Source organism: Myodes glareolus, chromosome 7 (assembly GCF_982192425.1).
Source record: "Myodes glareolus chromosome 7, mMyoGla1.1, whole genome shotgun sequence".
In the NCBI taxonomy this organism is placed as follows: domain Eukaryota; kingdom Metazoa; phylum Chordata; class Mammalia; order Rodentia; family Cricetidae; genus Myodes; species Myodes glareolus.
In genome coordinates this window covers 32,971,892-33,116,070 of record NC_142032.1, presented here as the reverse complement: position 1 = coordinate 33,116,070, position 144,179 = coordinate 32,971,892, and the positions used below count along the sequence as shown (strand labels likewise).

The window sequence follows — 144,179 nt, the reverse complement described above, 5'->3', positions numbered from 1 at the left end:
AAGAGGGGCTGCCCGGCAGCTCAGACCTGAAATAATCACACAGAAACTATATTATTTAAATCACTGCTTGGCCCATTAGTTCTAGCTTCTTATTGGCTAACTCTTACATCTTAATTTAACCCATTATTTTATTTTTTCATTATTTTATTAAATAATAATTATTATTTCATTATTTTATATTTTACCACAAGGCTTGTGGCCTACCGGCACTTGTGTCTTTCTCCTCTCGCGGTTCCATGGCTCTCTCTCACTCCGCCCTCTTTCCCCCAGCATTCAGCCTAGCTTTCCATACCTTACTAAGTTCTGCCCTGCTATAGGTCCAAAGCAGTTTCTTTATTCATAAATGGTAATCACAGCATTCAGAGGGGAATCCCACATCTCTGGGCTACATAGAGAGCTCCTCTCCAAAAGAAGAGTCTTGGCAACACACACACACACACACAAAGCATCCTTAAAACCATTCAATGAACATTGATTGAAATAATGGGAGACTTGGAATCCCAAAATCTATTCATCATGGAATGGTCCATTCGTAGACTGGAATATTATGCCCTTGTGAAAGCAAGTGAGAAACATCTCTGTACATGGCTATGCGCATCTTATATATTTAAAGTAGGGAAACTGAAATTCTCAGAGAAACTGAGGGCCATACTTATGCTAAGGATTCTAGAAGGCAGCTGGGTGGTGGTGGTGCACCTTTAATGCCATCGCTTGGGAAGCAAGGGCAGGAGGACAGCCTGGTCTACAGAGCAAGGGTCAGGACACCCAGAACTATACAGTGAAACCCTTGTCTCAAAAAACAAAGATCCAGGTGTGGTGATGCACGCCTTTAATCCTAGCACTTGGGAGGCAGCGAGAGATGGATCTCTGTGTGTTCAAGGCCAGCCTGGTCTACAGAATGAGTTCAAGGACAGGCTCCAAGCTACATAGAAACCCTGTCTTGAAAAACCAAAAACCAAACAAAACAACAAAAAGATATGAAAGGAAAAAGAAAAAAGATTCTAGATGGCTAGTGACCGAAAGTTATGATTTTAGAGAGTGAGACTGTTGAAGGCCAAGCATGGGGGAGATGTCTCAGTGAGTAAGAGTACTTGATCTCCACACATGAGAATCTGAGTTCAGATCTCCAGCACCCATGTGAAAAGCCAGGCGTGTGGTGACCACAGATTCCTGTAACGCCAGCACTGAGGAGGTGGGAGTGGGGAGTGGAGTGTGGAGACAGGCTCAGTCAGCCTAGTGAAAACCAGTGAGTTTCAGGTTCATGTTCCTTTGTCTCAAGGGAATAAGGCAGAGCAATAGAGGAAGATGTCTGAGATCTCCAGCTGGCCTCTGTGCACACATACATGCATGCCTGCACCACACACATACGTATACATGCACACCCATGTACACATCCTCACACACAAAGAATTTTACAGACCAGAGCAAAATATCTTGAGCTGTTTTTCATCCCTTTGAAAGCCATTACTGCTCACCGCTGTGTCTGACGCAGTATATGCTCCTTAATGGACCACTAGCTGCCACCAATGCAGAAGTTAAGACTTTGTATCAGACCCCATCTGAGACCTGTAATAGAGGCTTCCCTTCTTTGCTGTAGCCTGCCTACCTGTTGTTCCCACCAGTGTGTTTGGCAATTGCCTTGACTTATGGCTTTGTTCCATAGCTAATAAATCTCATGTAACCCTTTGCAAGGCAATGTTAATTTCTGGGCAACCTGGACCCATGTTCTTGGACTGTGGTTGCTCACATTTGGCTCCAGAATAAACTATCTATTCTGTATGTAGCAAGAACTGTGTTTTGTAACAACAGGAACTTGAGGTGGGAAGTTTCTCCATGCTGCTTAGGGACTAACAGCAGACATCCAGAAGTCTGTTCATTACACCAGACAGCAGCCGAGGACATACATCTGTGGAGACCATTACACAGAAGTAAAAGGAATTCCAGATCAGATGTGGGCAGAGTAATGTCACACAAAGAAAGGCTGGGGCTGAGGCTCAGTGGGAGAGCTCTTGCTTCGTGTGGGTGCATTCCCAGCAGCACAAAATCAAATACAAAAGAAAAGGACTTAGAGGGCCAGAGACGTGGATTAAGGAGCTTGCTGCCAGCACTGGTGACCTGGGCTCAATCCCCAGGACCCACTTGGTAGAAGGAGAAAACTGACTACACACAGGCTATGGTACTCTCCACCCCAATAAGTAAATAGGCAAATGTAGTTATACAAAATATTAAAAGCACTTAGTGATTACTTGAATTGATGCTCCATGAAGCATGGAAGTTTGGGATAATTTGCATTTGGGTTTGCCCTTTGGTTCTCATTGCGGTTAGCTCTCCATGGCTTATTTATAAAAATGATTAGGGGCTCAATCACATTTTATTTTATTTTCATAACCTAGGTATCTGCTATTACTTTATAAGACTATTTAGAGGGATAGGATCATATTCCTAGGATCCTAGCACTTGGGAAACTGAGAAAGGAGGATCATTATGAATTTGAGGTCATTCTGGAATACAGAATGAGACCATGTATCAAAAAAGGAAAGTGGTTTTTGGGTTATTTGGGGGGATTGCTGTGGGAACTCCTTCAGCCAATGACTTTTGAGATGCTGGACCACTTTGGGTGAGTTCTTGGGTACTATAAAAACAGATGTAGAAACATGAGCACCCTTTCTTGGCTGCTGGATTTGGTCCCTGTTCCCCGGTCATGCAGAGGACTGTGATCTGTGAATCTACCCCTAAATAAAGAGCCTTTATTACGCTCCATTCTGAGCTAGTGTGGGACTGCTTTTTTGAAATCCTCTACATCTGGTCCCCAAGGTAGGTGAAACAGGGTGAAACACGAATCACATGGGGTGGAGCAGGTACCCCTGCCCACTTGGCTGGGAAACCCTCCGCAGCTGACATCTGGGGGTTGTTGGTTTGTTTTGTGTTTTGGTGTGTGTGTGTGTGTGTGTGTGTGTGTGTGTGTGTGTGTGTGTGTTTGTGTGTGTGTGTGCATATGGTACATGTCCGAGAGGGAGCACAAGCACTTGGGTGGAGGCCAGAATTAGCCTCGCGATTTCTTCAGGATCCTTCCACTTTGTTCTTTGAAACAGGGTTCTCAATGGCCTCAACGGCCTGGAGCTAACCAGGTAGGTTAGTCGGCTGGGCTCAACCTGTTCGGTGCTCAGATTACAGTGCTTGCCACCACACCCTGCTTTTTAAAATGTGGGTTCTGGGTGTGAACTCAGGTCTTCATGCCCGAACAGCAGCACTTAATAAATTGAGCTATCCCTTCAACATCTGTAAATTACCTTTTTGTTTGTTTGTTTGTGTTTTTTTGTTTTGTTTTTCGAGACAAGGTTTCTCTGTGGCTTTGGTGCCTGTCCTGGAACTAGCTCTTGTAGACCAGGTTGGCCTTGAACTCCACAGAGATCCGCCTGCCTCTGCCTCCCAAGTGCTGGGATTAAAGGTGTGTGTCACCACCGCCCAGCTCAAATTATCATTTTAAAAGTAGGACTAGATGGTGGGGGCAGAGCTCAAGAACAGAGCAAATGCCTAGCATGTGTGAGGCCCTAGCTTCAATCCCCAGGACCAAAATTAAAACGAAACAGGGGCTGGATAGATAGGGGACAGAACAGAGAGCACTGGCTGCTCTTTTGGGTTCAATTCCCAGCATACAAACGGTAACTCAAAGACAAATGTGACTCCAGTTCCGGGGGTCTTTGGCCGCCGGGCACACAAATAGAACACCGACATATGTGCATGCAAAGCACTTATACACATAAGATAAAAATAAACAAATCTTTAAAAATAAAAATAGAACAAAATTAGAGCTTGCTGCGTGGGAGAGTGTGGGACCCACAGACGTGAGCCTGTTCCACCTTGACTGGAAGTCAGAGACTTTGAGCTTGTTTTTGCTCTCTGGAAGTTGCTGACAGTAGGGGTGTGGCTCAAACTAGAAACCCTGACCTAGGGTGTGGTGACTTGGTGTTTTGGACATTAAGATGGCCACAGTGGTGGATCCACTCTATTCCTGCTCCATCTTTTAAGATGGGAGGCTTGACACAGGGAGTGACTGCCTACAGGAGACTTGGTCTAGGGTGTGTTCGCTGCATATTCCTACCCCCAACATCAAATACCTTTACTCAGGAAACAATGGCTTGGTGTCTCAAGTATTGAAGCAAGTACCTGTTCTGGTTGTCCTTTGTGCCATGGTAAAGCAGTCTTTTGCCTTCTCACCTCCCTTTTGTATTGGGGTATAAAAGTATATGGAAAATAAACACGGGTGAATTCAGTATACAACTGAGTTGCCCTCCTGGTACTATCCTATGTCTCTGTGTTTCTTTCATGTCTCTGTTTCTCCTAACTAAGGTTCCTAATGCTCACGCTCCTACCCTGGAACGTATGAACCTGTCGTGGCTGGACCACGACAGAAGTCACCCCCACAACGTGGCTTAGGACAGGAGAGGAGAGAATGGAGATGAGGCACAGGTTTGAACCTAACTTCCTTGATCACTTTGCCTGAGTGTGTGTGCGTGCATGTGTGTGTGCATGCGTGCATGTGTGCGTGGGTGCATGTGTGTGTGTGTGTGTGTGTGTGTGTTTCTGAGGAGATGTTTACGTGAAGGCCTTAAGACAATCTCAGGTGTTCTTCAGGAACTACCCAGGTTTTGGAGAGAGGGGCAGGGTCTCTCGTTGGCCTGAAACTCCCTAAGTTGGCAGCCAGCAGACCCCAGGGATCCACCCATCTCCACTTTCCCAGCACTGGCACTGGAATTGCAATCACGCACTACCATGGACGCTTTTCTTGCTTGGGTTGTAGGGATAGAATTAGGATCTTTACACTGAGTGACGGAATCATCTCACCCGCCCTGTGTTTTGATCTTTAAGTTAGTTTGGTTAATCGTACAATATTTTATTTCTTAAAATGTTCCAAACCTAACCTCAAGGTTCTGAATCCCAAGAGGGGATCCCATGTAATCCTCTGAGGGAATGTTTTCTGAAATTCAAGTTCCTTGATCATCGAGGACAAGCTGGGAGGCCTGGAGCAGGACAATGATGCTCTTTTAGCTTCAGTCTTCAGGTCTATGCAGCGAGGTGGGGTAACGCCTGATGGGGCCATTGGGAGGCTTGCACAGATTTTGTATGTAAAATGCTAAACATATAGCAGGCATCCCTTCTGTTCTATTTCCTGGAGTCCTTTACTTCCCTCCCTTTCCTTACCTACTTCTTTCTCCTTCAGTGAAATAATAAGGGCTATGAAAAAGAAAATGGGGGGTGAGATGGAAAATAAAATCTCTGGACAGGTATTTCAAATACCAGCAACTCTTTTAAGCCCCATAATTCCAGCCTCTACTACATCCAAGATTCCCTCAAGCTACGCGAGGTGCAAAGACACAGTGCAAAATGGAAAGGCTGAGTCTGGCAGGTCCTGGTTCAGTGAATAAATTGCTTGTTGGGCGGGGCCAGCACTGACCACATCTGCACCTCCCTTCTCTCAGCAGTAAGTCAGAGACCATGGCTGTCCAGCCGCATCATACGGACAATCCTGCCACTCAGTGACTGCGGGACTGCTCAGACAGACCTTAGGCAAATTGTGCGATCCACTGAGAATTCTTCCCCCTCCACCCTCCATTCCTCTCTTGAACTTTGAATCAGGGGTTAAAGATGATCATTTAGAGAACTCTCTGAACTTTCAGAGATTAACACCTCAAGATAACCTGGTAGGGTTAGTCTAATTAGCTCCAGCAGCAAAATCTGAACACTTGGCGTAATAAATAGGGAGTTCGGAATGAAAGGAGACAGAAGAGAGGCCAGTTTCAGGCTAGCCTAGATTACATAAAGAGTTCTGGATGACCTGAGGCTACATAGTGAGACCCTTTCCCAAATAAACAAAGCAAAACAACAGCAGAAAGCAAATCTCAGCTCGGGAAGGAAGTAGAGTACCACTGGCCCGCGTGCACAGAGGAATTAAGAGGGAGCCTTCTGGAACTCTCTTCAGGAAGTCACGCCCTGACTCGGGGAGGGCTGCATCTCCCACCTAGATGTCCTAATAAGAACACCTCGTTTGGCCCTGGGGCTAGGCTCCCGTCTGTGTTTCTGGGCCTGAACACCCTGCTCCAGCAATTGGCAGGAGCGCTGTGCAGCAGCGACCCTTATCTCAGCAGCACACAACCAAACTTTGTGTCTGTTTCCCGGCGGACGAGCCTAGGTGTTAGAGGGGCCTCTCTGCACCCAGGTCGCAGGTCCAGCTAGGCTTGCTTTGCAGACCTGTTCAGTCTAGGCCTAGAGAAGGGCATCACTGATGAACGTCACACGCAAAAGCAAGTTAGCCACGCTTTCTGGGCATGCTCAAGACCTCATCTCACGTCACCTCCACTGACATGATACTGGCCAACAGCAGCCATGAACTGTTCCTGTGTTCAGGAAGGTATTCTGGCTGTACTAGGGCAAGGCTTGGGAGAGGGACGTGGGAGCAACAGTCCAAAACACGTAAGGGGTGAAAGATTTGGATGGTGACGTATACAGCTTGTGAAAGAAACGTCAATTAATAGCTTTATAAATAATGTATTATAATGGTAGGTCCTATAATTATAGATCATGTAATATATAGTGTGCGGTTATATAATCATTATGCTGTGCCTAATTATTCAGAGTTTATAAGTACGTTTCTAATTTATTATAAATAATATAACGAAGTAATGAAATGGTAACTAATATTTATGTGCTAGGCTCTTTAAAAACATACTTGGAATAAATGAACACATTTAATTCTCAGAGCAATACTGTGAGGGGGATAACATTGCAATTTGATATAACCAAGACACAGTAGGTGAAAGGAAAAATCCAGGTCGTCCAGTAAATGACACAGGACAGAGTGGCAATTATAAAGTTGCATTGTGGACTTTCACTTTTCTGTTGTTTCCCTCCTCCTCCTGTCCTGTCCCCTCCCACTGTCCTCTAACCACACAAACCAGGTCACCTGTAGCCGTGCTGAGGTCCCTGTCTCCGACCCATTTACCCATCACTGACTTCTGTCAGTGGCCCTCACTCCACTCAGGACTCTGACCCTGCTTTCTCCGAGATCTGCTGTCAGCCTTGCTGCCCGTGGAATCTTGGTTGAGTCACTCTCTTGTGTAAAAAAGTTTCTATGATCACCGGTGCTTTGGAGACAGAGTTAGTCTGGGTATTCCAGGCCCCCTGTCTTCTGACAAGAAAATTCGAGAGTGGGTACCACTGTGTCCTCACGCTACCGACAGAGGCAGTGCCGGCCCAGTCGCCTTTGCAGATTTTCCTGCTTTTCTCCACCTTTACTTTCCCCCTCAAACTGTCCCTCCTGGACTTCCTGTTTCCCAGAATCACCTAGCTCCCAGGATCTACTCTAATCCATTAACTACAGTCTTTGTAGAGCAGAGCCTGGTGGTCTGAATTTCATTCTGAGATGACCCCAACTTGTGCCGAATCTAAGAAGTACCACAGTAGACAGGGTAGTGATATTTCTTCTACGGCACCACCGAGGACAATGCCTGGCACTTGATCAACGTATTCAGAAAGAATGGGTGAAATGAGCTGCCCCGCCCCCGCCCCGCCCCACCCCCATCCCTCCCCTCCCCATCCTGGTCGCGGCGCCTGGCCAAGGAACACTCAGTTGCTAGGATTCCAATGGCCGGCAGGTGGCGCTGAGTAGATGTAAATGCTTTCTCAGGACCGGCTTTACTGGAATTTAAGTCTCAAACGCAACACGATAGAATTTTATTTTTTTCGTACTTATTTTGTCTACGACTCTCACTCGTATGAATAAAATTGGTTTCTGAGAGGCCTGAACAGGTAAGGAGGGGGCTGACAGACATTCCTAATTGTCCCCGCTTCCATCCTCTGTGACCAAACACTGCCTGTTGTGAAATTACTCAAAGACACAAATGAATCTGCCATTTCAGCAAGAGCGTGCAGCTAGCCTGTAATTCCTGTTAGTCATCTACTGTTTCCTTTATGGGAGTTAAATTTGACTACCCTTTTAGAAATCATTTTCGTCACAAAGCCTGCTGAAGACCTGTCTTGGCTGAGTGCTGTCTTTGGAGATGTTGTAAGTCACCGCAGAGTGAAGGGCTGGGGCCTCAAGCCAACGCCTCCTTCCCTTCCCCCAAAGGGCATCTGCGTGCAACGGACTGATAGGGCCGCTCTGGGCCAACAGCCGACTATCAGGCAAGGCCACGGCCGCAGCTGAACGTTTTCTTCTGCAAGCAAACCTTGGGCCAGGGCGCTGAAGGAGGAACCATCCTGAGACACTTGGAGTCTTCCCAGGCTCCAAGCCAAGGGCAGAAATAGCGATGACTTGAAGGTGGAAGCCAGGAGTCCAAAGCACAGACCCAGTGTAGGGCACAGTTCAAGGGGGTCAACAGTTTAGGGGTCACACGTGGCAGAAATAACTATCAACTTCTGAATGATCAGGAATAAACGGACAGGGGAGTTTAGAAGAGACTAGTCAGGGACTTACAAGGGAGGACCGGGATTAGCATTTTGTTGGGGGAGAGGAGAGGGAAAAGGAGGAAAAAGGAAAGGGGAGGGAGAGGAGGGTAAAGAAAAGGAGGGGAGAGGATAAGAGAAGCTACTAAAACACACTTTGGTTTTTTTTTTTTTAAAAAAAATTCTGTAATGGTAAGACAGTGGTGGCGCACGCCTTTAATTCTAGCACTCAGAAGGCAGAGGCAGGTCGATCTCTGTGAGTTGGAAGCCAGCCTGGTCTACAAAGTGAGTTTCAGGACAGCCAGGATTGTTACACAGAGAAACCCTGTCTCCAAAAAAAAAAAAAAAATCGTAATGACTACTACCTTGTATGCTAATTTTAAAAATAAACAATTCTAGATAACAGGAGAGTAGATGTAGTTATTCTTTCCCTTGCTTGAATAACCTGATGTAGTTAGGCAGGGACCAAGCAAGATAGGCAGCCAGGAGCCAGTGTGACTGTCCAAACGGATTCACAGGGAGGCATACATTATGGGGCGTCTGGTATTAGCCTCGGAGCCCAGGTGGGATAAGAGTGTCCCCGCAGAGAAACAGATTCATGTGGGGTTTTACAGTCTACGTGGGGGAAAGAGGGACCACTCTAAGGCTGTGCATACAGATGTGTTGGGGCTAATGGGAGCAAAGTTTCTTATCTGCTGACAAGTTTAAGACGTAACTAGAGGGAAAACCACCACGAAAGCAGCACGGGGTTGAAATGAGACGCATCAAGTACAATGTGCATGCACGTGACAGATCTAGAGGGCCCTATGGGTACACGCATGCGTGGTTGCAGGCTCACGTTCGTACGTCCCTAGTTTTGTGCACTGAGAAGGGAGATCAGTACTGCTATGTCCTGGTTTCTAAGCAGAAACATTAAAAGGATCAAGGTCCCTTAGACGGGAGTCACGGAGAAAAGTAGCTGCGCCTGGCTACTCAGGGACCGAGGCAGGAGGATTGCAAGGCCAAGGACTTTGAGGTCTACAGCAGGAGACCTTGTCTCAAAAAATAAAACAAGGGCCAGGGGTCTGGTAAAGTGGTAGAGAGCTTGCCAAGTATGCATGAAGCCCTTGGTTCAAGACCCAGCATGGTAAATATAAATAGATCACCAGTACCATAAATAAACTATGGACGAGCCTGAAATGTTTTATGCCAAAAAGTAAGAAAGTGCCGACAGAAGGACACTTAAACCAGCCTCAAATATTCCTGCTGGCCAAAGCTGGGGCAATCTGAACATCAAAATAACGATTTCGTAATCCATAAATCCACATTTACATGGTGACATAAATAAATATAAAGAAGTTTAGATGAGCGAAAAATTCACAGTGTCTAAGTTCTCGTTCCCAAAGGTCTGTTTATTACAGGAGGAAAAAGCTTGATAGATACCACATCCACGACATGATTGAAGTGCAGAGTTCGGTGGTCTGCCATGTGCAAACACGGATGCCAAGAGAACACAACATGGCTTCGTTAGTACTTCAGCCACAGAAAGATACGGCCCTGAGTCTAACCGTGAGGAGACGTCAAACTGTGGTTTCAAGACGACCAAAGTCATGAAAAACTTTTCCAGATTGAAGGAGACACAAAGACGCACAACAAATACATGTACTATGTGCTCCTGAATACATGTACTTGAATACATGTATTATGTGCTCCTGAATACATGTACTATGTGCTCCTGAATACATGTACTATGTGCTCCTGAATACATGTACTATGTGCTCCTGAATACATGTACTATGTGACCTGAGTATATGTACTATGTGACCTGAATACATGTACTATGTGCTCCTGAATACATGTACTATGTCACCTGAATACATGTACTATGTGACCTGAATACATGTACTATGTGACCTGAGTATATGTACTATGTGACCTGAATACATGTACTATGTGACCTGAATACATGTACTATGTGACCTGAATACATGTACTATGTACTCCTGAGTATATGTACTATGTGACCTGGATACATGTACTATGTGACCTGAATACATGTACTATGTGACCTGGATACATGTACTATGTGACCTGAATACATGTACTATGTGCTCCTGAATACATGTACTATGTGACCTGAATACATGTACTATGTGACCTGAATACATGTACTATGTGCTCCTGAATACATGTACTATGTCACCTGAATACATGTACTATGTGACCTGAATACATGTACTATGTGCTCCTGAATACATGTACTATGTGACCTGAGTATATGTACTATGTGACCTGGAAACATGTACTATGTGACCTGAATACATGTACTATGTGACCTGAGTATATGTACTATGTGACCTGGATACATGTACTATATGCTCCTGAATACATGTACTATGTGACCTGGATACATGTACTACGTGACCTGGATACATGTACTATGTGCTCCTGAACACATGTACTATGTGACCTGAGTATATGTACTATGTGACCTGGATACATGTACTATGTGCTCCTGAATACATGTACTATGTGACCTGAATACATGTACTATGTGACCTGGATACATGTACTATGTGCTCCTGAACTGGCCCCAGGCTTTAGGTAGGATAAAAACAGTGGAGGAAACCAGAAAGTTTTCCTCCACACATCACGGCAGTGTGTGGCTGCTAGCTTCTTGATTTCAGGAGTATTGACATAAAGACACAACTCTCACCTCAAAGGAAATAGAGTTTGTTCTGGTGCCAACTATGAATGACCCAGACCCGGGAATACCAACTCAGGTCACCCCAAATTTCTTGTTCCGACACGGAAGCTTGAGTAGATAGCTGTAGGCCTCAGAGGCTATCGGCCAACTCCCTGGGAGACTGTGGCTTCCTCAGGGCTCTGCAACGGTAAGATTCAGGGATTGTCCCTTCCTTACTAAGTACAACAATGGAGCCCTTGATTTCAGTTCCCAAGTGGCTCTAGTCTTCCTTATCTCAGTAACTGGCGCTGCTGTTCGAGCCTTTGGTAGACACTGGGAAACTGGGCACGGTCTTCGGTCCAGCCTTTCCATTTTCATTCAGTCTCCTGGAGTCCATCAGTCAGTCCAGTCACGTCTGCTTCACAGCCCTACCTTCACTATGACCCTTCCCTGCTCCCCAATTCCATATAGTCCTAGTTACCAGGGGCTGCTGCCTAGACAGTTGGGGCAGCCTTTTTCTGCTGCTCCCCAAGCTGTTTATCTGCCTTTTCCAATCTACACCTCACCCAAGAGTCAAAGCAGACTTTCCCTATGATCCTAACCACAGCACTCTGCTCCTTTTGGGGCACTTATGTATTTATTTTACTGTGATTATTCACCTTGTTCTCTGACTGTCCCAGTGGCATGTGGATTCATGATTGTTCACCCTTCAATTTTTCTGGCCTACCAGAATAGGTAAATAAATAAGTTTTGTTTTTTTTATTTTGTTTTGGTTTTGGTTTTCGAGACAAGATCCCTTTATGTAGTCTTATCTGTCCTGGAGTTCGCTATGAAGGCCAGACTGGCCTTGAGCTCACAGAGGTCCTCCTGCCTCTGCCTCTCAAGTGCTGGGATTAAGGTGGTGTACTACCAACCTTGAAAATAGTTTTTTTGTTGTTGTTGTTTTTGTACTATATTAGGCTAAGGAAATTACATTTCAGTCAACAAGCAATGAGAAACTGTCACACCTCGAAAAAAGGGAGGCTGAGAACATTCATTTTGATCTCTGTTCAATGATCATTCTCCAGGTGACATAAAATTCTAGAAGTTTGTTTGGGATCCTACAGATGGCATTTCAAAGAAGAATCCAGAGTTTCTACCTTTTTTATATCATATGTGTGCTGCTGGAGGTTGAATTCAGGGCCTCACACATCCTCGGATCTGTGGCTTGGCCCCGGGGCCATGCCTTCGGCCCCAAACGCCCATCTTCTTGACTGTGTTGAGAAGAGAGACTGACAATGATGTGATTAAGCTTGGCAGACCAGAACAGGCGCTGTGTCTTCTCTTGATAAAGACGCATGACAAGTGGGGGCTCGCGTTTGAAGATGGGCTCCATTTTTAGGCACTTTGAATTTGAAGTTTGCTGTGGAGCACTGAAGAAGGGAAGTGGGAACGCTCACAGCAGTTTGTAAGACCCTGATGATTACACATCTTATTTCTAATGTCCTTGTCCCAAAGCAAACGAGTTGAAAAGAGTCCCTCAAGTCCACCAGAGAGGAGAGCCCTGAAGCCCTGAAAATTCTAAAGCCTGCTAAACAAAATTTAAGGACAGAGCCAAAGGAGTTCTGAATTACAAATTTTAAAATTAAATATGAACATTAATAGGTGTGCTATTTAAGAAATCTTGCCGTTTCTGGCCCCCTCCCCTGTTTTTTTCAAAACGTTATTGGATGTTGTTTTTCCCCTTAAAACAGGGTGTCACTCTGTTTCAAGAACAGGGAAATCTTGTACTCACAGAGATCCTTCTGGCTTGTGTTTCCCAACTACTTTTTTTTTTTTTTTTTTACTTTTTTCTTTTTCAGACTTTTCTTTTTCTTTCTAGTTTTTCCAAGATAGTGTTTCTGTGCATAGCCCTGGCTGTCCTAGAATTCACTCTATAGACCAGGCTGGCCTCGAACTCACAAAGATCCACCTGCCTTTGCGTCCTGAGTGCTGGGATTAAAGCTGTGTGCCACCATTGCCCAGATCTTTTTCGGTTTGTAAAACAGGCTCTTGCTAGCACCTTGAGCTGTGGCTCAGCGGCTAGGAGTGCCTAACGCTCTGTTCTAGTGCCAAGGGACGTGGGTTCGAATCCCGCCTGGTGATATTGATAACGATAATCAGTCAATCGATAGGCTGTTATCGATCAATTGCAAGAAAAAAAACAGGCTCTTGCTATGTGACTCTAGTTAGCTTAGCACTCACGGTACAGCTCAAAGTAGCCTTGAGTTTGTGGTGATCCCCAGCCTCCTGAGTGTCAGGATTGCAGGTGTGCCACACCGTACCAACTCTAAGTAATTTTCTATGATGCCATACATCATTGAAACACTTCAAAAACTAAACTTGTTTTGTTGTGTAGTTCTTAGTGAATACCTTTGGGACAAATACGTTGCCTTATATACACTAAACATATATAAGCCCAGAAATTATCACTGTTCTCAGAAATCTTACACTGCCCTCAACAAACATGCATTTTAACATTTCCTGGAATTCACTAAAGCTGTTTGCCCTTCAGACTGTCTTGGTTGGTCCCCAAATCACCCAGCTGAAAATTATACAATAAACCAGCCCATTTTTCCAATACTCCCTAAAGGCAAATGTTGGTGATTTTTCCTTGGTTATTGTTTCAGATCCAGGCTTAACTACTATTCTTTCTTCTGGGTTCTCGTTTGACATGGAAGACTGTCACCTCGAAATGCCTTTTACAGTCTCTGCACTACTGTGTCAGGGGTTCCATCCCACCAAATCCCATCTTTGAAGGCAGTGGAGTTGGGAGTAGGTGGTGGAGAATAAGAAATGCCTCATGCAAACTTTTTGGCACTAGAGAACCAGAGAGGATGCCTAGGAAAGAGAATGGTCTAGAAATAATTTCTCTGAGGGATTATAGATAATATTTCACCCAGGCAAGAAGGTGGCATATCAGGATTTTGCAAAACGAGAGATTAAATTTACTCAAATACCTAATATAGCAATAAGAGTAGGGGATATGTAGACTTGGTATATAATGAAGCAATACACATATTTATATGATATATAATGATGGATTATATAATGTTGGAACAGACTGGCTTGTCTAACACAAGCTCCCTATCCATTGAGGCTATGTGAGGAACATGGAAGACCATAGTGGGGATGTATACAGCGATGCTTAATGTTGGATAGAATATGAAAATCAGTCTATCCTAAAGTCTGCAATTCTAGGTAATTGGGGTTCCATTTATAAATAACTATTAATAAAACTGTAGACTGATATTAATGTTGTAGGGAGTGGAAGCAGTCCCAAGAGGGTGAAGTCTTGAGTGAATATGTACTGTGAGTTGGGCATGGCCTATTAAGAACTTCAAGGCCAATTGCCCCATGAAATTGACAAAACCATTACCCATATGGGCAAGGCTTGAGGAATGGCAAAGCCTTCCTTAGGAGGTCAAGTATAAGTTTATGAATGACTGGGCAGTGTGTGCAAAGACCAGCAGCTGCAGCTTCCTGGGTGTTTACAGCCTAAGACTGCTCACCTACAGAGACCTCTGACAGAGCCTAGCTAGATCCTCCCCTGTGCTGTACCAAATAAAGACCCAGAATGTTCCAGGTTCAGCTGTAGCGGTAACCTTAAAGAACCCCACATGATCCCAGCTTCACTCTATGCGTGTCTGTGTGTCTGTCCTTTCTTCATTCCTTCACCACCCTAGCCAGGGTTTCAGGCCCCAGGTCACAGGGATGTAATACTCAGCTTCCTTCCTTTATTTTTTAAAAAACAGGGTCTTATTACATAGTTCAACTTGATCTTGAGTTCTTGATTCTCATGCCTCAGCCTCTTCGATGCTGAGATTCCAAGTTACATGCTGTTCTTCCATTACAGGTGATGGCCTGGTTTGTGCCTCCTGACTACTTCACAGTTAGCAATCTTCCAGTGTCTCCCACCACATCAACACCTCAGGTCTCTATAATACAGAGCTACATCAAGGAGTCCATTGGGCTAAGTTGTGCTGCATTGCAACCCCCACATGTCAGCAGTCTGAAACAGCCAAGATTCATTTCTCTCTCCGGTTCTATGTCTGTGGTGAATTGGTTGCTGCTCTGTGGTGGTTTTTACTCCATGATCTAAGCTAATCAGACAGCTTCTAAGTGGAAAAATACTTATCACCATGACCAAAGAGAAGTTTTTCTGCCTGCAAGAGACACAGAAAACTTCTGCTTGTATTTCACAGGTCGAAACAATGCATGGTTGTAAGTAAGGATCCTTTGAAGAACAGAACTGATGGAGAAAATCTATATATAATAAAGGGGGATTTGTTAGAGTGACCTGTAGGTTGTGGTCCAGCTAATTCGACCATGGCAGTTGTCTGACAGAAAGGCCAGCAGTGTGATACCTGTCCAGTCCACAAGACCAGATTCTCCACTGGCCTTTAGTATATGTTAGAATCCCTAAAAGTAGGTTCTAATACCAGCAAAGGAATGCCTCAGCAGGAGGACAGATGAACTTACTGGCATAGTGAGAGCAAACAGGCATAAAGTCAAAGTTTCCTCATCTGTGTCCTTTCATGGAAATTGCGATCAGAAGGCATGACACAGATTTAGGTTGAATCTTGCCACCCCAGATTTAGGGTGAGTCTTTGTTTTGAAATATTTAACTATGTAAGGACATGCTATATTTGTTTATGCTGTGAAATATTACTTTAACTATGTAAAGGTGTGTTGTGTTGCATTGTTTTTGCTGCATTTGTTTAATGATGTAAAGATGCGTTACATTTGTTTATGCTGTTTAATTATAAAAAGATGTGTGATGATGCATTCCCCTCTGTCTGCTATGAATATGTTTTATTACCATTGGTTAATGAAGAAGCTGCTTTGCCCTATGGAAGGGCATGATATAAGTAGAAAGGAAAACCAAAACTGACTGCAGGGAGAAAGAAGGTGGAGCCAGTCAGATGCCATGTAGTCACTGAAGGAGTAAGATATCAGGACCTTACTGGTAAACAATGAGCTTCATGGTAAAATATAAAATAATAGAAATGGATTAATTTGAGATATAAGAGCTAGCTATAAATATTCCTGAGCCATTGGCCAAGCAGTGCTGTAATTAATATAGTTTCTGTGTGACTATTCAGGTCTGAGCAGCTAGGAAATGAAAGTGTAGTCTCTGCTTACAGATGTATTGCTGTTTCACCTTGCCTGCCTAAGGCACTTGATTGGTCTAATAAAAAGCTAAACAGCCAATAGCTAGGCAGGAGAGGGATAGGCAGATAAGCGAGGCTGGCAAGTAGAGAGAATAAATATAAGAGGAATGAGAGAAGGAAGAGGACAGAATGATGGAGTAAGAAGGCCCAAGACAAGAAACTAGCCAGACACATGAAACAGTGAAAGTAAGACAAGAAGGAAAGAAAAGTAAAAAGCCCTGAAGCAAAAGGTATCCAAAGAGAAATGGGTTAATTTAAGTTAAAAGAGCTAGCCAGAAATGAGCCTAAGGTAGGCCAAACATTCATAACTAATAAGAAATCTCTGTGTCATGATTTGGGATATACATATGATACACACGCAGAGATACGGAAGCAACACTCATACACATAAAATACACATATGATGCACACACAGAGATGCAGAAGCAACACTCATGCACATAAAATACACATACGATGCACACACAGAGATGCAGAAGGAATACTCATACATATAAAATAAAAATAAAATTTCAAAACCTTATGAAAAGAACTTTTGAAACAGTTCACTGGTCTTTGGAACAATTTGTCCTTTGTTTTCTCAAGTAATTTCAACATTATTTCAGTTGGTGGACAGGATGTTATAGTCCCTGGGTAAGGTGGACTCAACTTAATATTTATGACTAGGAAAAGGCAAACTTCAGAGGTGGAAACTAAAAAGAAGCCATGTGTCCTAGATGGGGGATTTTTTTTTAATTTTACTTATTTTTAGATTTAGTTTGAGTAGAAGCTTGCCCATGTTTATGAACTCTTTGTAGTTTTGCCCTGTGCTGTCCAGCTGTTTTCAAACAGGGTTATGACACTCTAGCCTGCATTTCAAAATAGAGATACATGGGAAAGGCCCATGGCCAACTGACTACTCACATTATACAATTCCAGAAAGCTAGGAGGATGGAACACTGATTAGGCAGCTTTGATGCAGTAGTAACCAATACCTGTTTCCCGAGGTATGAAACTGTATGAAATATGAGGGGTACATACTTGAATTGATAACTGTCCTAGTTAGCATTACTATCACTATGATAAAACACCATGATCAAAAACATGTTGGCAAGTATGCTGGCTAGTCTTATGTTATCTTGGCACACAAACTAGAAGTATCCAAAACGAGGGAACCTTAGTTGAGGAAAATGCATTCATAAGATCCAGCTGTAAGATACTTTCTAATAAGTTATTGATGGGGGAGGGCCCAGCCCTGGTGTAGGAGGTTCTTCTATCTATGTGTTGCTTTCATTAGTTGAATAAAGAAACTACCTTGGCCTTTTGATAGGGCAGCACTTAGATAGGCGGAGTAGACAGAACTGAATGCTGGGAAGAAGGGCAGAATGGCAGATGCTGTGAATATCCTGCCTGAGAGAGACGTAGGTTAGAATCTTGCCGATAAGCCACAATCATGTGGTGATACACAGATTTAATAGAAATGGGTTAATCAGGATACGAGTTAGCCAATAAGAGGCTAGAGCTAATGGGCCAGACAGTGATTTAATTAATACAATTTCTGTGTGATTATTTCGGGTGTAAGCTAGTGGGGTGGCTGGGACCAAAAGCAGGCCCTCTCTTCCCTTCAACACAGCCCCCAGCCCATGTAAGTGGTTCCATATCTGAGTTTGTAATCCTGAATTCTGTTAAGAAAGCAGGCTGAACAAGCCAGTAAACAGAGATATTGTGACTCCTTTTGTTGTTTTGTTAAAAAAAATAAAACTCAAGAGTTAAATACTAGGGGATAAAACTGAGAGATCCATGGAGTGATGGAGAAACAATCACTTGAGCCTCTCTTTGCCATCTTCCCCAGTTGAAAGGCTGCACATCTCTTTAGGCCTCTGAGACTTCCAGGAACTCTATGATACACTCCAGCCAGTTGAATGTGGACTCCCTCCTTTGAACCAAGGTTCCATTGGCAGTCTTTCAGCAACAAGACAAACAAATCTCCCACAACATTTCCTCCTTTTTGTGTAAATATAAAGGAAAGGCATTAATTTTAACAAAATGAAAGTATATACAAAGTGCTTATGTGCTGAACAAAGAAAAGTAAATGGGTACAGACAGTCATAGAAAAACAGTTTAAAAATAATAAGGTCTTTAAAGAGAGAGTAAAGTGATATCTTTAAAAAGCAGTATTATAACACAGGGATTTTGGACCTTAAATTGTGATTTGTTAATTTTGGGTTTTTTGCATGCTAATGAGCAGAGAACAGCAGCCGCTGAAAGATAATTGCATTGTGGAAGGGACTTCTGAAATAAACCAACCTATATACTTTAGGAATGTCTTGACTTCAAAATGAAAGTTGGAAAATGCATTGTGTTGGAGAAGAGGTTGTGCTTTTGTTACGCAGAAAAGGAAAAGCTATGGATTTCTTCAAAGTTAATAAAGATCGGATTTGATTGGGGAGACCTCCAAAGAATCTTGGCTGCAGACATGAAGGAGAAAGCCAGGAAAGACTACAGGACAGGTAACATATATGCTGATTCCCTCAACATGGAACCAGTTCTGAGACTATATAAGTCAAGATAAATTTTGTTGGCTATAGAGTCCTCATGGCTTATTATTATATGCCATCCTTTTTATATGGATGGAGAGTTATATTACAGTTTGGTTATAAAGTCCAAATGGACTTATAAAGTTAACAGATGCCTTTTACCTGATCAAACATAAAATAAAAATTTATCTATGACTGACTTGTGCACACTGCACATTCCATAATGTGTTAATACAAATATGTATGTTACCTTTAAAAGTTCATGTGTTTTCATAACAAAAAGACCAGATATCAAGAAAGACAAGTAACCCAGGTGATCCAGACTCTCAGAATGCTTCTGTTGCAGTTTTCTCAAAATTCTGCATCCAGAACAACTTCAAAACTGCTGGCTGAGATGGTCTAGCCTCACAGACAACTTTAGCTAGAATTGGAGACAAGCCCTGCACTTTCTCATTACACCGAGACTGAACAACAAATGATACAGGTATATCTTCCAGGACTTGGCAATTAACCCAAATTTTTCTACTTGGGGTCCCCTAAAGATGCCTTCACCCCCAGACAGCAGGAAGTAAATTTAAGAATACAACACCTCTGCATCCCTAAGAGGTGGGGTGGGTGGCTTTTTGTTGTTCAATGGGTATGAATATTTGTCATGTCATATGGTTACATATTGTTATTGGTTATGGTTGGGAAGAACATATGGTTGGTAAGTTAAACAAAGGGAATTAGATTCAGAGTTCTTATTTTGAAAAAAAGGGGAGCTATAGATATAAAAATATGGTTAAAAGGTAGATAACTGAATCTACATTTAAGCCAAAAGAAGAACTACTAGTTTTAAATATTTAATATTAGTTTGGACTTTTTATATATTGATACAAAGTTGAAATTATTTTTATTAGAGCATACTGTACATATATTTCTAATCTTGTTCAAAGTATGGTACCTATGAAAATCATTTAGCAATGTAATGTAAATTTATAGCCCTTGAAAGTTATTATTACTAGTTATTTAGGATAATAAGGAAATGCAGGTTAGCAATTAGTCACTTATTACAATTGAGCTTGTAGTCATATTAGGTATGTTTTCAAGGTCAAGCAAAGGTGTGTTTTAGATAGACAGGTTATCTTCAAACACTTCAGAGATCTACAGAACATGGCATTTAAGATTTTTTAATAGCATAGGTTTGTTTTCTTTTTATGTCAACGAGACATGTCTGCTCCTGGCAGTACCAATTTGCTTCAGAGAAGATAATGAGGTTCAAAGAAACTCCACATAGAGTTTACTTTCATTGTGACAAAAATATGCCACTGGGCAAGAAAATGCCCTTGTCTCGACTTCTGATGATATGTTGTCCTAATTAAACAAGCAGGACACAAAAGAGAATGACTGCCAAACCTTATCAAGACAAGTGGGGGAACAGTCCTTCCAAAGTCCTGCTCCATAGAAAAGTCTGTTGAACATTCTAAACCTTTAGGCTGAAGGTGGATGTCCCAACATTACAGAGGAACTTTGGGTGACTGTTCAGGCAGTCAGCTATTTTTTGTCATTTTTCACATTTTTTGGAAGTCACTTGTTCCCACTTTCTGATTACTCAGTTAATTTTCCTTCTCGAGTCTCTGAGGGAGTTGAAGACTAGATAGTTATAGTTACAACTTTCCTGTTTACCAGATTAAAAAAAGAAACTCACTAAAAAGCTGTAAAGTTTAATAGGTTGAGAGATATTAAAAAATAATTTGATAATGCAAATTAGAATAGAAGGTGAATTAGGTACAACCTTTCGAACTCACCAAGATAGGAGATAGGATAGATAATGGAATATTTTCTCTGAATTTGTCAAGTGCAAATGGACTAGACATTGTTGATGTATTTATTGCCTGTATATATTATATATAGTTATTGTACTTATTGTATATAGTGTTTTATATTAGTTGTATTAGACAGAAAGGAGAAATGTGGTAATATTTTTTATGATCTAACAAATAAAGCTTGCTTGAAGATCAGAGTGCAATGTTAGCCACAGTAGTCAGCCATACAGACCAGCAGTGGTGGCATGCATCTTGAATCCTAGCAGTCATGCTAGTTAGCCATAGAGGCCAGATGGTGGTGGTGCATGCCTTTAATACCAGTACTAAAGAGGAATATAAGGTGGGATGAGACAGGAGCTTGCTTTCTTTTAGTATGAAAATTTCATAGAGGTAAGAGGTCTCTACTAGTTGGTTGCTTTGCTTTTCTGATCTTCAGCTTGAACTTTAGCTGCATTTGGTTTATTATTTGTGTGCTACAGGAAGCAGTCTAGAGAACATGAGACCCACATTCCCAAGAAGAGGGGAGGTTCTTGGTTGATCAGTGGATATTTGTCATCATTTAAGGGGTTTTGTTACAAGTTTTTATTGGTCATGGTCAAAGAGGAAACTAGCTAAGGAAATTAGATCCAGGGATCTTATTCTGAAAAGAAAAGGGAGGATATAGGAATGATAGGATTACATCTACTTTTAAATGAAAAAGTGACTACTAGCCTCAAATATTTTACTTTGGTATGGATTTTTGTATATTGATACAAAATTAAGGTTTTTTAAATTATATCTAACTATATATATGCCTTTACTCCTAATTGAGGTATTGTACCTATGTAGCTCATTTTAAAATGTAATGTAAAATTCTAGTCCTTAAAGGCTATTATTATAAGTTGTTTAAGATAATTAAAAAATGTAGATTAGTAGTTAGTCATCTATTACAATCAAACTTGTCGTGTAGGTATGTTTTCAAGGTCAAACAGATATATTTTAGATAGTCAGATGGTCTTCAAACACTTCAGAGACCTAATGAATATGGCATTTAAGATGTTTTTATAGCATAAGACTTTTCATAACAGCGAGACACATCTGCTCCTGGCAGCACAAATTTATTTCAAAAAAGGATGATGTATGTAAAAGAATCTCAATATGGAGTTTGCTTTCAATGTGGCAAAGCTAGCCACTTGTGCAATAAACTTCCCTTGCCTTGATTGCTGACAATATGCTGTACAAATTGGACAGTATGGAGAAGCAGGACACAAAAGTAGTTGACTGTTGAACTTTGCCAAGACAAGATAGGATAGTCCTTCAAAATTTCCTGCTTTGCAGAAAATCTGTCATATATTCTAGGCCTTTAGGTCAAAGATGGATGTCTGATGTTACAGAGGAACCTTGGGTGGCTGTCCAGGCAGACAATTGCCTTTGTCATTTGGAAATTGTTTGCTCTGCACTTCCTGTTTACTCAGAAAATATTGTATCCTTCTTGGGTCTTTGATGGAGTTGAAGACTAGATAGTTATAGTTTTATAGTTTTCCTTGTCACCAAATTTAGAAATAAAAACTTACATAAGAAGTGTAAAGTATATAAAGTTTGGAAACATAAATGCTTAAGTTGTTCATGGAAGAGGCTGGGCAGGACTTCCAGGGACAGAGAGGACTCTGGAGGGAAGAAGGTAAGGAAACAGGATGGGCAGTACAGAGATGAGATAACGAGCCTCATTAAAGAATGTAGATTTTAAAAAAAATAGTTCATTTAAGTTGTGAAAACTAGTTAGGAACAAGCCTAAGCTAAGGCAAAGCTTTAATAATTCATAATAAGTCTCTGTGTCTTGTGAGCTGTGAGTCTTGCAAGCTGGCAGCCCAAATAAAAATCTGACAACACAGCATCCCTGCATGGCCTCCACATCGTCTCCTGCCTCCAGGTGCCTGCCCTGTAAAAGACCTTCCTTCGATGGAAAACAAGTGACTTCCTTCGATGATGAACAGCAAAATGGATCTGTAAGTCAAATACACCTGTCCTCCCCCACCTTGTCTTTTGGTCATGGTGTTTCATCACAGCAATAGAAATCCTAAACTAAGGCAAGGAGGAAAGGGTTTATTTGGCTTGTACTTTCACATCATAGTCCATCATTGAAGAAAATCATGGCAGGAACTCAACCAGGGTAGAAATCTGGAGGCAGGGGTTAATGTGAAGGCAATGGTTCCAAAACTGTGGAGAAGCAATTAAGACACGTCATGTGTTTTAGGTTCTGTGCATGTGTGTGTGAGAGAGTGTGTGTGTCTACATGTGTGCATGTGTATATGTGTATAAGGTTACTTCTGGCCTTCATATATGCATGAATAGGAGTACATACATTTATCTAACATGCATACACACACATACACACATACACATGTATACAGGATCTAAGACTCTTTTTTTGCCTCTCACCAGCAGAACACTTTACAGAAGCAGGAGATTTGTTTTATCCAGTCCTCCTATGTAGCACACAACAAAATATATTCAATGGAAACTTTAATTCTGTCTATCTAGAGTTTTTAGTGCATCTTATCAATACAATGATGAACATTACTACTCTCTGTTTGAATGAACACACTCTTTACTTCAAGACCAAACTGTACTTGAAATTTGATACAAAAAAGAAAAAGAAAATGGCATGCGTTTCAAATCACCATGAACATGTCAGACAACAGGATATTGATGTTTAAAGTTGCATTGATCTAGTGTCCTGTCCTTGTACCCTATGGATGCCACCAACTCCCAGCACCTCCATGGAAGACCATAGGTGATTTTATATTCCAGACCCCAGAGTTTGTTACTCTAGATTCTGAATGTTGAACAAACACAGCTGATGTTAGATAGTAAGTGGAACTCGAGGAAGGAAACCCCACAATTTATGAATGTTAAGTTCTTGGATATTTGTGAGACGCATCCCTTGTCCAGCAAGCAGAAGCGACCACGAAATCGAGATTCCTTCCCATATCACGCCTTTATTTGGAGCACTCGGTTGAGGAAAATTGGGGAAAAGGAAAAGAGAAAAAGGACAGAGAGAGGGAGAGCAGGCGAGAGAGGGAGAAAGCGAAAGAGGAAGTGAGAGAGAGCGGAAAAACCCAAAGGGAGCTTTTCTAGGGTGGAGAGGCTCGAATGCTGATTGGTTGATGCCATTCTGCTAGGGCCCAAGGCCACAGGACCAAGGCTCTGAAATGCAAAACAAGGCCCCAAGCACTCTGGCCTGCGCGGCAGCATCAAAGGATTTGTATACCTCCAGGCTGTAGGACCGCTGGCACTATCTCACCAAGGCGACATCCTGGCGGCTCCTTACAGATATTCTTGTGTTTTTCAAACAAAGCAAAAAGCAAAAAAGAAGATTGTCTTTTCTGCCTGTGTTTTGGAGGAGTTACTGCTCTTTTTTTTCATTAAAACTTGGATAGATTTTTAAAATTACAGTACCTTTATGGTTTCGTTAAAGATGAATGGAGATAGTGTCAGATCTGAGTGAAATTCTTTACACGACAAGAGACTTACTTGAGTCTGTGTTACGTTCATCCCCGAACCTATGTAAATGTAGAGACTCTAGAGTTAGAAGTCTTATGAACTCAAAAGCGGATGTTTCATCTGACTTGCTTGGATATATAGATTTCTCTCATCTTTTAAAAATTCAAACACTTTAAAAAGGTTTGTTTATTTATTTTATGTGTATTTTGCCTGGGTGTGTGTCTGTGCATAGTATATGAGCAGTGCACAAGGAGGTGGGAAGAGAGGATCGGATTCCCTGGAGCTGGAGTTGAGATGGTTTGAACCACCATGTGGGTGCTGGGACCTGAACCTAGGTTCTCTACAAGAGCAAATGGAGCTATCTCTCCAGCTTCAAGATTTAGCAAAATTTTGTACTATATAGCCTTGTTTAGAAAACAACCGTCTGGGGAAAGCGACCACAACCCAGAGCTCTGTCCTCTGTTTTGCTCTGTACCTCTCCTCTAGGAGTCTCCCCTTCCTACTTTCCTCTCCTAATGAAACAAAACAAAAGTGTTGTGGGGGATCCATCAGAGACCACTCGACATGGGTGTAAACTGTACAAAGTCTTTATTAGCAAGCTGGCCACTACACTGGGTGTTTGGGAACCCAGTGTAGCCTCGAGCCTTTCTCAGGGTGAAACACAAAAACCATGTTCTAGGTTGACACACTTCGGTTAACAAGAATGGTTAGCCAGAAGCAGAACTACAGAAGCTAAAAAACAAAGCTAGAATGTTTTGAGATTTTACCAGAACTATGGAGTTTGATGGATTAGACCTTTGTTTTAGTTTGGCAGGTGGTGCCGCCTATGTGCTGAGTTTTGTAGCCTGAATGGCAGTTCCATCATGGAGTCATTTGTGCTAAGGTCTGGGGCTGTGTTACATTCCCCACTGGTCTTAGTGAGTGAGTCAAATCATGGGCTCATCCTGCTTTAGTTTAAGGTATAGGGTCCTGCTGTTAATCCAATCAGAATGAAAAAGGCCTGGTGGGCATTGACAGCAGAGCAGTTAGCCAGGGGGCCCAAGAGAACAGAGATGGGTATCAATTAATTTTTTTAAACATGGCAAGATATTTTTTTACTAATTACTCCTGATTAATTAGCATAAAAACAACAGGTTTCTCTCAAAGCCAAGTGTCCTTTATCTCATGAGAAGCAAGTCTAAGCCTCTCTAATTTTGTAGGGTCATTTTTGCAAGGAAATCTGTCGTCCTAATTTAGAAATGGAAAATTTTAATTCCTCTATATCCTGATCAACCTGTCCACTTAGTTTGCAAAGCATCAGAACCATCAGTACATGCCCCCCAAGTAGTCTTAGGGGCTCAGTAAAATTGCTGTTATCCAGGTGAATTAACCCATAAGGCAGACTTGCAGACATCAAGTAAGAAGTTAAAGGTTTTGGATATAAGACAAGTTTTAGCCCCTTAAAAAATCTCTAATTTTATTTGGGCTGCCCCCAGTTACAGTGAGTTTTGTCAGTCTGTCGGCTAACAGGCTCCTTGGTTCATATCCCTATGTAGGATGGGGACCAGGTAGCTAAGCACAACTAGCAATTCTGGCTGACTTTTGGCCGAGAATGATTAACTTTATCCCCAGGGTCCCTTCCTATGGTGCAAAATCTGATTACCCCCCCCCACCCCCCCACCCCCCACCCCACCCCCCGCCCCGTTTTTCTTGTTTCCCAAGGCCAGAATCTTTTTCAAGGAATTTTTCTGGAAGCCTCAATTTTACAACCCCTATTTTTGTAAGGGACACTCCTTTGTGTCTGACAACTAGGGGGCCTAGCCACAAGGCATGCATAGAATTGTAAACTCTGTATTCTTATCTCAAAGGATAGATTTCCATATCTTTTCTTTTTTTCTATATAATCAAATGGTTAAAGTAGGTGTCAAAAAGTAAAGGGCAGATGAAATAGGGGCGGCTGGTCTGCAGTCACATCAGCTAATACCTTCCCTGTATCTGTGTTCTTTTTCCAGTCCAGGTCTGAGGGTGGTTGGGGCTGCACTGTAACACTGTATTCATACTAAACACAGGTCTCAGGAGGTTGGAGAAGGGCAAGGAGTGAAAGGGCCCGAGGCCCAACGAAACCTTAACTTCAATGGGCCCACAGTCAGATCATCCAGTTGCCAGCTGCGTCTGTGGCTTCCACTCTCTTGACCTGGGTGTGGTGGATCCATTGTGTAATGCCAGCTACCTTCACAGCCGTGGGAGTGGAGAGAATCACTGTATAGAGTGTTTCCCAGGTTGGTTTCGGTGCCCCTGTGGCTACCTGCCTGACCCAGACAGTGTCGCTGGATCGGAGCAAGGGGAAACTGGTGGTGGACTCTGGTGTCAGCTGGGTCTCTCAGATCACTCAATGAATAGTCTTTCTGGGGGACTGGAGGGGCTGTAGTGACTTGAGAAACAGTTGGTTAGAGAGTTCTGAGAACTGCTGACTTCAGAGCCTGGGAAACAGTGAGGGAGGTCTTCCAAAAGGAGGTCCTCCAAAATAAGGTCTATCCATCCTTTGTTGGACGCTGATGAGAGTTTTGTTAGAGGTTTTTTTTGTTTTTGTTTTGTTTTGTTTTGCTTGACCAGAACTTTGAGTTCTGCACAATAGAGTTCTTAATCTATGTCTAAAGCTTTAGCTATTAATTGAGAGGTTTTTGGTTATGAAAGCCAGGCCATTGTTGGACCCCCATTGCTAGGGGGAGACCAAATCATGGGACCAGTTCCTGGAGGAGCTTTTTAGCTATTATTTGAGCAGTGTCAGTGAGAATGCTTCTTTCCACCCGGAAAATGAATCTATAAAAACGACCAAAGCGCTTTCATCTTGCCACAGCAGCCAGATCTCTGTGAGGCCAGTTTTGGCAGAGTTTGCTGGGGTGTTGGTCTCTCATTTTAACCCCTTCCTGAGTAAGGGCTCTCTGGATTCACTTGAGCACAAACCTGGCATCTGGCTGAGGCATCCCATCCCATACTAGGTTGTCCAGTCTAGGGGTAGCATCCTTCGTCTGAGCAACTCAGAAAGTATTGTGGACCCCAGATGAGTAACCTGGTGAAGGTCAGGTCCCAGACTCCTGCCAGGTGTTTCTGGGAGAAAGATCTTTCTCTTTGGTGTCCTCCGTCAACCTGTGGGTTTGAGTTGTCCTTTTTTATTTCTTTTTATCATGGAGTCTCAGGTAGCACTGGGTCAGGGTGTGCCATCAGAATATCAGAATGTCAATAGGCCGCATTGATCTTAGGGCCATTTGTCTGGCAGCCAGGTCAGAAGTTTAGCAGTGGAGGACAGCAATTTGTAGGGAAAGCCAAATAGCTTCTAGGAGGGCCAAGTTTTTTTTTTTTTTTTTTTTTTTAAATATCCTTTTGTCCAGTGATGAGAAGTCCTCTTTCTCTGTAGATCACACTGTGGACACGCCCTGTGGTAAAAGAAGAGCAACTGTCTGTGTATATGACGGTGGACTTGCCTCTTCCCCGTCTGAAAGCCTGGGTCAGATCAGGCTGACTTCTGGGCTGAGGTACCTGGTTTGGGTCCAGATGGTTTCGGTTAAAGCAATTACTGTAGCTCCCACGTAGCTGGTTTCAGTTTTCATTTCCTGACAGTCGTGGATGAGCACTTGAGTCATCGGGCAAGAGGGCAGCTGAATGGATGGCAGAAGGTTTCTCAAACTGGACTGGAGCAGGGCCTGGTGCTGGGTGGTGCAGTCATTGGACAGCCAGTGTAAGGGTGCTCTTCGAAGGGTGTTTGAGTATGAGATCTTGATCCAGAGTCAGCTTGTTTTTTTCCTTCTATTAAACTAGCGGTAGTCGCCACAGCTCTTAGACAGTGGGTCATCCTGTGGTTACCAGGTCCGACAGTTTGGACAGGTATGTCACCGGGTGTTTTCATGGCCCCAAAGTTTGCTTAAAGCCCCTTTTGTCTTTTGTTTCCTTGGCAAATGGTTGAAAAGGTTTGGAGACATCTGGAAATTTTAGGGGTGGAGCAGAAGTCAGAGCTGCTTTTAAAAACTCAAATACCGCCAGGCGGTGGTGGCGCACGCCTTTAATCCCAGCACTCCGGAGGCAGAGGCAGGCGGGTCTCTGTGAGTTAGAGGCCACCCTGGTCTACAAGAGCTAGTTCCAGGACAGGCACCAAAAACTACAGAGAAACCCTGTCTCAAAAAAAAAAAAAAAAATCCAAAAAAAAAAAAAAAAAGAAAAAGAAAGAAAGAAAGAAAAAAAAAAAAAAGAAAAACCAAACCTTCAAATACCTTCTTTCAGTCCCGGTCCAGAGCAGGGGTCTAGTGCCCCCTTTTGTGATTGCTATAGAGGCATTTCTATTTCCACAAACTCTGGCATCCAGAGGGAGCAATATCCAACTGCACTCAGGAACTCTCGACCCTGTCTCTTATCCTTTAGAGTTGGAATACGAAGGATGGCAGCAGTCCTTTTCTGCGCCAGGCTCCTTGTGCCTCCCTTCAGCAGGCTGGCAAGGTAGGGAGCCTCTGATGTACAAAACTGTACTTTCTTAGCTGACGTTTTATAGCCCAAGGTCTGTCACTCTTGAAGCCTTTCCCCATTGACCCTTTTATAATCTATTTTCCAGGAAACCTTGCAGGAAGGGCAGAAAGTCTGCACTTAGCATCTTTAACTCCTGGGACAAGCTGGTCCAGGTATGTTGCTTGCTGTAACCTCCCATTGGGTCTGTCCATTTGAAAGAAAAGATGGGTTGACTCACCTCTGCCCATGGGAGGCTGAAGAATGGGTCTTTCATGTCCAGGACAGTGCACATCTGCTTCGCTGGAAGAATCGAACTCATGGGAATCAGAGGTCCCAGTTTTCTTTATAGGCAAGGGAGGAGTATTCCAGGGTGACTGGCTGGGCACTAGGATGCCTGTGTCTTCAAGTCAGGCACTGCGGACTGCAATTTCCCCTTTTGTTTCCAGGGTCATTGGGTATTGTTTAATACGGATAGGGGTAGCTGAAGAATGGTGTTGGGACAGTCCTGGGTGGGTTATTTCCTTCTGACAGAGGCTATGACACCAAAATTTTGCCAGGTATCTTTAAGTCTAACTGCATGTCATCATCAGAGAATCTGACGGTGACTTTAACTTTTATAACTTTTTTCTAAAATCTGGGGCTGACTGGGTGGCAAAGGAAATATTTTAGAAGTTGTCTTTAATCCTTTAAAAAAAAGCCTAGTGAAAATGGTTTATATTCTCTTTGGTCAGTGCTAGACAAAAGGGAAAATCCGTTCTGTCCAGGCTATGTTGTCTGGCTACACTCCCCTTGCCCAGCCCAGGAGCGTTTGTTTGCTTATTTTGTTTTGTTTTTGTTTGTTTGTTTTGTTTTTTCTTTTTCTTTTTTCTTCTTTCAGAGAGTGGCAAATTTTATGGACTACCTGTTTAAAAGGAGATGGAAATCATGCAAGAGAAAAGAGTGAACTTCTCTCTTTTTCTTTGGGCTCAGCCCAGAGGAACATTATCCCTTCCCTGGTGTTTCTTAGCAGAGGCGTGGAGCAGAGCAGAGAGAGCTCACCTGGGGAACCATTCCCCTCCCTATGTGCACTCCCTTTAGATGGCAGGGGCCCTGGAGGAGAGGCCAGACCTCTCCCCACCTCCATATGGGACCAACCTTGACCATGAGCAGGAGTCAAGCAACCAAAACAACATCCTGTTTTGGAGATGGACAGGTGGAGGATTTGGAGTTTCGTTGGGTCACCTGGAAGAATCGAAAGGATTTGGGTCCCTAACAGAAGAAGACATATGTCTTAAGCCTAGTATGGGCAGAGTCTCACAAAACAGATGGAAATATATAGAAAGACACACAGAGACACACACACACAATCACAGTAGAGGCAACCAGTGATGGTCACCACACATTCATATACCTGAACAGACAGAAGAAACCCATGATGTCTCCCATGGATCCCAGACACTGGATCAGCAGCCACATCTGACCTCTCTTATGTGTCCAAACAGAAGACACCTTAATCAGACTTACATCCAGAGGTGACAGATGAGGCAACTTCCTAATTTCCTTCCTTTTGGGGTGGGGGTGTCAGACCCTTCAAATCACTGGACAGTGATTGATTCAGAGGGAACCCTGGGAACCTGGGACATCTCATGTTGCACAATCCCTAAGAGTTCCTTGACCACCAACCACACTCTTCCTTGATCCAAGGGGCTCTGAGATCCCCAGTGTCTCAAGGTCTGGTCTCTGGATCTCACTAGGGCCTCTAGGAATGGTGTGGTGTATTCATCTCAGACATGGGTTTAAGCCAATAGTAAGTCTTTTCTAGTGAGCTGGCAACTAAACTGGGTGCTTGGGATCCCAGTGTAGCCCAGAGCCTTTCTCAGGATCAATGTTTAAGCCCCAAAACCATGTTCTGGATCGACATATTTCAGTTAACAAGAACAGTTAGTCAGAATTGGAACTAGGGAAGCTAAAAGGCAAGGGTAGTACATTTCGAGACTTTTCCAGAACTATACGGGCTTTGATGAATAAAGCCTTTGTTTTAGTTTCGGCAGGTGGTGCTGTCTACATGCTGAGTTTACAGCCTAACTGGCACTCTCATCATGGAGACAGTTGTGTTAAGGTCTAAGGGACTATTAAAGTCGGGGTTCCTGTTAGAAAAATACAGTTTCATGTTTGTGAATGTAAATACGATAGTTGTAGTGATCTGAAAGAAAATGGCTCCCATAGGGAGGAACACCATTAGGAGGTGTGGCCTTGTTAGATTAGGAGGACCTTAATGGAGAGAGTGTGATGTCACTGTGGGGGTGGGTTTTGCGAACTACGCTCAGCTACCCCAGGGCCACAGTTCACTCCCTGCTACCTGTGGATCCAGATGTAGAACTCCTACCTTTTCTCCAGCGCCATGGCTGCCAGCACAGCACCGTGTTCCACCATGGACTGAACCTCTGAACCTGTTAGCCACCCCAATGAAATGTTTTCCTTCTAAGAGTTGCCATGGTCACGGTGTCTCTTCACAGCAATTGAAACCCTAAGTAAAGCAATAGGTAATCACTTGAGAGAGTAACCTCAACCATAATTGTTGAAACAGCCAAAACAAGACCCCTTCTTAGCTGAGGGCTGCCATTTGAGATATTTGCTAAGAACACAGGACTCTGTTAACATGGTTCCTTTTGTACAAATGACCAATTTGTATCTGAGAAGATGGGAGCTCTTATGTCCTGTGTGCTGGACACAGAAAATCTTGAGGTAAATTAGAGATAGGGCAGGAAACAACTTTGTAAATAAAGTACCTGTGGCTGGATGGTCTCATACCTGATGTTCATTTTCTCTGGCCCAGGGCAGTTCTTTGGGACACTGCATTGGAAGAAGGTTCAGTTTGACTTTAGGAGAATTAGGGAAGCCACATGTTAAAGAGACAAGTCTCTAACTGTTCTCGGGTTTTATCTGTAGCACCCAGCAGATGAAATTTTACAAAATCCATTAAGAGCACATTAACGTCAGAATCATGAATAAGTGGGAGCTTTGCATGTGTAATAATGGTCAATCCTACTCAACATTTTATGTCATGTGTTTTCTTAGAATTTCCTCTAAATTCAATGACTTGCTTTGTAGAGCTTTAGTTATTTTTTCCCTAACCTTTTCTTTTCCTTTCTGTCTTAGTTAGGGTTTCTATTGCTCTGATGAGACATCATGACTACGACAACTTTTAGGAAGTAAACGTTTAATTAGGGGTGGTTTAATCCATTATTGTCATGAGGTTTGGTTCATTATTGTCATGGCAGGAAGCGTGGTGGCTCAGAGGCAGACATGGTGCTGGAGAGGAAGCTGAGAGTTCTGTATTTGGATGGGCAGGTATAAGGAACAGACAGTGAGCCATTGACCTGATTTGAACATCTGAGACCTCAAGGCCTGCTCCCAGTGACACACATCCTCCAACAAAGTCACACCTCCTAATAGTGTGACTCCTTCCGGGGGGACAGTTGTATTCAAACCACCACACTTTCTTTTTCATCCCTCCCTTCTTTTCTTCCTTCCTTCCTTCCCTCCTTCCTTTTCTTTTCTCTCTCTCCCTCTCTTCCTTTCTTCATTCCTCCCTCTCTTCCTCCTTTCCTCTCTTTTTCTGTCTCTGTCTCTGTCTCTGTCTGTCTGTCTGTCTCTCTCTCTCTGGTGTTTTTGAGACAAGTTTGCTTTGGGTAGCCTTGGCTGTCCTGGAACTCCCTCTATAGACCAGGCTGGCCTCAGACTTAGAAATCCACCTGCCTCTGCCTACCTAGTAGTGTGTTTTTATTTTCATTTTGTTTTGTTTTTGAGACAAGATCTTACTATGCAACTCTGGATGGAATTCTCTATTTTGACCAGGCTACCCTCAAACAGAGACCCACCTGCCTGTGCCTCTTGAGTGCTCTAGCCAAGGCTGACTTAAACTCTTTCCCCCCTAGACTGGTCAGACCTTGAATTCACAGCAGTCCTCCTATTGCAACCTCCCAAATTCCAGAATTACAGGTGTGAGGCACCATATCCAGCTGATTTGGGCTATGTTTAATTAAGAAATAATGTTATGCATTAGGGTAAGGTCTAATGAATGACTATATGAATAAAATGGTCATAGTCTAAATATTTTGCATCTCCTATCAAGCCAATTCACAAATATTTAAATTGTGCTGCTCTTCTGATTTGCAATATAATAAAAATATGCTTCAGAAAAAAGCTGTGTACAAAAGAAGAGCCATAGACAATTTCTTTTCTTTCAAATTTTTGTGTATGTGTGGGTGTATGCCACATGTATGTGGGTGCCCATGAAGATCTCCTAGAGCTGAAGTTATAGGTAGTTGTGTGCCATCCAACTTGGGTGCTGGGAACTGAACCCAGGTCCTCTGTAGGAGCAGCAAGCCCCTTAAACCACTGAGCCACCTCTTCAGCCATGGACAGTTTCAGTAATGATTGCTCTCTCTGTCAGTGGGAGTGTGTTAGCACCTTCTGATCCAAAGGACATCTGGCATCTGTGCCTCTCTGTCCCTCCCTCCCTCCCTTCCTTCCTTCCTTTCCTTTTTACTTTCATTTGTGTTTATTTTATGATGAATTTATTCCAATTTTTGTGTCTTCAGGGATACCTTTTTCACAGCCTCCTCTTATAGCTTCGGAACAATGTGTTCTTTTCAGTGAGGATCACCTCAGTGTGGCTCATGTGTAGGTTAATTCAGTCATGAGCTCTGGAAGTTCAATGACACCTTTTGGATGATTTGTTCATCTGGCTACATTCAACGACTAGAGAATCTACATCTCTGAATTTTAAAGCAGGTGTAACAGAAATTCAGCACTCTTTTTGGGCCACCAACCCTGCGTCCAGCCCCACAGTTTAGCATGGGCACACCTACCAACTCCACCATCCTATCGCCAGCACACATTGCTTCTTTAAAGAGACGTCTTTCAGGGCTGGAAAGACGGCTCAGTGGTTAAGAGCACTGATTGCTCTTCTAGAGTTCTGTTCCAACATCCACATGACAGCCCCTTGCCTGCTTCTGACCTCCAAAGGCACCAGGAGCTCATATGGTACACACCCATGTACAGGCAAACATTCATACACGTAAGATAAAAATAAATCTTTTAGTTGGACAGTGGTGGCACACACCTTTAATCCCAGCACTCAGAAGTGGAAGCAGGTGGATCTCTGAGTTTGAAGCTAGCCTAGTCTACAGAGCGAATGCTACACAGAAAAACCGTGTCTTGGGGAAAAAAAACCAAAAAACAAAAAACAAAAGAAACGCTCGGTGAGTTTTTGGATATGTATGTGCTTCACGGGTTTCTTAAAGTGAAGACAAAGACTTGAATGTCTTTATCTGCATGATTTTATAGGGTTTTCTGGGTCAAGAGAGCAGCGAGAACAGTCTTCTCAGGTCACCTCAGGACACTTACAGGAAGAACTGTTCTTCTTTTCATTTTTATCATAATACAATAATAAACGTGGCCTAATTGATGTGACTCAACACCACGTAAATACTAGCTGAGTCCAGGATGTCTGCGTCGATACCAAACGTAGCAGCTTCTGGAGAAGCCTGCCCTCGGCAATGACAATGTGCTTTAGGGATTGCTGACTTAATCAGAAGGTTGTTGTGCCAGTTGTCATGTTTCCACTCTTAGACTATGGTTGTCACTATTTTCTTTATTTCTAACTCACAAGTCACACGCTTTATTGAGATTAAAGCCACATCATATACAACTCCCAGTTTTTAAAATTTCAAAGTACACATGTAGTTTATGGCTTTAAAGTGTATATTCCCCATGTTGTATCGCATTTATGTTTTTTTTTTAATTCCAGAACATTCTGTCACCCCAGATTGGAACCTCACACCGCCCATCTTTCTCAGCTTTCATCCCCTGTGAACCACAACCACTACTTTACTTTCTTTCTGTATTTTCTGTTTTATACCTGTCATATACATGGAATCTTGTGACCTTTTGTGTCTCGCTTCTTTCGTTTAGCCTAATGTTTTCTAGATTCATCCTTACTGTAGATATTCCTTTATCATTATGCGGAAACACCATTCTGTCTGTTCACTAGCCAGTGGACATTTGAGTTGCTTCTCAGTTTTGGTTTTTACAAATGAGAGTGTGGCAATGGAGGCTGAACCTAGGCCCTTGCATATCAGGTATATGTTGGTGACAGGGGGAGAGGAGTGGAGAGAGAGTGAGTACGGGAGAGACAACTATAACTAGCTTTGGGGGATGGTGTGGGAACCTAGCAGTACAAACTCCCAGGATTCTACAAGGGTGACCCTAGTGAGGATTTCTAGTAAGGGAGGGTACTGGAGCCTGAAAGGCCATCTTCTGTAACCAGGCGACTTCCAGTAGTAGGATGTCAACCCAAACACAAAACCTTCAACCTACAATCTATCTTGCCTAAAAGATGTGCGTAGTCCAACTTGCGAGCTAGCGCGGTGCGAAGACAAAATCAGATCCCATATGCAAGACTCTTCTTGTGGAAATTGACTGTGGGCATGCGCTCAGTAATATCATAGGAATATTTGTTGTAGCTTGCTAACCCCCTAATGCTCAGGGATGTGTAGTTAATTATAGCTTATCTAAATTGAAACAACACATTTGTATCACAGTAGATCATTTTCAGTCATTTATTATTGTGTAACAAACCTTCCCAAGTCCATAGCCTAAAACAGTGGCAATAATTCGTTTGTGGCTATGCAATTTAGGCAGGGCTCAGTGGAACAGCTCATCTGTGCCCCAGATGGCATTAGTTAGGGTGGCTCCAAAGACCAGTCAGAGGGTAGGTGACAAATGAAATCATCTGAGGACTTACTTGAGACCCTGTCTGGCAACGGGGACAGCTAGCAATCTTCTCTCCAGCTTTGACTTTGGTTGTATTTTCCAGCTGTGTTGAAGCCAGTTCTTTTTTTTTTTTTTCTTATAGAAGGCTCAAAAGTCTAAAAGAATAGATAGACAAGTGGAGTTTCCATTTTGACTTTGCTATTTACTGTGTTGCTCACAACAAGCCCCTTCTCCCCTTTCTGAATCTCAGTTCTCAAATTTTATGTCTGGATTTAGTCTCAACTGTCCAGAAGAAGATGCTGAGGCAGAACTTAGCGAGGACATAATTTATTTGACAGTTAATTCCAGCACATATCAGAAAGAAGTTGGGAAGAGATACAGGGAAAGAAGCCAGGAAATGATGCTTAACCAAGAAAATACCACAGTCAGTAACTGGAGCTTAAAGGACAGCACAGAGTTACCTCACTTAAGAGTAAAGGGCGCCTGGGTATAATTTCCCTGTCGACTCTAGTCAGTCATTGCTTGAAGACAGCAAATTCGAGGTGGACTTGAGTAAATCTGGAAGCAGAGATGAGGCGCTGATGGACCAAAACTGAGTAGGTTTACAAGGAAAGCAGTGAGGTCTGAACGAATGTGAACATTCTTCATTGAATAATAATGGTCTTAAGATTATTGAGTAATTAAACGAGATAGCGTTAAAAAAAGAAAGAAAAACCTCCATTCCTGGTGCGAACGCACTCCCGGTGCTTTAGTAGTCCACATAACAGCATTTAGAGGAGCCCCGGAGGGTCCTGGAGCTTTTCCAACGCTGCCCACCAGACCACTCATCTGCCTAAGGCAGTCTCACAGAATGGCATTACCATAAGCCGGTTAGCCGCCACCGCGGATTTCAGGGCTGATCCCTAAACTCTGTGCCTTTGCTTTCACTGCCACCCTTCAGAGGCTCCTCCGGGGTTTCCTGGGCACTCTCAGCCGCTTAGGATGGTCTCTCTTTTTTTTCAGCTCCCTTTCCCATCCTCCACTGTGCTTTCTGGGACTCAAGTTCTGGTGTTACCGCCCACAAACGGTTGCAAACCCAACATTAAGATACAGGGTTCCGAAATTGTTCGTCATTTGGTAGTTTTTAATAGAGGAGTGAAAACAACCCAGTATTTCGGAAGGTTTTGGAGCGCAGGCTTGGATGACAGGAAAGATGGAAAAAAGCAAGACCACTCCTCCCCCCACGCATGCACGCGCATGTATGTCTTGAAGTTGCCGCAATTGTCCATTTTGAGACGTGCGAGGTGAAAGATCAGTCTTGACACCAAACTCGAAGACTGTTAAACGAGTGGGCAGATAAGAAAGGGACAAAGCGAGGCACCTCATTACAAAATAAGCAGTGACCTCTGGTCTAAGGCTTGGGTTCTAGTTCAGGCAGCCTCTGACAGCTTTGCATTTTCCCGGGTGTAAAAAAGATTGTAGGCTGCATCTCCCGGGATTATTGCTCAGACCTAGATTGCGAGAACAACAGGGTAAACGCGCCAACCCTGTTCTCTCATGGATGCATTGGGAAAACGCGGGAGCAGCTAGCATCCTCGCCCAGCGGCTGCCACAGATGTGATGCTAAGTGCCAGGCAGCTGCGGGCACCCAAGCGGAGTCATCGCTTTCTCTAGCTCTCAGGCCCTCCCGGGAAGCAGCACACAGATAGATCCCACCGCCGTCTGGGCGCCGGGCTTTCCCGCAGCGCTACGCGTCCTGCTGCCGCGCGCTGTTGCTGGGGTCCGGGCACCGCCCTCTTTCACTATCGGCCAATGGCGGAGGGGTCAGAGCACCGCCCAGCTACAGAGCGGGCCAATGGCGGCGCAGAAGGGGCAACGCCCTACTCCCCCACTGACCAATGGCAGCGTGCCCCGGCGCCCAGGCTGCCCCAGCCAGTCGAGGAGGCGGGCAGGCGGCCGCTAGCTCCGCCCCGCTCCCCTCTGACCCGGTGTCTAGTCGCTCTGTCTTCCTGTTCCAAACCACGTGGACGCGTCGGGGGCCGCCGTGGTCCCTGTCGCGTTCCCAGCTCCCGGCCCTCCGCGGACTGCGCGCACATGGCGACCCAGGCGCACTCCCTCAGCTACGCGGGGTGCAACTTCTTGCGCCAGCGGCTGGTCCTGTCCACCCTGAGCGGGCGCCCGGTCAAGATCCGGAGGATTCGGGCCAGGGACGACAACCCGGGCCTTCGAGGTGATTGGGGAGGGGGCGTGGAGGGCGGGGATCCGGGGTCGTCGTCGCGGGGCGAGTAGGAGGGCTGGTGGTCGGGCGGAGCGAGAGGCGGGTCTGGTCGGAGCTGCGCCACGCGTGGAACGATTCCCTGCGGCTCCCGGGCGCGGGTAGTAAACAGCTACACGTTTTCCTGGCTGGCGTGTTGCTACGAATCGTAGGCGTCACCCACGCACTTCCCTCTCTTGAGACTCTTGCTTTCGCCATAAACCTCTCAAAGGAGAAAAAAATAGTTTATTGAGCCGACATGTAGTAGTGAGTGGACGGACAGACGTTTGGAGAGGAAAGTATCCCTGGCTGGTTCCCCGTTCTCGTCCAAAGCAGGTCTCTGAAACCACTACCCCCCTTGGACACCAGTTCTTGTAGCCATTGTTTCTTGGCCCCCCACATCTCTTCGGGAGTATATTACAAAATTTTATTTTTAAATGATGTGCTTGTTTCTATTGGTGACTGATGTGCGCAGTAGAGGAGCTTTGAGATGGGTTTTTGTTTTGTTTTTGAAACGGGGTCTCATATTGCCCAGGCTGGGCTCAAACTTGTGTAGCTGAGGTTGACCTTCAACTCCTGTTCCTTCTACCTCCACCTCCCAAGTGTTGGGATTACAGGCCTGCTACATTTCGCTCAACTGAGAAAATTTTAATTCTTAGATCTAATTGTCTTGACTTCAGGAAAAGGAACACCAAACAGTAAGCTATAGGCTTCAAGTTCTTTTATTTATTTATTTGCTCCACAAAGGCAGATGGGTTAAACTTGTCATTTGGACCCACATCTCATTAAATGGTTTTGGTTTTCAGCTGTTCCCCTAGAATTTAGAATTTAGGTACATGTTCAAAAGTGTCTCTTTAATCTTAAGGGACACATTAAGACAATTGAATCAAAACCTTCTTGTAGCCTGAAGGTAGAGAGGGTCTGGAGTTGGTTCAGGAGACTTTCTGGGTCAGGCTGATGTGTTTAACTCTGTAGAGCCTCTTGTAATAGATGGCTAGACCAATTTCATTATCTGTCTGAATATATATATATATATATACACACACATATATATCTCATATATATATATACACACACACACATATATATATATATATATATATATATGATAGTTTTGTTTCTGCCACTCTTGAAGTTTTGTGATGGAAACAGAAGGCTAGAAAGGAAGACACTAGAAGGTTTGGTAAGGTCAGGGTTAAGTTCCTGTCCTCCCTATATTGCTGGAGAAGACATTGGGCTTGGAGACACCTATAATCCCAGCACTCAGGAGGCTGAGGCAAGTGGGTCTCTGTGAGTTAAGAGACTAGCCTGGTCTACACAGTGAGTTCCAGGCTAACCAGGGCTACATAGACCCTGTTTAAAGAAAAAAAAAACCGAACAACAACAACAAAAACAGATTAACAAACCAAAACTGAAAGCAAACAATCAAAAAAAAAAACCCTCAAAGTTGAGGCGGAGGCACTGAATAGTTAGTGCTCTTTTCCCTCGAATCTCTCACCACCCCCAGTTTTAAATCTGATGCTTGGGAAAAGTTATTGCTTGGTCTGCCTTGCTGTGTTTTCAACCCCGGATTAGCCTGGAGACCTTGTTTCTGCTATGACCACCGGGTGCAGGATTTAGCCCAGGTGGGCTTTCTTTCACAAATACAACGCTCATAAGATACAATTCAGAGTTGACTCTTGATCGGTGCCTCCCAGTACAGTAGCCACGTTTCCACGAACTTGAAGGGAACTCACGTAGGAGCACCTGTTTCTTCCAAAAACAGGACTTGACCCTGGCGTTTTTCTGAAAGGGTAGGGGATGTGGTACCTGGGGAGGTGGTTATTTTATGGGATGCGCCATTGTCAACTATTGTTCTCCTTACCTCATGTCTTAGGGTTCTGTTGTTGTAATAAAAGACTTATGTCCGAAAGGAACATGGGGAGGAAAGGGTTTATTACAACATAAGTTGTAGTCTATCAGGAGGGGAAGCCAGGGCAGGAACTCGAACCAGAGACCAAGGAAGAATGCTGCTTACTGGCTTGCCCAGTTTGCTTTCTTACTACCTGCCCAGGGGTGGCATCACCCACAGTGGGGTTGCCACCCACACTTATCATCAATCAGGTATATGTCCCGCAGGCTTACTGATAGGCCAGTTGATGTGTTGGGTGCACTTTCTGAATTGAGAGCCCCGTCTTCTCAGGTGACACTGATTTGTGTCGAATTGACAGAAAAACCTAACCAGCCGCCTCCTCGATGTACTAGTATAATAGAGACCGCCACCTAAGACCTTGTGCTGAGTCAAGGGCTTAGGAACCTTCTAGCTAGATACTTGTCTGTTGGGGAATATTATTTTCGGGTGTGTGACTTTTGTTTACACTGCATTTGTTTAACTCTGTGAAGCTGTGCCTGTCTAAAATAGACATTGTGCCTGATGGTCCTAATAAAGAGATTAACGGCCAATAGCGAGGCCGGAACAAGGATAGGTGGGACTGGCAAGCAGAGAGTATAAATAGAAGAACTCTGGGAGGAGGAGAAAGAGCAAGGAGCAAATGAGTGAACAAGGAGAGGAGGACACCACAGACCAGCCGCCTAGCTACCCAGCAAGCCATGGAGAAATAAGTAAAGAAACGTAAACAGAAATAGAGAAAGATAAAATCCCAGACACGAAAGATAGTCGGGATCCTTTAAGTTAAGAAAAGCTGGCAAGAAACAAGCCAAACAAAGACCAGGCATTCCTAATTAAGAATAAGCCTCCATATGTGATTTATTTGGGAACTGGGTGGTGCCCACCCCCACAAAAAGCCAAATGAGTAAAACATCCTATAACACTTGTCTGTCTGGTTGCTTACAGAGGGACCCAGATACATATCTCTATTTTTATTTGTAGACGTAACATGAATGTTAGTACGGAAACAGGTTAAGTGTGCATAATATACACATAAACAAACATGTATGTAGCCTCAGACACATGATTTGGGTAGTCAAATCCATGGGAACTTCATCTATCTCTGTCTGCCTCTTCTTGACTCGGATTACGGAATTTGGAAAATAACTCGAAAATAACCAATATAGTCTCCAGCTGAAATGCAAAAATCAATCACATTCCCCAAAGGTGCTTAAATATTTCAAAGGGAGTGCATTTTGGAGGAGGCATGCCTCGGAACCATTCAGAAGGTGATTGAGCCTCATGTGCACTGCTTTGCGGTAGCGGGGTATAGGTATAGGTAGAAGTTGGTCGCCCTTGCGCTCAGGGGGCTTGTTCTCTACAGGAGGAACTTGAGTGGAATAGCATGAAGTAGCAAGGATTTAGTGTAGTGGAGAGACTCATTGGAGCCCAAGTTGTAAGGAAGACAGACTTTCTGGATGTCCTTCAGAAAGTGATAGTGGAAATGGTAGCTGTGGGGATCATCACAGGTGAAAGAAGCAGTTCTCTTAAGCAGTTTACTTTATTTTTTATCATTTTGTATCTGTGTCAAAGAATGTGCTCTCAGGTTGTCCTCTGACCTCTATTAGTATGCGGCTATATATACATACCCACCCCATACACACATAAAAAAATGTTAAAGCAAGATCCATTTCTGAGCCTCAAGTTTTTTTTATCAGTAAAGTGGACTCAAGTAGTCCTGCTTTGTGAGATTCTTATGGGGACTAACTAATACTTGGTTGTCATGAGCAGGGCCCAGTGAGCAGGAGGAACAGATGCTGATGGTTTATTGTGCTGATTCTACTGAACAGTGGGTAAAGTTGTGCTGTCTAGTGTAACAAGCCTTTCTCTCACCATTGGAAACTCCGAATATTTCAAGAGAAGTATGTTGTTCTTTGAAGTTCCCTTTTAGGTGATCAGTTCTACATATTTGCAGATTGTTGGTAGCTTTGCCCTCTGCGATGTTGACAGTATTTAGAGACATTTTGGGGTATCACTGGGGAGAGCCCAAGAAACTGCTAATACCCTACAATAATGTACAGAATGGACCTCACAGTCAAGAATTATTCTGTATATTAGTAGCAATTGTATTGAAATGTCAGTACTGGGGTTTAAAAACTCTGAGACGTTAATAATTAAAGCTTTTGAGTTATATTGCAATTTTTTAAGAGTAATGGCAGGTATTATTAGAACTGCCTAAGGAATTAGACATGACAGTATTTATCTCTGTGACCTATCATAGAGAAGAAGGCTGCAGAGGAAGACCCTGGGTTTCAGAAGTGGATGAGAATTGGGTCATGTCCAAGCCCTGAGACTTCAGACAGAGAAGTTGATATGTTAAATAAAATTGCCCTTTTTCTGTATATAGAGGTTAAATAATGAGAAGAAATTGGACTCCAAAGAAAGGTGGTTCTGGAATGGTTCCAGTTAACCCTTCAGACACACCCAGTATGGTGGCACACAGTTGCTTTAACCCCAGCACTCAGAAATGGAGCCAGGAGGTTAGCGGGGTCAAAGGACAGCCTGGGTTTCTTGGTGAATTTTAGGTCAGCTAGGCCAACGTTGCTCAACCTGTAGGTGGAAACTTCATGGGGGTAGGGGTCAAACGTCCCTTTCGCAGGGGTTGCCTAAAACTATCGGAAAACACAGATATTTACATTATGGTTCATAACAGTAGCAAAATTACTGTCATGAAGTAGCAACGAAAATAATTTTATGGTTGGGGGTCACCACAACATGTGGAACTGTAAAGGGTTGCAGCATTAGGAAGTTTGAGAACCACTGAGCTAAGCGAAGTAGCCGGAACATGTCTAAAAATACCAAAAAAGCAAAAGCAATGAAAGTATAACCGTACACAACTTATATTTCACTTTTGAACACAACCAGTTATACTGTCTCATTGTATTCTTCGCGTCAAAGAAGAAGTAATATTTCTGTTGTTGTTTCTGTCATTTTATTGAAAGTAAGATAGCCAGGATAGTTAAGTGAGTTGATGGGTTTAAGTGTCTTATTTCATGAGGGCTACAGTGTTCGGCCAGCTCCGGCCTGAGCGGCTTCTTTTCCTGTTATACACTTGGATATTCTTCATTGGCACGATATAGTACCTGTTCCAGCTAACTTTCTTTTTCCCCTGAGACAACGTTTCTCTGTATAGCCCTGGCTGTCCTGTAAGTCACTTTGTAGACCAGGCTGGACTGGAACTTAGGGAGATCTAGAGATCTGCCTGCCTCAGCCTCTGAACGCTGGAATTACTATGTATACCATTACATCTGGCTTGTCCAGGGGTCTTTACTTCTGGATCTCACAAGGGCTTAAGGAATTGGTCTAATGAGTTCTGTGTGATGTGGGGGTTAAGTAGAGAAAGCCGCATGAAAGGTAATTGTTGAATCTCCTAAACGAGGCACTTGGTTTGGGTAAAATTGATAAGTGTAGGTCTGATAAGATTGCTGTTAGCAGGCTGCTCATATGTTCAGCTTCGGAGTCCTCTTCTGGAAAGTTAGAAGAGTTACTTGGGCTGGTGGAAATGGTATACATGGCTTGAGTAGACATTCTGAAGTGGGAAGGTTAAACAGTTTTAATCGAAAGAACCCTTTAGGATGTGCCAAGGAAATGCTACATGTGGTTCTTTGAGAAGGAAAACAGTCTTTGGTTAGCCAGCACATTTAGGGGTTAAACCTAGCTGCTTGTAAATTAGATCTTCTAAAAGGAAGGCGAACCTATAATTTTTTTTCATTATGATTTGATAATTGGAATTGTTAATAGATAACAGGATTGGAGTGAGCCAGATGACAGATAGTGACATGTAGAGGTTGCATATTGTCCTGTTAATTAGTGCTTCTGTTGGTTGTTAATATGTGCTCCCAGGTGGTGATCTTTGGCTGCCCTAAACAAGACCTACCAAACATGTCAAGAATCTGAATGGCCTGTTTTCTGTTCTAGCTTAGATGCTATAAGAACTGTATTTGGTTGGGAGTATGCACCATTTTTTTTTTTAACTAAATCTTTCTTTTTGAGATCATTGTAGGTTCATTAACAATTGTAATAAATAGAAGATTCTTGTACTACTTTCCTAATGGGACCATCTGTTCAAACCAATAGTATCACAACCAGGGTATGCACATTGACATGGGGAGCTATAGAATGTCTTCACGGCTGTAAAACGTCTCCATATTACCTGGTTTCCATGTGTCCATACAGACCACCCCAGAGCTCTGGCCTGATGTGAGGGTTTCTCCTGGTATGAGAATGACACCTCTTCATATGAGCCAGGCTCTGAATTTGGTACCAGAGCTTGTGGGACAGGTCAGTCATTCACACAGTAGCTACTTTGTGGAACTCAAGAGTGTGAGATTCTCTACTACCACCAATTAAAAAAGGGTGGGGGAGTTATGAGAATTCTTAATGGGTAAGAGCTAGAGGGGGCTCCCGCCTACCCCCCCACCCCTGCACGGTTCATGAGGTGGGGTTTCTGAGGCACGTAGACCAAGATCTGAGGCATATTTGACTGGTCTAGGAACCCCATCAGTCTTGCCAGCTGAGACCCATCAAGGATCTAATAATGCCCCAGTTTTTAAAAGACTTAGATTCCTTCATGCCGATTACATGGTTCACTGAGACTTGGAACTGAAGACCATAGTGACAGGTGGTGGGACAGTCAAACTGGACGGCTTCGGTTTGGTCACACAGCTGTGGTTCATGGTGGCAGCGAGCTGAAGTTCTGCCGTCTGCCTTGGCAGCGCCTCCTGTACAAAGTGAAGCTTTGATCTCAACAGACTGTAGAAGATGACCGGCCTCGAGATGTTTCTTTGCCCCAGGGGCCCTTGCCAGTGTAGTCGTTGGTATAGATGGAAGCTAGCGGTGCAATACCTGGTAATGTAGGTTCTAATCACCCAATCAAACCTCTGCCTCCCTAGCCCTGCCTCACTGACATAATCTTCATAAGGACGGCAATTCTCAGGCATTCTCCCTTCTCCACACTTGAGTGCGGTGAAACCGTTTGAGCGGACAATCCTGCCTTCCCCTGAAGCCACTGAGACTCCTTCAGCTTCTTACAAAGAATATTTTACTGCCTTGAATGACACTCACATCCTTCCTCGTGAGATTTATCCTCCTGGCTCCTAGTTCACTATACTGTACACTTGAGAGTATATTCTCCTTACCTACCTGACCTGTCCTGATACTGCCCCTCCCCCAGGAAACTAACAAATCGGAGGAAAAGGGGAAAGTTGCTGGTATTGTCCCTTTGTGCTCACATCTATTTGTCTCCCTTCGCTCATTCCTTCTACCCTATTCTCTGTTTCCAGTTTCGTTGTTCAGAACCTGGGTGTGGTGATGTAAGCCTTTAATCCCGAAACTCAGGAGGTAGGGCTCTGTGAGTTCAAGGCCTGCCTGGTCTACAAAGTGAATTCCAGGACAGCCAGAGCTGTTACAGAGAAAGTCTGTCTTGAAAAACCAAAAAAATAAAATATATAAAAAAGGTTTATGAATGAAATTATAGAGTATACAGGGTACATACTTCATTCAGCAGCAACCTCTCAGGGGTTTCTTTGTGATACAACAAGGTTATATGCAAAATTCATACCTTAGAATCTTTATTCTAAATTACTAAAAACAAAAATCATGATGCTTATGAGTTTGTTGGGTTGTATTCATTATCCTTGGCAGCATACAGCTTGTGGATTGTAGTGTGACCATTAAGTTTTTATTTTTTAATCAAGTTTGATCCTTTTTTAAAAAATTCCTAAAATGGGCAATGGTGGGGACACGCCTTTAATCCCAGCACTTCAGGGGCAGAGGCTGGCGGATCTCTGAGTTCAAGGCCAGCCTGGTCTACAAGAGCTAGTTCCAGGATAGCAGGACTGTTGTACAGAGATAACCTGTCTTGAAACACAAAAAACCAAACAGACAAAAATTCATGAGTACAAAAATGAGAGTATTCCTTTCTTGTTCTCATTTTTAAATTACCTTTGAAGAACATCTGGCTCACTCCTAATTTTGAACTGTTCTACAAAAATTGAAAGATGGTAGGGTTTTTTTTTTTTTTTTTGTTCTAACATGTGGGAATTTTTTTTTTCTGCGTGTATGTTTGTTTATTGTATGTGTGCCTGGTACCCTCGGAGGGCAGAAGAGGGCATCAGATCTGGAACTGGAGTTACAAATGGTTGTGAATATTTATGTGGGTGCTAGGAATTGAACCAAAGTCCCTGGAAGAGCAACCAGCGCTCTTAATCACAGAGCCATCTCTCCAGTCTTATGCAGACTAGATTTTATGAGGACGCAGTCTTCTTTTTTCTGGTTGCATACTAGCTGCCTCTTTCATTCTTTTAAGGTGGTGCCAGGTTCTTTTAGTCTGGACACCATTTTATATTCTCATCAGCAATGTACAAGTGCTGTGGTTTCTCACCAGCAATTGAAATGCTTTTATTTTAGTCATTATGGGCCATGCTTATTATGTAGTCATTTTTCATTGTATTAATTTGCATATGCCACCATATATCTAATGTTTTCTGTAAAACGTCTTTTCATGCCATTGCCCATTTTAAAATATAATTGTGTGTATTCTTGAGATTTCTGGATATAGCTCAGTGGTAGAGCATTTGCCCTGAATATTTGAGGTTCTGGTCTTCAACACCCCCCACATCCATGGTTGTAGAAACGGGGAGGGGGTGGACTAGGGTCTTAGTTTCAGTGAGTTTCTCTTGTTGTAATTTAATTTCTGCTTGTATTTTTATTTCACTCTCCAGTTTTGGGTTTGCTTTTTGCCCCTAGCTTCTTGAGGTGAAGTTTTGAGAAAGATGTCTCTTTTTTAATAAAAGCATGTAGTGCACAAAAAATGCACCATACAGTAGTGCTTTAGCTGAGTCCCACACATTTTGGTATGTTGTGTTTTTGTTTTCTTTCAGTTTAGTGTGATTTAAAATTTTTCCTTGGAGACTTCCTTTGATCCATGGGTTATTCATTAGCATGTTTGATTTCCTAGTATTTGGATTATTTCTTGTTTTCTTTGTGATACTGATTTTGACTTTATTATGGTATGAGGATATCGCTATGATTTCAACTCTTAAATTTGTTGAATTTTAAGTCTATTTTGGTATTACTTTTGTGGTCACTTAACAAATGTATATTCTGCTGTTGTTGGGTAGACTTTCTGTTAAGAGCCTAGACAGTGGTAGGTCAGTGTTAGTTGGGACACACCTTGGCCAGGAATGCTTAGCTGTGTAGCCTTGGCCCTCTAAATTTTGATCTCATTTTACCCCTTTTCCCAATGTGGCCACATGAATAAATCTCCTTTTCTGCTTTCCCTTTTAATTGGCTCTTTTTATTCTGTTTTGTCTTTTTGAGGCAGGGTTTCTCTGTGTAGCCCTGGCTGTGCTGAAACTCACTTTAGAAAGGGTTGGCCTTGAACTCACGAGATCCACCTGCCTCTGCCTTCCAAGTGCTGGCATTAAAGGTGTGCACTGCAACCACCTGGCTAATTTGACTCTTTTAAGTGACTTATTGAGGATGGGTGGGTAGACTTGACTTGGGTAACACTGACCCTAATCCCACAGTCAATGACAAAGGTATCATAATACTTGTGTTCAGGTACCCCTTCCAGCCCAGACCTGTGCCACTCCACAGCCATACCACGTGAGCACTGCACCGTCAGAAAGGGAAGGATACAGGAAGGCATTTTGAGAGACAGCACATTCATGGAACTTTCAGTATTTTCTTGAAATCATTGTTTTATGAGTCATTATTGTTGGTCTCTTACTTAATTTGCAAACTAAATATAGATATATAATATATGGAGAAAAAATCTATTGCATTCAGAACTCAGCACTGCCTAGGTGTTTTTACACTGATTTCCCCAGGACTGTGGAAGATTTCTCTATTCTTGAACTAAGGCTTCTATTTTAGAAATAACCCTTTTGTTAAAATTAGTAAACTCACCATATCTTTCAAAACGGAATGAATAGACCTGAATTTTGTCAGATTTTTTTCACACTAGGCTACTTGATTTCCTGTATTTGTGTGTTCAGTGCTGTGGTGACCTAGACATTCTTGTGTTTCATCGACAGCGTTTCTTACTAGAAAAGAGACATTTCCCGCCAAGCTGACTAAGATGCATCCTTAGTCCCAGTAGGTAATTAAAAAAATACGTGATGATGTTTGTGCTTAGGTGTTATTTGGGGGTTTTGATCTGCTTTCATTAAATGAGATTAGCTTGTACTTTTAACTCACTTTTGAAAATTAATGTTCGTTATTGTCTTGCTGGAGCCCTCTTTATATGTTCTTTTTTGTACTTTGGAAGATGCGATTTGCAAATAATTTTATTTTTCTTTGAATGTTGAAAAGTGTCCAAGGCCTTCACCACTGTTCTTCAATATTGGTGCCTTTTCTCCTTCTCTTTGCTTTGTATCTTTTTATGTCTTCTGTTTTGTTTTGGGTGCTAGCTTCATTAGAAGTGTAGTAATGGAGACTGGTTTGTGGTAAAAGGTCTCAGTCCTTGGGGAGCTTGGCACTAGCTTCCTGGTGAAGTCTTGCAAGCATGACAGCGTGAGTTTGATCCCCAGCATCCAAAACCAGGGCTGTTGGTTTTAGTTTTTTCATTTTATTTTATTTTATTTATCTGGCTTTTATTTATTTTATTTCTTTATTTCATATAAGAAAACCAAAATACACAAAATTTGCATGTGTGAGACAAAAGTTGTGGTTTCATCTTTTTGTTATAAAAGTAATAGTACTTTGGGGAAATTATTTTTATTGGTGAAAATGTAAATAATTGGTGTAGATTGCACACCTTAATTCGTAGACCACAGAACATCCCCATTTTCCAGACTTTCCCATAGTGCTGTATTTACTATTTCTTTTTGTTGTTGAAATTTTTTTTCTGAGTTTATTATGGTAGTTTTGTATGCATGCCTACTACCTAGGGAGGCCAGAAGGGGGCATTGGATCCCCTGGAAATGGAGTCACAGTTGTGAGCTGCCAGGTTGGGTTGGGAATTGAACCCAGGTCCTTTGCAGGAGCAGTCCGTGCTCTTAACTGTTGCGCCACCTCTCCAGCTCTTCTTTCCCGTTCCTAAGCTCTCAGTTCATCTTGTTTCTTGCTTTTCCTTCTAATTTATAAAATTTTCGAGTGGTGACTTTTGCTGTAGAAAACCCTCCGTATACTTTCCTGATTTATGTCTCTGTTGAGGATATTCTCTTCTGTTCTGTAGCTTTTCCTTTGTCTGTTTACAATCTAGGGAAAATGTCATGTTTCTTTAAGAATTATGCAGGTCAAGAAATTATAAAATGTTATCTCGTATATAAAGGAAATTCTTTTCTAAGTAATTAGACATCTCTTAACTGAGGATTGAGTGTGTGTTTGGAGTTTCTTCCTGACTTTACGTAACCATTTATTGTCTTGTTTTCTTGTTATTTTCTAAAGAAGTTGAAATCACATTGAATATGTTCCTTTTAACTCTTCTTTTAATATAGTTTGAACATTTCTTTATGCAATTGAATATCCCTTTAAACCTTATTTTCTTCTCTTTCCATTTTTAAAAGAAATATCTCTACCGTGTAGCCCAGGCCGATTTGAAACTCTTTTTCCTGCCTCAGCCTCCTGAGTTCTGAGATTATAATCACATCCTGCAGGTGAGGCTTTAAAACATTCTTCATATCTGAAAAATTGGATGAAATAATTTTTTAACTTTTAAATTGTGTGGAAAAGGTATTTAGATTTTATGTGAAATTTTATACATTTAAAAATCCATGCACATGGTTCAAAGTTTAGAGAGAAGAAAGGAATAGTCTGTCTTGTAGTCTCCACTCTGAAACAGTCGTCTCAATAATTTGTCTTTCCCAGCCCCCCCCCCACTGTTTTTACATAGTCATCTGCATGGCTTTAGAGCTTTTCTTGTTGTGCCTTGGAGGGGACTCACACTAGTTGAGTATATCAGAGGTGTCATTGATTTCAAGGCTGTGGTGTGCTGTGAACATGCTTTGAGCTAGCCAGCCTTCTGAGTTTGAGGCCAGCCTGGTCTACACAGCAAATTCCATAGTAGCAAGAGTCTGTGTGTATATTTATTATTAGGACACTGTCTGGAAAAAAGCAGAAAGGGACTGGGGGAATTAGCTCCTTCATTTTACCTTTTGTTATTTTATTTTTTTGAGACAAGGGTTGTCTGTGTATCTCAGATTGACCTTAAAGTCCTCGTCCTCCTGCCACAGATGAGGATGTGCATGACTCTTTTATAAAGTGTAAATTTGGATCTTCAAGATGGCTCAGTGGGCAGAGCTGTTTGTAGAGCGCAAGCCTGGCGACCTACACCCTATCCCTAGAATACTCATAAAGGTGTGGAGAGACCTGACTCAACAGAGTCTCCTCTGATCTTCACACACCATGGCATACATGCATGCATGCACACACACATGTGGTAAATTTAAAACATTTAAAAGAACCCGAGAAATACTTTAAGACATAAAACAGTGCTTAAGAGATTGTACCATGAACTGTGTGACCCCCCCCCCCCCCCAGGTAAAGAAGTAAAACCTAGTCAGCATCTGTACACTGGTGTCTCTGATGGTGGCCACATCTTGCCCTGCGTTATGCTGTGTATTCCCACACAGTGCAGTGGCATCGTGCTTGGGTTTGAAATGTTTCTCCTAAGGTTTCAGCCACCTGAAGTTTTAGACACCAAGGAGTGATCCAAAGGGAAAATTCCAGGCAGGGAGGTTAATGGGGAACACTCCTGGGCGGCTCTGCTTATGTGCCTGGGGAATTGACTCCACTGTTAGGGAATTTGATCTTTTGCACCAGATGATGGAGCTGTACCTTCACTGCTGGGAAGACTGGAACTAGCGAGTCTGGCTTTCTAAAGCGTGTTTGCAGTGACCTGGGATGATCCTGCCTGGAGGTCTTTTGAGGTGCCATTCTCTTCCTACTCATGTTCCTGCCAAGTGATCGCTTCTGACTGAGGTCATGATTAAGGGCACCCGTGGATTGCAAAACAAAATGATTTTCAAGTCCCTCCCCCCTGCTCTTTTTTTTCCTTCTCTTCCTTCTTTTTCTTAATCTATAAGATCTAAGGAAGCTTTAATTTTAGGCTTCATTCGTGAAAGCCTCTTCTCTAGAAAGCTTGGACAAATAAAATGCTTGCTTATTTTCAGAGTACTTTGCGTTTACTATAAACCTAACTAGGAAATGGCATTGTAATACAAATTGTGCCTGTTTTTAGAAATAGAATGTTCTATAGAAGTAACCAATTCCATCCTTCACTTTCAAGTTTTTGTGATGCTACCTGTAGAAGAACTTATTGCACATGCATGTAAAACTGAAGCTAAAGATCCTTGAATACCCTTGCCATACCCTTTCTCCTTGAGACATTTGTTCTAAGATATGCCCCATCCCCCCACCAAGCCCCCCATCCTGGTTGATGCCTGACCTACACGTAGTATTGAGTTCTATTTTTGCATAGTTCTGTTCTTATTTTAGACAGGGTCTCACTGTGTAGCTCAGGGTGTTTGTTGTATATTACACACTGAACTCGAACTCTTGAACCTCCTGCCCAAATCTCTCTAGTTCTAGGATTGCCAGCATGCACCACTATTCCTTGTGCTTTTTTCTCTATGTATGATTTCTGTAGTATGCAACCACATTGCTAGCATCACTACCCTTGTACTTTAGGGTCGTCGTTGGTTAAGGTAAAGAAGCCTTGAACAAAGTGCTATGGTACCACAGCTGTGGATCTAATGATAGCTGAAATGACTTACTATACCAATGGCTAGGTGGAAAATATGACTTCCATATGCTAGATAAATGTAGGATTCGTGTCCTGGAAGGACAGAAGAGAATTGTTTATTTCTAGACCTTTCCATTTAGTATTTTCACTGTCATTGACTGGTAGTAATTTTTTAAAAACTTAAATTTATTTATTTTGTATGTGTGCATGTGGCAGTCAGAGGACAACTTGTTGGGTGGGGCCCAGGGATCAAACTCAGTCATCAGCCTTGGTGGCATTGCCTTTATCTTCTGAGACTTCACAGGTTTGACTGGTAGTAATTAAAACTGAAAAATCAAGCTGGCATGGTGGCACACTCCTTTAATCCCAGCACTTGGAAGTTCCAGTTCAAGGCCAGCCTGCTCTACAGAGCGAGTTTCGGGACAGCTAGAGTCACACAGAGAACCCTGTTTTGAAAAACAAAAACAAAACAAAACAAAACTCTGGAAACTTAAACCACTGATTGGTTGTGCTCTACTGTAGGCATTCTGTTCTTATTGAAAGGGAATGCTGACTGAGACCATTCAAGTGCTTGCAGAATCCTTCCTTCTGAAGTACAAGTCAGGTTTCCTAGGGGAAAGGCTTGGTTGTGAGGTGTTAAGTGGAGAAGCAACCTCGTCATGGTGTGGTTAAGGACATAGTCTTTGGCAGACAGGCAGGCTCAAATCCTGGCGCTGTGGTTGCTGTCATTTGAACAGGTTAGGCTAGTTGGCAGTCTTGGGTTTCAGCCTTTTTTTTTTTTTTAAGTGGTAATAATGCCATTGCCTTGTGATAATGAAGATTAAATGGCAATGTATGGCTGAAAGTAAGCCTCCAGTAATACCAGTAAGTTGTGTTCACCATTTTTGTCTGTTTTAAGATTTAATGGTGTCTTTCTCACTTTTGGTTTGGTGCTCTGTATATAGATTGCAGAACCTGCTATGTGAGGAGCTGTAGGGCCACATGGAGTAGCAGGGGCAGGGCAATGGGAGCTGCTGAGATCGATGACCTGCTCTCTTTGGGATCAGTTCATGTGACTTCTGGGATGCTGGTTCGTTAAAGGGGTGGAGTCTGTCTAGGAGGTTAAAATTAGAGGAGAGGCAGGGAGAAAGTTCTTCCTGTCTTCTACTCTGCTGGTGGCTTTGTTTGGTCTCACTGGGGAGTTGACTGGCCTGGAACTCACTCTGCACCTAGGCTGACTCCAACCTCACAGCAATCCTCCTGCCTCAACCTTCCAAGTGCTGAAGTTGCAGGTGTGAACTTGCCGTGCCTGGGTTTTGACAAGTTACTTGGTTTTAGATAATAGCTGTTAAAGCAAAATTGAGAGGCTGGGCTGATGGAGTGGACTTGCTGCTCTTGCAGAGAACAGTGTTTGCTTCTGAGCACCCACATGGCGGCTCACAACCATCTTTAACTCTAGTTCCAGGTGATCTGACATCCTCTTCTGGCTCCAAGGGAACCTGGTGCTTGCTAGAGCAAGTACTTCACCTACTGAGCCACCTCCCCAGACCCTCAAATATCTTCAGTAAAAAAAAACAACAACCCCCCTCCCCAAACTGAACTATCAGAAAGAAAGAGAGGGGCAAAAGGGAATTCCTCATCTGTGAAACTAAAGGTGGCCTCTACTTAATCTCTTCCTAGACATTCTGGAGAAAGAACGCGTTAGTTTTAAGATGTTCTGTGCTTTCTATCCTTTCTTCTTCTTTCTAATTACTTTTCAACTGTCATGATAAAGCAGCGTGGCCAGAGCAATTCAGAGTATTTGGGCTTAACAGTTCCAGAGCGGTGAGAGTCTGTTGTCATGGGAGGCATGGCAGCATGCAGCAGACATGGTGGCTAGGGCAGAAAGCTGAGAGCTCACTTGTTGAACTGAGCTGGAAGCAGAGAGCATGAACTAGAAATGGCATAAGTATTTGAACCCTTAAAGCCCTTTGTCAGTGATGTATTTCCTCCAACAAGGCCACACCTCTTAAACCTTGCCAAAACGGGCCGTAAGTGTCCAGATGTCCAAATGCCCAAGAGTATGGATATGAGGGACATTTCTCATTCAGACCACCACATTTGCTGTGCCCCCTTGAGGTTCTTTATAGGTTGGGTAGTTTTGAAGCAGAGTCTCACTATGTTGCCTTGGAGCTCATTGTGTGGATAAAGCTGGCCCTGAACTCTGATCCTTTTGTCTTAGCCTCTCAAGTGCAGGGTTTAAAGTTGTATGCTGTCATACCAGGCTTTTTTTTTTTAATAGGTTCTATGTGGGTAAAATGAGCATTCTATTAGATTGATAGAGTGCTGTGTGTGTGTGTGTGTGTGTGTGTGTGTGTGTGTGTATACCCATATTTGCTGTTCGATGTGAGAGCTGAATTGTTCTCATCAGTTCCCTATCACTGCCTCAGGTTCCTCAACCTATGATTGCTCTGTCAGCCAGTTCCAGAAGTTACCTCAGATGTGACACCGGAAGCAAAGGCTCCTCTTCTCAGGACCTGGATGAGACATGTTCTTTAGAAATGGTGCCTGACAGAAGATTTTATCTTTTTTTTCCCCTCACAGATTTTGAAGCAAGCTTTATAAGACTGTTGGACAAATTAACTAATGGTTCTCGAATTGAAATCAACCAAACGGGTAAGCATCTTCTCTCTGTTCCTAAAAGCCCTTACAAGTACTACATAGGCATTCCTCTGCTTCTCATTTGAATGGTACAAATCCTGGATTATGTTAAAGCCACTTTACTAACCATTTTCTGTTATCTAAGCCATCATTATCATGAATGTTTAGAGAGGACCTTTTGAAACTAACCCAAGAGAGTGCTAAGTGGAGATTGTAAGAAAAGTTCATTATGCTGAATCATTAATATATTAGTTTCAAATGGAAAGACCCAGCGTGTTTATGGTATACACATATACATACATACATATATATGTATGCATACACAATTATACCATAAATACAAGCATAAATGTATGAAATCTCCCAATTCTTAAGAAGCATAATAGAACTAAGGCTGTAGGTTAGTGGTACAGTGCGTGTCTACCTTGCTTAAGGTCCTAGGTTCAATTCTTAACACTGGAAGAAAAGAAATAAGGGAAATACACTTGATTTAGAGGAATGGACAAGTAACCACTTCAGACAAAAGCGAGCATTTAGTTCTTCATATACTTGCCATATATGTAAGCGTTCTGAATTTAGTATGTACAATCATGTTGAATTCTTACAGCAAACTCCCAGATATTCTGTATTGTAGGTACTGAAGTCTTTATTTTAAAAATTTGATTCAAATTTATATAAATAAATTTCAAGAAATTTGACAGTCCCTTCAGCTCCTTCCTCTTCTAGACTTTTCCTTTAGGTAGTCTGTAAATGAAGTATGCACGTTTGTTTCCCAGCCACTCAGATTTGAATAATCACACAAAAGCTATATTAATTATAATACTGTTTAGCCAGTAGCTCAGGCGTATTCCTCGCTAGCTCTTACATCTTAAAATAACCCATTTCTGTTAATCTGTGTATCACTATGAGGCTGTGGCCTATGGTAAGGTTCCAGTATCCTTCTTTGGCAGCTACATGACATCTGTGTGACTCTGCCTACTCTCTCTGTATATCTCTGTTTGGATTTCCTACCTGGCTTTACTCTGCTAACTCATTGGCTGAAGCAGCTTTATTCATTATCCAATAAAAACAACACAGATACATCCTGTGTTGTGATACATCCTGCATCAGCAGTCATGTCACAGTTCAGCAGGACTGTGCTTCTGTTGTTCTGTTGGTCCTACGCTGGGCTCTCTGTTATCGTGGTTTATGGTTTAGCACTTTATTGTATAGATGGGTAGTCGTTATATGACTACCCCCTCTTGATAATCATTTGAGTTCCTTGATAGTTTTTCCTAGAACCATTACCTACATTGAGTAGGAAGTAGGGTAGACACTGGTTGACACCATGAACTATATACCTACATTCCGCAAAGGCTTCTTAACCTTTCCTGGATGTTGACTCTCTTAAGAAAGAAGGCAGATTTGGAGTCACAGGTGGCACTGTACCATGTAGATGTGCTGACCTCTGTCTGCATTCAGCCACACCTACTGGAAAACAGGCCCTGAATGATATGTCTACCTGCGCTTTTCTAGCTGTGCTCCCCTTGATAAATGCTGTGCGAATATTTTTGGATTGTATGAATATGTGAAAAACTGAACTAGGGTAATGATGAAGGTCCACGGACAAAATACTTTGAGATATTTCACTAGTTCATATCACAATAGCTACCACTGATGGTATTCAATATCTCAAGAACCTGGGTTATGTGTGTATTATGTTTGGTAACTGGGGTGAGTGACAGACCTCATTTGAGGGGCGTGTGTAGGATGTAGGCCACAGGTGTGCTGAGACATTGGTCCACAGATGGATGCAGCTAGCATCTGAGAGTACTGGAAGCTTGGTGTCTGTTAGGAGCCTTCTGCGCTCTCCCTGTGACCGTGGCAGCGTACATGGCGTAGGGAGGAGTTTATATATTACTGGTATTAAAGTGTACCCACAGTTCATTATTGCTCAGAGCCTAGGTGGTGGTGAGTCAGCTTTTGACATAAGCTGTGGCCTCTCAGGAATGACATTTGAGGTTCCTGGAGGCCTTGATCAGATTCCCCTCGGAAGTCACTGTGTTTGTTGTCTTGATAATTAATTTTGTTTCCGCTGCATCGTTTGTTCTTTTTTCCTCTCGGTTTAAGGGACAACCTTGTATTACCAGCCTGGCCTCCTGTATGGCGGGGCTGTGGAGCATGACTGCAGTGTTCTCCGTGGCATTGGCTATTACCTCGAGGCTCTGCTTTGCCTGGCTCCATTTATGAAGCACCCATTAAAAATCGTCCTGCGAGGAGTAACCAATGACCAGGTTGACCCTTCGGTGAGTATTGATGTCAAACCATAGTGTGGTTTTGTTTTGTCCGTTGTCACAGCCCAGTTTCTTAGAAGAAAGTCTCTTATAAGTACAGTTTTGTTTCCGCGGGCGTTTCTCTTGCTGCTTGACTTGAGATGCAGAGTTGGCTAACTTACTCGAAGACACAGCTGGATTCAGACCCGTGATCATCAAGATGGAGAGGATGGCTAACACTCAGTTGCCTTTCTCTGTTGTGTCTATGGACCTTCAGAACAGATGCTTGCTGTCTCATCAGGCTTGACATGAAGCATGGCTCCGCTGGCTGCAGTGTGCAAGTCTGGGTAAGGTCGTGTGAGCACTGAGTCTAGAGGGCAGGAAATGACATCTCTGGCTCTGCCACCACATAATCCTGTAATACCTAGGTCTCGACCATTAACTCCAGGACCTTTCACTTAAGTTCCAGGCAGAGTGGACATGAGGGTGGCAAAGGAATGTGTGTGAGTGTTGGTAGTTGTGGGAAATAGCAAGCTTTTCCCTAAGCATGTTAATTTCCCCATAGAAAGGAGGAAAATGGTTTAATACCTAACAATCTAACAATTTTTTTTTTCTGACCATAGTTGTCACACAGTTTATGTTAATGTCTTGTGGGGAGGGAAGGAGTCCACACTTTAGGACCCCTTGCTGACTGGAAGAGGCTTCATACAGTGGACGGCGTGCAGTCGTCACCGAGAGGCATCTGTCGTCTCTGTAGATACAGGCCATGCTGTCTTCTGAGGGCAGCTGCAGGAAAGGAGCAGTTAGTTAATGGTGACTGCTCATGCTTACCCGGGTTCCCACTATGGTCCCATTATGTAATGTGTTTCTGGGCAGTTGAGGACTTATTCCTCAGTCCTGGAAACTCAGCTACATGGACTCTTCACAGGACGCTGACTGCAGGGCACGATCTGCCGTTTTCAGCTGTGGGTGAGAGTGCTCTGTCACCTGTGTAGAATTGAAGTCCGTGCTTCTTGCCGGTCTCCCGCATTGTCCGGAGAGTCTAGGAAATGGTTCCCTTGGCTAAAATAGGTAAACGCCAGCTTGGGACTCCAGCACTGTGCCCTCCCTCAGTTTCATGCCCATTCTGTAACTGCTAATGCTCATAAACACTGATCTAAACAAGATTTAAAAAACACTTCATATATTAGTAATAACAATCAGTTGATGAATTAATTTCCCCAGAAACACTGCTTTAACCTTTACGCAGCCTGCTTAAGCAAATCTGTTCTCATAGAGGATGCTTTATTTTTGCCAGCTATGATGATAATGACCTTGTTACCTGACTAGACAAAAACAGAGGTGCCTGATTTGGGGAAAGAGTAACTTTTCCAGCCTGCGTGATCCTCAGGCATCTACTCTCTTCACCTGTGGCGCTGTTCTCTGCACAAAGAATGGATTTCATGAGTAATTAATTCTTCTTCAAAGAACTCTCATTCTCTTGGGGTGTGTGGCTGGAAACTGGAGGCCAGAAGCTGGCCCGGCAGAGACGTGCAACGTGGAGAGTGTCCCATTCCGATGGCCTTTGCTACTGCAACGTACCTGGGACTAGGTAGCTGGGAAATTAAAACTTTCTTCTCTCTGGAAGCTGGGAAGTTCAAGAGATGGCGCGCTTTGTAATGTGGTGGAGGACATGTGAGAAACTGAACCAAACCTAACCTTGTATCACAAGTTGTTTCAAAGAGAAATAAGCCACTTTCCTGATACTGGCCATTGTCTGTTAATGAAGGCTGCGTCTGATTTACTAAATCGCGTCTAAAAGGGCCTAAAAGTGTTAAAATGACAAATTTCAATGGAAGTTTTGGAGGAGACTGTCAAGATAGGGCAATTAGGGAGAGTTACTACAGGAAGGGAAACAAGCCACTGGATTTTAGGGAAACTCTGGAATAGACTAATGTTTAGGTTTGCATAAAGGCACTATATAGTTTCCCACAAGGACACGTTTCTTAGGATGTCTCCCATTGTTAAGTGATGCGTGCCTCTTAGATTTGTGGATGTCTTTAGCGTTAACATTTAATTAAATTAGCTAACCTTTAATAGTTTTGCTGGATTCTGCCCCTGCACACCTGGTCCATTCTAAATGTGTTCCTAGGCCTTCTACAACTTTCTACTTCTGACCACTTGTCTTCTGCTCTTGGAGCCTCATTGGAGGATAACTGTATTGAATCAGCCTGTTACACTGTGGCGTCTTGGAGATAGCAAGGCTTGATACCTGTCTTAGAGAAAGGAATTTAAACTGTGTTATTTTTGACCGGGATCATGTAGCTCATCAGAGGCTGAGCTTGGGACCAGGACTAGGGCTTCTTCTGGTTTCTTCTGCTACCACCCTTGCCTCCTCTCATAGTGCATCCTCCCCAGGCCCTTTGGATATGGAATAGATAACAATAATTGGCAAAATCCTGCTGTGAACTGTCAGTGCTTTTGTAAGTAGTCTTCCTAGTCTGCCTAAGCCCTCTCCATGTGCGGTGAGCACCTGTGTCAGAATTCTTAGGTCTCAACATTAAGGAGTTCATTTGGTTTACTCTGACCTGAGAGACAACGGCTCTAAGAGTTAAAAAGAGTATGCATATATATTGGGAAAAGATTAATATATTAATGTTACGATAATATTTATTAATAAACTAATGCCATGTGATACAGATCCCAGTTTGTTTTCTGTGTGAGTCACAGCTCTCTTGAGTTTTGTTTGCTTCTTGAATTCCTATGTACACGTTCAAAATTTAATTAAAAATTCTTCTTTGAAATAATTTGTAGGTTGATGTTCTTAAAGCAACAGCACTCCCTCTGTTGAAACAGTTTGGGATTGATGGAGAGTCATTTGAGCTAAAGGTAAGAGTGTGTGAGCTGCTGGCTGTATATACCTAAGATATACTTTTTTATTTAACTATTTGGAAGAAACATGTGCCATATTTCAGATCATCATATATCATGATGATTTACAGGAGTGATGCTTTGAACCTTGAACTGAAAGAAACCCTTTAATAATGGCACCCTTTAATAATGACAATAGTAGCCAGTGGTCACATGATACTTACTCTGTAGTAGGTGCTGTTATAAACACTTTACATATACTGAGCCCTTCACACCACACCACAGCTCTTGGTTAGCCGAGGACTGGAACTGCATGGAGTCTTTCCCTTTGCCTCTTTTGTCTGAATCACCCTGGTATAATTTGTGTCCTGGAGTTCCTGAGAAACCTTGGTATCTTTGAAGCACAGTGGGGATGATTTAACCTTCCTGGGTTTGGTGTCGGGAAGCCACGTTTTCTGTGTCATCACTGTCCCATGTGCCTCTCATTGTTCTGTGCAGATCTTGCGACGGGGAATGCCTCCTGGAGGAGGAGGCGAAGTGCTTTTCTCATGCCCAGTAAGGAAGGTCCTGAAGCCTGTTCAGCTCACAGACCCAGGGAAGATCAAGCGTATCAGAGGGATGGCGTATCCTTGCGTGGGATCCTAAGTCTTCTCTTGCCTCGTGGAGTGAACAACTCCACTTGTTTGCACTATTTGCATCTTAGACAACAATCTCATAAAAGCCAGGGGATCCGGGACGATGGAGTGGCCACTTGTCTGGACGAGGATTGGAGGGGGGGGGGGGCTGGAATCATAGCACTCTGTTCTGTTGTGAAGTGCTTCTTCTGTGTCCTATGGGGGAAGATGACTTTATGCACCTCAGTGTTAAACTTCAGAATGTTTCAGTTAACTGTATCCTGCTTTGCAGATGAGGGAAACTGTGGTATAAAAGCTTTGTTTTGCTAATAATGTCACATAGCTAATTGGCACATCTGGGATTTAAACCTTGTCAGTAACCCCAGGCTTTTAACCTCTGCATTTTTTTCCTGGAGAAAAGCAGGGACATTTGAAAGAGTCTTAGAGGATGGAGGCTTGTGAAGTAGGTAGGGCAAGAAAGGGGGCTGCTTCAGTGAGAAAAGGGAGCCTTTGCAGAGGAAGTGGCACTCTGGGGCATGGCTAGCAAAGCAGGCCAGCAGGACTTGGGGTGGTCAGTGGCCATTGATGAACACAGTGGGGTATGAATTGAGCAGGAGCTGGTGAAGAAGTGAGGGCCATTTTCAGCAGTTGGCCTTTATTTAAAACTAATTTTCATCTGGAGAACAAATTTGCATATTAGGAGGACAACTTCAGCGGTCATGTAAGAACTTAGGTGGAATATTTGGAGAGTATGGTTGTGGAGGAAAATCACCTAATGGCAGCCACTGAGTGGTAGTGGTGACAGAAGTATTGTGCCCTCCAGCAAAGATGGGCGAGAGCTGCTGCTGAGAGACTGTAGATAGAGGGAGAGCACGTGGCACACAGAAGAAGATCGGCATCATTGGGAAGGGCTCTGGTGCTTCTCACCGAGGCTTGCAGGTAGGGGTGTTTGCTTTGACAGTAGCTACAGCAGGGTGGATTGGGGCGAGGGTGAGTTCCATGTTCCACGTGCTCAATTTGATGGCTCCAGTGAAATAAGTCTAGAAAGGACAATGGAATTGAGGATCTGTAACTCTGGGGCAAGATGACGGCTAGAAGTGAATGCTTTGAAGTCAGCAGTCATGAAGAAGGCGGAGAGGAGACTGGAACCCCAGGAGGCGGCAGAACTGGAAAGTAAAGACTGGACCTCCTGGAAGCCCAAGCCAGCACCTACTAAGGCGCTGTGGAGTCAGTCTTGGCAGGGAAAAACTGAAGGCCTGGAAAGAGCTTTTCTTTAGAGGTGATGGAGGCGGAAGACACGCGACCTGTTCTGGGCTGTGGGGGGACAGGGAAGCAGCTGTGTTAGAGAAGTTCTGTGTAGATATCCACAGGAAAGATGGGGGTGGGGGGGCTCGGTGAAGAGAGCATGCAGGGTACACTCCCTTTAAAGACAGGCCGTGCCCAGGCAAGTGGCTTAGGCTGTGAAGCGCTTGCCTTGCAAACATGACCCGAGTTTGGGTCCCCAGCTGTTGTAGTGGCCTGTGGATAGCTCTGCTACTGGGAAAGCAGATAGAGGCTCACCGGGTGTAGCTGGTTGTTTCACTTTTTGGCTCATTGCTCCTTCGGGAGGCCCACCACTCAGCTCCCAGATAAATACATTGAGTCTTACTCTGTGACTTGCTCTGTAGCTGGTGACTGGTCTCAGAAATCTTCTTCTTTTCTCACTCCTAGATCTCTCTTCCCAGATATCTCCTTTTTATTCTCTCTGCCTGCCAGCCCTGCCCATCCTTTCTCTGGCCTAGGTACTGGCCGTTCAGCTCTTTGTTAGAGAGAGCAACCTGGTGTTTTAGACAAAGTAACACAGCTTCACAGAGTTGGACAAATGCAACATAAATAATGCAACACATCTTTGCTTCATTAAAATAAATGTTCCACGGCATAAACAAATGTAACACATCTTCAAATAATATTCCACAATACCCAGGGCTTGCTAGCCAGCCAGCCTGTCCTAATTAAGGAGCCCAGGGTTAATGAGTCTGGTCAGCTCCCAGTAGAGCTTTATGGATGGGATTGGAAGGGAGTTTTGGATAAGTTTCAGGTTAAGTTAAAGGGGGAATGTGGTGGTGTTCCTGAGGTTGTCCTCTGGCCTCCACATGTATGAGTACACACATGAGCACTGCTACAGAAGCAAACTAGAAAGGTTGTTCATGATTTGAGCATTTTGTAGGCTGGAAAAAGTGCATTTAGGTGAGGGGAGTCTGGGGCAAAGTGACAAGATGATTCGGATCCCAGGGGTGGGACTTAGTGGTTCTCCTGCTCGCTGCTGCTCCCCGATTCGTTAAGGTTGACTCGTGCACCAGGCCTGTTCTGTCTACCGCATGGGATGTGCAGTGTAAGGACTGCAGGTGTAGGGAAGCTGTTGGTAGGTGGTGGCTTCTCTTGTTCATAGGGTGCATGTTCACGTTTACAAGCACACAGTAGGCTTTGTTCAAGGTAGAACTTTGTGGAGGTGGGTAGGGAGGGTTGGGATGAGTTTTCAAATTGAGATGTGCTGAATTGAGGCCAAAGACGGGACAGGGACAGGGTTGGAATAAAGGTGTGACAGGAACGGCAAAGGTTTGCTGTCACAGGGTGGGGTGAAGACTGAAGATGAGAAGAAGACATGGGGAGCAGCCACAAGGGTTCAGATGAAGGTGAAGTTTTTTCATGATGGCAGCCTGGCAGGAGATGCCGATGAGCAAGAGGACCTGTTTCCTCCAGGGATGCGAGCGCTTGGCAGAGTGGGTGGGTAGCGCAAGATGATGGTGGAGGGGCAAGGTGAAGCAGTTGCCAGGATGGGCATCACTTAGTAAGGTGGCAGAACCCACACTGTTCTGGAGAAGGCAGAGGTCAAGGGGTTGGAAGCCTGAGATTGAAGGTCAGGTCTGGCGGACATAAGTGCGCCTGCTTTAAAGAACAAGGGATCGAATGGAAGAAAACTGTTGGTGTTTTGTCTCGGGAAGTGGTAACAGTGGAACTTTGTCCTCCCTGACTTTCCCTGCTAATGTCCTTTGAACCTTCCCCATGTGGAGTCAGACAGGACATAACTTGTGAGGTGCCACGTCCCTCCCTCCTGAGTGAAGCAGGGACAGAACTCCTAACCTGGCACAGATCTGCCCGTGGAAGCACTCCTGGCACCCTGGGTCACATCCCTGTCTAGACCAAACTCTGTAGCCCCCAGTTATCTGAACTGTCATTTACCAAGCCCCTCAAAGCAATACAGGCTTGCTTTCCTACCTTGCCTGTTTCAGAACCTGAGGAAAAGCTGTAGTTAATTCTGCGGGTTTTGCTTCTGTGTTCTGTGTTCTGGTTCTGGCTTGGACTGAGCGCCTCCTTGTTCTCGCATTGGGAGAACTGTGGTTTTAACTGATACCCCCTCATCTTCCTACCTCCAGCCCCCAGTGCTGCTTTTCCCTCTTTGAGGTCCATGACTAAGTAGACAGGTCCTGGGAAGGAGCTGCTGGTGGCCCGCAGCTGTGACTACAGAGTAGTCCCCTTTTATTGGCTGCCTTCCACCCACTCTGACAGGAGAGAGGCCACTCGCTTTCTCTCTGTTTCATGCTGCTGATCCAGAGCTCATGGTTCAGTGTGGAGGAGTTAGGTACAGAAGCTCGAGAACAGGCAGGAGAGCCTGGTGGGTTGGGAGGACAGGCAGAGCCGGGGAGGTTGGGATTTGTGACACAATCTGACCATTTCTCCTCTTAGTAGAGAAGCTAGTTTGAGTCTTTTGGGCTGTTTTTCTTTCACACACCATGTGCCACACATGTATGTACATGCAGTACAGCCCAAACACAGCTTCCACTTGTCCTCTGTTTTCCCTGTCTTTGTGAGGGGAAGGGGAAGCTGGTGTGTTTTTGGTTTTTGTAGTCAGATCTCTTTAGCTCTGAGCAAGTGTCTCTCTTGGTTCTACATCCCAAGGGCATACCCTGTAGTAAGTGCAAGAGCTAGGACTTGAGGCCCTGGCACAGGGTTGACTTGAGCATACAATAAGGAAAGAGCTTTGGGATCCATGAGTGTCCTGGGGTTGTCTCGGGGTGAGGACATCTTCTGAGCTGTCCTAGGGAGAGGGTAGGCTCAGATTCCAAAACGGTGGCACCCTCTCAGTCCAGAGGCTGTGACATCTAAAGTGTTTGTCTAAACTGTCCAAAGTGCATTCTGGACAGGGACATGGTGATGAAACTGGGCTCTTTGTGTACTGAAAAGTCCCTTTTTCTGCTCTTTCCCTATTTTGGATTTGTCCTTTGAATCAAGTCAAATATTTATTGAGTGTTTCTGAGTACAAAAGTGGAACTGTGGAGAGTTGTGTGGGATACGGCAGTAAAGCCCCTGCCCTCATGCAGCAAGGACAAGATGTGTCTGAAGGGAAACGTGGTACGTTCAAGTCGGGTGCTGGCTGGAGGGCTGCACGCAGGAGGCATCTGTGGACCAAAGAGTGATGGAAGGCAGTTCAGGTGAAGGCAGCGTGGGTGGAGATAGGCGGCAGTTCCAGTCTGGGGGTGAGCAGGCTGGAGAGGCTGGACAGCAGCATCCAAGAGGGCTGCTCTTTAGCAGTGTTCAGACCCAAACAAGGAGAGGAGCTGGCGACAGGCCAGGCCCCATGCAAACATTTGTTTCTTAGTTCTAATGAAAATTGAGTGTCTTATTGATGATAATTATTGAATAGCTTTTTGGGAATGGGCAGATCACACTGTGCTGGAGTCCATATGGGTTATCATGGTGGTGGGAAGACAGCGTGGTTTTGTTCTTATTGCTTAGTCCTGCACCTGTATCTATATATCAGCTCTAGAGAGGATACACCACACCTTGGAAGCAGGGTCAGGGAGACTCTGTCTCTGTTACAAAGTTTTAATTTGAGTTTATGGGTCCACATTCTCAAGCACTGACCCTTTCTGCTAATTTCTTCCTCCATATCTGGAGTTCCTTGTAGGAAGCAGGGTAGTAGTTTTCTCCAGAGAGCAGCAAGTAGAGGCCCCTCTGTCTTCACAGATGCAGTAACATGTGGTCTTTCAAACAGCAGACTCCTTGTCTTTCACTGTCTCTCTATCCCCTCTGTTGACATCCTGGGCAGTGGGCTGGGATTGACCCAGGGTCACCCCAGTCTGGTATCTGGCCTGACCTTATGTTCCTAGAGAGGCTTCTTATAGCACTCTGGCTACACAGAGATACCAGAGTGTCCTCTGGTCTCTACAGGGAGCCTGGCTGTGGTTTGAAGAAGCAGACATTGTCACACTGTAGAGTGGAACAGTTACAGAGAAAGGGTTGTTCAGAAGTCAGGGTTGGGCTGTGGGAGCTGACTTTTCCCAAATAGATTTATTTGGTTTTTCAAGACAGGATTCTCTGTGTAGTCCTGGCTGTCCTGGAGCTCACTCTGTAGACCAGACAGATTTTCAACTCAAGAGATCCATTTGCCTCTGCCTCCTGAGTGCCAGGATCAAAGGCGTGCACTACCACCATCTGACTTGACTCTATACTTTTTGTTATAGGCATCTAGATTCTTTTTCATCATGACTTTTAACCATTTTTTTTTATAATAATGGAAAATTGAGTGATGGAACTATTAAGCTAAATAATAATAGTTGGACGATAATGGAATTGTAAATCCAGCATGACACACCCTTTAGACTTCCGGCCTGCTTCCCTCTGCTCCGTCATCCAAGTATCATGACTTCCTTAACCCTGGCTGCAGGTACTCAGTGCGCGTATCCCCTCAGATGGCAAACCGGATTGTGGACTCTGCCAGGAGCGTCCTCAACAAGTTCATACCTGACATCTATATCTACACAGACCACATGAAAGGCGTTAACTCTGGGAAGTAAGTGCATTTTAAAAGAGGTTTCCAAGGGAGAAAGCTGCACCACTCCTTTCTGGGTTTTATTTATGTTTTTTTCACCTCACATTTTATTGGTTTGAATCTAAAGTTTTCAGGTTTCTCTCCCGAAAATAAAAAACATTGGAATCTACAATTATCTACTTGGGTTAAGAAGTCGCTTTTCTTCTAAGGGGCAGCACGGTTGGTCCTCACAGCTGTCTGAGGTGGGGGGGGGATGAGTGTGAGTGAGCAGTCTGGCCTTCACACAGCCCAGTGGAAAGTGATGGTGTCAGAGGTTAGGGCTGGAAGGCTGTGTACACAGAGCTGGCCCTTCCCCCTGGGGGTGGAAGGTCATTGACACTTCTATACCTTTTGTTATTCAACCACCAGAACATTCTTCATTTACACATTGAGTGTAATGGTGTATCCCAGGATAACTGTAAGCATTATATTTAAAGAGACTGTATGTGTTCTATCATTGTGTCTAGCACTCAGTGCATATGACAGAAATGGTAACTCCTAATGTTGGCCTTTTCTTTCTGCCTTCTACCTTAGCTGTCGGTCTGGAATTGATGGGTCAGTTCTGTTTTGGAGGGGATTGGGAGGACTGGGGAAAGATACATGGTAGCGAAGCTCTCTGAGTGTTCCATGATAATCTGTCTCAGATCTCTTGCTTTACTAGAGTGAGTAGGAAGGAAACAGTGCAGGCCTGGAGGCCATGCTGTCTGCCACCAGCTATAGTATAGTTTTTTATGGTGTCATTGACCCACCTGACCTGGTTAGTGTCATTTTCTGTGAGTAGCAGCCATCCATATAGATCAGGCTATGGACATAATGTTCATTAGCTTCAAAGTCCATTTAAAAAGTTATGTATAGGGCTGGAGAGATGGCTCAGTGGTTAAGAGCATTGCCTGCTCTTCCAAAGGTCCTGAGTTCAATTCCCGGCAATCACATGGTGGCTCACAACCATCTGTAATGAAGTCTGGTGCCGTCTTCTGGCTTGCAGACATACACACAGACAGAATATTGTATGCATAATAAATAAATAAATAAATATTTTAAAAAAGGTTATGTATAAGGGCTGGAGAGATGGCTCAGCGGTTAAGAGCATTGCCTGTTCTTCCAAAGGTCCTGAGTTCAATTCCCAGCAACCACATGGTGGCTCACAACCATCTGTAATGAGACCTGGTGCCCTCTTCTGGACTGAAGAAAGAATACTGTATACATAATAAGCAAATAAATAAATATTTTAAAAAAGTTATGTATAAAAGCAATATGTGACTTTCATTTATGTTTAGTCTTTAAATCCCAAATTACTGATCATAAATCATTGTTAAATGATGTCTGTATTGCCCCAATCTGACCAAGTGATGGAGCCACACAGGAAAGAAGGGTCATTACAATGTAGTGTTTAAGGCCTGGAGCCCTGGGAACCAGCACCTCTTGGTAACCTCTGTTAGTACTTAGACCAGCATGCACATTGTCCCAGTGTGGTACATTTTGACTTACATAGCCATTACATTAAAAAAAAAAAAAAGAAGTAATAAATTATTTTTTCTGTGTTGGGAAGCTGAGCTTTGCAGACTGCCAATGCGATCCTCAGTGATGCCGTGTGCCTGCTGCCACCATGCCAGATGTGTAGTTTTTCCTTGTCACTCAGGCGTCTTGTGTGTTGCACTAGAATATTATATGTGTCTCTAATGATGAGTGATGTTTGTTAAATATGAGTCAGATACTCTAGAACCTTAGCTTTGGTAGGTGGTACTAACCTTTGACTAAGTAGATAATTGTTTTCAAGAAGTTAAAAACTGGGCAATAGAATTCTTCCACATAGGAAGTTGGTATGGTGCATGCAGAGCATCATTAGCCAGCTTTAGTGGTGCATGTCTATAATCCTAGTCTTCCTTGCAGGCTAAGACAACAGGCTTATGAATTTCAGGCCAGCTGGGGGCTACATAGTGAAATACTGTCTCTAAAAAGAAAAATGAATAAATATAATTATTCTAGTTTTTCTGGAATCATTTTGGCCAGTGTTGTGGACATAGAAGACATTTTGAGAACAGCGTGTTGCAGTTGTGTATGGACTGTGCCATTGAGAAGCTATTTGAGGGGTGTGTTTACTTTGCAATGGACAAAGTACATTTGAGCATCAAATCTGGCAGATTTGTGGAGAGGTGCTTCTTTTTCTTGTTTACTGATTGGTTATTTATTTATTTTCCTTTCTTCTGACTAAATTTGTTGTCATTGTTTTGTGAGGACAGAGTTTCAGGCGCTTTCCCAGCATACTTCTCGTTCCTGGCTGTGAAAGCTTCCCTCGGGTGCTTGCTTGTTGGGTGCGTGAGTAAGTCAGCTGTGGTTCTGAACAAGACGATTAGGTTTTAGCTGATGTATTATAGAAACCACGGCAGAGACCACAGTGCCAGCTCATTGACTATGGTTAGATAAATTCTCAGTTTAGTGCTGTCTCCAGACAAAAGTGCAAAGGTGGAACTCCTTTTATCCTTTCTGATATTTCTCAGGCTTGAAGGCAGATGGTTGTTGTAAGTTCTGAATGGGCTCTGTAGTTCAGGGTTGAACAGAAACTGGAGAACTTCCTTAGACTCTGGAATCTGTAAGGCCTGCATTTGAGACTTACCTTTGTCACTTTTGAACAGAGTGGACCTGGTTCAGGCTGCTTATTCCCAGCATATTCTCATTTGTAAAATGAAGGCAGTGGTAACCTCAAGAAGACTGAAATAGCCCTGGTGCATGCTTAGTACCTAGAAGCCTGTTGATATCACATTCTGTGATCATTATAAACACATTGAGAATCTTTGCGAAGGGCAGGGAGGGAGAAAATACGAGATTGGAAGACTAATTGGAAATGCAAACTTGCCTCTTACCTTGGTTCTGCTTTGTGCGCCTCAATAGTCTTATTTCTTTAATGAAGAAGGCATACCCGTCTCTGTATGCTGCCATGTGTGCCTTTACTTACTCAGTGTCTGCCTTTGAATCACTAGGTCTCCAGGCTTTGGACTGTCACTGGTGGCAGAGACTACCAACGGTACCTTCCTGAGCGCTGAACTGGCCTCTAATCCCCAGGGCCAGGGAGCAGCAGTGCTTCCTGAGGACCTCGGCAGGAACTGTGCGAAGCTGCTGCTTGAAGAAATCTACAGGGTATGCCCCTGCCTCTGCAGATGCGGGGAAAGGAGCGATCTGAAGAAGGGAGTGGATGTCTTTATAGCCTTTTTATTCTTCTAAGCATGTACACTAGCGAGCTAACCTGTGCTTGTGCTCTAGGTGTTTAGAATGAACATCGAATTAGTCCATGAGCAGAGATCTGTTGGGACATAGAACAAATAGGTTTTAATGGAGACAGGAGAGAAATGGAGCAGTCAGAAAAGGGAGCGAAGTTCAGTAGAACATAGAAGCAGGTGAAGTGAGATCGAGACCGGTACACTGACTTCTCATTCTCTCTCCCTCTCGCTCTATCCTCATCTGTTTTATTTTATGTGTGTGAGTGTCCTGCCTATATGAGTATATGTGTACCACATACATACCTGTGCCTGCAGAGGCCAGAAGAGGTTGTCACAACACACGACTCTGAACCACTGTGTGGGTATTGTGGTTAATCTTGGTTCTCTGCAAGAGTAGCAAGTGTTCTTAACCACCATGCCACCTCTTTAGCCCTGGGAGTCTTCTCTCTTTATGCCCCCCCCTTCCCCTGCACATGCACCAATCATTCTTATGGACTCACCTTCAGATTTGTCAAGGTAGAAATCTGGATTTGTACATGGATAATTTGCAGTATTTCTAGAGTACTGAAGACCATCTAGAGAAGAGCCAGGCTGTCACAGCATGGAGGAGGCTGTGTGAGACCTGGGCAGTGGAAAAGAGAGACTTCAGCCAGTTACTGTTAGGCATCTGCAGTTCTCCGGGTAGGATGCAGCGCATTCTTCATGGCCACAAACTGTTGATCACAGGCACAGTAAACACAGTGAGCACACACTGCACTCTGCCATGTCTGAGGTGACTGAAAGTAAGGAGGAGGTTGTGGGGGAAGAGATGATGCTGGAAAAGGAAAATGTTTCTAAGGGAGCACATTAGGGGTACAGTCCCCAGAATGACCACACAGTAGAGGATTGTTTAACATTGCAGTTGCTCACCTGAGCCAAGCCTGGCATTGAAACCTGCTCAGTGGTCATGTGACAATGTCTGCGTTCTCACAGTGGCATCAGGGAGACTGAACTGTTTCAGAGTTAAGTAAGCACTGGTCCTAAGTGGCTGTTTCCAACCTAATTAAAGCTGGGAGTGTCTCCTGGTGTACCTGAAGAGCATGGCATAGCCTTGTACTTGCTGCTGGGAGCAGGGGAGACAGGAAGTAAGGGCCTCCTCAAGACATGGCCTGTCAGGAGTCTTGTGTAGCCAGGTCTGGTGCAGGTTTTTGTTTTGTTTTGTGCCACATCAGCTTATTTGATGACAGATTTAGCATTGGTTTCGAAAGGCAAGTGATAATTAGATGTTTGTGGGCAAGTAATGGAGCCATCGATTCACCAGTTACTTAAATCATGGTTTTATTAAATGTTCTGTCTGTATTTTGGGTTGGGTAAAAGTATGGGGATAGGTGTCTGTCTCTAAAGTACTTGTTGGCTTGTCTAGGTCTTTATTTCCTGACCTCGTGGCTGATTTGTCCTCTCGCTGTGAGGACACTTCTGTCCCTTCTAGTAGACTGTGGGAGAATGAAAACCCTTGTGTTCCAGAGAAGTTCGCAGGTGCCCATGGGCACAGCTGGAGTTTGGGTTTTATATCTCATTAATAGCAGACTCAAGCCCTGGGGTAAAAGCATGGCCGACCAGTTCCAGGAGGAAAACATACGTCTCAGATTAGATATTGGATTCTTATCTTTAATTGAGATCTTTTAAAAGCCATTATTTGCTTTGTTTTAGTCACCAAGAAAACTTTGTGTGACTGTCTCTAGTCTTTAGTAAAAGGATGAAAATACTTAATGCTTTTTTGACTAATTCTCTGTACGTCTGTGGTGCGACATATAGGTGATAAAAAACCCTCCCATCTGAAGATGCTTTTTTTTTTTTTACATCAGAATTGTGAGGCTCTGACCCAGCTCCTTCTGCCTGTGGGTTACCATGCCCTGCTGGTTCTGTCCTGTTCTGTCCACCACCCTGCTTTCTTTCCGCCTCACCTCACTTCGCATTCCCATGGGAGCTGCTGTCCTTGTCTTCAGAGGGGCGGTCTTTTCCACATCCTCCTCAGCCTCCCTCTCTGAGTCTGTTTCTCCCTCCAAACTTAAGCTTGTTCTCTTTCTGTCTGTGAGCAGAGCCCCTATGCTGACTGCTTACCTTCCTGGAATACAATGGTATTTGTGAGCAGTTAGAAAAGCCCCACGTCAGGTACTGCTCACCTCTCTTTATCCTGAGATTGCATGTGTCTCTGTAGAGCCTGGCCTCTTCCCATTGGCTGTGAGCCATTCCACCATACTGCTCTTCTCTTCTCTCCAAGGCCTGCCTATCCCTCCAGGCCGTTTCAAATGCCTGCTCCCCAAAGCCTGCTTCTGTTGTTGGGCAAGTAACACCCTTATCTGTGCCCTCACATCTTGTAGCCCGCCACCACCCCTCCTTCCATGGTATCCTGTACATGGACCCTGACATATTTACTGTATTAAGATCTTTCTCCGGTACCTAATCCAAGTCAGCTGAGGATGGTGCAATAGCAGCTTGGCCTAGGAAGCAGACGGAAGAGAAAAGTTTAATTTTAGTCAGGCTCAGGAAAATGGAACAAGAGCCGTGTACCAATTAGTTCTGTTCATCAGATTTCCTGTTTTGCATGGAAAAGGAGCTATTGTCCTAAAAGTTCGCTGAATGAAATGAAAAATGATTCTTGTTCTTTATTAACTTGAGCGGGATGGGTTTTCTTTTTCTTTTTTTTTTAATATTTATTTATTATGTATACAATAGTCTGTCTGTGTGTATGCCTGCAGGCCAGAAGAGGGCACCAGACCTCATTACAGATGGTTGTGAGCCACCATGTGGTTGCTGGGAATTGAACTCAGGACCTTTGGAAGAGCAGGCAATGCTCTTAACCTCTGAGCCATCTCTCCAGCCCGGGATGGGTTTTCAAAAGGCCTACTAACCTGGGAGTGACAGCCCAAGGACTGTTCGCTGCTAGGAGTTAGTGCACTCCCTGCCCTGCGTGGTGTAAACCAAAAAGGAAGGGCAGACCCACCCTGTAAGTGTGTCTGGCTGGCTTCCTGTTGTACTCAGGGTCTAAGTAGTAAGTCATAATCTCAAACTGGATTTTTTTTTTTAAGATATGTAAGAGGGTTAGGTATTTTATGACATTCGCTTGTACTCTGTAAGGTTGTATATAAGTTGATGTTGTTACAGTTTCACTAGAAAGAACAATCAGGAATAAAGGCTTTTTTAAAAAAGATATTTGTTTAAACAACAGCTCAGACTACATGGTTGGAAATAAAGAATGGAAAAAGGAAGCCACCTCAATAGTTATCCTTCAGGATAAAAATTTTGAAGGTTTTTGTGTTTGCCTATGCTTGGAAGAAAAACAAACAAAAAAACGAAGGGTCTCTTGGGGAGTAATAAGAAGAGGTGTTCTGACTGTGATCCTTGGCAGTGCAAGGCTTGAGAAGAGTTAGCGAGCAGTTAAGAGCAGATGGGCTGAGTGCTGGGGGACCTCAAAGATGGTGCTCTTATGTGTGCTTGACTGCCCTTGGCCACACTCAGTAAGCACAGGTCTGCCTAACCCCTCAGAGCAGCTATACCGGTCCTCGACCTGTACACACCCTTTTCACTCAGTAAGATGATGCCCTCTGATCCAGTCATGAAGGAAGAGTTTCATAGATGTATGCCTGGGAGCGTTGATTTCTCGTGTGTTGTGTTTTCTGCTGTTACTTGGTTTAGCTGTGAGTGTAACCTCAAGTTGGTGCTAGAACAGTTGTTCTGAGGAGGCCCCTGTTCTGTTTGAACTTCAGTTCACTATTCTGGAACCTCTGGTGTTCTGAGTGTCTCTGCCTTCCTCTCTCTCTGCCTGTTGGGTCCCCTTTCTGGTTTGTACTATGATTAATCATTAGAGTGTTTGTGTTTACAGGGCGGATGTGTGGACTCGACCAACCAAAGTCTGGTTCTGCTGCTCATGACTCTCGGACAGCAGGACGTTTCCAAAGTGCTGCTGGGACCACTCTCCCCCTACACGTAAGCTGTTTTCACTTGCCCTTGTTGTTCTGTTGAGTTTGATCTTTTTCACTGCACAGAATGACAAGGTGTGGTGTGTGTAGCCTGTGACCACAGCAGTGTACCTGCTTGTATTGATCTTTAACCAGCCACACTTGTGACTGTTTGCCTGCTGGTGTCTGTTTAGTCACACGTGGGCTTGGGCCCCCTTCTTCCATGACAGCTGTTGTCCTCATGTTGCCTAAGCTGTATCAGATATATACTGGGCGGATTTTGTGTCTGTGCTTGATGTTCTGTTAATATTTTGGAGATAAACTTTTATGTAGCTTGAAGTTTCCAGTCCCGTCTTTCCAATGGCGCTCTTACTGTGGCAAATGGCCCATTTTTCCAGTGATGTAACATATTAGCTGGCTGGGAGAGATAAATTCATAGGAATGTTACCAAACCAGTTGGGAAGTTACAGAGGTGAGTTCAGGCAGTTGGATATTAGCAGAAATTAACTGCTAAGGTATAAAAATTTGCACACTCCGAGAATAGTAGCTAGCCAGAAGACTCAACTGTCAGAGCTCAAAGCGAAAGAAGTGTTTCTAGTCAGGAATAAAGGAGCAGGTTTAGGAACAGGCTGTGTGTGTGTGTGTGTGCGCGCGCGTGCATGCACATGTACTTACATGCTTACAGATTTAGATAGCTGTGTGGTCAGCTAGGGTGGTAAATTGGGGGGTGCGGGTAGATCTGAGACTGAACTGTCCTTTTTCGGTTATCATGGTACCGATGCTGTATATCTGAAAGGTACAGTACTGTGATAACTGAAGAATGATGGTGCCATCACGTTGGGGGCGGGGCTTTGGGAACTGGAAGCTTGAGAGAGATTCTTTTACTTTTCGAGTTGGCAGTGTAAGTTTTTGGAACAGAAGATGAGAGAGAATACACTGTGTTAGCAGCAGGGGAGACTGGTGAGCAGGACCTGAAAAGCCGCACATTATCTCCTGATAATGTGTGTAAAGTGTTTCACAGGCCAGGAAACCTAGAGTTGAGCAATCTGAGGGGCACGTTAACTTTAGTAGTCAGCATTGCTCAAAGAGAATGGCACTGGGGCATTCAGAGAGGAGATCGGAGGCGAGCACATCACCCTGTGCAGGATTTGCCTCCCATCAGGCTGCCTGAAGCATGGTGGTGGTGTGAGCATCCTGGGCTGTCAGCTTCTCAGCTGCTCAGTGCTGTCTTCAGCTTCTGCCCCAGGGCAGCGGAGGCCTTGTGGCTCTCCGGAGACAGCAAGAGGCACTGTCACCAAAATGTATGTGGTCCAGGGCTTGGGCCTTGGCAAAACATCATGTGAACATGGAATATATGTTTTTATCTTTTTGTTTTATTGATGGTTTTTTAAGAAGTTGTTTCTGGGGAGTGATTCTGTTTGGCTCTGGGGCCTTGTGTAATCTTTTAATGTCGGCAGCCTCCCTGGAGACGGCTAGGATGTGACTGTTCCCTCCTCACTATGTCCTTCACCACATAATCCTGTCAGATTTCCTTTTTTCTTTCAGAAACCTAAAATTACTGCAGCTCCTGGGAAAACAGTAGTCTGCTCTGAGTGGAGCTTTAAAAGAGTAGACCAGATGGGAGCATTCTGTGCCTGAAGATTTGGGCCTGAGGCTTGGCCACATGCTCCTCCCAGGGGCTTTTCACAGGATGGGAAAGTGCACCACAAACCCTCCCCCCACACGCATACCCCACCTACTCCAAGCACTTTAGGTGTAAGCAAGCACAGACAAAGGGAAGGGAGTTATGTTCAGAAAAGACATTCTGTGCTTGGGACCTTTTGTCCTTAATCTTGTGGAAAGCTCCAGTATCTCAGAAAGATGAAGGTGAGCATGGGCCCTTACAGGCATAATTGCCTGGATCTGTTAATGGGACAATCTCCATGACTCATCGTGGGGATGGGGGAGTACCATGTGCATTTTATTGTGCCATTAAAGCCATAGTAATACACTTTTTGAACCTTGCTTTCCTCAAGGAACGCAGAAAGAAGAGAATTTGGGGAAAAAAATGTGTATTTCTTCTGGCAGTTTGTGTGTGTTTGATTCACAGTAGTAGTGTCTTAAGTGCCATCTTTTTTTTTTCTTGAGAAATATTGATTTTATTGAACTATACATTTTTCTCTGCTCCCCTCCCTTCCTCTGCCCTCCCCTTCAACCCTCTCCCATGCTCCCAGTTTACTCAGGAGATCTTGTCTTTTTCTATGTACATGTAGATTAGAGCCTTGTATGTATCTCTTGGGGTTATCATTGTTGTCTAGGTTCTCTGGGATTGATTGTGTTTCGTGGGCTGGTTTTCTTTGCTTTATGTTTAAAAACCACTTATGAGTGAGTACATGTGATAATTGTCTTTCTGGTTCTGGGTTACTGTTTTTTAGCTCCATCCATTTGCCTGCAAAATTCAAGATGTCACTGTTTTTTTCTGCTATGTAGTACTCCATTGTGTAAATGTGCCACATTTTCCTTATCCATTTTTTGGTTGAGGGACATTTAGGTTGTTTCCAGATTCTGGCTATGACAAACAATGCTGCTATGAACATAGTTGAGCACATGTCCTTGTGGCACGATTGAGCATCCTTTGGATATATACCCAAAAGTGATATTGCTGGGTCTTGAGGAAGGTTGTTTCCTAATTTTCTGAGAAATCGCCACACTGATATCCAAAGGGGCTGTACCAGCTTGCATTCCCACCAGCAATGCAGAAGTGTTCCCTTTACGCTACAACCTCTCCAGCATAAGTTGTCATCAGTGTTTTTGATCTTGGCTATTCTTACAGAGGTAAGATGGAATCTCAGAGTAGTTTTGATTTGCCTTTCTCTGGTGACTAAGGATATTGAGCATTTCCTTAAGTGTTTTTCAGCCATTTTAGATTTCTCTGTTGAGAGTTCTCTGAGCACCAGGACTAAGAATGTTTTCTCTCTGTGTTCAGGCCCTTGTTGTGAAGTCAGGGGAGCTGTGTCCCTCCCTGCCCTGCTTTCCGTATGGCTAGAAGAGGTTGCTATTTCCATCCCTTTGTACTATTTGAGAAAATAGTCTACATGTTTGAAAAGTCTAGATGTTTAAACTTTTTGAGGCCAGATATTTTTTCTCAGTAGAATAAATACTATTGGATATAATAGACTTGTGAAGGAAATTTCTCTTTTGAATTTGAATATTGTTGGCTTCTAGTTGGTGACAGTGTTTCTACCCTGTACCCATAAGCTTAATTTATAGTTTAGGGAGAAATTATACTTTATCTAAAAGTTGAAGTTACATCAACAAATATATATATATATGTAATCAATCAATCATCAGGTGTCTTAGAATGCTCAGAAATCGAGACAGAAGGTCAGAGCTAGGCTTCGGCAGTCTCTGCATAGGCCTTGGAGTCCGACCTGTCTGGACTTAAGTTCTGTCTGTGCCACGCAGCCCCCAGGAAGGCCGATGTTGAGCATCTCCCAACCTCTGTCGATAACGTGGATGGTCGGGTGCTTAGCAGCATTCATTGCACCGCCTGAGGAGCTCATCCCACCTGGACCCCCCCTTGTCTCATCCCAGTTCGTTCCCCCATCATGTCACTTTGGGCACCAGGAGGTAAAATCAGCTGTCCATTAGCTACCGAGCTATAAATCTTTTACTTTTGAGATTGCAATTGACTCCTAGTCATACTTCTTCACAAACTGTCCATTCTTATTTATTCCTTCCCAGAATCGTTCAGGTAATGTTTGCTTAACAGATGTAGTGTTTACTGTGAGCAGAACACTTGTTTGATTGGTTTTTATTTTTATTCTTTTCTGTTTCTGGTACTAGAGAGCAAACCCGGTATTATATGCTGTTCAGCCAAGCAAGTGCTCTGCCACTCAGCCAGAGCCTCAACCTCCCAATAATTTTTTTAAAACTACTTCTTTACTTCCTTTATTTTTTTGAGATTGTAATAGAATTACATCATTCCCTTTCCTGCCTCCAAACTCTCCCATATATGGTTCTTTGCTCTCTTTATTCATGGCCTCTTTTTCCATTAATTGTTACATACATGAATGTGCACACACTATTCCTAAATACGTAAGTGTAGTCTGTTCAGTCTGTATAATGTTACTTGTATATCTGTCTTCAGAGCTGACCATTGGTACTGGTACTGGATGTGTCTGCCCTTCCCTGGGGAAGACTCTTTGTCCTGTTCTCAGCATTCCGTAGTGCTGCTTCCCTTACCACTGTTATCTCGTGTAAGCTGGGATCCCATCCACTGTCTCCAGCTTCTGCCACATCTTAGCCCATGCCCCTTTAAACTGTAGTAAAGACTTCTTTCTTTTAGGTATGGGAGTGCTGAAGTGCAAAAGCCTTTTTAAACCTCGGCTGCTCAGGGCTTCTTGCTCATGCAGCTAAGCACACCTGTGTCACAGTCTCCTGATTATTGGCTTTGCTGCCTGCTGGGAGTCCCTGCACCATCCTGTCACACTTCTAATATATCAGCCTTAGGATGTGTTTACATTACAGTAAAATAAAATGGCACCTGCTTGTGCAGAGTGGTTGGCTAAACTCAGCCAGGGTTCCTGTGTGCCAGTGGTACAGCCAACCTGGTTCTGTTTCCTGTTGCCTCTAACTGAGCTTAATAACGTCATTCTCTGAGTAGAGCTTAAATGTTGTTGGCATCAAACACACCACTGATCTCAAAAGCTTCTGTGTACTGACTGCAGGGGACCATGGGAAGCAGTCTTTCCTCCTCTCAGATCTTGTCCCTCAGGCTCTAGGAGAACCCTTACACCTAACATGTCGCTGAAGCCAACTCTAACCCCCATCTAGGTTCGAGCAACCTGCTGGATATGTGGAGCTGGAGGCAGAATTTTCTGTTGTGTCTCTAGCGAGTGGCCAACCTGTCGCTGCTCCCTTTCTTTGTGCTTCCCCAGGGCACTTGGAAGGGCTGTGTCTGAGTCTGTCCAGTCCTGCTTGTCGGGATTCTCTGGGCAGATGGTCCTTACCTGTTGACAGTGGCAGTGGGAACAACCAACCTTTGGAAATCTACAGAGACAATTATCTCTGCTTCCAGCATTCTCTGAAACCTACTTGTCAGATAGACTGTGAGTCTTTCATAGAAAAGTCTTGTTTGTTTTGATAGTGAATCACTTAGTTCTGGGGGGAAAATGTCATTGCAGGTCATAGGTCCAGTTGTCAAGTGAAGAATTAGATTCTTCATTTGAAAGTTGTATAAAACTACAGTTGCCCAGATTGGCTTACCTATAAGAAAAGCTACTCCTTGATCTTAGGTCAGCTTTCCCTTTGTCAAGGAAGCTGTTTGGATTTAATACCATCCCTGGTTATTTTTCAACTTCATTTTTGCTTTTGAATATCCCAGCTACAGAAGATGTGGGGAGGAGGCTGGAGATGAGAGAAAGACATTCTGGTACATAGCTCAACCCCATCTGGTGCAGCCTTCCTCAGATAGCTTCAACAGTTGGCAGAAGACCATGTAGAAAGCCCAAACAGCCTTTGCTTTTCTTAACTGTTCCAAAAGCTACAAATCCCTCAGGACCGCGCACACACACACAGGCCCACACACTCAGTCCTGCATCCTGCCCACCCTCCAAGACACCAGGCAAGCTGAAGTCCTCAGGAGTTCTGCCAGCTTGTGAGGGCGTCTGGTTTGTTTGAGCACAGTTGAATGATTCAGAGTGAAGTATCTGGGAGAGGCCCAGAGGGATGCTTGCCCCAGGCCCGTGTTAGTATACCACAGCAGTGAGGGATGAGTTTTCCCCTCCATGTGCAGAAGAGGAGGGAGGGCCTGGGGTTTTCCATGCCGTTGCCAGCTGGAAGTTTGGCCACAGATGGGGCTTATTTATCTGTGGGGGTCATGTCTTTGTTTTCTTTTTCCTCTAAGACAAGAGGAAGGTGGTGCGATGGATAGAGAAATGGGATGGAAAAAAAAAAAAAGGAAAATGTTTCCCATGGTCAGTAAGACCAGAAAGCCAGCAGGGGGAGAACTGACTTCCTTTAATGACCAAGAATGTTGAAGTCATTTCTCAGTTACTCCTGCCTAACTCCTCCGTTCTCTTTGGTACCTCGTCATTCAATCCCTTCAGTAGCACAGAGAGCATGTCATGTATGCATCGTAGATGCGTAGATGACGTGTGCAGGGATCGGCACAGTTGTGGCAATAACTTAAGTAGTTCATAAGCTGGTAACACTGAAGTCCACAGGGAGGGAAACACACGGATGGGTGTTACTGCTGGGAAAGGCTCCGTGGAGGAGTTAGCAGTGGGCTTGGATTATGAAGATGACGCCTGTGTCTTTAGATGGAGGGACAGCAAGTAGATTTCCCCTGAGCTCTGGTTTCTTTCCTGTGACATGCCAGGTAGCTCAGACAGCGTGAGTTGTTCAGCCACCCTTTAGTCTTTTGGTATCTTTCCCCTCCTGTGACCGGATCAGAAGCACAGGGAAGACTCATTACTCACCACAGCAGGCTTTATCCTTACTTTCCATACATAACTGATGAGGGGTAAGATCCAGGATCTGTACATTTTTTAAAACTCATAAATTTGTATTTATTTAAACAGCCATATCTCAGTATAATTTACATGGCCATACAGTCTGCCCATTTACAGTGTACAGTTTAACAGTTTTTAGTATGCTCATAGAGTTGAATAACCACAGTCTAATTTTAGAACATTTTTATCACCCGGAAAGAAACCCAGTACACATTTGTGGTCTCTGCCCACTCTGCCCACTCTTCCAGCTCTCTGCCTCAGTAATGGAGGTTTGTTGTTGTTGTTGTTTCGCTTTCTCAAGACTGTTTTTCTGTGTAGCCCTGGCTGTCCTGGAACTCAGTTCGTAGACCAGGGTGGCCTCAGACTCATACAGATCCACCTACTGCTGCCTCCCAAGTGCTAGAATTAAAGACATGTACCACTAAACCCTACAGAAATTGAGTATTTATTATGATCATTTCATAGAAAGCAAGGCATATAATATATGGTACTTTGTCACCACCTTTGACTTAGCATGGTTTACAAATCTTGTCCATGTTGTAGCATCTATATAACATAGCACTTCGTTTAGAAAGCTGGGTAACATCCATTGAATTTGACACATTTATTCTCTCATCAGTGGGTGGCCATTTGGGTTGTTCCTGCTTTCGGCTCAGTGCTGTTACAAATGTTTGTGTGCGGCTATTTTCCTGGGCTGTGCACTTCACTCTCTCAGGCGTGTATCTAGGTGGTGGGTCATACTTAACTCCTGCTTCAGTTTGAGGGGCAGTGGTACTTTACACTGCTCTCAGAGCCTGCGGAGTACTTTGTTCTTGCTCCCACCACGCTTGTGACTGTGGCTTTCTTAGTGCTGCTGTCCTGCTGAGCATGAAGTGGTTTCTCTAGCGGTTTTGCCTTTTCATTTCCCAATGGCAGAAGATCCAGAGTCTCGTTTCACGTGCTTGCTGTGTACTTTTCTTTAAGGGGATCTCTTGGATCTCTTGCCTGTCGTTTTAATTGTTTTCCTCAATTGTAGTAAGAATTCTTTATATTTTCTCTTACTGCTGTGATTTTGGTGTTTCTGGTTCAGCTGTTAAAAAACTGCTCAGTATCTAACAGTAATGAGGTTTACCCTACAGTTTCAACTCTTACTGAGGCCTTTGAAGTGCTTGAGTTCACTTTTGTGTGTAATGGGAGGAAGCGGTAGGTCCAATTCTTTGCTTCTGAATAATCAGTTATTCCCATATCATTTGTGTAATTTTTTCCTGATCAAGCTGTTACCTTGGCCTTAAATTTGAGGGTTTGTTTCTTGACCCTCAGTTCTGTTCCACCAATGTGCATGTCCAGAATCAGTATTTTTTTAATTTTTTAATTTAAGTAATTTTTTAAGTCTCTCGGGCAATCCATGTGCACTTACAACTGTGTGGCTGGTAGAGAGGTTGGCTGGATCAGGAAGCAGCACCCACAGGCGGTGTCTCGGTAATTACAGTTGAACAGGTATTTCACTTAGCGGTGTTTCTTCAGCTTGCTTGATGCTACCCAGCAGGGATGCTTGAGTAATAGATTCCTGGCCCCTTTGCTCTGACAACACAGAGTAAAGGAAGGAGGAGAGCGTGCGTTTGCGTGTGCTGCGAGTCTAGGCTTTTCCAGGAGGACACTTCCTCCAGCCCCTAGGAATCACTGTGTTTGGTGAGCCAGGTCATACTGCGCTTAGTAGGGCTGCTGTTTGAGGCCCTGCAGCCCACCTGAAACATTGTTGCCTCAGGTCCCCTTGACAGGAATACTGTTCTGTCTTTTACAGGGAATGGTAAGAAACAGCCTCGTGAGTCTTTGACAGTGTTCACTGTGAGCTCCTTCCTGGTGCCTTCTTTACCATTTGTCTCCTGCTAAATGTGTACAAGTGCAGTTCTTCCCCTCTTCCACAAGCCGCATCCGCAGTCTCCTCCTCCTCCTCCGTTGCTTTATTTAAAAATTTGTAACTGTTCTTAATACTGAACTTACTTGTCTAGTTTCTGCCAGTAGATGCAGTTGTCATGGAGGGGGGGGCATGTCTTTGTTCATCCTTTCATTTGACTGAGGAGCCCCAGTGCCCGTGCCCGTAGCTAATAGACACTCAGGAAATACCGCTGAGACACAGTGGAAGGCAGTTGCTGGAGTTTAGTCTCAGCAATGGTCTCTGTTCATCTTTTTACTCTATGAAGCTGTGACTCGTGGAGGTAAATGTCATATGGACCACTCAAAGTTGCCTCCATATTTATGTCCCCTCTAACGAGCGTGTGGGACCAAGCGGCTGGGTGTCTGCACTAACCTCTAGCCTCTGTTTCCAGCCAGCCTAATCTTGCTGGGTCGTGTGTAATCTTGCTGGGTCTCTGCAGGCTGCTCCAGGCCTCTTGGGAAGCTGGCAGCCTATGAATATTATTTAAGCAGTTTTGATTAGATATTTTTAGTTTCAGTCTTTTTAGTCTCAAAAATTAAAATCTTGACTTTTAAGAGGGCAGAGTTTCTTTTAAAATGAATGTTTTCATTATTTTCTTTTAGGATAGAATTTTTGCGGCACTTGAAGAGCTTTTTCCAGGTTATGTTTAAAATTGAAACCAAACCGTGCGGTGAAGAACTCAAGGGTGGGGACAAAGTGCTGATGACCTGTGTTGGTATTGGCTTCTCTAATCTCAGCAAGACTCTCAAGTGACACTGTCGCAACATAAGGCTCCGTTGTGTTTGGACAAAGCAGAAGCTGCGAAGGACCAAAGGGATAAGTCCAGATGTGTCCATCCTGGACAGGACAGCCTCGTAACACTGAGGGCTTAATCACTAATTTACCACTGAAAATACTGATGTGCAAATAAAAGACGTCTCTACCATGTGACCTCCAGCTGCTTCTCCAGTGACAGTGGCGTTCCTTAGAGGCCCACGCTACGAGCCTCCCGACTCCCCTGGAGGAGGGGCCCTCAGGGAGCAGTCATGCTGCTAGAACACGCCTGTGTCTTTGGACTGTGGTTTTGTGCGGGACTGATGCTGCAGTGGGTGTGGAAGCCTCTGTTGATCGTGACAAACCCTGAGGATGCCGGGGGCTGGGGCATTTGTTTATCTCTTGTCTTGTGAACAAGTAGTGTGGGCACATGCTGAACTTCCTCTGGTCCACTGTGTTTGCCAGGTCGGGATGGGGGAGGGCAGTTATGGGTGTCTTTAAAGGTTTTCTGTATCCCAGGTATGACATAAATTTTGTTTTTATTCTTCTAATATCACTAGAGTGTAAATTATTTCCATAAGAAATTTCAAAAGGATTTTCTGTTTGATGTTTATAATGCAAAATCTTTAGATCTGGTTTAAAGCCATCACAAGCAGGGTCTGGGATTTTCCTACTTGTAAGCTAATATTCCTGTTCCATGAAAGCCAGCAGAGTCCTAGCTCTCAAAATCCTGGGTCAGAGACAGAACAGCATAACAGGCAACATAAATATATTTCAACTGATGTTTCCTACTGCCAAATCCTGCTGTAGAAGGAGGGGCTTGGGCAGGTGTGTGTGCGGTAAAATTTGCATCACAGGCAAGGAACATGGATGCTGAGGACTCTTCTTTTTTCTTAGCAAGTCTGTTCTTTATTCCACTGAAAAGACTTTCACCCCTCAAGACTGCTTACTGCAAGCACAGTTTTGAGAAGGAACTTAGGCAGAGACCAGTAAGAATGTGCATGGGTCCCAGGACCATGGAAGACCCCCCCCCCCCATCAGTAGATTTTTATATGTGACGTGTACACGGTACCGGACCAGTGGTGTTCTCCCTCAGGGGACAGGCTTCGGAAGTCAGGGTGGCCTTGGCCTCACTCTTCTTTCTCAGGACCCTTTCCTTTTCATTGAAAGGGCAGTGTCATTTGCTGCTGACGGAAGATGCAGAGCTGGAGATCTGACCCTGAGGAACACCACCAGGGCATTCTGGGTGAGGCCCTGAGCCCAGAGTTTTCCATGGTATAGTCGTGTTCTGTTGGTGCAGAACGGTTTAAAACAATACTCGCTCACCTTCCCAGAGTCAGTAGGTCAGCAGGGTGACAGGTGTGGCTAGCATCCTTACAGGACGTCTCTCAAGGTGGTTGTCAGGATGTCAGCCCCTCGGGCTCTCATTTGAAGGCTCTGGGGAAAAGTGCAGATTTCGGGGTATGGGACCGAAGTCCATTTCTCTGCTGGCTGCTGCCAACAACTTGAGCTTGTGAGCTCTGCCAGCATTCCCTTTCTCTCGACCCCTTGTCTGCGAGCCTGCAAGGCTGTGTCAAATCCTTGACATTTAAGCTACATCTGACTTCCTCTTGGGACACCAGCTGGAGAGAACATTAGCTTGAAACAGTCTGTGGTACAGCAGCCCCACCTGGGCACCACTCCTGTCTATGGTTAGGCAGTCATGACACTGTCTGAATTAGTGTTTGGTCATCTTAGAATCGCGTCTACCATGTTTGGAGACCACTGTTTTAAACCAGACCTGCTCAGCCAGAACAAAGTGGCCGCGTTGCTTTGAACCTGCCAGGTTTTCTCTGATGGGGGGCCTCCTGTTTTTTTGTACTGCTTTGGAAACGGTACTGTTGCTCAGTATCAGGGAGCGGGTAGGAGCCCGAGCAGATGGTCGCAAGCAGCAGAGAGGATATGTATGTCTGTCTGTCTGTAAACACTGGAGTGTCTGAGTTCCAGCCCTCTGCAACAGCTACTTCTGGAATCGGAACATCTGGGAGCAGGGGTGAAGGTAATACTGTGAAGAAAGGACTCCCCCACCCCCCAGTTTGGACAAGTTCTTAGTAAATAGTCCAGACTTGTAGTGCCCCAGCTTCCCGAGTACGATGATCACAAGGCTGCATCCCCACAAATGCAGGGTTTATTTAAACAACCATTCTTGGTCCTTTTTCAGTTTCTCAAAGCAGTGCCCTTCATCTGCCAGCTGCTGTCTGGAGACTGTCGGCTCTTGCTGTCCGCCCTGGTCTTGCTCTAGCTCTACTCACCAGGAGTTGTTTTGGAAGCCCTTAGTTCTGTGTTTGAATTCTGGTTGGGGCAGATCTGATGTGGGAATTTGGCTCTCTGTTTTGTCCTATCCTGTCTGATTTCTATTGCTGTGACCAAAAGCAGCCTGGGGAGGAAGGGGTTTTCGTTAGTCATAAAGTCAGGGCAGGAACTCAAGCAGGAACCTGGAGGCAGACACTGAGGGATAGACCATGGGGGCGGGGGTGGGGCGTGCTGCTTACCGGCTCAGCTTAGCTCAGCCTTCCTTGCAGGACTCCAAACTGCCTTGCCCATGGGTGGCCCCACTCACAGTGAACTGGACTGCGCAAGTCCTTGGTCTAGAAAGTGCCCCCACAGACTTGCCCACAGGCCAATCAATCCAAGAGATTTTCTTACTGGGAGTTTCCTCTTCTGAGATTACCCTGGCCTTGGTTAAATTGACACAAAAGGATGCAGCAAGCTTATCTTTTGAGATTATAGGCCACTCTTAAATACAAAGGTCATTGGAGTCCATTGGAGTAAGGGACTCTGAAGTTTTGGTGATGTAGGAATGACTGAGACCAGCTGAGAAGGGAGCAGGGTAGGCTGAATACATGGATTTACTGGGCTTTATCAAGGATGTGAGAAGATGTAGAGTTGCCTCCGTGTTGGAGACTTAGGGAGTTAGCGTGTGGTTGTAGTGGGTCTGAGGAATGGGAATTCAGCTCTATGGCCTTTGTGCCCAACCTCCGTCTCCATTGTTTTCCTCTCATCCAAGTAGCAGCAAGTGTCCAGGACTTAGTCAGAACTACACACTCAGGTGACCCCAGAAGTGACTAACCGCCAGTGACAATGTCAGGAAGCAGGCCAGGCCTTTATGTGCTTTTGTTGGCCACAACTAAGAAGTCATTTGAGCGGAATGGTTTATCAGTATTTGACATCTAACAGATCAAGCCACAGCATTCCTTTACTCGAACATAAGTTGTCATTTTGTTGGGATGCTGGGTGTAGGACTGCTCTAGGTCCTTGTCATATTTGGCTTATGCTTGTCAAGACGGTCTGACCCAACCTGGAGGACAGGTCCTGACTGTACTTGTTGGAAAACATCCTAGGTGATTCTGACATTGGGTTCCCCGAGGGCTCAGGATAGATTTTATTCCTCTCTCGACAATCTCCAACCCTTCAAAGAACCTCGCATTCAAAAACTATTAAGATTGGTTATATTGTGAGTTTTTCCTCTGCTACAGTTTTGGGGAAAATGGTGTACACAAACTGGCCAAGGCAGATGCCTTGTTAAACATGAAAGTACCCAGCCGAGTGATAGCACATGGTGCTCTTACCTGTCTCCTTGATGACCTGGTCACCAAGCCTAGGACAGAGTAGTGGGGTGGCTGCTGGTGTTCTTGAAGGAAGGGCAGTCGTGTTTCCTGCTGCAGTGTCTGGATGTGCCCGGCCTTCCTGAAGCTTTTACTTAGTCTTGACGGAAGGATGTCAGAGGCCGTGGATTTTGAAGTGACTACCTGTCTTTCTTTGTGAAGGGATCCAACTTCAGTTATGACAAGCAACTTGAGGCTGTTTAGTTCCTGGAAATCCCTCCCCAGACACATGCTTCCCTCTTTCTTGAGCTCTGTGGGTCACTGCTGTTTCACCCGCTGGGGAATGAAGGCATCATGTCTAAGATTTATAACTATGAGAATGTTGGCAGGAAATGGTGGGGGGGGGGGAGAATACTGGTGGCAAATTGCAAAGAGCAAAAATATTTAAATACCCAGAAAGCAAAATAAATGCTTTCCAGCTTAATTGTAAAAATCCTTGGAAACCAGCCTGGAGAGATGGCTTGGTGGTTCAGAGCACTGTCTGTTCTTCCAGAAGACCTGGGTTCAATTCGCAACACCCACATGACAGTTCACTGCACATAAAAAAAAGTTAAATAAATCATAAAAATTTCTTTAAAAAATTACAATACAATTAAAAAAAACCTTGGAAACCATGGTCACAGGATTTGTAAGGACACAGGTTGTCAAGGAATTTAATGGCTGGCCCCCAGTCAGTTTCAAAGGAAAAACTATGAAGTTGTAGAGGTTTGGAGTAAGGCTGCATTTTAGTGTGTTTGATGATGCTCAGAAGACCTAGAAATTTAAACCAAGCCTTTCCCTCTTTGAGCCTCCTCAGTTTTAGCAGTTCGTGGGAGAGGCCCTGACTCCTCCACCCTCTTCTCCCTGTTTTCACATAGCATTCATCATGCTGGTAATTGCCTTACCATGTTTAACTCACGGTATTAAGCGCTGGGTATGTCTTGTAATATTTGGGGTGACTAGTAACCTAATGGTTTTTAAGCCTTTTTTTAAAAGGTCATTTTGAGGGAAGCCTTTGACTTCTGAGATTGGGTTGCCTCTCCTCCATCCTTTGGACCCTTAGTTTCTTCTGACACTACAGAGCATCTACCTCACCCCACACCAGTGTTAAAAGCAATTATTAAGCCATGATCTGAGATTGGGATAATTTTTTGGCTGTTCAGTCCTTGTTGTATATTCCAAGTAGTTTTTCATCTAACAGGTTAATGTCAACGTGAGTTCTAGGGCTTATCTTTACATCTAGTCCTTGGATGTGCTCGGCTAACAGACCGGATATAAGCTATGGCACCTGCATGCAACTTGAGGTCAAACTGCCCCATGACAAGGTGAGAGAGTTAAAAAGGCCTACAGGCATCCCAGTGAAGTTCTGTGTGTTCCGGCCAGTGGGGCCAGAATGAAAACGCTGGCTGACTCAGAACTGCCAGGTAGGTCTAAAGCTCCCTGTTCATTTTGCCAGCCAGCGGTAAGGAACAACCATTTCCACCCAGAAAGAAAACAATGTCTATGTGCAGTCCTAAGACTGCATAAGTCAGTTTATTTTATCTGTAGCCAGTCTGGTGCCTCATGAGACATCATATAGTAGAAAAAGTCGGCCAAGTCCAAGAGTCAGGTTGGCCTACATTTGAGCAATTTACAGAGTCCTTTTGAGCCTCAGCTTGCCCGTTAGGATATGAACGAAGCCTACTACGAAAGGCAGTGAAGTTCAAGCACTTGTTTCATGACCCTTTGTAGTGATATTTTGTTTATGCTATAAAAAAAAAAAAAAGAATGTGGAACTAAGCCACTAGTTACCGTTAGAGGCCAGGTAGTTGTGGCACACACCTTTAATCCCAGCACTGGGGAAGTGCAGACAGGAAGGGATGTGACTGGGTAGAGAGAGGAATATAAGGCGCTAGAGGAGACAGGAGCCTAGTGCATTCAGTCAGGGTTCCTGGAGCCCACTTTGGTCTGAGGATTTCGTAGAGGTAAGAACAAGTGGCTGCTGCTCTGCTTCTCTGATCTTTCAGCTTTCACCCCCTAATATCTGACTCCAGGTTTTTATTACTAAGGAATTCATGCTACATCTGGTGTGCAAGTTTTGGGACACAAATTCACGAAAAAGCCACTGGCGTAAATCAGAGCTACAAGAGACCAGAGTCAGTGCTCTGCTGACTGGGTTTTCCTTCTCTCCCAGTGGACTGTGGGCTCCTGCCAAACTAGTTAGCTACCTTAAAACCCACTCAGGCTCTTACTGTTCTATGCAGTAGCAATTAGCCTCACATCTAGGAATATACTAGTCATTGGCCAAGCAGTGTTGAAGTTAATATAGTTTCAGTGTAATTTTTATGAGTCTGTGCACCCAGGAAATGAATGTGCGGCCTCTGGTTACAAGAGAGAAACAGCCTAAGGTTTTCAGACAACCAACCTTAAAATATCCAATCACCTCATAGGAACTGCCAAATGGCAAATATCCCCAAGGCTGTTTAAGTGCTCACTAGAATCCTGTGGAAATGTTATATTTAAGGAGATTCATGGAAGTGATGGTCTCGTATGGCATACATTCACCTTTTGTGAAGCAGATGTTAAACTCATGGTCAACTTGTAATAGAATTTTCCCTCAAGACTGGAGAGACTTGGTTACAGCAGTCTTAGAGCCTGGTTCTCAATTACAATGGATAACCTGGTGGAAAGATGAGGCTAAAACCATTGATCAATGAAATGGGGCTAGAGGTATGGAAATCTCCCAAGACCAACTTCTTGGAGGGGGAGATTATGCAAATGTACAAAGACAGTCTCTATATGATGACCACACCTGGGCTTTATGCCATATAGCAGCTTTGAATGCTTGGGACAGAATTTGAGAAGTGGGGAAGAAAATTGAGTCACTTACAAGTTATACAGGGCCCAAAGGAACCCTTCATGGATTTCTTACAAAGATTGACTTCAACAGCAAATAGAATGATACCAAATTCAGAAGTTAGACAAAGAATTGAGTCTCTGGCTTTTGAAAATGCTAATGCACAATGCAAAGGGATAATTACTGATTGGTCATCATCCAGGCAGAAAGTATAAGTAGGTCAGCCAGACTAGGAGAAGTCTGGGAAGAGGAAAGACAGTCAGTTGCCACCCACAGAGGAAGCAAGCTGAGAATGCCTTGCTGAGAAAAAGTACCAAGCCACATGGCTAAACATAGATGACAATTATGGGTTAATTTAAGTTGTAAGAACTAGTTAGTAATAAACTTGAGCAATAGGCCAACCAGTTTATAACTGATATATAAGCCTCTGGGTTTATTTGGGACTAAATGGCTGTGGGACTGGGTGGGACAGAAACTTCTGTCTGCATCAAAGAGTCAGAAACAGCCAACAACAATACTTCGTGCTGACCCTTGTCCCCATCCAGAATCTTCTAGAACTATAGTAACGAATTGGTTGGACAAATGGATATCAGTTTAACAACTTAAAACCAGCAAAAAAACATTATATCTGGAAAGCTAATGCCCAGAGAGATACTGAATAAATTTTGTGACCATTTTAGCCAGTAGTATTCTTGGGCTAGAAAGAGGAGTAGCAGTGTGGATGGTGACCTACACTGAGAAGTGTCCATGACCAGTTCACGAAATGGGAGCATCATGTGGAGAGTGTACCAGGAGGAGGTAGGACCTGGCTGGAGTAGAGAGAGCATCCTCATTCAGATGTCAGCTCCTGCTCTCTATGGTGGCTCTGCCTTAAGAAATGCCCTACAGACTTAGCTACAGCCAAATCTTATGGAAGCGTTTTCTCAATTGAGGTTCCCTCCTTTTAGTTGACTCTAGCTTATGTCAAGTTGATATTAAAAACTAGGCAGCAATTAAGAATTTAAAGTCCCCTTTGCCCCACCTTCAAAGAAACAAAACAAAATCTGCAAATGCACTTTGATGTAGGATTCCTCTCTGTATGCCGTGAATACCATTGGCTAATAAAAAAGCTTCTTTGGATCTATTGCAGAGCAGAATAGGTTGAGGCAGGAATTCCAAGCAGATAGATGTAGAGAGAGATTAGGCGGAGTCAATGAGAAACCAAGTAGCTGCCAAAGGAGAAAGATGTTTGCCGGAGTTTGTTGGAACCCTGTCAGTAGGCCATGACTTCATGGTGATGCACAGACTAACAGGAATGGGTTGATTTAAGATGTAAGAGTTAGCTAGAAATATGCATAAGCTAATAGGCCAAGCAGTGTTGTAATTAATATAGTTTGTGTGATTATTTCGGGTTGGGGCAGCCGGGAACGAATAAGCAGTCTCGGCCAGAGCATTGGGAAGTGGTTGCAGCCTGGAAAAGAGACTCCATGGATGCTGATGCAGTGATGGTGGCCAAGGGACTTGCCCTGCTGGTTTGCTCTCTCTCGCTGGTGGCAGTGTTCTAGACTAGAACACTGGGCTTGACGTGGGGTCTCTAGTATTTCCAAGAGGTATAGTGATATTTTATTTATGTTTTAATAAATTAAGATTGCCTGATAATCAAAAGGGCAAAACTAAGTCACTAGAGGTCAGGCAGTGGTGGCACACACCGTTAATCCCAGGATTTGGGAGACAAAGGCAGATGGATCTCTGTGAGTTCAAGGCCACCCTGAGCTACACAAGCCGAATGCAGGAAAAAGTCCAGTTAGTTATGGCTCACACCTTTAATCCCAGTACTAGGGAGAATATAAAATGGGAGGAGGGAGAGGCTTAGTCTGCTTAGTCTGCAGTTGTCCAGCCTTGGTAGAGGTTAAGACTTCTCTAGTGGCTTGGCTGGTTTTCAGGTTGACTCCCGCTGTCTCTGAGTTTTTATTATTCATGCTACAAAGAAGGTATTCCATGGAGACATGCTGGGCTTTCCCTGGAATAGGCTTATCATAGACTGAGACCTGGAACACTTTGCAGCCCCCACCCCGGAAGTGAGCCCATTAACATTGTGAAAGTTTATAGTCACGCAATTGAAATGCTCTGTGTAACTTGCCACTTCAAACTGCTTGAACCTGTCCCCATTCTGAAAAGAGAACCATTAATGTCTGTGCTGCCTAGTTTCATCAACTGGACACAAACCTGAGAGGAGGGAGCCTCTACTGAGAAAATGCCTCCATAAGATAGGGCTGCAGGCAGTAGGGCGTTTCCTTAATTAGTGGTTGGTGAGGGAGGGTCCAGCCCATTGTGGGTGGGGTCATCCCTGTGTTGTGATATTTTGTTTGTGTTCTGACAAATAAAGCTTGCCTACAGGTCAGAGAGTGGAGCTAGCCCCCAGTTAACCATAGAGGTCTGGAGGACTGCACAGACCGGAAGTGATAAGGCTGGGCCGAGAGAGGAAGTGATAAAGCAGGGCAGAGACAGGAGCTCAGCCCTTTTCTGTCTGAGGAGTTGGAGAAGTAAGAGGTGACTAGCTGGTCCTTTACTTCTCTGATCTTTCAGCTTTTACCCCAATCTCTGACTCCGGGTTTTTATTATTAAGACTAATTAGGGTAGCATTTCATTTCATCCCTGGGCTGGTGGTCCTGGGTTCTATAAGAAAGTAGGCTGAGCAAGCCAGTCAGCAGCACCCTTCCATGACCTGCCTCCAGCTTCAAACCCTGTTTGAGTTCCTGTCCTGCCTTCCTCCAATAACGGGAAGTGTAAACCAAATAAACGTTTTCCTCTGCAGCTTGATTTTGGTCATGGTGTTTCATCACGGCATTAGAAACTATAACTCGACAATGCCACATAATGCTTTATTCTGAAGGTGGAAATTTAGGTTTTCCTGACACAGTAGTATTGTTTTAGAAAAATAATCTTACATTTTATTTTTTCTTTTGTTTTTGAGACAAGGTTTTACTATGCAGCCCAGGCTGGCCTTGAACTCACAGTCTTCACACTTCAGACTCCCTAGTGCTACATGTACAGGTATGTGTCACCACAATGAGTTTAACTCTCACGTTCTTGACTGAAATGTTTTTGAGAAGCTGAGCAACCTGGGGGACTTAAGGCGGAAGAGCCAGGCTTTATCCCCACCCTATCTGAGTTTCAAACCAATAGCTACTTACCCCTTCAGGCCACAAGCTATTTGCCTTTGTCTGGGCTTTTAGGAATTAGAAAATTCAGATGTGTGGGTAGGATGGGATTTTTCTTTTTCCAATTGTGTGATTGTTACAAAGACCCCAGTTTTCTGAGAGTCACATTGACTATTCATCAGTGTGACCTGGAGCCCACTTTGAGTCCTTGGCAAGCTGAGGTAAAAAGAACTTAAGGAGAAATACTTGGGGAAAGGGACCCTGGAGAAAGGGAGGCCTCCTGTACGGCTATGGTTGACCTAAGTCACATCTGAGTCCCAAATGCCTGTGTTTTAGAGAAGTCTTGACTTGGGTGTTCCATGTTAGCATGTCACTGAGTCGCAAAGCTGGGCATGCTGGGCAAGTGCTCTACTACTGAACTACATCTCTAGTCCTCTTTGTGTGCATGTGTGCATGTGTGTGCGTGCACGCGTGTGTGTGAGTGTGTGTGTGTCTGACAGGGACTTCTTAAGCCCAGGCTGCCTTTGAGCCTACTCTGTAACCCAGGAAGGCTCTAAACATGTCTCGGCATCCTAAGTAGCTGGGGTGACAGATCTGCACCACCAAACTTGGAAAAAATATGGCTTTTCGGGGCAAAGAACCTGGTTTCTGGGAATGGGAAAGAGGGCTTGGGCCTTGTGAGTGGGTTTCTGGAAAGATGCTTTTGTACATCAAATGAGCTCTTGTCGTGATGCCTGTTCTCTGGATGGGCTCTCCAGCAAAGAGCCTGGGTGGTTACTCTGAGCTCTCTAAAATGGAGAGTTCACACGGGTGCTTCTTGAAGCAGTCACTGCTGTATGTGTGTACACTCTTGGAGCGCTTTCCTGCCTAAGTGGATGCTATTTTCAGTCCTGAATTTTGTCTGTTGAGCGTGTAGGATTCAACCAACCCCTGTACAGCCCACGCTAGGATAACCGAATCACTGAGGGCCCTGTCTCTTTCTTTCCCTGAGAAGAGAGAAAGAACACATGGCAAATACCCTCAGGTAGAAGGGATGGTGTAGCAGGAACCTTCATTACAAAATGAAAAATAGCTTTGGCAAAAGGAGGAGGACTCAGGCGAACAGGAGAGGGCCAGCCATTCTAGTCCCCTGTGGACTTGCCTGTTCTGTTTGCCAGGATTCTGTACGCCCAGAGTGCAGGATAGGCCATGTGTATTTTGTGGAATTTTCCATCCAAATGCCAAGAACCACTGCTATTGTGAATAGTGTGCAAATCCATGTTATGCCTGTAATCCCAACACCAGGTGACTGAGGCAGGGGGATTGCAAACACAAGGCCAATCTGGGTGTGGTAGTTTGAATGTAATCGGCTCCCATATACAGTGGCAGTATTAGGAGGTGTGGCTTTGTTGGAGTTGGTATGGCCTTGTTAGAAGAAGTATGTCACCACTGGGGGCGGACTTTGAGGTTTCCTATATGCAAGATACTGCTCAGTGTCGCAGTTGACTTCCTTTTGCCTGAAAGATATAGGACTCTCAGCCATTCCTTCAGCACCACACCTGCCTGCACGCTGCCATGCTCCCCACCATGATGATAATGGACTGGATCTCTGAAAGTGTGAGCTGTCATCTCAATTAAATGTCTTCCTTTACAAGAATTGCTGTGGTCATGGTGTCTCTTCACAGCAATAAAATCCTAAGACACTGAGTTATAGATCAAGACTGTCTCAAAAAATAAAAATAAAAAACAACCCACGAATAAAATACTATGGAACTGTTCTTCCCTCATCAAGCGTTTACTTGGGCAGTGGGTTCTGTCAGGTAAAAACAAGTCTGAGATTTGGGGAAGTTGAAAAGAGGTGCTCCTGCATCCTTGAACCGGTTAGAGGGATGCGCCCAGGTGATTGTCTCTCCCGCGCTGCTTTAGCTAGGCTGCATCCTCCTCCTGGGAGTACTGTTCTCAGAGCAGCTGCCCGCCAACGGGGCCCCTGTCTGCTTTGACTTGAACAGGTCGCTGCCTTACAGATGTCATCCTCACAGACATGCGCTGTGGCTTAGAAAAGCCAGGAGGCTCCAGGTTGCACAGCCCATGGCAAACCTGGAGCATGAACCCGAGTGAGATCCGGAAGTGCCGCCACAGGGCTTGGGTGTCACCAGCAGGTGCCTTTTCTGGCGAATCTTCTTTAGTGCCTGTCTGTGTAGAGATGACAGGACGAACACTGTGAGGGAAGGGTGGGAAGGCAGCCCCTGATTTTTCCTTTTTTAAAAAGAAAACTAAAGCCCGGCAGTTCACCGTACTGTTCTCACTGTCAGGTGTCACAATCTAGTGTCAGCTGGGAAGAGGAAACCTCAGTTGAGGAACTGCCCTATCAGAGCATCCTGTGGCCATATCTGTGGGGACATTCGCTTGCTTAATGATAGATGTGGGTGGGCCCAGGCCAGCCCCCTGTGAATAATGCCACTTTTGGGCAGGTGGGCCTGCGATATATAAGAAAACAAGTAACCAGGCTTGTGGAGCACACCTTTAACATTTGGGAGACAGAAGCAGGCAGATCTCTGTGAGTTCAAGGCAAACCTAGTCTACAGCGTGTAGATGGAAGTTTCTATTCTGCCCAGTCCTGCAGCCGTTAAGTTCCAAAGAAACACACAGAGGCTTATATTAATTATAAACTCTTTGGTCTGTAAGCTCAGGCTTATTATTAATTAGCTCTTGCAACTTAAATTAACCCATAATTCTCATCTATGTTTAGCCACATGGCTTAGTACCTTTTCTCAGTGACAACCTTATCTGCGTCTGGCTGGTGACTTTATCTCTCAGCCTTTCCTCTTCCCAGAATTCTCTTAGTCTGGTTGCCCTGTCTATACTTCCCCCTGGCTACTGGCCAAACAGCATTTTATTAAACCAATGCAAGTGACAAATCTTTACAGTATGCAAAAGCATTATCCCACAGCAACAGAGCAAGTTTCAGGATTGCATAGAGAAACCCTACCTCAAAAAAAAAAAAAAAAAAAAAAGAAAGAAAGAAAGAAAAGAAAAAAGAAAAGAAAAGAAAAATGCTGAACAAACCATGAAAGCAAGCCAGTAGGTAGCAGGTCCTCCAGGGTTCCTGCCTCTGCACCAACTTGAGTCCTGCTCTGACTTTCCTTAATGTAATCAGAATAAACCCTTTCCTCCCCAAGTTGCTACTGGTCACAAAGGCAAATCAGTTGTCTTTTGTTACCCAAACCCATGAAAACTATACTCATGGTTAAAATTAATTAGTGTAGTTTCTTTCTTTCTTATTTTTTTAATAAGGGGCTGAAAACAGTTCAGACACACTCAGGTAAAAATGGGCTTTGTCTGTCAGCATTCTGTTTAGTCCATCTGAATCATGATGCAGTAAGAATGTGAGACTTTGTGGGAGACCAGCTTGGACCAGGTGATGCACTCTGGTAACCCCCTCCCCCATCTCTCAGAGCTTCTTCCTGGAGCTTTCATGTGGAATTATACAATCCAGAAGGGGAAATGGTCCTCTTATCTCTTTAACTTCCAGGGTCTGGAACAGTGAAGTGTACTTGAGTGTGTTCTAGCTTCAAGATTGTTTTCATTTAATTTAATTTTATTTTTAATTATTTTACTATTATTATTTTTTAAAAAAATCCTATTTTAGATACCAATTCCAGTTCCCTCTCCCTCCCATCCTTCCACTTCCCCCATCTTCTCCCCACCCCACCTCCCATCCATTCCTCAGAGAGAGTGAGGCCTCCCATGGGGAGTCAACAAAGTCTGTCACATCACTTGAGGCAGGACCTAGGCCCTCTTTCCTGTATCTTGGCTTAGCAAGGTATCCCTCAAAAGAGAATGGACTCCAAAGAGCCCATTTATGCACTAGGGATAAATACTGGTTCCACTGCTAGTGGCCCCACAAACTGCCCAAGCCACACAACTGTCACCCACATTCAGAGGGCCTAGTTTGGTCTTATGCAGGTTCCCCCGTTGTCAGTCTGGAATCAGTGAGCTCCCCCCTTGCTCAGGTCAGTTGTGTCTGTGGGTTTCTCCATCATAGTCTTGGCCCCTTTTCTCATAATATCATTCTTTCCTTTTTATGACTGGACTCCAGGAGTTCGGCCCAGTGCTTAGCTGTGGATCTCTACATCTGCTCCTATCAGTTACTGAATGAAGTTCTATGATGACAATTATGGTAGCCATCAATCTGATTAGCCTACAGTCCACAACCACAGAGAAGACAAGAAACAAGGAGAACCCTAAGGGAGACATACATGGATCCCCCTGGGAAGAGGAATTAGACAAGGTCTTAGTATTTGGGGGAGAGGGTAGTAGGGGAAGAGAGAAGGGGAGTGGGGAGGGGGAGAACATGAGGGATCAGGAAGGTTGAGTTGGGTGAAGGACAGAGAGGGAGAGCAGGGAAAAAGATACTTTGAAAGAGGGAGCCATCATGGGGTTAGCGAGAAGCCAAGCACTAGAGAAAGTCCCAGGAATCTATAAGGATGACCCCAGCTAAGAATCTAAGTCATAGTGGAGAGGGTACTTTTGATTACTTTTTAAATTAGTATATAGAGTAAGGAGTTTCATTTTGACATTCTATATTCACTTTAGCTGACCTCTCTCATTCCCCACCCTTCTTCTCCTTGCCCCCTTTCTTAGACACTCCTTGTCCTCCATTTCTGCTTTTTTTTGGTCACATATATTCCATTACCTACTATAGTTTGGTGTGTTCCTGCCAGATCCGTTCCTCCCTACTCTTGGTCCCCTTTCTAGTTTCATGACCTATCTTCCTTCTATACAGGTGTGAACGTGTGCACGCACGCACGCGCACACACACACACACATACACACACACACACACACACAGAGAGAGAGAGAGAGAGAGAGAGAGAGAGAGAGAAATAGAAGCTCAGATCTATTTCTAGAGAAAACAAGAAGCGTGTGTCTTTCTAAATCTGAGCTATGTCACTTAATACAGCACTTTTCTGTTCTGTCCATTTTCCTGTAAAGCACTTCTCTTTTTCTGTAAGGCTGGATGAAATACTGTTGGGTTTATGTACCATTTTTAATTCATCCTTCCATTGGTGGTCATCTAGGCTGGTTCCCTTTCCTAGACACTGTGAATAGCATGGTATAAATATGAATGTGCATGGATCTCAGTGGCGGGACTGAGAGTTCTTTGGGTCTATGCTCAGAAGTGTATAATGGGTCATATGGTAGTTCTTTTCAGTTCAGTTTAGAGGGAAGTTGACTGAAATTGTAGACTGAACGATGTTGCACCAGTCTGGGTATCAACCTTCAGTAAAAGCCATTTGTGGACTGAACTGGTGTCCCAGTCCTGTTCCGGAGCCAGTGGCACCAGGGTACGATGGGATATGTAGTCCATAACTCTTGAGGGTGAAGGGTGTCAGTAATTATCTAGTGAAAAGGGAAGAAATGGGAGGAGGTGAAAATGGCAAGTAAAGTGTGAGCGAGGAGGAAAAGGTATGGGTTGGGCATCAGAAACAGGGGAGAATTCCTTATACAGAAAGTACTAGACCAGTCATGGAGTAGACTCAGAGGAGATAGAAAGGTAAACACAGCAATGGAATAATTACAGTTATTAAAATAAGATAAAAATGCAATAGGAATCATGGAGGCTTAGTCATATTCCTTCCTAGTTGAGACAGCATGGTTGCGCCTCCCTGCATTGTCTTTTGTGTCAGTCTCAGCAGGTGAGGGATGGGCTGCTCCTTTCGGTAGTTCAAACAAGTTAAGTCACTGTGTATCCGTCCTTCCTAATGACAATGATTTCCTTTTTCTTTGTTCTGCATGCGTGTGTATTATATGCATAGGCGGGGTGGGGGAGTGGAGTGTGCATGCCTGTGCTTGTGTGTATGGAGGCCAGAGGGCAACATCAGATGTCTTCCTGTTCTGCGCTTTGCCTTATTTTCCAAGTGTCTTGGTTACGTTTCTGTTGCTGAGAAGACACACCCTGGATGTGGATTCCTCTCTGCATGCTGTGAATACCATTGGTCAATAAAGAAGCTGTTTTGGGCCTGATAGGGTAGATCAGAGCTAGGTGGGGAAAACTAAACTGAATGCTGGGAGAAAGGAGGCAGAGTCAGTGAGAAGCCATGTAACCCCGTCTGAGACAGATGCCAGATGGACTCTTGCCAGTAAGCCACAGCCATGTGGTGATACACAGATTAATAGAAATGGGTTAAATTAAGATGTAAAAGTTAGCCAATAAGAATCTAGAGCTGATGGGTCAAGCAGTGATTTAAATAATATAGTTTCTGTGTGGTTATTTTGGTTCTGGTTGGCCTGGATGACCAAACAACCTCCTACAACAAGAAAATAAATAAATACAGTTTCTGTGTGATTATTTTGGGTCTGAGCTGCTGGGAGGTAAGGAAATGAACTAGTGGTCTCTTACTACATTACTGACCAAGGCAACTTAAAGAAGAATTTATTGGGGGGCTACAGTTTTAAAGGGTTAGAGTCCATGAGCATCATGCTGGGGAGTATGGCAGAAGGCAACGAAGCAGTATTTGGGAGCTTATAGTTTGGTCCACAAGCACAAGGCAGAGAAAAAGACCTGGTAATGACATGGGCTTTTGAAACCTCAAAGCCTACTCCCAGTGACATACTTCCTCCAGGACTACACCCCTAATCCTTCCAAACAGGTCACTGACTGGGACCTGGTATTCAAATATATGAGCCTATGGGGGGGGGTTTGAATAAAAATGGCCCCCATAGACTCATGTATTTGAAGGCTTAGGGAGTGGCATTAGGAAGTGTGGTCTTGTTGGAGGAAGTGTGTCATTTGGAGGTGGGAAGTGTGTCATTTCGGATTAAAATGTCCAAGCTAGGCCCAGTGGCTCTCTTTCTCTCTTTCTGCTATTGGCTAATCCACATGTGGAACTCTTTGTTTTTCTCTGGTTCCCTGTCCGCCTGTGTGCCCCCATGCTTCCCACCATGGCAATAATAGACTAGACTCTGAAGGTCATGGTGTTTCTTCACAGCAATAGAAACCCTAACTAAGACATCCTCATTCAAGTCACCACACAGACACTCTCACTGAATCTGGCACGCATGATTTGGGTTAGACTGGCTGGCCAGAAAGCCCATGGGATCCCTTCTCTTCCTGCCAGCGCCGAGGTGGCAGACACACATCTACCTTACCCATGTGTGCTGAAAATCTGAACTTGGGTTCCCATTTGCCTTTCCCACTGTGCTGTCTCCGAGGCCAGCCGTGATGACAGATCTTTTTGCAAGAAGTTCCTCTTTCCGCTGGAATCCTCTAGTCTGAGGCACCCCCTTTGTCTCTGGGGTGCTGGGGACTGTTATCTCATTGATGGGATTTTCTGAGGGACTGTGGAAGACCCTGCCTGCTGTGCCTGCCTTTGTCACCAGGAGTGCCGGGCTCAACAGTGCACTTCCCACATTGTGTGTAGTTGTCCTAGGCAGTGGCAGGATGATGTCTGTCAAGTGCCCAGAGTGCCTGTGGTGAATCTCGACTTCTGCCTCCATGCTTTGTTCTAGCCATTTCCACGCACCCGGTAGCTAGCCAGCCGGTGGTCGCATCTCCTCAGCCTGGGCAGTTTTTCTCCAGCTTGTTCTCATGGTGCCCATGCTCAGGAGAAGTGAGTACCTTTCCAGCTGCTACTGCTGACCCTCGTCCATTGTGACAAATGTGGTATGGATGGGCACGGGTATGACTTTTGCCTTACCCACAACAGGGTTTTGCACACCCTTCAGTGGTATATTCAAAACCAACTAAAAGCAATGGTTCCCCCGTGCCAAACATCACAGACCCAGAATTTTATGTCTTTCCCATCATGGGGAGGACTCTCTGGTGGCCTCAGAGCTCCTGAATGGTCTGAAGTTAGAGAACATGGTGCGTTAGGAGCCTGTCAGGTAGCGTTCTCACCTTTCCCACATCGATGAGTGAAGAAGGAAGTGGGGGATGGATTGGACCCTGGGTATGATGAGGACTGGTGAGTGAATTGGGGCAGTGGGAGAATGGTGGCTGCTGGTGCCCCATGACCTCAGTGAGCCTGCTAGAGCACAGAGCAGCCTGACCCTGACCCAGTCAGCCTGTGCAGTCTCCGTCATCCAAACCCGGCTCTCCTAAAAGTGGGCACCACATTTTGTTGCCTTCCTTGATGCTGGCCTCACTTGAACAGTAATCCCAACCCCATTGGAACACTGGGAAACCCAGGAGTGCCAAGCATCTGCAGAAGGAGGCTGTTTGGTAGTTCTGACGTGCCCTCCGGTTACTTCTCGGAGGAAGGTGCCTCCCACTCCCTCCCCTCTGCACACTCGTCCACTAATGAGGCTTATACATGCAACCAGCAGCTGCTCTCACTGAGTCAGAGGCTGCGTCCTCTCAGCAGGAGGCTGGAGGGGTTAGTGATGAGGCTGTGCATGGTCTCACCAAAGGGAAGCTCTGCTGGCCTGCTGGGGAACAAGTGCCAGCTCATCGTCCAGACCTCTCCTGCGGCTCGCAGAGACTCTATTCCAGCTGGACAGCATTGGTCTCAGCATGGGCTGCCTCTTATCCCCTGTGGGTGGTGTGCCAATCACCTCTGTCTTCTATTAGCTTGTTGGCAAGGCCAGACAGCCTTGCTGCTCTCTGGGGGACCAAATAACAAAACAGCCACCCACCCCTAGAAAAACTTGTATGTTTGTTTGCTGCCCTTCCCGAATGTCCTCCACTCTCCCACTGTCCATGCTCTGGGCTGGCCCTCCCAGGTCCTGTTGTCGGGTGAAAGAAAGACAATCCCTATGTTCTCAGCACGGCTGTCACACGCTGCCCAGACACACCGTAGAAATGTTGGGTGTCTGCCTCGCTGCTGACTCTGCCAAAGTGTGTGGTTGTCATTGTGTCCTTTCTCCTTTCTCACAGCTAGTCACAAATAGCGTCTTCTTCAGATGTCTGAGTCCCTTGGAAACTGGGCTCTGAACTCAGTTCCACAGGTGTTGACTGTGGGCTGTTCTATCAGAGTTTCCACCCAGGCCTCCAGTTTCCTTAGAGCAAAATGAAAACAAATTGTGAGAGTGTGGGGGTGGAGTGGAAGGTGGCTAAAGATAGCTGCTCTGACCCAAATAAAACCACAACCCTGACGGGATGCGAGTGTAGTCCCCACTGTGCCTAGGAGGTCTTCGTGGTGTGGGGATGTCTCAGTTTACTAACAAAGCACTCCTCATTAAAACTACAGAACTTGATTGCCTTCCAGGTTTGGAAGTCAAAAGTTCAAATGAGGGAAGCTCTCTTTTGTTCCTATCTCTTAGTGTCTAATAATGCTAAACACACACACACACACACACACACACACACACCCCATATATAATACACATGTATAATATATATACACATTGTATATGATATGTGTGTGATATGTGTGTTTACACACACACGCACACACTCCTGTCTCCTGTCTTTCACTGCGTCACATAGAGACAGCTTGTAATCTGCCACATCTAAGAAGCTGATTGTCTTAATTTCAACCAGATTCCCACCAGGAATTTTCACAGGTCAGTCAGTGGTTTGGGGGGTTGGGGAAACACTCCAGAATCATGGCATAGCCAGAAAAATCTGGCAAACATCCAGCATATGTCAATTAATCTTACAAGCGTTTAGGAGATCCTTAAAGTCACCATAAAGTTTCTCCTGATTTTATAGATGAAGAATTGGAAGCTGTTCAAAGTTAAAGATCTGTTTAAGATCTTATGCATAGGCCAGTGTGGGGGTGCACAGCCTTAATCCCAGCTCTGAGGAAGTAGAGGCAGGAGGCTCTCTTTACTTCTTCATGTTTGAGGTCAGCTTGAGTTCCAGGCCAGCAAGAGCTACACAGTGAGACTATCAGCACATTCCTAGGAGAAACATTCTAACAGCCACTCCGCCTCCATGGTCCTCTGGTTTTTACAATCTTTTCACTCTCTCTTCCACAATGATCCCCAAGTCTTATACTAGATCTGTCTGTTGGGACGGGGCTCCACAACTCTGTCTTTTGATTGATTGTGGTTTTCTGTAACGGTCTCCATCTGTTGCAAAGAGAAGTTTCCTTCATGCAGGGAGGACTATAGATATGAATAATTTGCATTGGTATAAGTCTTGATTTATTAATCAAGTTTAAGATCAATTTTGTTATATACATATTTCTAATCTTGATTAAGGTATTCTGATTGTGTAGTTCATTTAAAAATGTATAATTAGAAAATATAGGTTGTTAATGGATAATCATCTACAATAGTCAAGTTTGTAGTCATGTTAGATTTTCTAGATGTGCATAGATATATTTCAGATAGGCATTCTTCATATCTTTCAAAGACTACAGAACATGGCATTTAAGATGTTTTAATAACTTAGGGCTTTTCATGACAATGAGACAAGTCTTCCTGGCAGCACCAATCTACTTCAAGAGGAAGATGGACATCAAAGAGGCTCCTTCTGGAGTTTGATAGTCATTTGGGCAAGAAATTGCTCTTGCCTGGACTGTTGCATAAACTGGACATAAAGAACCCACAGAGAGAGGATTATTGAACTTGCCTAAAGGTGAGATGTTCCTTCGGGGTTTCTGTTTCATGAAAGAGTCTGCGAGACATTCTGCAGGACATAAAAGAAGGTGAACTGTCTTTGAAATTTTTTCTGCTTCATGGAAATGTCTGCTGGATACTATGGGCCTGGCGGCCGAAGATGGATGCCCCAATGGTACAGAAAAGCTTTGGGTGACTGTCCAGGCAGTGAAATGTCTCTGTCATTTCTAGAGTTTTGGAAGTTCCTTACTTCTTGTTTACTTAGGTAATATTAGATCCTTCTGGAGTCTTTGATGGAGAAATGGTGTAGGAGGTCCATCTGTATTTGCATTGCTTTCATTGGTTGAATAAAGAAACTGCCTTGGCCTTTTGATAGGGTAGCCCTTAGGAGGGTGGAGTAGACAGAACAGAATGCTGGGAAGAAGGGAAGTGTGGCAGAAGCCATGACTCTCTGGCCTGAGACGGATATAGGTTAGAATCTCTCCCGGTAAGCCATGACCTCATGGTGACATACAGATTATTAGAAATGGGTTGAATCAAGATGTGAGAGTTAGCTAATAAGAGGCTAGAGCTAATGGCAAGCAGTAATTTAATTAATACAATTTCTGTGTGATTATTTTGGGGGCTAAGCTAGCTGGGCGGCGGGACACAGCCCGTTCTTCATACAAAGGGGCCCTGCGTTCTTACTACAGAGGACCACACTTATCTGTAGGTATAAGGACAAATATTTAGAATGTAATTAGGGATGATGCTGGTTATTAAAGTGATAGTTGTAGGTTTTACTCCAAGAGCCGTGACTTCACTAGCCCTGGGTAGTGGTCTAGGTTTCTGGTACCAGGCATGGTCTCCCTCTTGTTGAGCAGGTCTTAAGTCCAGTTAGAGAGCAGTTGGTTGCTGCCAAGGCATGAGTGCCACTGCTGCACCCTTAGGGTTATGGCGCCCTGCTTGTTGCTGTGTGGGTCACAGGTGTCCTGGCTGGGTAGGACTGCTATCTGCTTCCCTTCTTTGGAAGCCTGTGTGGTACTTTCTGGTACCGTGAAAGCTAGTCCTCAGGGAGATAGACTTCAGGTTACTTTAATGTCAAAAGCTACACCCATAAAGTCTCCCCAGTGTGACTGCCTAACCATGAGCTGAACCAGGAAAACAGCAGACATGCTGACATGGGTGGGGCAAACACTGTCAGGAGGCCTCAGACCTATACAAAGAACTAGAGACATCTTAAGGCATGCTGAGCCGAAGAAATAGTCTACCTCCGGGAAGAGCACACCGCTTGGTTATCCAGTAGCAAGTGGCCAGCCCTGAAAATATGTACATACAGATAAATTATACAGTCTGAGCAGGCTGTATGTGTGTGTATGTATATAACAACAATTAATGAAAAAAGAAGCCACGAAATTGCAAGAGAGCAAGGAGGAGTACACGGAAGGGTTTTCAAGGAAGAAAAGGATGGGAAATGATGTAACTCTATCATAACCGAAAAGGATGGGAAATGATGTAACTCTATCATAACCTCAAACAAAATAATTCAAATCAAATAAACAAAAAACTCATATGTACACATAGGCCAGATAAGGTTCAACTTGAACCAGATGTCAAGCCTCAGGGTATTTATTCCAGATCCTGTGCCCCAATAATTGAGATTAATTATTAGATTTAGTCGGGCAGTGGTGGCACAAGCTTTTAATCCCAAAACCTGAGAGGCAGAGGTAGCAAATCTTCAAGTTTGAGTCCAGCCTGGTCTACAGAGTGAGTTCCAGGACAGTCAGGATTACACAGAGAAACCCTGTCTTGAAAAACCTATATATATATATATATATATATATATATATATATATATATATATATATTGGTTCTGATTTACAAAGAAAAGTAAAAAGAAACAAATATAATTATATACACATTTGGATGTATGGAACATATATACACAATGGAAAAACTTCAAACCTAGAATCTTCCTTCACAGTCCTTACTTCTGCTGTTCCCTCTGCCTGGAATGGTCCTTCCACCTCCTTACCCAAGTCACGGCTTACTCAATTCCTATCCCCTTTCAACATTGTCCTCAGCTGTGAATTGCTTACAGAAACTCTCTTGGTCCCTCAAACCAGGATAGGCAATGTGCTGTATTTTCACAGTCCATCTGTTCTTCCCTTCAAATGATTAAGTATGAAAATTTGTGTTATGGTAACTGGGTACAGTAACTGCCAGGGTAAAGACTATGTGTGATCCCTGTGTTTACCATGATCCTTTGCACCTGGTTAGTTCTTGGTGCTGTTTCCTTGGAAAATCAAAAGGAATGAATCATTAGAGAGCAATGAGAAAAAGAGCTTTTATCTTCAAAAGAAAGTTGTCTTTAAAGTCTTAGGAATCCTCAGAGATGAGAACAAAAGCTTCTGAGATGGAAGTCAGTTTACAAATCAGTTTTCTTTGCTTAGCTGTAACCAAAATACCCTAAAGGACAGCTACAAAGAGGAAGGGCTGATTTGGGCTCATGATTCTGGAGCTCAGGCTGTGGTCGCTTGTACGGGAGACAGAAGTGGCGGGAGTATGTGACGGAGGGGGCTCTTCCCTCATCACATGGTGAACGGGAAGGGAAGAGGTGGATGCCTTCCTCCCTTCGGAGACCTCCAGTATGACCTTCAGAGGTACCCTTCCCTTCCAGTGCCCTACTTCTTCCGGTCAGGCCTCATCTAACATTCTATAACCTCCTAAAACAGTGCCACCAGCTAGCCACCCAGCATCCAGCACATGAGCCTATGGAAGATACGTTGTAATAGTCTACCCCTGGCCTCCAAAGACCTGTGGCCATTTCTTCTGTTGTGTTTTATGTGACAGAGTCTTATGTAGCCTAGGCTGGCCTCTAATCTTGTCATGTAGTTGAGGATAGCCTTGAACTCCTGGTCTCTTACCTCTGTCTCCTAAGTTTGGAATAACAGACACGTTCTACCATCCCCCGCCTCATGGCCATCCCATAATGCAAAATGCAATTGCTCTATTTCTAAGTGTTCAGTCTTAATAGTTGGGCTGTTGTTCAAAGGCTGGAATCTACCTTTCAGGGTAATATAGCAGATTAGAAACTTCCTCTGCATGATTCCATGAATGAAGAGTCAGGGTGACAATATACATGATACTTTGAGGAGAGAAAGAGCATTAATGACCAACAGGCTTCAGCTCTAAACCAGGCCACCTGTTAGGGAAGGGAAGCTGAAGTCACAATACCAGGTGGGCCCCGGTGACAACAGGCAGCCCGTCCAGATCCAGAAGAAATGCCCAGTTCTTGCATGTCTTAAATCCAATGGAAGGGTTTGGGGTGGCAATGATACCCTGTGTGGCAGGCCAGCTCTTGGTATCTCAGAGAGCTTTGGCAGGTACCACCTTGAGAGTGGAGCCTACTGTTTGGGACAGATATTCTGGGTCCCGAGAACAGTAGTGCGCATGTTGGTACTACTGCTAGTCAAGGAACAGTAGTGCGCATGTCGGTACTACAGCTAGTCAAGGAACAGTAGTGCGCATGTCGGTACTACAGCTAGTCAAGGAACAGTAGTGCGCATGTCGGTACTACTGCTAGTCAAGGAACAGTAGTGCGCATGTTGGTACTACTGCTAGTCAAGGAACAGTAGTGCGCATGTCGGTACTACTGCTAGTCAAGGAACAGTAGTGCGCATGTCGGTACTACTGCTAGTCAAGGAGCCTGATGGCGCCTCGCCATGATGTCTGGGGGGTAATACCTGACAGGTAGCTGTGGAGATGGGGAGGGTCAGAAGGAAGGGACCTTGAGATATGTCGGCAGCAGAGGATCCAGGCTATAGAGGACAAATGGGCTTCTAGGACCACCTTCTGGCGGGGGTATTAAGCCTCTGAAGTGCTACAGAGACCGGAAGATCCAAGTCTGTGGCTAGCAGATTACATGGCCTCTGGAGGTACCTCCGTTTCAAATACAATTTGTTGCTGGGTGGACTTTAGAGCACAGAACCCAGGTCTAACGGGTCACTCTGTTTGCACAGCTTCATACCTGCATAAGCAGATGCTGGCCAGGGTCTGAAAGCGCGAGAGTAGCCGGCTGAGTGCCTGCAGTCCTCCCCTCTAGTGTAGCACTCAGTGCTCTACATGTTTTTCTGTTTTGATCTTCTCAGGACACTTGACTTGGACATTTGCTACTCCTGGGTGCATGGATGGAGGTGGGGGTGCTCGTCAGTGAACGGTAACCCTCCTGGCCTGCAGGCGCTAAAGCTCTTTAAGGTCAGCAGTAGTTCCTGGTTTGCAAGGAAGAGAAGATTCTAAAGTGAATAGAGCCCTGACAACATAACCTAGACCTAGTCCTCAGCCTATATAGAGGCCCAGTCTGTATAGTAGGGACAGAGAAGAATACAATAGACTCCAGCTACGACTGACTATATCCCAGATATGGTAGAATAGAATGATAGGGGACCCAGAAAGATGCTTCTCTTAAATCGTTAAAAAAAGCAAACCTTAAAATATTTATTTACCTTTAAGGTGTATGTGTATGCCTTAATGAGTTTATGTGTACCATGTGCAGGTAGGAGCCAATTGAAACCAGAAGAGGGCACCAGATCCCTGGGAACTGGAGTTGCAGGCAGTTGTGAGCCACCATGTGGGTCCTGGTAGTCAAACCTGGGTCCTCTGCAAGAGCAGACTTGGTCTCAACCACTGAGCCATCTCTCCAGCCTCTAATTTTTTTTTAAAAAAATGTCTTAGTATTAATATTTTTTCTCCTCTTACTATTATTTTATTTGCATATTTTTCATTATTTTGTAATTTGAGTTTTTAAATGTGTTCTTCTCATTCCTTTTCTCATTATTTAATACCACGCTTCTTTCTCTTACTGGCCCCACCTTTACTCTGTTTCTCTGCTCTTCTTTCACCTTTGTTAATTTCCGTGTCATGATTTATTCTACATTCTACTCCCCCCCCCACCACTGGTGGTTAATTGGCTGCATTGTAATTGTGATTCTAAATCCAGTTTGATTTGGTGGTGTTGTTCTGGTTGTTTGCTTTTACTTTGAGCAATATTGAGAGTGATCCCACAAGAGACTAGAACCCCAGAGATTCATTAAGAAGATGAATATAATAAAATTGTCAATTCAAGATTTTGGTGAGTAATTTCAGCTGCTTGGGTGAGAAGGTTAACAGGTCCAATGAGAACTTCAGCCAAAAATAATTGAAAAAAAAGAAAATAAATGTATACCTTATAAATGAAAAGGTGAGTAAACAAAATAAAAATTTAATACAAAGAACTAATGATAAGTAGACCAGGTTAAAGAAAGAAAAGTACAGATTGAAAACAAAATTGAGGAATTACTATATTCAGATAACAATTAAGAATAACATTAAATGGGCTGGAGAGGTGGCTCAGAGGTTAAGAGCACTGACTGCTCTTCCAGAGGTCCTGAGTTCAATTCCCAGCAACCACATGATAGCTCACAACCATCTTTAATGAGATCTGATGCCCTCTACTGGCCTATAGGATATATGTAGGCAGAATACTGTATACATAATAAATAAATAAATCTTTAAAAAAAAAGAATAACATTAAGTGCCAGGTGTGGTGGCGCACACCTTTAATCCCAGCACTTGGGAGGCAGAGGCAGGTGAATCTCTGTGAGTTTGAGGCCAGCCTGGTTTACAGAGTGAGTTCCAGGACAGCCAGGGATATACAGAGAAACCCTGTCAAAAAAAAAAAAAAAAAAAAAAAAAAGCAAAACAAAGCAAAGCAAAGCAAAACAAGACAAAACCAAAAAAACCCAACCAACCAACCAAACAAAAAAGTAAAATTGAGCAATCATGGCTACAACATCTAAGATGTCTGGAACAAAACCAAGGCATCAACCCTATGAATCTGCAGTGTTGGAGAGGAAACCAAGATGTGAAAAAAGGTGTAGAAATGTTTTGGTTAAATTAAGGCAGAACTTTTCCAAAATAAAAGAAAAGAATGTACATTCAAGTGCTGGAGGCGTTTGGAACCTCAAATAGGCATGACCGGAAAATAAACTCTCCGTGTCTTATTGTAGTTAAAATGCCCAGAGTACATGACAAAGAGAAAATGTGGAAATCAGGAAGCCAGAAATTCCAATTCACACACAAAAACCAACCTATCAGAGTAAGAGCAGACTTTTCAGTATAAACACTGAAGTGTTGAGGGATATTCAGTCACACTGAACCCAGAGTTTGTTTTGCATTGATTTAAATAGAATTAACCTTGGGTCGGGAGACTGGGTTCGCAACTAGTTGACAGAAAGTAATCATAGAGCATTGTGGGGAATCTGGGAGAGATGGACACAGGAAGTAGTAGGGTGGGGTTTGGCGTGGCTTAGCTTTTTCTGGTTTGGCTGAGCAGAAGCATGGGTCTTTCAGAGATGCCAGCGAGGAGAGAAAGTTAGCTAGTTGAGACCCAGGCTCTCTGAGCCAGCAGGTTTTCACTTTAACCTTTGAATCTTGAGTTTATTTATAAATAGGACGATAGAGATTTAATTAAATTACCTGTAAGGGCAACAACAGAACTGGTGCCTGCAGGACTAGAATTCCACCAAGCTGCGACCTGAACGGTCCGGCTGCTCCGAGAGAAGCAGGCCAGCAACTACAGAGTTGCCACTGCTGGCACAACTAGCAGTAGATCAAGGCGCAGTCACTGAAGTTTAAACAACACTGAGGACCAGGAAAAATGGGGTCTGACCTGATGTATTTCAAACCCTAGAGCAAATCACTGCTAACTGAGACTACTACTACATCTAGAGAGTTATCCTTTAAAGTTGAAGGGGGCTAGGTGGGATAGCACAGGCCTTTAATCTCAGCACCCTGGGGCAGAGGCCATTGGATCTCTCTGAGTTTGAGGTTAGTCTATATAGTGAGTTCCACGTCAGCCAGCACTATATAATAAAAAATTCTTCCTTAAACAATAATAAAAAAATAAAATTGAAGGGGAAAGAACTCTCATGAGAAGCATACACTAAAGCAACCCGTGACCTCTTCACCTGTATTGCAGAAGACTCAAATAACACCATAGAGAGAAGGAAATATCGGTAAACATTAGAGCTTTCAGAAAGAATACATTTTAGTAGAAAAATGGGTTGAAAAATAAGAAGTGGGACAGAATTAAACATTATTGAGAAGACTCAAATAACACCATAGAGAGAAGGAAATATCGGTAAACATTAGAGCTTTCAGAAAGAATACATTTTAGTAGAAAAATGGGTTGAAAAATAAGAAGTGGGACAGAATTAAACATTATTAACCCAGGAAACCCAGAAATAGGATGAAGTAAGAAAAAGTCAGACCATGATTTTTAATCTAGTTAGTCATCTTACATTTCAAAATAGAAAATTATAACCTGCAGTAGAAGCCCACTTGTTCTTCCTGGCTGCCCAGAGCCGAAATAACCACATAGTATTATTTGCAGTACTGTTTGGCCAATAACTTAAGCGTATTTTTGGCTAACTCATATCTTAAATTAACCCATTTTTATTCGTTTGTGTTTTACCACGAGGCTTGTGGCCTATCGGCAAGGTTTTAGCTGGCAGCTCATGTCTTTTCCCTCTGGCGGCTACATGGCATCTCTCAACTTGGCCTTCTTTCTCCCAGCATTCAGTTTAGTGTTCCCCACCTAGCTCTACTCTACCCTATCACAGACCAAGACAGATTTTTATTTATTAACCAATGGCAATAAAACATATTCACAGCATACATCACCTCCCACTTCAATAACCATCCAAATTTTGGGTTATTATTGAAAGATATTTCTAACTATTCTCTGTCTAGGAGAAACTTGCCTCCCTGGAAAAGTCACAGACTGAAAGTGAAAAGATCCAAATAATATTTTAAGCACAGAGAATTTGGAGGAAGCGCTGCTGCTCCAGAGTCAAGAAGTCTTTACCATCAGAAGCTGAACTGAAGGGCTTGTGTGCTGCCCACTAGCAGAATAGACCCACTGAGAACCTTAAAAAAGAATGCACATTTCATTGTCTCTGTACAGAAAAACAACCAAACAGTGACCTCAGCAGCAACTATGTTGTGTGATTCTGTAGACCCGGATGGACTGTTGTTTTGGTCTGTCTCCCTATCACAGCTACATGCAGCAGGTATGTCCACCTACTGTCTGGTTCATCCCACACAGAATGATATATCGGTTTCCATGACAAGCCTCCTGCGGCATTCCATGAGAAAAAGCTACTGTGTGTGTGTGTGTGTGTGTGTGTGTGTGTGTGTGTGATAGGTATCCAACCTCTCCTGGCTTCTGTCAGGTTGGCGGTGTCCACTGACAAAGAAAGTTTATGATCATACTTGGGTCCAATATAGAAAAGTACAACCCTAGGGTTCACTGGGAGTTTCATTTGGAGCCCCTACGAATTTAACAATTTATTTATCTAGAAAATGTGTGTCTTAGAAGCAATAGGTTCTAAGTGGGGTAGCCGAGAAAAGAAATTAATAAGAAGATTAAGGAAAGTTCCAGTGACATCAGAAGGGTTCGTAGAAATGCTTTTTGAAGGAAAGGTCCAAGTTAGTTATCTGTGTGGACTCCACAACTCTCAGGGGGCTTTTCATATAGTTGTTTATTAGGTGCTCAGTAAATATTTGCTCAATTGAACCACTTATCAGCAACAGACTGAGGTGTGAACAATGGGGCCTAATATGATATCATACTTAAAAAAATAGAGCCCCTCAACTGGCAGTGCAAGTGCTAATAGAAAAAAACTATAAAACAAAAAAGACACAACAGAAAATATTGCCATATAAGCAGAAGTTTCTGTCCCACAAGCTACTCCTAAATAACCACACATAGGCTTAATATTAATTATAAATGCTCGGCCAATAGCTCAGTCTTGTTATTAGCTAACTCTTAGATTTTCAATTGACCAATTTTTTTTTTTAATCTACACTTTGCCATGTAACTTGGTACATTTTCTCAGTATGGCAGGTCATTCTTGCTTCTCTCTGCATCTGCCTGCTCCTCCTCTGACTCCACCCTTCTTCTTCCCAGCATTCTCTGTTTGGTTCTCCTCCTAACCTTATCCTGTCCAGCTATTGGCCAGTCAGCTTCCTTATTAAACCAATCACAGTGTAATTTTCACAGTATACAGAAGGATTATTCCACAGCATCACCACATGTTTATTTTACAAACTATGTGTCCACCCTTCCAGCCAGTGTTTGTTGTTTGCTAGACACCATACAATGCACTGTAGAGAGCTGTGTTTCTCAGAACATAGATCACCAGAGCCATGTGGAATATTTAGGTAGGTGGTTCGAAATGGCTTGCAGAGAGGTGGATGGGCTGGAGACAACAACATGTACTTAGTTGTGCCATCTTCCTGTTTTCTAGGGGATAAGGAAGTCAGTGGACATCACGGATAAGATCTGTATCCTAGCCATATTCTCTTTCTTTATCACACCAGTGCAGTGCAGAGTACCCACCAATTCCTGGTACCCAAGTGTTCTGCATAGGGACTTTCACTAGCCGTTGAGAGAGTTATCCTCAAACAAAGTCTGGCAGACATTGGTATATAATATTAAAACCACCAGTTTATATTCTAAACCTAGAGGCAGAGAGTGCCCATTATCCCATCAATCGACCTTGTTCTGTGGTGAGTGTAGCCAGTTTTGCGGATGGCCTTCTCCTCAGAACTGTCCAGCAAGTGAGGACTGAGGCCCTTCTTGTGCTTCTCTCTAGCTGCTTGCGGATGAGTTCTGACTTCTCCTTCAATTCCTTCTGACTCACATATTTGCTTCTCAGTGATATTTAAGATGCAAACATGGGCATTACGCTTTGTGAGGGTAGAGATGGTTCTTGGGCACCTAGTAGGCACTCAGTAAGTATTTGCCAACTGCATACAGAGGAAAACTCCCAGCTCATGAGTAGGTTAGAGCCCCAGATTTCTCATGTAAAGTGGCCTTTGGAGATTTGTACTGCTTTTGGCCATCATAATGATAGACAATTTTTAACTTGTTGATCTAACTTAGAAGAATTAAGTTTGCTCATAATGGAGCCCGACCCCAGTCTCGGCCTTCTGGGATCTTCCAACAGAAAACAGGGTGAGGAAGAGTGAAAGGAAGACAGTTAAGCTGCAAGAGCCCTGAGACTGGGCAGTGTGCAGTAAGCGTCCTTTTATAGCCTTTCCACATTTGCACTTCTGTGTTGTTATCTGAGAGCCCCCTTTGTTGTCAGTGGCTTTGTCTGAGAAGGAAACTCATGCTGCACCCAAGAACACTCCGGCCTTTGGCACATTAAGGTATAGTATCTTTGTGTGCGGTTGCATTTGATCAAAACTCAGCGCTGGAGACACTCTGGATCCTTAGAACTCCTTCCATCCTCTTTGGGTCCCCTGTGTCCCCTGCTGAAAGTTCACGTTGTGGACACTGACTCGTGGGGGACTGAGTTCTGTTCTCTCTGGCAAGTGGCATCCGAACAGAGACATTGATTGGTGAGTCACTCAGTTCGCCAGATCGTGGCTTGATGGGGATTTTTCAAGGTTGGGTAACAATGGGATAGAATCATTTTCACTTCATTATTTGGCTCTTCAGTGCTGTCTGCTTAAACAAGCTGAGGCTGCGGTTAGTCCTGGGGCTTTACAGGAACTGTCAGTGAGTAATGCTGGCATGCCCATGGCTTCCAAAAGCAGATGTGCTGGCTGTGGATTCATGGGGCCAGATTGGTGAGGTCCTGAAGAAAGCAGCGTGGACGTATTTAAATTCCTATTGCTGCTTTTAAACATGGGCCCCGGTAAAGACATTTTGGGAGCGTTTAGTGCAAGCTGTTATAAGGAGAGGGGGCCCTTTGTTTCCCGGATGCCCGGCTAGATTACACCTAAAATAATCACACAGAAATTGTATTCATTAAAACACGGCTTGGCTAATTAGCTCTGGTTTCTTATTGACTAATTCTTACATCTTAATTTAACCCATTTCTATTAATCTGTGTATTGCCACGTGCCAGTGGCTTACCGGGAAAGATTCAGCATGTATGACCCTGGCAGCTCCATGGCGGCTCTCCGACTCTTTCTTCCTCCCAGAATTCAGTTCTGTCTTCTCCGCCTACCTAAGTTCTGCCCTATCAGGCCCAAAGCAGTTTTTTATTCACTAACCAATGAAAGCAACACATGAATAGAAGAACCTCCTACACCAGCAAGCTGTTCTGGTTCCAAGGACACAGGAAAGCAAATGTCAGTATGAGATGTCTGTGCCCCCAGCTCCTGCATTTCCTCCTCGGATTCCTCAGCTGGAGCATCCCTTTGAAACAAGATACAGAAAATGAAAGCAAATTGCTGCCATTTCAACACTAACTTGTCTATCTGCCACAAACTTATGCACAAATGTCACTTGCTGTTTGGTGACTGTGGCACCAAATCTTTCTGAGCCCAGGGAGCCAACCCAGAGTTTATAAGGACTTTACAGAGCCTTTCAGAATCTTTTGACGACTTTCTTGCTCACCTTACAAAAGCAGTAGGAAGATAGGTGGTTGGTGCTCAAGGTAACATGCCTATTTACCAGATGATTGGCTTTTAACATGTTAGCATGAATGCACAAAGGATTTTGGCTCCTAGCTGACAAAAGCACACTCTTAGTGATTTCATCAGAGTAGCCCAAAATGTTGAAATGCAGAAACCTTAAAATAATGTCTTTGTTGCAGCATTTGCTTATGGCGAGCACTTAGACCAGCTAAGCCAGTTTGCTTTCAGCATGGGAAGCCAGGGACTAGAGGTGCTCTGTGACCCCTTGACAGGTTAATTGGCGTGGGAGGTCCTTCTGTCTATGTGTTTCTCTTATTGGTTAATGAATAAAGAACTGCTTTGAGCCTATGGCAGGGAAGAACAGAACTAGGCGGGGAATATGGAACTGAATGCTGGGAGGAAGAAAGCAGAGTCAGAGAGAAGCCTTGGAGCCCCTGGAGACGGATGTGCTGGAACTTTGCTGGGAGGCCACGACCTCGTGGTGATGCACAGATTAATGGAGATGGGTTAAATTAAGATGTAAGAGTTAGCCAATAAGAAGCTAGAGCTTACGGGCAAAGCAGTGATTTAATTAATACAGTTCTGTGTGGTTATTTGGGTTCTGAGCAGTTGGGACGAGTAAGCGGCCTCATTACAACAGTTACTGATAATTTTGACATGACAACTTCTACACATCCTCTGCCCCAGGTGTTATAATGGCAGAATTAGGATAATCAATGTTTTTCCAAATTTGATAATGGTAGTCCCTTGCCTCTCTACCCATGGTATCAGGGAAACAACAATGGGGGTCCTCTCTGGAGATCCATCAACAGTTTAGGTGGCATATCTCGTAAACAATATAGTGTTCCATCTCTCAGCAGCAACCTGAGGGAGCACAGAATTAGATAGACCTGCCAGCAGCTAGGAATATGGTTCTTAGAACTGCAACAGGCATACAAGCCATGCCTACAGATTCTGGGGGCATACAAACCATGCCTACAGTATGTTGGAGGCATACCATCTACGCCTAGAGTAATCTGGAGGCATCAAAACCATGCCTATGGGAATCTGGGGGCATATAAGCCACACCTATGGGAATCTGGGGTCATACAAGCCATGCCTATTGGAATCTGGGGGCATACAAGTCATGCCTATGGGAATCTGGGGATGCATTCTCCCAGATACACTGGGATTAAATTTAGGAGAGTGTGGTGGCTGTGTGTGACCTGGTAGATTCTTCTGGGATCCTGACAGTTGTGGCCACTGGGCATTCTGGGTAAAATGTACCCCTCTTGGCTGGTTTACTTGCTGCTCTGTCAGGTTCCCACAGAAAGCCTGCTGGCATGGAGGGCTGGGGTAATAGGATGAGTGGGGAGGAAATTGGAGGAGAAGATCTGAATGATCCACTGGAGATGGGGGGCATAGCAAGCGGTCTGTACAGAGCTGAGGGATTGGATTTGGGAGAGAGTAGGAAGAAGTGAAGATCTGTAGTTAGTTAGTTGAATGTTCCTGCTGGTGTTGGAGGCTGCAGTAATGGAATGAGTGGGGGAGGGAAGGCTGGAGGACATCTGTGTGATCTGTTGGAGGGGGTCAGAGAGGAAGGGGAGTCTCTGAAGTTCCACTACAGAGGTGGGCGTGAGGCTCGGGTATGGACTGGGAGAATGGAGGGAGAAGTGAAGAGCTGGAGTTAGCCTACCTGCTTCCCCGCCTGGAGTGAGCTGCGGGTTCCCAGAGAATGTGTTTATGACTCTTACTCTGGCCCTGGCCATCTTAAAGAGCCTTAACAAGAGATTCCAGCTGTGGCCTTCATGCATGAAATAAAAAGTCATCTACAGAGATGCACCAAAAGGTTTAAAACTGTAGTTCTCAACTTTCCTAATGCTATGGCCCTGTAATATGGTTCCTCGTGTTGTGATGACCCCCAGCCATAAAATTATTTCACTGCTGGTTCATGACTATAATTTTGCTACTGTTATAAATTGTAATGTGAATAGCTGCTATATAAGATATCTGATATGCAATTTTCTGTGAAAGGGTTGTTTCACACACACACACACACACACACCTGCCACACACACACAGGGGTCATGACCCGCGGGCTGAGAATCATTGGCTTACACAGTGGGTTATTGCTAGAATTGTGATCTTAGCTGGTATTTATTGCTACATCAGCCACTATGGCCATAACCTTGTACCAGGAGGCGAAAAACAGTGTCTTTCATCTAAGAATTTTAAAAGAACTATATGGACCCCTTGAAAACTTAAATTCGTGTGAATCAAGAGATTGTTGGTGAAATCTAGTTACTAACGGACTCTATTGGTTAGGTGAGCAAGTACAGACCTTGGGTTGGTCACAACACCTGAGGTGCCATTTTAATGTACCCCAATATTGTGTTCCTCAAGTTCCATGTGTTGAGTCAGAACACAAGTACTTGGTATTAAAAAATTATCCGTTAGGATTAAACCACTTTTGTAATACATCTTGGTACGTACTGAAGTTCCAATCCCATGTCTTGACTATGGAAGCAGCGAAGGCTTCTGGGTTGGAAAATGAACAGCTGTGGGGAAGGTTAACTGAAGGAATGGCATTCATCAGTCCCTCCGTAACTTTTAGATCCCGTGCATTGAACTTGCTTCAGTTAAAGACTCTGTTGTTTGGACATTTTCCTCTGGGCCATCTGTCGAGGGGGTAGTGATGGGTAACTATACAAAAAGAACTGGCTCCTAAATTAGTCACCTTAACTTCGTCACAGAAACAGAATGGGGAAGATGTTGCTAACAGCCTGTCTGAAAAAGAAACACATTCTAATCTAAGAGCTTCTGATCCTTGGCATATTAAGGGCAGAAAGAAATGATCTATAACAGACTTTTGCACCTCAAGGATTCAGTAATATATTATGTCTTAAGACATGTGGGCTTGGGGCTGGAGAGATGGCTCAGTGGTTAAGAGCACTGCCTGTTCTTCCAAAGGTCCTGAGTTCAATTCCCAGAAACCACATGGTGGCTCACAACCATCTGTAATGAGGTCTGGTGCCCTCTTCTGGCCTTTAGGCATACACACAGACAGAATATTGTACACATAATAAATAAATAAATAAATAAATAAATAAATAAATAAATAAATAAAAAAAAAGACGTGGGCTTGTTGGGTTCCCTTGTATTGGGTATTGGTCTGTGCATATTTCTTGGTCTTCGTTCTCCCTGGCCATCTAGTAAACAAAACGTCATTATTTTCTTGTAAACACAGCGACTGTATAGTACCTTTACATGCAATTGCCTCTGATAAAAATTCAGCAGTGAAGACCCTCTAGACCTAGTTCTCAGCCTTCCTAATGCTGCGACCCTTTAATACAGTTCCTCATGTTGTGGTGACCCCCAACCATAAAATTACTTTTGTTGCTACTTCGTAACTGTAATTTTGCTACTGCTATGAATTGCATGTAAATATCTGATATGTGGGATGTCTATATACAACCCCCACAGGCTGAGAACCCCTGCTCCAGAGACCTTGGAACTTCTCATATACTCTTTGGGTCCCTAGCGTCCCTGGCTGAAAATTGATGTGGTGGACTCCAAGGCCTGTTTCATGGACCAAGGCTTGCTATCCATGGCACCCCTTTCCACAGACACAATGCTGACTCCAGACTCCCTATCTTCCTTATTCTGCCAATCACAATTTCAATACTAGCTACAAATGGTTACAATCTAAGAAGACATGACCTGATTGAGTGAGCTCTGGCTACAGATGGATATTTAATAGCTTTTTAACCTACCTAGAGTCATCTCTACTTTTTTTCAAGTCAGAGTAGTCTCAATCTGTGGGTCACGACTTCTTCGGGGGTCAGATGACCCTTTCACAGGGCTCACCTAAAACCACCAGAAGAAAAAAAAAACAGATATTTACATTATGATTCATAACAGTAGCAAAATTACAATTATGAAGTAGCAACAAAAAAATTTTGGTTGGGAGTCACCACAGCATGAGGAAGGGTATTGAAGTGTCTCAGCATTAGGAGGGTTGAGAACTACAAGGTGAAGACAATTTCTAATTAGAATTCACAATGACAAGATAGAAGGAGAAATGGCAAAATATGATGGGAGGTATTTGAGGCAGGCACACCCCATCAAGTTTTTAGTAGTCCTCCTTTCGCTGTTTGTTCTTCCCCCCAGAGCTAATCATCTAGATTTGTATTACTTTTTCCTTACATCTATTTCCATAGACCTGACTAATAGGGAGCATTTGAGTGAGCGCAGCCACAGACAAGCCTGCAGACCAGGTCCTTCCTCCCTGACTGTGTGGCAGGCTTCATCCCTTCTGACTTTGCCCCACTTCCTCTCCAGGACGCCTCCCCTAAGTAAGTGTGAGCCTTTGACATTCTGCCTTTGGGGACATTTAAACCTAACTGTGGTCAAATACTTAAAGATCAAGAAGCAGAAAACTTGGAGGGAATTTCTAACTGGGCAGTGTGGGAATTTCCATTTGTATTTGAAATCCCGCCCTGCTCTGTGTTTTTAAGACACGTTTATATTTGACTCCCACCGCGGGGAGCTCAGACCAGGGGATTTTTGCTGTTGCTGCTGGAAGAAAGAAATCAAACTTAAAAGATTAAAGTGGTCCTTACTCAAGGCCACAATAGCCAGTTAAGAGGGAGACTATCACTGGCTTCTTGCCCTGTGTTCTTTTTTATTAAAAGGATGCTTTGGGTCGCTGAAAAAAATAAGGTCTTCCCCTATAAGGATAAGGACTAAGTTTTTCCTCTAGAATTAGAATATATATAAATATATATAATATATAACATAACCATATGATATGTAATATAAAATACGACTATATATTTATTGGTTTACATTTCTCCGTTGTCCTGAGGTAGTTTGGAAAGCATATTGTTTCACTGGACACTAGTTAATTTACAAAGGGTTTCGAATGCAAACCCGCCATCTTTGTGTATTTAAAATACACTTCTTCCCCCTCTTCCCTTTTCATGAAACACCACTTCTGAGTCATATATTTTGGAAAATACTAAGGTGAGCAGAAATGAACATAAATTTCCGGCAGGCCATTTGTTTTCTTCTGAGAGCAAGAATTTCCTCAATGTTTGGCTTTGTCCTCGGCTATGGAGAACGTCACCGAACATGAATATGTGTCTAGTCATCTTGCATCTTCCGTAAGGTATTTGACCTGGCTGTTCCCTGATGGACTCTGTCACTGAACAAAAGGTAATTTGGTGAGAGGGGAGCAGGCATGGAGATCTCAGGTTCCTGGTGGGAAACTGACAGGTGGGCCTGTTTGTGCTTTTGGAGAGTAAGTCTTGGAATTCAGGAACTAAAGTCCTCCACCTTCCCCCCCCCTCTTTATAATTTTGTTGGCTTTTACAGAATCTTTTCACTTGCATATACATTTTAAAATTGGATTACCACCTTTTGCAAAACCTAGGTTGCCACAGTTTTCATTTGATTAGAATGAATCTGTTGTTAAATTTGATGAAAACTGACATATTAAAAATATCGAGCCTTCCATGAACGTGGTGCATTTTCCCAAACATTTGAACTTTTAAAATTTTCTATTATTTTTGTCATTCTAACATAAAAGACTGTGTTTTTCATAATTTAGACTCAGATATTTGATACTTAGGACTTCAATCTCCTTCTTTCCCCATTTCTTAGATTCCTGTTTGCGTTCCTTCTTTTCCCACAGTACTTACAGCTCCAAACACATTAGATAATCTTACAGCTTATTTTTGTAATCAAGCCATATTTTATTGTTAGGCTTATTGCATATGGTCTGATTGGTTCTGCTGTGATCTAGGTTCCCCGAGAGCCCAGTCATCTGCTTCGTTCACAGATATAGCCAAGCTCTCGAGCCAGCATCTGACATATCGGCTCCCAACGAATATCAAATACAGCTAATGGCTACAGCTCGGTAAGGGAAGCCAAAAGGCATCTTTAAAGTCAGGATTTAATGAGGTGAGCCGAAACAAATGCCACAACAATGCTTGACATAGTTCCTGTTATGTTTTCTCAGTTTCCAACCCCAGTGTTCAGTATCTGGATTTCTCTCTCTCTCGCTGCTCAGTCGACCTCAGCTAGATTTTTATTTCCATCGCGGCATCATAACGATTCCCATCAAGGCCATAGTGTTTTTCCTTGCACGAGGTCCACCGGATTATCTTTGAATCTTACCACATTTGCATTCACAGTAGCATTTTGCACTGTTGACTATGACACCCTGGAAACTATTCCCAGAAGAGTTTCCCAGTCGCCTTCGTATTTCTATGATGCATTTTCAGGTCTCTTTCAGTGGCCCTTCTTTCACTTCCTGATCCACAACTGCTAGGGTTCTTTAGGTCTCTGTTTGCTTATTTAATGTATTGTGTGTGTGTGTGTGTGTGTGTGTGTGTGTGTGTGTGTGTGCACGCATGCGCATGCAGAGGCCACAGCTTGCATGTCGAAGTCAGAGGACAACTTTGGGTAGTTGTTTCTTTTTCCCTTCCTTCCTTCCTTCCTTCCTTCCTTCCTTCCTTCCTTCCTTCCTTCCTTCTTTCCTTCCTTTCTTCCTTTCTTTCTCACTATGTAGCTCTGACTGTCCTGGAACTCATTCTGTACACCAGGCTGGCCTCAAACTCACAGAGATCTGCCTTCCTTGGCCTCCCAAGTACTGGGATTAAAGGTATGCGCCCCCGCTGCCTGGCTGGAAGTTGTCTCTTTCTCTCCCTTGTTGTGGGAGTATCTTCCGCTGCCTCAGCCAATAGTCGCTGGAGCAGGAGCCGGGACCAAGCACCGGAACCAAGAGGACCTGATCCGGATCTGTGTCTCTTTTTAAAAGAGAAATATACCATGCCCCAGTGGGCTGGTATTTCAGCGACTATTGGCTGAGGCAGCGGAAGATACTCCCACAACACTCCCTCTAACAGGGGTTCTGGTGACAGAACTCAGCTTGTCAGGTTCACACTAGGTGTTTTTCCTCGCTGAGTCATCTCACTTCCTTGTGTAGGCTGTGTGCCATGCCACCCCCCACCCCAGGCTTCTGCTCCCATAATACATTGGTATCCTAAACCCTAGAATCTCAGCTGTAACTGTATTTGAGGGTATGATCTTTAAAATGTGAATTAGATAGAAACGAGATGACTGGTGCGGTGGGCGATGTCTTGGTCTCAAATGACTGTGTCTTTATGAGAAGAGAAAACCCAGATGCGGCTGCATACAGAGGGAAGGCTGTGCAAGGGTCTGGAAGGCCACCTTCTGCAAGTCAAGCCAAGAGTCTTCAGAAGAGAGCAATTCTCCTGACGCCTTGGTCTTAGATTCCTAGCCTCCAGATTCCCGAGGAAGTCAGTTTCTGTCCTTTGAACCACCCAGCCCAAAAAACAAGCATTTTCTCCTTTCCTCTCACCTAGTCCTTAGTGGTTTTACCTGCACTGATGGATGTATCCACATCTTTAGGTTGGTTTCACCTATACGGATGATGTGTCTACCATATTTAGGTTGGTTTGACCTATGTTGATGGATGTGTCTTCCATCTTTATGTTGGTTTTATCCGCACTGATGGTTGTATCTACTGTCTTCATGTTGGTTTTTCATAATCTTGCATATCCAGTTCAAATATGTCTCCTGAGCGTCAAGCCCACGTTTTCAGCACACTACAGCATACTAATGGGCTGGCATCTTTATCTGAGGCAGACTGCCCAGATGAGTCTAGAAATACCCAAAACTTCGGAGTCACCGCTGCAAGGGAAACATTTAGACTTCCAGCTCAGGCAACATATTGTTACATAATGAAATAAATAAGCAAGAAACGAGCACTCTTTTGAGGAACTCAGCAGCAGCCACTACAATGTATTGTTCACAGTGCCGACATAGAGTATGTGATGGTTAGCCATCTTGAGTTTTCGATTGGATTGAGAACTGCCTGCGAAAACAGTAAGGCACACCTCTGGGCATCGGCGAGGGCATCTCAAAACATGGCGATGCCTTTAATCCCAGCACTCAGGAGGCAAAGGTAGGCCAGCTACAGCTACAGAGAGACACTGCCTTTAAAAGATAATATAAATATAACCTGGCATATAGTGCACGCCTTTAATCCCAGCATTCAGGAGGCAGAGGCAGGGGGATTTCTGTGAGTTTGAGGTCAGTCTGGTCTACAGGACAGCCAGAGTTTCAGGACAGCCAGAGTGGTTACACAGAGAATCCCTATCTCGAACCAAACCAAACTAAGCCAAACCAAACAATATGGGGGAAAAAATGAGAACAAAGTCAGGTGTGGTAGCAAGTATTGCCATTCCATTTCAAATGCAATTTAGAATAAGCAAAGCCATCTGTAGTGAGCAACCACAAGAGTGGGTGACTGGGGAGTTATGGCGTGATATTGATGGGAAGAACCTGGCCTAAGGGAACATTCTAGAGTGGTGGTGGTGTTCCATTGCAACAGTGGCTTGGGTGCACAGGTGTAGGTACAACCAGGTACTCAATAATGACATCTCTGCCAGTGATGGACCACACATATGACAGCAGTCCCATCAGACTGAGATGGAACTGAGACTGTCCTATTGTCTGGGGACCAGGGAGCTGAGGAAGCGTAAGAAGGGACAGGCGCTAGAGAAGACAAAGAACCTTTGTGACGTTCACAGAGATGACAGGCTCCTTAGAAATACAAAAACCAGGCAGTGGTTTATATTTTATATTTTATTATATATTTTTAAATTTATATTATATTTTATATTTTAGAAATATAAAAACCAGGCTTTATGCATTGTGAATACTCAGTCATCAGGGAGTGGCCCTACTTAGAAGGATTAGGATGTGTGGCCCGGTTGGAGGAAGTGTGTCGCGAGGGGTAGGCAATGAGGTTTCAGAAGCCCAATCCAGGCCCAGTGGTTCTCTCTTCTCTCTGCCTGTGGATCCAGGTGTAGAACTCTCTTCAGCACCAGGCCTGCCTGCATGCAAGCATGCTCCCTCCGTGACAAAAATGGGTTAAACCTCTGAAACTGTAAGCAAACCCCAGTTAAATGTGTTCCTTTATAAGATTTGCCACGGTCAGGGTGTCTCTGCACAGCAACAGAACAGTAAGACAGCCAATTGATAAACAGATCTAATATGAAGGAAAGGAGCTAAATAGTCACAGACACAGTTCAGAAGAGCAAAGGAAAGAAAGGTCTCGGGAACAGCCTTGGGCAAGGCCTGATGAGAAATTCCAGAAGAAGGCCTTGCTCTCTAGACGTCATCTCTAGATGTCAGAGATGGTAGCTGCTTGAAGGTTACTGCTCCTGAAGACAGTCCAGGAGGATGAGACATGGAGTGGAAACCAGGGGTGACAGACCGGCCCATTCCTGTGGAAGCTTTGGGGGGTGTGTGTGTATGCGTGTGCGTGCACGTGCGTGTGTGCACACGTGTGCGTGCACGTGCGTGTGCGTGCACGTGCGTGTGCGCACGTGTGTGTACACGCGTGTGTGCACTGCGTGTGTGTGCGTGCATGTGCATGCGTGCGTGCACGTGTGTGTGTGTGTGTGTGTGTGTGTGTGTGTGTGTGTGTGTGTCTAGAGGAGGAAGCCCTGGCTGAATATCCATTGTCGACACATGGCCATGTCAAGCACTAATGCCTCAGGCCAAGGGAAGTGTCAGAGACCTCCTCCTGTCAGGCTCACCCTGTTTCAAGGATGTGCATTTGCAAACAACTGACCAATGCATGCAAAACTAGCAGCTCCACTTTCCTCCTCCTGGCTGTTTCTAGTGCAGACTGTTTGCCTGCAGAGACTTGCCAACTCTTCCTGCTGAGCCGTACATAATAAACACACAAGGTTCTATGTTGTGTATTATGTCATTTGTTAAAAAAAAAAAGTAGACACCCTGCTTATCCACATATCCAAACAGATTCCAGGAACACGGAAGACTGAAATGTAGAACTCAAGACCTTAAAGGAGATATGGGTGAACACATAACCTTAGGGGCATAGAACTTTTCATGTTACGTCATTAGTTACTTTTGCTGTGTGCAAATCCCTAACAGACACAACTTTCCAGGGAAAAGGCTTGCTGTGGCTCATGGTTTCAGATGGATTTCAGGTGCTCTTTTGCAGAAGACAGGCACAGTGGCTTCATTTGTAGCATCAGGAGGGTGATGCAGTGAAGCTGTCTGTACCACGATGACCCCGGAAGAACCTTCAAATGACTCTGCTAGTGATCAACTAGCAGCCAGATCCCTCCCCTAAAAGCCCCACAATCTTCAAAATAGCACCAGAAGCCTATGTGCTGAAAGCTTCAGCCTAAGGAGGACATTCCAAGCTCAAACCATGACACGTGATGTTGGTACCATGTAGAGAAACCATATAAGCAAATGCCGAACACAAATAGTAGCTAACGACTTCTTAGGGATTATTATGTGGGAAGACGCATATTGAGACCTTGGGCTACATCATTTTTGTCTTCACAGCAAGTTCTGTGAGGTAGGGAATTATCATCACTGTTTTATGAATAAGAAAGATGAAGCACAGAGAAGTTAATGACTTATGGTTACACCAGAGCTGGGTGTGGTAGCTTATGTAATCTCGGCAGCTGAGAGGCCAAAGCAGGAGAATTTCTGTGAGTTCCATGCTGACCAGAGCTACAGACTGCGACCCTATCTCAGAAAGGGTCAGGGGAGGATCATACAAGCAGGAAGCGATTGCAGTGGTCAAGATTTAAACCCTTGTAGTATGACCCCAAGACCTGAAAACTAAACTGGACATGACACTAGATACACACCTGATGTTTCTTCTCCAAGGGTGCTGAGATAGCCCAATAAGTTACTAAATGTATGGGGTGTGTGGAAAACTGTGAAGGGTGACACAGTGCTTGTCAACAGGGGTTCATCCCCACTTGTTAAGTAGGGAAGGGAGGGAAGCCAACATCCTCTGTCTCCTTTTTGTCTCTTTATATTGTTGCTATTCATTTGCCCTCCTGGAACCCCTTCAGCTTATCTAGGTGTTTCTCCAGTCTCTCTCTCTCTCTCTCTCTCTCTCTCTCTCTCTCTCTCTATATATATATATATATATATATATATATATATGTGTGTGTGTGTGTGTGTATGGATACACATATAGCTATATATTATATAGTTATGCATATAACTATATATATATAACATGTATATGTATCTATGTATATATATAGTTTTTATTCTCTGAACTTCATAGTGTATAGATTCCACACTTGAAAACAAGAGAATTTAATCTAAAATGGGCAGTTAAAAGTGATTGCTGCTGAGCCCAGTGACCTGAGTTCCATTCCCAGTAGCCATGAGAGAGAACCAAATCCCTTAAGTTGTCCCCTGACTTCCACATACACACCATGGCATATGCAGCCCCCTCCTTCCCCGCCAAATAAGAGAAAAGATTGACAGTAGACAGGCGCTATCAATCACCTGGCCGTCGGCTGTGCTCTTCCTTCCCAGTGTCTCAGGGCCGTTAATAAATGTGGTTAACCTTCAAGGCTTGCGAGGAGTTGCACATATGCGCAGACTGAAACCAACTCATAGTTAAAACTTTGGGGAAATAGTTTGTGTAGTGCCATATTTAGTTGTGTGATACTGGACACTCCCCAAATCTTGCTCCACCGTAATTCTCGGTGTTTACTTTGGAATGTAATCGCTATCGCAGATGTGAAGGAAAAGGAGCCCTGCCCATTTCTGGAACTAGTTATAGACGCAGATTTTTGCCATGGAATCCCCAAATCTGCTACTTCCTGGTGGATTCATGAACAACCAGAAGTCGTGAGTAGCTGGCTCCCCAACGGGAAGAAAAGGCTGGGGTTACTAACCACGAAACGTAATCCTTAAACTTTCCCACAATTTGTTACCTCAAATTGTGTTCCATCTCAGAGAAATTCACTCTTACCAGCACCAAGGGCTGTTTCCAAGGAAAAATGGAGGGAAAAAAAATCAGCCTTGGAGGACAGTATCTCTTTATCTTTCTAATTGCAGGAAGAGGAATGTGCGGTCGCTATCTTACTAGGGCATGTGGAGTGTCCTGTTTCCCCTTATGGGCCGGAACACTCCTGGAAACTGGGCAGACCACAGCCCATCTCCACAAGTTTGCTCAGGTGGAGCCTGAGGAAGAGCCAAGGCCTCCTCTGGGCATTTCCAACTACGTTTCAGCTCTGTGGCCGACTGTAAGTAGTGTCGTAACAGGCGATGCACTTTCTTACTCTTTAGACATTTGTACATAATGGTTTTACAGAAGTGGTAGGCAGTTTAGTTCATGACTATAATATACCTCTTTTGGATAAAATAGTCATTATTATTACATGGAACCTGATTGTTACTGGACTTGAGATTAAGACTACATAAGGTAAGGTTTATTTGAGGAAAAAAAAATCTTCCACTCTAGGCTGGGGAAGTGGCTCATGGCTTAAAGGGATCTCTGGGTTCGACTCCCAGATCCCCAGCAAGGAGGAAGACTGGGTCTGGTGGGTCTGTACCTGTAATCACTCAGGAGGGAGAGGCAGGAGGATCAGAAACATTATTACCAACTCTGGGTAGTGGAACTTGTGAATTTGGACCAACATGAATGTATCCCTGAATCTGTCTCCTCCGTGGAGGTGAAGAGCGGAAGGCTCTGTCTGGCATCCCTGAGCAGCTGGACTGCAGCAGCCTCCTGTGAAGGTTGTGACTCTGAAGGTTATCGCCTAGTTTTCATTTGGAACTGGTTGTAATCATTAAAACAGGATCCAAACTCGACAGGCTCAGCACATGCTTGTTAAATTGACTGTCTGTAGTTGTGCCAGCCAATGACATAAGAGATGACATAAGAGACTTTTGTCCTGGACAGACCTGAGGGTGTCTGGGGAGTGGTCTCCGTGAAGTGAGAGGAAGTGGCTGTTTGGGATGGGTCAGTGTTGCCCTTTTTATCATCCTGTTTGGGGCACCATTCTGTGGCATTGTAAGATAATGGAAAATGGGGTGATAGCTTCACTGCCTGCCATCTGCTAATACAGGTAGAAAATTTAATCTGGTTCTAGTCCAACGGTTATCTGTTGATCGCCTGCCTGTGTAAGACACTGTTTGATATGCGGGGGCAGTAGGAAGAAAGGCAACATAGCAACCACTTTCAAATCACATTAGTTCAGTGGCAGCAGATTCAACAGAAAGAAAACACCATCCTAACTGTATATAACTTAAGTGTCTGTCATCGAATCGGCGACAGGAATAAATAAATCACTGATGTCATGACAAAATAGATTTCACACACAAAATATTAAGCAAAGAAAGCAGAAACAGAAAAGTACAAGTTGTATAATTCTTTTAATATGTAATTCGGAAACACAACCCCAGGTTAGGCTGTAGCACCCACGATGTTGGCACTGGGGGAGGAGGGCAGCATTTGGATTTAAAAAAGGAAAGGATTTCTGGGTGCTTTGCCGCAGCTTGGTCTGATCAGTTTCCCGTTTGTGTTTCTTGATGCTATCTCATTATGTGTTTACATATTCTGTATGTTTGCTATCCATCATTAAAATTAATGTCAAGGGCATGTAGATTTGAAGCCTTACCCCAGACCCACTAAACTGGAATATCTATCAAGAATTTACTTACGGGAATCTGTGTTTGGCAAACTTCCCAGGATTCTGGCAAATTTAGACACGAGTATTTGATTTCCAACTGCTGCTTTTGGAAACTCAACCAGATTTTATTTGATTTTTCTGCCCAAGACCTCCTCTCTTTTCTTTCTGTCAGGGAAGGATCCCCGGAGAGTGCACTGGTGTCTTTATCTTTCACCTTAGTGTTCACCGTAGCGCTATTAATGAAAGCCATTGCTACCCTAACCTCTGACTCTCAATCCCTGTAATTTTGGCAGGTACAATCTCAAAAAAAAAAAAGAAAGAAAGAAAGAAAGAAAGAAAGAAAGAAAGAAAGAAAGAAATGTTTTTCCTCAAATCAGCATGAAGAGATGGTTAATCAAGGTGGCGGGTGTGGCAGTTTACGCTAGAAAATAAATTCCATTCTAGTGTTTAAAGAGAACTTCGTATTGGAGCCAACAAGGGTATGACTACTAGACAGTAGCCTCTGAAGATCATGTAAATCATGCATTTCCTGAGGATTTTGCCTAAATACTGAGAAGTCAGTACAAGCAGAGATGGTCATGAGATTATAGCTTAGATTTCTTCTCAGATTGATTTCTTGTTCATGGAATTATGTTGAGCAAAGCTGCTTTTGTGAAATATTAAAAGACAGATGACAATCTTCAAGAATCAAAGAGTAAAGCATGTTCTGAGAGATTGTGGCATGATAAGATAAGAGTTGACTATGTACAGAAAAAAACATTTTGGCTGCTGAGACAGAAGAATGAAAAACAGACAGAAAGTGAATAGTTCCTGTTTTCCCAAATTGGTTAATTTTAAACAAAGATTTAAACAACTGATTTGTGTGTGAGTTTAACTAAGTCCAAAAATGCACAAACTTCCTTTTTCAGGAGTCAGTGATACCACGTCAACGTTACGTTCTTTTTCTGTCCCAAATCACACGGTCACTGTGCCTGGCAGCAATGCTGATCCTCTTCACGCTGCCCACATCCCAGAACTGGCTTCTGCAGAATCGTAGGACCTAGCAATGGGTGTCTCAGAGACTCCTTCCCATTTCCTGAGAAGCAAGTTACACATCCCTATTCTACAAATGGAATGGGTGAATGGTCTTCCAGGAACATAAGTTATCAAAAACCCCAACTCCAGACTAATACCCTCAAGGAGGCAGGAAGCCTCCTTATAGGGTAGCCTCTTACAGATAAAGGTCTTGGGCTTCCTTAATCTAAGATTTTCTGTCTCTAGGGTAGAGGCAGTGATAGCACCTACCTACATACCTGTTGGGATCGTGTGACACAGGTATGTAAACTCCATGGCATAATGCTCAGTGTGGTGAACTGTCCAAGAAATGGTAACGTCTCCCGCTCCACCTTCTCAGCACCTTGTCACCTTGGGAACTGAATTGTGGCCAAATTGCTACACTGAGACTTTAAGATCCCTCAGGTAGACCGTTTCCACTCTACTGCTGCTTGCTTCTAGCCCTAGGCACATAATAATCTGACATAAAATATTATAAACTGTTTCACATGTGAAAAGTGGGGTGGGGGGACATGCCTTCAATCCTTGCACTCCTTCCTCTGTGACTTCCAGGCAAGCCTGTCTATAAGGCAAGTTCCAGGATAGCCAGGGCTCTGTCACACAGAGAAACCCTGTCTCTAAAAACAAAACAAGCAGGGCAGTGGTGGCGCACGCCTTTAATCCCAGCACTCGGGAGATAGAGGCAGGCGGATTTCTGTGAGTTTGAGGCCAGCCTGGGCTACAAGAGCTAGTTCCAGGATAGGTTCCAAAGCTACAGAGAAACCCCGTCTTGAAAAAACTAACTAAATAAATAAATAAAAATAAAAAAATAGTTGTCTGTAATAAATTTATTTTGTAGACAATGTGATTTTTTTTTCTTGTTAAGTCTCATTAAGGAGACTTCTTATCATACGTACCACCCTTGATTGGGAAACTGACAAGAGAAATGACTAATTTGTCCTAAGAAGGCTTCCCCTCCCATTGTCAGCATGCCTGCTATATTATTTGTCTGTCCTTTAACACCTAGCGGGCTGGTAGAACAGAGCGTCTTAGCTGGGTCGGGGCTGGGCTTGGGCAAGTCAGATGAGACCGTCAGGCACTGGTTTGCAAGGGCTAAGGAGCCCCTAGAACCAGAGGCTTGGATCTGGCCTATCAGTGAGTTCAGACAACATACCTCTTGTGTTCCAAAGTCATGATGGAATGGATGGATAGTCATCACCAAGAGGATGCTGTGCCCCCTGGATGCACTGTTAGTGCATACTAAAGTTGCCAATGGAAAGACCGTCTGGCCTAAGCAGGTCGCACTCTGAGACTGGATCAAGTGGGTCCAGCATCTCACATCCATGGCTCCTTTCATGGGTATTCACAGGCACTTTGGAAGGCTCCAGGAAACAGCTTTGAAGGAGAGATTCTGAGAGACTGGACTGCCTGTGGTCAAGCAAATTAAGAGGCTTGCAGCTGATGAAACTTGAATATTAATGCTAATGTCATTTATCTTTGTTCTAAAGGCAAATGAAAGCTGAGCTATTTTGGATTGCTTTTTTCCCCTCTAAAGTCTCAACATTGGAGGACTTATAAAAAGAAGGCTGATTTCTTTATAAAGAAAACAACATGTTAAACACTTCAGGGTCAATCATTACGTCCTGTACATATATATGTGTGTATATATACATATACAGGTATATCCATAAAACCAGGGCAATGCAGGGACATAGCAGATGCCAAAAGAAGAATTAATAATGAGATGTATTGCTGATTGTTGTTCTGGGCACGGAGGTTTAGGGAGCTCATTAGTGGATTGTGGTTTCTTCTTGCAAGCATTGGATTCTCTGCCATGACTCACAGTAACAGGAAGGCTGATGAAATAGCTCTAGCGGTAACTGGAATGTGCTCTCTTTATGACTTACAGTGAGAGTCACTCACATCCGAGTTAGATATGATCAGGGCTGAACGGCAGCCCAAACGGTGAAGCTTGTTTGTGGTAAAATGATATTTACCCTTTTGAGCCCCCCACCCACCCCAAATCAGAGAATGATTCAGCACACAGCACCCATGCAGATGACTGAAACCCCGAAAGGGGCTCTCCTTCCTTAGAAGCCACGTTCCAGGGGGGCACAGCCCTTTACCGCTAGGACGGGTGTCCAGGCATTTCTGTTTCTATATTTTATGGAACAGATAGAAGATATATGGAAATTTGACTAATTAGGTAAAACTCTTCTTGTGCCTTTTTCTAAAAAACTCCCATGAGTTTGGAGAGTCTGTTGTGTTTACTTGCTGTCTGAGAGAAACAAGAACATCTGTTATCTTCTGGGACCCTGGAAATCCCTTGGCACTGGGCCGGGAGAGAAATGGCATTACCAGGTTTCCGCTCCTCTTGGAAAGCGGGTGAGTAGTCTGAGTGGGTCAGCTTCGGTTGAGTTTTCTTCCCTGAATACTTTCTCTCTGAGGTCCTCATCACCACCAAATTCAGTGCTACTGCTTAGATAATTTCTGTAATAAATTATAAAATTGGGCATCTGCAATAAAAGCTGTCTTGTCTCTGAGTCCTTGAATTTTTTGTAAGAGGGTCTAGCTATATTATAGTCCAGGCTAACCTTGAAGTGTCTCAGCCTTTCTAGTGCTGGGATCACGTGGCCAAGTAAGCTCCGCATTGTCCTTGATTTTAACTTCCTAGTTGCAGTGTTGGAAAGGAAGTGCCCCCAAGGGGTAAGGCACTATTAGGAGGTGTGGCCTTGTGTAATAAATGTGTTCTTTTTGGAGGAAGTACATCATGATGGAGGTGAGCTTTGAAGTCTCATGTATGCTCAACATACCACACCGCATCTCAGACCATTTCCTGTTGCTTGCATATCAAGATGTAGCCAGCACCACGTCTGCCTGCCTGCTGCCATGCTCCCCACCATGATGATAATGGACTGAATCTCTGAAAATCTAAGCAACCCCATTGAAATGTTTCTCCTTTACAAGAGTTGTCGTGGTCATGGTGTCTCTTCACAGCAACAGAAACCCTAAGACAGAGTAGCAGGGTATATATCTCAGTGGCGCAATGCTTGCCTAGCATGTGTGAGGCCCTGTGTTGAATCCCAAGGGCCACAGAATAAAGTAAAAAAACCAGTTGAAATCATAGTGTTGCTTTGCTCATATGACGTGTCTCCTCCCCTCCACCTCCACCCTCACCCCATTGTAAACTGGGCGGGTGGGGAGGGACTGGAAAGGGAAGCTGGAATAGGCCTTACTAATCCTTTCTATGCTTCTCATAGTTCCCCAATGAGTGTTATTTGCCAAGTGTCTACCGCGAACCAGGCAAGTTGTCAGCAGAATCTTGTTTAATCCACACAATAACCCTCTGCGGGAGCTGGTACTACTGCCCTGGTCCTCGTCATAACTACATGGAGCTCATACCTTTAGAAGCCAATTTACCCCCAGTTCTGTTTTACTCCTGTACCTCAGAGGACAAGACTGAAATGGGCACACAGCCGAAGGCTTTCTCAGCTCCCTGGCTTCTGACTGAGCCATCTAGTTTTAGGGGAGGAAAACAGAAGACCAGAAAGGCCAACATAGGGATCTGAGCAAAGAAAGAGCAAGAAGTCTTTGGGAAATGTAGGGAAGATGTTTTAATTTCATTTCTGTTGCTGCGATAAAATACCCAGACTCAGAGCCACGTTGGAGAGGACAGGGTTTGTTTGGCTTACAGTGACAAGATACAGCCCACTGTTTTGAGGAAGTCGAGATAGGAACTTGAGAAGCCAGTCCCATCACATCTGCAGTCAAGAGCAAGCAGAGAACAAACGCATCTTTACTTGCACTAAGTGAGCTTTCTCCTCTCTCATACTCTGCAGGACCACTGCCACACCTAGGGAAAGGTGTCACAGTGAGCTGGGTCTTCCCACATCAAGCAACAATCAAGATATTCCTCCTCAGGCCTACCTGTTCTAGATTGTCAACTAAATTGGCAGTTAAAACTAACCAGCACAATGGGGAAAGAAAAGTACAATCAAAATCACATAAAGTACCAGAAATAGCCCCCAATGGTTTGACTGTTTCGTAAGGGGGATATTTTCTGGTCTTCACTGGAAGTGGACAAGATATTAATATGTAGAACTCTGCTCTAATGGTGTTGCTTTCTCAACGACGTTGAAACACAAGCTTTTTGGATGCAGAGGTTTTCCCAGGCAAGGAGAGGGTAAGACTCTTATTCTTGTCTCCACCAGACTGCTGGGGGAACAGTCCCTTTTTCCCCTCCTTAATCTCCAACCCCTTACCTGTTCCACAATCTCTTTGTTGTATCAGAGTGGATGACCACGGTGTGCCTAATGTGTGCAAGATAATGTGGGGTGCAATACAAAGAGAACGTTGCCTATTCTGTAGCGCCGTGGCTCTCACCCTTCCTAGTGCTGTGATGCTTTAATACAGACCCTCATGTTGAGGTGACCCCCACCCATAAAATTATTTTCATTGCCTCTTCATAACTGTAATTTTTCTACTGTTATGAATTGAAATGTAATTATCTGATAGTTTCGATACTCTTAGGTGACTCCCATGAAAGGGTTGTGTGATTTCCAGATGGAGAGTTGTGACCCACAGGTTGAGAACCAGTGTTCTGGAGGCCTTGAAATGTACACAAAGTATAGATTTGATACAAAGGATTAAGGGTGCAAATGGGTTTCATTAGAGAATCTCTCTCTCCAAAGAGAAGAAACCTTAAGAAAGAAATCACATGTGTGACAGGTGGGGAATTGCATTTGTGGTGCTGTCAAAATAAAGGCTTTTATACCTCCACCTCAAATATTAGTTTTTCATAAAAATATCATTTCCATATTGTATTTTCACGTGGCAATCTTGACTCTTAAGAATTGGTGCCCTTTGGGATTCTGAGTGGTTGTAAGAAACTCTTTCTTTCTGTCATGAATCTTTTCTTGAATCTTTGGGGCTTGTCACTTTCCACCTCCTCTGCCTTCTGTAGGCATTACAGCACCCACCCAGCGCCCACGCAGCACCCACCCAGTGCCCACCCAGCACCTACACAGTGCCCACACGGCGCCCACACAGCATCCACACATGTGCACGAACAAACTGTCATCCACAGAAAATAAAAATAGGTAAGTCTTTTTTAAAATTAAAAAGTAAAAATATGATGAAATCTCTTGACACAACTGTTTTTTTTTTCTCACCTAATCTGTCAAGTATGGTAAAATGTATCCATAATCTCTTAGGATAAATCTGACTGGGTTGAACTGTGTTAGTCTACTTTAGGCTTTTTCATACCTTATCGGACTCAACTTTGTAGAGTCTCTGTAAGAACTTTTGCGACTACAATCACACGTGAGATTTGCCTGTAATCTTCTCCCTTCATGCTATTCTTCTCTGGCACTGGCGAGAGCTCAACATGGGTTTTGTTTGGTAGCATACTCTTTCTCTCTCTATGGCGATGGAATGACTTAAACGACTCAGAAGTGACCGGCTCTTTGTCAGTTTTATGAAACAGCCTAGAATTGTGCCTTCTTTCCCCTGGGTTTTTGAGACAAGGTTTCTCTGTGTAGCCCTGAAACTCGCTCTGTAGACCAGGCTGGCCTCAGACTCAGAGATCTACCTGTCTCTGCCTCCCAAGCTCTGGAATTAAAGGCGTGTGCCACCAGGCCTGGCTTTGAACTGTAGTTCTTCAAACTGTACTACTTTTTGTAATAGATAATAGAAGGTTCTTCAACATTTAATTTGGAGTTGGCAGCGTATTCAGATTTTTTTTAGCCCGTTTTGATAAATCACATTTTGGTCATCGTGGACATCGGTGATTTTGACTAGTCTTAGACTTTCATGCTCTATGGAGGTGGCTTCCATTCTCAGTGGTCCTAAAGGGCAATTGGTCAAGATGCTGTACAGCCTGCTTGCCACAGGCGTGGGTACTAGACCCAGCTTGGGACAACTAGGGTCCTTCCTTGGATCAATGTGAAGCTACTAGAAGGGAACACTTTACAATTTTTCCTTTGATTAAGCTTGTGAGATGTAGCTGTACAAGATGGGACCTGTGGGTGGTCATTTTCCCCTGGCACATGAAGAGAATGTGTTCTAGCTGAGAGAAAAGCTGGGTTGAGGAAGATGTAGTAGGAAAAGAGGAAGGAGGCTGAAGGGAGAAAAGGGGAAGGAAGAAGAAAATTGAGGAGGAGGTAGAGGAGGAAGAGGAGGAAGAGGAAGAAGAGGAGAGAGTGTTTTCATGATGTCATGCTACTGAGTTCTTGGACCCAGGCCAAAACAATGGACTCCTGTGACCGCAGACTGGGACCTCTAAACTGTGAGCTACTAAACTTTTCTCTCTCTAAGCAAATTGCCTCAGGTGCTTTGATAACATGGCAGAAAACTGATTAACACAAGTGTGATTTGAGATGTAGTGTTATTGGCTTTTCTGTAGACGTTTACCAAGTTATGGAAATTCTCTCATTTCTTGTTTGTTCCATTTCCATCATAAAAATTAGTTTTTATGTCAAATACTGATTCTAATTCATTGATATGACCATGCAACTTTTCTTTTTCAGCTCACTAGTGTGGTAGATTATAGCCATTGAATTTCATAAACATAAGTAGATATATTCTGAGAAATAATTTCTGAAAGACTGAAGTGTGTTAAACGGGCACCTCACTGTTTCTTACAAATAAATGTTATGTAACATTCTTTTAGAGATACCAAACATTCTACCACGAGTAATGTTCCTTCCTGTTTACGTCTCCTTCATCTCTCTCTCTCCACAGGCAACTACAGCTCCTCTGGTTTCTGTTGCTTAAAGTTGGGGGAGGGAGAGGCATGTGTTCATGTATTGTTTAGTATATGGATTTTAGTTGTTCAACAATGCTTTTGAAATTCAATAACATTATTTTCTATGTTAGTATTTTGTCATTTTATGGTTGATCAATAGCTCACTGTATACATACACTATATTTATTTATTCTATGCAACCCTGACCTAGAACTCTTGATGTATAGCCTAGGCTGGCCTAGAACTAGCTCACAGAGATTCACTTGCCTCTGCCTCCTTTAATACTGGGATTAAAGACATTGCCGCCACTCTCAGCTGCTTCACTGCTTTGGAAACTGAGTGATTGCACAGTTTGCATGTACCATATTTTGTTAGTTTATCTATCATCAATAGATTTTTTAAATTTTTTGCTTGTCATAAATAATGCTTTTAGAAACTTTTGCATAAGCTTTTTTATATACAGACATATGTTTTTATGTCTTTGGGGTATGTATTTATTTTAGAGACTCCCTAGTTGTAGAGAGTTAGTGTGTCCTAACTCTTTAGGTCAGGGCAATAGGATGGAGATGTAGGAAGAATTATAGTTGGAGCCTAAGTGAAGTCAGCTGGCAATGTCTCTCTTGCTCAAAAAAGTTTGTCTTCTTTCTCTTAAGGCCAAATGATTAGCTGAGACCTAGTCACACTGTGGCAAGCACTCTGCTTTCCTCAAATTCTACTAACTTAATTTTATCCACAAAATGCCTTTACAGAAATACCCAGAATAATTTTTAACCAAATTTCTCAGCACCATGATGCAGCCAACCTGACACATGAAATTAACTATCACGGTTCCTGAGTGTGGAATTGCTGTCCTCTGGTCATGTTTTGAGGACGTATTAAACTATTTTCCAAAAGACTGATCTGTTTATATTTCCACCAGTAATGTCTTCAGGTGGTAGCTTTTAAATCTTTGCCAATACCTGTAACATGAGGGCCGGCTTGTTGGGGTTTCTGTCCCGCCCAGTACCCCACAGCCGGCAACTCCCAAGGAAAATCAATCACACAGAGATCTCTATAAGTTATAAAACTGATTGGCCCATTAGGTCAGGCTACTTATTAGCTCTTATAACTTATGCTACCCCATTATCCTTATCTACGTTAGCACATGGCTCAATACCTTTTCCAGCGGGGCAGCTTACATCTTTCCTCTCCGGTGGTCTGGGCAGAACTGCGGAGGGAGCTTCCTGCTTCCCAGAATACTCTCAGTCTCTTTGCTCCACCTTTACTTCCTGTCTGGCTTTTCTGCCTATACTGCCTGCCTGGCCAATCAGCGTTTTATTCAAATATGATTGACAGAATACAGATAATTCTCCCGCACCAAATACCTACTATCTGTCTCTGTGGTTACAGCTCTTTTGTCCTGTGTATGCACACATGCCCCTGTGTGTATTTGTTACAGAGGTCAGAAGTGGACATCAGGTGTCTTCTTCAGTCACTCTCTACCTGACCTTTTGGGACACGGTCTCCCAGTGAGCCTGGGGCTCACAGATTAGCCAGGCCAACAGTCACCAAGCTCCAGAGATCCCTCTGTATCCAGCCCTCCAGCTCTGGTGTTGCAGACCTGTACCATCATCCATAGCTTGTTCAGAGAAGACAAAGCCTTGAGCACTTCCAGGACACACAGTCAGGGACACTTACACTCTGTCGTTTGCAGCACCAGTCACAAGAACAAAGTTATGGAACCAAGCTAGATGTCCAACGATGGAGGAATGGATAAAGAAAACGTGGCATCAATAAACAATGGATTTTTTTTCAGCCATAAGCCAGAAGGGTATTTATAGGGAAATGGATGCAGCTGGAGATGATCGTACTAAAGGAGCCAAGCCAGGCTCAGAGAGACGAATATCACATTTTTCTCTTATTGCTGATCCTAGACTTATGTAGATATGTAAAACCCCATATACCTATTGACATGAAAGCAGAAATGGGAAGGGCAAAGAAGGGGAGGGTGGTAGAGTCTGGAGATGTGCTTAATGTACAACCTATAGTTGTTTGCAAATGGCCTATGGATCTCAAGACCACGCCCAATGATACACAGTGAAAAACAGATAAGTCTTTGAGGATAAAGTTGAGGAGTTTGGTTTTTATTGCGAGTCTAAATCTTTAAAAGACTCTAGCTGATAAATTCCACACCCTGAAGTTTACTTTAATAAAATCTCTCTTAACCATGCAGTTATATAAGACGGCAAGAAAGATTTCTGTGGCCTTATTGTTGGTATATTTTAAGTATAAAAAGTAAGATTCAGAGGCTGGAGAGATGACTCAGCAGTTAAGAGCCCTTACTGCCCTTGCAAAGGACCCACTGGGTCTCAGGGCCCTTGTGAGATGGCTCACAACTGCCCACAGCTCCAGCTGGAGCAGATCGGCAGGTTCCTGTGTGCACATGTGCACACACAAAATACATAAAATAAAACAAGTTTCTGAAAGGTAGGATACAAAGCATGACTTACACAACCGCATCTTTATGTGGCAGGATGGTGGCACAGGTGTGTGCTCTTTTACTTTTATAGAAGCGGAAATAACAGATCAAGCCTAATGAAACTGGATGCCTGTATCAAGGAGCAAAGTTGGAGGAGAAGGACAGGGATGGTAGGAGAGTCTCATCAAATTACTTTGTTGTATAGTTTGGACTTAGAGCCATATAAATGTTTCACACACAAGATTGATTAAATTTATTTTAAAATTAAAAGTCTTTTAAAATTGAAAACAAATGGCTATAATTGTATACCAAGCTGATGCCAAAACACACAAATAAATCACTCTGAAGCAACTTTAAAATGAGGTGTCTTGAGTTTACATCCCTAGTGCCATCTATCCTCAGAGCAGAAGCCCACAAAGCAATATTAAATTGTATAAAATAAAATAGATAAATAAATCTTAAAAAATTTAAAGCTGAAACTGCTGGAGGAAAACACAGGGGTGTTCTTTAAGACATTAGGGTGCAGGCAGGGACATTCTGAATAGAGGACCAACAGCACAGGAACTAGCCCTGAGAATCCGCAAATAGGACTACATGAAACAACAAGATGTCTGCACAGCAAAGGAAAAATGAGTGGAGCAAACAGCCCACAGAATAGGGAATGTCTTTACCTCTTATCCTCCGACAGCAGCTAACATCCAGAATTTATAGAGAATTACAGACGTTAAATTGGCAATGAATAAACAGAGTAACGAAATGAATAGACACTTTCAAAAGAAGAAACACAAATGGACAGTAACTATTTTAAAAAGTGTTTAACATTCCTGTCTTCAGGAAAATGCAAATTAAAACATCTTTGAGATTCAACCTCATCCTGTTCTAAATGGCTACCATCCCCAAGTCTGACAATAAATATTGGAGAGGCTGTGGAGAAGGAGAAAAACTTATTCACTGCAATAGTATGAGGGGGACCCGGTCACATCCCGCCACCTGGCTAGCTTAACCCCTGAAATAACCACACAGAAAACTGTGTGACTCTCACATCTTGATTTAACCCATTTCTAATAATCTGTATTACCACTTGACTGTGGCTTACTGGCATGAGTCTAACCAGCGTCTGTCTTGGGCAGGAGAACCATGGCATCTGCCTGTCTCTGCTTTCTTCCTCCCAGAATTCTGTTCTGTCTTCCCCACCTACCTGAGTTCTGCCCTATCAACTAGGCCAAGGCAGTTTCTTTAATAACTAATGAAAGCAACACAAATACAGAAGGACCTCCTACACCACACTGCTGATGGGAGTGTAAATTAATGTAGTTATTATGGAGATCCCTTTGGAAGATCCTCAAAGAAACTGAAACTAAAACTATCCAGCTACTCCACTCCTGGGCAGATGCCCAGAGAGCTCCTTACCCTACTTTAGAGCTATTTACACACCCCTGTTTATTTTTGCTATGTGGTAGGAGCCAACTTATCTGTCCACCAACAGAGGGTCAGATAAGGGAAATATGGTGTTGGGACTGGCTGACTTGTCCTTACATTCCTGAGAAGGGGGGTGTGGGTTGAGGAAAGAGACAAGAGACAGAAGATAGAGGCAGGAAGATTTCCAGTGAAGACTGTAGCCCTTATATACCCCAATCAAAAGGGGAGGACACAAGACTTCCATGATACAAAGAACAAGCCAGTGTAACTACCTCCTAAGGTCTCAAAACACCCTGTAATCATGCCCAAAGGCAAACATCCTGTTGTTTGGCCTTTGAGGAGCAAAGTATCCAGTCACCACACCTTTGGTCAAACATCCTGTTGTTCATCCTTGCGGAGCAAGAATAGGCTTGAACTCTCTGACCTTTAGTCAAGATGGAAGGGATTCAAAACTGTGAGTTCTCACAATGTGGTAAATATGAAAATGGGATATTATTCAGCTACAAAGAAAAATTAATCCATGAAAATTGCATGCATGTGGGGGACAGCCATGATAATCTAAGTCTGGGCAGGTCACCTAAAGGAAGTTCTTTATTTCCAACCATTATCACCTGGGACTTTGGCCATTGATAAATTTAAATAAGAGACCCCAGTCTCAGTGGTTTACCCTGAAGCAATACCTGGTAGCAGAAAACACCACAAGCTGAGAGTACCCAACCCCCACCCAAGAGCAGACCATTCAAAGGAAATGCCTGACATTCTAATGCTGTAGATAGAATCACCTGCCAGCACACCTCACCAGGACACCCCCAGACAAATGTCAGCCAAGCAGGGGTCCTGAACCTCAGAGACCCCTCACCCCCAACTTTACTACTATAAAAACCCAATTCTAATCGAGCTCGGGACTCCCAGGTTATTCCAATACGTTGGACATGCAGAGAGACCAAGTTTGCAAACTTGTTTAAAATAAAGGCTCTTTGCTTTGACATACAGGACTCTTGGTTTCTTTGTCGACTTGCGGGGATTGTGGATTTGGGCATAACATGAAGATAGATGGGCTGTGAAGGTGTAATATTAAGCAAGGTTACAAAACTCAGAAAGGTAAAAACAAAAACACATGTTCTCCCTTATCTACACATCCTAACCTTAAGGTAGATATGGAAGTGAGGTTGTATAGCATTTAGAAAGGAAGGCTAATTTAGGTGATAAGGAAGGCTGCGGTGTAGAGTCATGATGTATAAAGCTAATTGTTTTTTCTAGTTTTAACTCTGCCATAGTTTTCCCATTATTTTGTTACATTACATTATTGGATAGTGTATGAAGATGTAATTGATAATGAGCTGGGCAGTGGTGGCACACACCTTTAATCCCAGCACTTGGGAGGCAGAGGCAGGCAGATCTCTGTAAGTTTGAGGCCAGCTTGGTTAGTGATTTCCAGAACATCCAAAGCACAGAGAAACCCTGTCAAAAAAGTAAAACAAAATGAAAATGTAGTTGATAATGAGAGATTAAAACCCTAAGATAAGCTCCATAGCTTCAGAATGACTGTCCTAATTGTGTATTCACTGGGATACCCAGTGTTTGGGATGGGGCAAGTGTTTGAGTGGCTGCCTTAAACTAGCTGTGTGTATTTAAAGTTTTGCCGCCCAGCAGTCAGTGTGCCCTTCTTGTTATGCCCCGCTTTCCTCACTCATCAGCAGGGAACACCATGTGTTCGTCTCATAGTTTCCATTTCCAACTAAAGGGAACCTGGGCTCCTCGGGGAAATAGTAGATCATAGTTTCCAAGTAGGATGTGCTTGGGATAAACCTGGAGCATTGTCTCGTACTGAAAACAGGAAAGCCATCAAACACTAATGAGGAAAGTGCAGACAGCAGAAAAGAGACCATTAATTGCAATATATTGACTCATGTCTTACGTGGAAAATATGATCAACCTCATTAGTCACCACTGATGATAGCTAACAGTATATGCACGCATGCCTGCATACCTGCATATGTACATATATACATAATACGTATACACTTAGTGTGTGTATGTGTAGTGTGCATGCCTAGGTAGGTGCTTCTGTGCTTTGGCTCACACTTGGAGATCAGAGCATAATTTGCAGGAATCTGTTCTTCGCTACTGTTATGGAAAAATTAAAAATGCTGCAGGATCCCTGGTGGCAGTAGGCAGTAGGTAGCAGAAATGCAATGGTAGCAGACCATGTGGCGGCAGACAGTGGGCCCTGAGAGCAGCCAGTCCCAGGCAGAGATGGCTGCCTGTCCCCGAGCGGTCCCAGGCAGGGAGATACATGGAGGGCGGGAAAGAGACAGAGACATGGATAGGCACAACATGCAGAGTGAGGTTGAATATTTATTCAGGGGGTTATGGAGGGGAAGAAAAGGGGGAGAAGGGGAGAGAGAGAGAGAGAGAGAGAGAGAGAGAGAGACTATGTAACCTGCCTTTTCAATTCAAACTGAATTTAGGGTAACCAAACAATTGGTTGTTAAAGTTTTTTAATGGTTTTTGTTTTGCTTTGTTTTTTAAGAAATGGTCCCATTAGTAAATGCAGAGGGAGTGACAGACAGAAAGCCACACATTTGTAGTTCCGTGTCACCAAGCAGCATGCTCATCGATCAACATCAAAGCCATCAAATGAGGGTTTTGTGGTGCAGAATTTATTTTGGGGGTGGTGATGGAAATGTTCTAAAACGGTGGTGGTTGCGTAACTATGAATATAGTGAAAACCAATGAATTACACATGTAAACACAAAGGATAACAGCCAGGGCAAGCAGTTACTGAAAAAAGAAACAGAATAATCAGATGCCATGTAAGAGACTTAGACTTTTTTTAAAAGTCCAGGCTAGTCTCAAACTTTGATTCTTTGCCTCCATCTCTGTAACCCTAGTGCTGAGGTGTGTGTGTGTGTGTGTGTGTGTGTGTGTGTGTGTGTGGTGTATGCACACTCCACATGCACATACATACAGGCATGCATACTGTTATACATTGGACACCTCAAATCTCCCCCCCACCTCAAATCCTCCCCCCCCCGTCTCAAATCTCCCCCCCTCAAATCCCCCCCACGCCTCCAATATCCCCCCCACCCCAAATCTCTCCTTTAATTTTTTCCCTCTTCTAACATGACTTGTTTTCCAGCTCCCCAAGAGACGCGGCTTCAATCAACCACCACGGGACACCAGTGGACAGGATGCATTTGGACACCACAGGACACCAGCGACACACCAGCGACAGGATGCCATCATCGGAACACATCGGACACCCCAAACCTCTCGACGCCCACAAAGTCAGCAGGAAGCAGTTATGAGAGACCGGACTACGCCCCCATTCCCAACCCACTAAGATCTTCAACCCCCCAAATTCTTAACAAATCAAAAAGTGTGGAATGTTATTCTCCTGGGGGGCCCCTATGCGCAGGCGCAGAGTGAAGCGTGGTCCGCCTGACTCAAAAGACTTCATTTCCCAAAATTACTTGTACCCACAATCCAACAGGGACGCAGAACGCAGTGTCAGAGGACGCGTACGCTGGATTGGTCTTTAAAAAGGCAGAACCGGGGTACCCCCCCTCCTCTTTTTCCCCCTTCCTGCTCGCAGACTGTACCGTCCTCACGCCCCTTTCCTATAATAAAACTACACGTGGGTTTGTTTGTACCTCGTGGTCTATTTCGTCTTCCGCAGAAAGAACAACACATACAACACACACAAATACCCCTTTGATTGTTGTTATGATCATTTTTTTTCTTGTATTTTGCTTAGTTTTTTTCAATTTACATGTAAACTGGAATGTTTATCATTTAAATAGTTACACATTTAAGTTCTATAAATAATGCCACATTCAACTGCAGGCAGCATTTAGAAATGTTTAGCACATTAGTAGTAGGCTTGCAAGCGGGAAGCAGTCTTTTTTTTTATCACACTTAAAGTTCTTTGCCTCAAATTCTCTTAGTTTTTCTTGTCATTCTCTATTATTTCCATCTGCAGAATTGTGCAGACTGGAAGAGAAGTATCGTGGTTTGAAGGAGAATTGCCTGCATGCTTAGTCCCTAGCTGATTAGCTGTTTGGTAAAGACTGGGAGGTGTGGCCTTGTTGGAGGAGGTATGTCACTAGGAATGGACTTTAAACTTTCAAAAGCTCACATCAGCCCCAGTCTCTCTCTCTTCCTCGGTCCCCTCCCTCCCTTCCTCTTTTTCTCTACCTGCTGCCTGTGGATTAGGATATAAAGCTCTCGGCCATTGCTTCAGCACCACGCCTGCTTCCTGCCTTAATGGACTAACCTTCTGAAACTGTAAGTAAGACCCCAGTTAAATGCTTTCTCTTACAGGAGTTGCCTTGGTCATGTGCTTCTTCACAGCAACAGAACAGTGACTGAGACAAGAAGATTGGGCTCCATGTCCTCCTCAGATAGCTATGTGTTGGCCGAAAACCATCCAAAGAAAGTTATGTCCCCAAGTTGCCTCCCAGTGAGGCCATGTCTGATGGCCTAAGGTTGAGGGCACCACTCTGAGAGGACCCAGGGGCTAAACCCTAAGTCCTTCTTTTTCTTAAGAGGCACCTGCATTAGGCTTTTCAAGTATGCTATCAACAATGACTTACAAGTAACTAGAACATTTATGAATTATTTTTGCATTTTTTTCTTCTTGTTTGCAGGTAATTATTTTAGTCAAAGTTCAGACTGTTAACTTTTCAAGGCCCTAATTGTCTAAACATGGTTTAATTTTGCCCACAGGCTTAAATGATGACTTGCTAAATATAGAATTATGGGCTCAAAATTATTTTTCTCAGCACTGTCAGAATGTTCCACTGTCCTCTGTCATCCACCTAATACGAAACTTCTGGTGTTAACTTCACCCTCACGCCTTTAAAAGTATTCCTTTCTCAGTCCCTTGCTGCAGACTTTCAAATTTCTCTTTTTCTTAGAACTCAGACCTCTTTCCTCCAACCTGGATCTAACTGTATTTTTCCTCATGAGTGAGACTCTATGAGCCCTCCTTTTAACCTGATGACTGGAGTCTCCGCTTAGGGAAAATGACCCTGTAATTCCCTTGATAACGTCTCCCTGTCCTCTGCCTCTTGTCTTTTTCCATTGAATCCTGGGAAAATCCTTCTGCTTGGTCTGCCAACTCACTGGTTCACTATTCAGCTATCTTCACTTAGCTCTTCCGACCAATAGAGAGCTTTCAATTTTGACAATAATGTGTTTGATTTCCATGTGCTCATTTGCATTTTATTCCATTTGGTTCTTTGATAGCAACCAATGTTGGGAGCTATTAACTAAATTTACATTTTCTCTGTGGTATCCACATTGGCAACTATAGTGTTTTCTCTTATTCTGTCAGGAAGCCGTTGCCCTGACAATGGCTGCAAGACTTTTGCTCCAGTATTTGCTTGCTTGCTTATTTGTTTCTTTTAATGTGGTTAAAAAAATTATCATTTAAAGTGTGCAATGATTTGACAATATGTACAATCACTGTGCTGTGTGATTATCACCAATATCCATCTCACATCCTGTACTCATTGGATTATAATATCCTCCAGCCACTGGTATCCTCTATTATACTTCTGGGTCTATATAATTTCTCTGTTCATTGAGTGCCTGCTCTCTATTAAAAAGTATAATATTTATTCTTTGTATGTGGTTGAGTTCATAAGTTATAATAGTCTTCTTGTTAATCCATGCTGTAGCATGTATCAGAATTTCATCCCTTTTAAAAGCTGAATCTCAACCTGGATGGTGCACACCTGTGATCCAGCACTCGTGAAGATGAGGCAGGAGAATTGGGAGTTCAAGGCCTGAC

The 144,179-nt window shown here is 43.9% G+C and overlaps 1 protein-coding gene and 2 long non-coding RNA genes across 5 annotated transcripts; all 3 read left to right on the top strand.

Annotated features, from left to right (window-relative positions):
* The first annotated feature begins 10,114 nt into the window (after nt 1-10,114).
* Nucleotides 10,115-15,913, top strand: LOC146893624 (uncharacterized). Its single transcript, XR_015003263.2, has 2 exons — nt 10,115-11,315; nt 14,982-15,913. It is a non-coding gene; the product is annotated as an uncharacterized LOC146893624 (long non-coding RNA).
* Nucleotides 15,914-28,682: 12,769 nt separating this feature from the next.
* LOC125403443 (uncharacterized) lies at nt 28,683-31,363 on the top strand. The gene is made up of 2 exons (XR_007232954.3): nt 28,683-28,749; nt 29,454-31,363. It is a non-coding gene; the product is annotated as an uncharacterized LOC125403443 (long non-coding RNA).
* Nucleotides 31,364-37,320: 5,957 nt separating this feature from the next.
* Rcl1 (RNA terminal phosphate cyclase like 1) lies at nt 37,321-82,233 on the top strand. 3 transcript variants are annotated; one of them, XM_048438788.3, is made up of 9 exons: nt 37,321-37,544; nt 53,747-53,818; nt 55,913-56,088; nt 58,849-58,923; nt 59,404-59,528; nt 65,224-65,349; nt 68,346-68,502; nt 72,445-72,548; nt 81,532-82,233. In XM_048438788.3, exons 1-9 carry the CDS (start codon nt 37,409-37,411, stop codon nt 81,680-81,682), a joined length of 1,122 nt encoding a protein of 373 aa, XP_048294745.1. In that variant the 5' UTR covers nt 37,321-37,408; the 3' UTR covers nt 81,683-82,233. The 3 variants fall into 3 exon arrangements, with proteins under 3 accessions (XP_048294745.1, XP_085549889.1, XP_048294746.1); XM_085693763.2 differs by lacking the exons at nt 37,321-37,544; nt 53,747-53,818; nt 55,913-56,088; nt 58,849-58,923; nt 59,404-59,528 and adding an exon at nt 63,766-63,908; XM_048438789.3 differs by lacking the exons at nt 37,321-37,544; nt 53,747-53,818; nt 55,913-56,088; nt 58,849-58,923; nt 59,404-59,528 and adding an exon at nt 63,853-63,988.
* The last annotated feature ends 61,946 nt before the right edge of the window (nt 82,234-144,179 follow it).

What these genes read in the sequence shown, in the direction of transcription:
- Rcl1 (XM_048438788.3), top strand. Translation starts at nt 37,409, where the DNA reads ATGGCGACCCAGGCGCACTCCCTCAGCTACGCGGGGTGCAACTTCTTG. An exon ending in AAGCGTATCAGAGGGATGGC is followed by an intron (nt 59,529 to 65,223) that starts GTATCCTTGCGT and finishes CCCTGGCTGCAG; the next exon opens with GTACTCAGTGCGCGTATCCC. An exon ending in GGACCACTCTCCCCCTACAC is followed by an intron (nt 72,549 to 81,531) that starts GTAAGCTGTTTT and finishes ATTTTCTTTTAG; the next exon opens with GATAGAATTTTTGCGGCACT.